The sequence below is a fragment of the Onychostruthus taczanowskii genome, unplaced genomic scaffold (genome assembly GCF_017590055.1).
Source record: "Onychostruthus taczanowskii isolate IOZ18803 unplaced genomic scaffold, ASM1759005v1 scaffold81, whole genome shotgun sequence".
Taxonomy (NCBI): Eukaryota; Metazoa; Chordata; class Aves; order Passeriformes; family Passeridae; genus Onychostruthus; species Onychostruthus taczanowskii.
The window spans coordinates 288,614-426,133 of NW_024506002.1; the positions used below are offsets into that span (position 1 = coordinate 288,614).

At 55.4% G+C, this 137,520-nt stretch overlaps 5 protein-coding genes across 13 annotated transcripts in view; 4 read left to right on the forward strand and 1 right to left on the reverse strand.

The window, feature by feature from the left end:
- The first annotated feature begins 1,480 nt into the window (after window positions 1-1,480).
- MID2 (midline 2) lies at window positions 1,481-64,945 on the forward strand. Of its 3 annotated transcripts, none has more exons than XM_041424322.1 (10): window positions 1,481-1,681; window positions 16,860-17,581; window positions 44,164-44,259; window positions 47,897-48,004; window positions 50,122-50,270; window positions 50,741-50,868; window positions 51,850-51,993; window positions 55,366-55,527; window positions 60,229-60,436; window positions 60,694-64,945. In XM_041424322.1, exons 2-10 carry the CDS (start codon window positions 16,916-16,918, stop codon window positions 61,094-61,096), a joined length of 2,064 nt encoding a protein of 687 aa, XP_041280256.1. In that variant the 5' UTR covers window positions 1,481-1,681; window positions 16,860-16,915; the 3' UTR covers window positions 61,097-64,945. The 3 variants fall into 3 exon arrangements, with proteins under 3 accessions (XP_041280256.1, XP_041280258.1, XP_041280257.1); XM_041424323.1 differs by having other exon boundaries at window positions 1,587-1,618; XM_041424324.1 differs by lacking the exon at window positions 44,164-44,259 and having other exon boundaries at window positions 1,552-1,681.
- Window positions 64,946-94,747: 29,802 nt separating this feature from the next.
- On the forward strand, window positions 94,748-123,239 carry NHSL2 (NHS like 2). Of its 6 annotated transcripts, XM_041424292.1 has the most exons (9): window positions 108,473-108,620; window positions 111,115-111,317; window positions 114,472-114,624; window positions 115,423-115,559; window positions 115,650-115,854; window positions 116,780-116,860; window positions 117,958-120,147; window positions 120,244-120,376; window positions 120,698-123,239. In XM_041424292.1, exons 2-9 carry the CDS (start codon window positions 111,269-111,271, stop codon window positions 121,008-121,010), a joined length of 3,261 nt encoding a protein of 1,086 aa, XP_041280226.1. In that variant the 5' UTR covers window positions 108,473-108,620; window positions 111,115-111,268; the 3' UTR covers window positions 121,011-123,239. The 6 variants fall into 6 exon arrangements, with proteins under 6 accessions (XP_041280224.1, XP_041280225.1, XP_041280226.1 ...); XM_041424290.1 differs by lacking the exons at window positions 108,473-108,620; window positions 111,115-111,317 and adding an exon at window positions 94,748-95,090 and having other exon boundaries at window positions 116,729-116,860; XM_041424291.1 differs by lacking the exons at window positions 108,473-108,620; window positions 111,115-111,317 and adding an exon at window positions 105,589-105,656 and having other exon boundaries at window positions 116,729-116,860.
- A 135-nt stretch (window positions 123,240-123,374) lies between these two features.
- Window positions 123,375-124,891, forward strand: PIN4 (peptidylprolyl cis/trans isomerase, NIMA-interacting 4). The gene is made up of 4 exons (XM_041424293.1): window positions 123,375-124,004; window positions 124,267-124,334; window positions 124,450-124,569; window positions 124,716-124,891. Exons 1-4 carry the CDS (start codon window positions 123,965-123,967, stop codon window positions 124,872-124,874), a joined length of 387 nt encoding a protein of 128 aa, XP_041280227.1. The 5' UTR covers window positions 123,375-123,964; the 3' UTR covers window positions 124,875-124,891.
- A 2,912-nt stretch (window positions 124,892-127,803) lies between these two features.
- ERCC6L (ERCC excision repair 6 like, spindle assembly checkpoint helicase) lies at window positions 127,804-132,430 on the reverse strand. The gene is made up of 2 exons (XM_041424352.1): window positions 131,978-132,430; window positions 127,804-131,789 (listed from the first exon to the last, which is right to left on the reverse strand). The coding sequence occupies exons 1-2, from the start codon at window positions 132,031-132,033 to the stop codon at window positions 127,994-127,996; spliced, it is 3,852 nt and encodes a 1,283-aa protein (XP_041280286.1). The 5' UTR covers window positions 132,034-132,430; the 3' UTR covers window positions 127,804-127,993.
- A 79-nt stretch (window positions 132,431-132,509) lies between these two features.
- The window catches only part of OCRL (OCRL inositol polyphosphate-5-phosphatase), a 21,880-nt gene continuing 16,869 nt past the window's right edge, over window positions 132,510-137,520 (forward strand). Inside the window, exons 1-9 of one of the 2 annotated variants that reach the window (XM_041424308.1) lie at window positions 132,510-132,615; window positions 133,071-133,150; window positions 133,999-134,037; window positions 134,474-134,584; window positions 134,657-134,740; window positions 135,049-135,169; window positions 135,258-135,419; window positions 136,288-136,389; window positions 136,806-136,920. In XM_041424308.1, the coding sequence (XP_041280242.1) occupies window positions 135,105-135,169; window positions 135,258-135,419; window positions 136,288-136,389; window positions 136,806-136,920 (444 nt within the window). In that variant the 5' untranslated portion in view covers window positions 132,510-132,615; window positions 133,071-133,150; window positions 133,999-134,037; ... (1 more) ...; window positions 134,657-134,740; window positions 135,049-135,104. The remainder of the gene's footprint in view (window positions 132,616-133,070; window positions 133,151-133,998; window positions 134,038-134,473; window positions 134,585-134,656; window positions 134,741-135,048; window positions 135,170-135,257; window positions 135,420-136,287; window positions 136,390-136,805; window positions 136,921-137,520) is intronic. The other variant, XM_041424309.1, reaches the window with a different exon arrangement.

The window sequence follows — 137,520 nt, forward strand, 5'->3', positions numbered from 1 at the left end:
CACCATCTGGGCTTTTTGGCTTTGTGTCCCTGAAAGACCTGCTGTGGGAAGAAGGCTGATGCTCTCAGAGATCAGGGCTGAGCTGCCACTGGTATCTGCACTCCAGTGCTTCAGCGAGTGCTGGGCAGTCAGGTTGTCACTCAGCGACCCTTGGTGGTGGGACTTTGTTGTGACCTCCAGCCAACTGCTCATTGTCACTGGTCTCAGTTCCCTGCAGCCCAATGTGCCATGTCTGGGGGCTGCACACCTCTGCTCTTGCCCAGCCACAGGCTCTGGCTCTGCTCAGAGCCTGAGCCCACCCCTGGCTACCTGCTGTGGGCTACGGGTGGCTCTCAATTTGGAAAAGTAGCTTTAATTTCCTGCCTGTCCAAGGGTCAGAGGACAGGGCTCTGGTCAGGCTGTCCACTCACCTCACATTGCTCTGCTCAGGTACATAGACAAAGGCAGGTCCCAGGACAGCTCTAGATTCTGTGATTTGGCCACAGCTGCTTGGGCTGTGCTTTCACTGCTAGAAAAGCAGAGATGGGGTTTAATGCAAACAACATGGTGCATATTAACTCCACTGTTGTCAGACCCTGCTGGAAGCAAGCATTTGTGATCCCTCTGCACAGTGAACCAGGTGAGCACCAGGCCAGTCATGGTGCTTGAGGCAGCCTTGGCTGCCCAGCGGCCTTGCATGTGTCCTGTCCCACTGGAGAGCCCCAGCAGGACAGGGGTCTGCCCGGACCAGCACGGTGCCTGCTGTGTGCAGTGATGATGGGCTCAGGGCACAGAGGAGGCGCCCGCTGGTCCCGGCTCGCAGAGCCTCCTCCAGCACCTGCCGGCAGCTCGCCTGCCCTCGCCTTCAGATGCACCAGGACCCTGGAGGTATTTTTCCTCAGGTTTATTTTTAAAAGATGGCTCATTTTACACTCTGGACAGCCTTCAAATATAAATAACCTGTGCCACATGTCCCCATATTACCAAGGAATAAATTACAGTTCTGGGTTTCCCCTCCCATGTTTCCCTTTGATGTTATTGCTGTGGATACATACGTATGTGCACTTTGCACATCATAATCCAACCTCACCCAGAGCTGGTTTGTTGTATGGAGAACACTGGGTGGGACGTCCCTTTGTGATGCTGAACCAGGCGGTTAAAACCACATTTAATTCATTTTTCACTTTGAAAAAAATAAATGTGTTGAAAGACCTGCTGTCAAGGTACCAAGTCTCACCATAAACACACGGACATAGTGCCATCCATCGCACGGGAACACACAGTTCCCCACATCTCATAGGGACACACGCTGCCCCCCACCCCACAGAAGCACACGGTGTCCCCCATCCCATGGGACACGCACTGCCCCCCACCCCATAAGGACCCACACTGCCTCGAAACCCACAGGAACACCGAGTGCCCCCCACCCCACGGGAACATGCACTGTCCCCGCCCCAAGCGAGCACAGTGTCCGCAGCGCACGGAACACGCACTGCCCCGACCCCGGAGGGGCGCGCGCTGTCCCCACGCCCCGCGCGGTGCCGCCCGAGCCCCGGCGCGCTCCCGGCGCCGCTGCCGCGGCCTCACCTGCGGCGGGGCGGGGCCAAGGGCGGGCCGGGGGGGCTCCCGCGGGCCGCCGGTAGGTACCGGCATCGGGGCGGGAGGCGGCACCGAGTCGGGGAGGGAATGCCGCGACCCACTGGTAGGTACCGGCGCGGGAGGAAGCACCGAACCGGCCGTCGGGGCCCCGGCGCGGCCTTTCCCGCGGGTTTGCAGCAAGTGCCGGGGCGGGGGACTGCCGCCCTTCCCGGGAACCGTTGCCGGCTTTCCCCCGGCTCCCGATCGCCTCTCTCCGTTGCGGAGTGCGTCTACCAGCCGGCTCCGTCACCTCCCGCCGCTTGGCGGGGAGACCCGGGTGGCCTGTCCCCGCTCGGGGCTTCCCGCGGCCTTCCCGTTCACCCGGTTCGCCGAGAGCCGTCCTGGGGGAGCAGCGGTGCGTTACCGGCGGAGCGGATACGAACTCGCCGGCTCCCCGCCCGCGGCTTTAGGGATCCCGCGCGCCCCCGCCGTTCCCCCTCGCCCCGGGTTTTACGCTGCAGACTGTCGTATCCCCTCTCGCCGCCCAGCCCCGTGCCAGCTCCCGGCGGTTTGTGGAGCCGGGCTGTCGTCGCTGCCGCAGAGCCGGTGCGGGGCCGGTGCTGCCCTGATCCTGCTGGGCCCCCCCACACCCCTTCCCCCGGCGCGGCTGGAATGTGATGAACTCCAGGGCCATGGAAGTTAATGGTAGCGGGCTCCGTGACCGGCGCTTCGGAAGCCGCAGAGGAGAGACACGGCCACGTGTGGGAGGTCTGCCAGCGCTGCCCCCCGGGGCACTGGGGGCCGGGGGACGTTTCCGGGCTACTGCCCGCACTTTGGGGTGTCACTGCTGGCAGCGGAGCGTGTTTTGCTTGCGCCGACGATCTCTGCAGCTGCTGGAAAACGTGCCCAAGTGTCACCTCTTTCTCGCGCTTTATTTTCCCGTTTTGCCTCAAAAAACATCGCAGCCGCAGGTTTATTGCCCCTGTGTGCACAGCTGGCGAGGGCTGGAGCGCAGCTGGCGAGGGCTGGAGTGCGGTGAAGGGCCGTTCTGCCCAGCGGTCTGCGGAGTTTCCGGCGAGGGCAGATGGCTCTGCTTGCTCCGTCATTCCCTCAAGTCCGGACACGCCGGCGTTAATGGCTCCTGCCCTTTCTGGCTGCCGCCCAGGTCTCCCCAGCCAGCCCGGAGGTTTCGGCTCAGCTTTTGTTGTCAGAAGGCAGCTTCAAGGAGACCGGCTCTGCCGGAGGAGCTGCCGCAGCCGGGTGGGAGCTGGCAGCGGTGCCTGGCGGAGCACAGGGCACTGTTGGCTCCCAGGTGCCAGGGGGGCATCATCGGGCAGTGTCTGGCAAATCCGGGAGGTGCCACCGACCTGTGGGCCTGCCGGGGAGGCGTTGAGTACGGGCTCGAGCTGCTCCTAGACCCTTCTGCGGTGCCCTTCCCTCCTGTACCCCGGCTGCAGCAGGCAGTGACCCTTGGTCTGTGCTGGAGGGGCTGTGCAGGGCTGCCTCCACTCCCCCGGGTGTCATGGTCTCTGTGCTGAGGTTGTCTCTGCTGCGTTTCACCATCGAGGAGCAGACTCAAGGCTTGGCTTGTGCCCCTGACCAAGGGGTAGTAAAACCAGCCATAGTACAGAGGGAGGGAAGGAGGGAGGCTGGCCCAGGCGGCAGTGCTGGAATACTCTCGCACCGAGGGGATGTTCCCTGAGGATGCTCCTGGGAAAATACAGTAAGTGCAATAGCAATACAAGGAGGAAGGATGAATTGATGCCAGCAACAGCTGTCTCGGTTCAGGCAGGTGGCTACAGAGCCCTGGATGTGCTGGCTGCTGCGATCCAAGCTGGGTCTGTGCCCTGTGCAGCCTTCCATGGCGGCTGGGAGGCCGTGCCTGTGCATGGCCCACGTCCTGCCTGGTTTGGAAGTGCTGCTTTGCAAAAGAAATGGAGCTGCAGTAAATCCCTGCCTTGCAAAGCGTGCACCGGGTGAGCTGTGCTGGCCTCTGAGGTACAGGCATGGATGGCTCAGGGGTGTCTGTCAGTGTGTGTGCCAGTTTGTGAGCAGAGTGGGATTGGCCCTGGGACCATGTGAGATTGATAAATGACTTACTTTTAAAGCCAGTATTATGTTGCCTCATGCTCCCCTCCAGGGATGGATAGGTGTTTCCAAACCCACTCTGCGACTCCCTGGGCTCTCTGTGGGTTTCTGAACTGTTGGCTGGGGCTTCTGTAGTGGGGAGGAGCACCTTGAGCCTTTTAGCTCTTGGGTCAACCCCTGACTTTAAGGGGTTGGTGCATCCTGAAGGCTGGTCACTGGAGAGACCTAGGCTGTCCCATCAGAGATGCTAGAACCAGAACTGTCTCTGCAGGCTGCACAGCTCGTTCATTAAAGGAAGCTGATGAGCAGTGTGATTATTTTGTTCCTCTGGAAGGAGTTGCTGCTGCCGATTACAAACGCCTTCTGTAACAAATCCACCTTAGCCTGCTTGGAACCGCTCTGAGGCTGGTGCTCCCCACATTGGGGTGAGAGCATCTGTGGCTGCTCCCCTGAGCTCACTTCTGGAGAGGGACCGAAGCCTTGGGGAGGCTGGAGCTGTGTTGCTGCTTTCCCTTGTTTTTAGTGTTCTTTGCCTGGAAAGTGAGTGTGTGTTGCAGCCTAATGAATGCCTGGCTGTACCGTCATCTTGTGCGAACGGGCAGCCCTGGCAGCCCCTGTGAGCAGCGAGCACCCTTGTGGGGATGCTGATGACCAGCCTCAGGCTGCTGCTTCCAACGCCGTCACTCGCTGCTGTGGAGCCTGGGTCCCAAAAATGCCAGGGCAAGGAGGTCACCAGCAGGAGAATGGTGTCTCTGTGTGGCTCTGAAAGGCGCCTTGTGCTGTGCAAGGGTGGGGGGCTCCAGTGGTGTGCAGGGAACATCTCACCCATTGGATCCTGGGCGTGTGTTCCTACACAGTGCTGGAAACACTGGGCTGGATCTTTGTGCCAGCGGCCCTGGATGTGCCTCTCATCCTTGGGTGCAGGGAGAGGCACGGAGCTTGTGGCTGTGTCATCCTTGGGAGAATGCGGAGCAGAGCTGGGCATGCTGCAGCCCTGGCTTTTGGAGTGCCAGTGGTGGGGCCCTGCCGATGCTGGCAGGATGTGGTGGCTTCAACATGTGCCCTTTCCCTGTCTTTGTCCCAGCCCCTGGCCTAGGGAGCATGGCCAGTGGCAGAACTGCCCTTTTTGTGCCTCTGGATGTGCTGCCCGTTCTCAGGAAACAGCCAGTTGTGCTTGCTGGCAGTCCATCACTCTGCCTTGCTCTGGCCTCCTGCCCTGGGGCCAGGTGGGTCCTGTGGCCAGGATGGGGACATCTTTGCCCTTGTTTTCTGGGGCTGCCAGCTCACTGCTGTGGGGAAGGCAGCCCCCAGCCCCTGGTAATGCCTTTTAACACAGCAAGAACAGGAGCAGGTTGCTGGCCCCCAGGCCTGCTCCAGTATGGGAATGGGGCTGGGTGACAAAAATCTGGGATGATGGTGGGGTGCTCAGGCTAGACCACTTTTTATCTTCTTTTCATGCAGTCTCAGCTCTGTGGTGCCAGTCAGCCTCCATGCAGCTCACTGATCTCTGTGTCACTGTGGGCTTGGCTTCCTCCCCCAGCAAACAAACCTGAAGTGCCTGGGTGCCAGGAGGGCAGGGGACATCTCTCTGCTGGGGGAGCTCCCTGTGTTTCAGTGCTGCTGTCATCCCTCTCATGGAATCATGGAATAGGCTGAGTTGGAAGGGACCCATCAGGATCAGTAAGTCAAATTCCTGGCCCTGCACAGACACCCCAAGAATCTCATCATCTGCCTGAAAGCGTTGTCCAAGTGCTTTATGAGCTCTGGCAGCCCCAGGGGTCATCACCACTTCAGTGGGGGGACTGTTCCAGTTTTCAGTCACTTGCTGGGTGAAAAAACATTTCCTGATGTCCAACCTAAATGTCATGTCCCTGTCCCCCTTTCCCTCCCGCTAAATGATGTCCCTTTCTTCTGTGAGTGTTTGCTCACAGGGGATGTGGGCTGTCCCAAATGTCCCCTGGTGCTACACCAGCGACTGCTCCCAGAGCCCGAGACTGGGGAGGGGACACTGCCCCACTGCAAGTGCCATCAGGTCCCCGGGTGTGTGGGCAAGCCCGGCGTGTTCTGTGTCTGCTGCCACCTCAGCCAAGGCTGCCCTGGCATGGTCCAGGAGCATTTTGGACTGTGCTGAATCGGGGGAGTCTCTTAAATCACAGTGGAAAAGGCTTGTGGTGGTGATTGTGATGGAAACTGTTTTTTGCTGAAGGGGAGGCTGCCTGTGAGGTCCCAGTGAGGAGCTGCTGCAGGAGCCCAACGCCGCCACCAGGTCTTCCCGACTGGGTGGTGGCATCTGGGTTGCTTCCTTTTGGGCATTTCCCATGGGATTTCCGCCCTTGGACAGGAAAAGGGTGCGGATGGGATCCGGTTGGAATGGAATCTCAGCCAGAGCGGCCTGTGAATGAATGGGGATGCTGCTGTCACTGTGTGGGTTAAACAGCTTCCAAGTTTTTCACTCTGAGTAGAGTGACTGAAGGGAAATGTGGGAGAGGGAGAGGAGGGGAGAGTTGTGTTTTTTGGGGTTTTTTTTGTTGTTGTTGTTGGTTTTTTTTTGTTTGGAGGAGTTGGAGTTTTTGATTTTTCTGAGATTTTTTTACAGATGTTGCAGTTGGATGCTGCAAGCTCTCAGGTCTCAGAACTGTATTTTACAGATCTCACTATCTGGTGACTTTGCTAGAGGCTGTTAGAGAAGGAAGACCCACAGGCTTGTGAAAAGCCAGTGTGAGAGATAAGTGGAAACTTGCTGCATCACTGAGACTCTGAGGGCAGATCCAAGGGACTCGTGCTGCATCCGTGCAGGAACACATACAGCAGGTCTGTGTGCCAGCTGTGTCAGGGATTCCCCAGCTTCACACACTTTCTGTGGGATCCCAAAATGAAAGGGCTCCATGCCTCTGCAGAATGTCATTATTGTGTTTATAACTGAGATTTGTGTCTTAGAGAGAAATGAATCGCTCAGGCTATTTCTCGTTTTGCAGATGCAGGAAATCAACTACTACACAAACCCAATTTTGAGTTGGTTGACTGAAGGGGAAAAATTGCATTCAGGCAGGAGGCAGAGGCCTGGCTGGAGTGGGGTTCTGTGGCGGCACAGGGGAGGTGACAATGTGCCAGCTGTCCAGGGTGCAGCCTGCAACATCCTCTGACACCACAGCAGCAATATTGAGGAATAAATTAGCTTTCTTTTTCAAAGAGACACAGAGTAGCTTAATGCATTTTGTGGATGATCCTCAAAGAACCCCACGAACCTGGTTGTATAACAGGACTGAATCCAGTGAGGCAGGGAAAGGTGATCTCAAGGATGGTCAGTAACCCAGAGCAGGGGTGGGCTGGGGCAGTAGCACCAGCCTTGGAGCTCAGGGCGTGGGGCTGTGGGCAGCAGCTCTCTTTCACTGCCCCCTGGGCCTCCTGGGGGGAGGAGTGTGTTTGATCTGCATGGTGACCATGGCTCAACACTTCTCTACGGAGCAGGCTGGGGTTTTGGCTGGATGCTGTACTGGCTCAGGCTGCCACCCGCACTGTTGGGCTGATGCTGGGACCCACTGTGACACTGTGATGCTGGCACTGCTGGCTGTGGTGCTGCTCAGTGCTCCAGCACTTGGATGAGGCAGACCATGGGCCTGCCAGGCTGAATATATATCTATACACATACTATTAATTTTTTAAGGCGGATTTTTTTTTGACTCTGTTGCTCCTGCAATACTTTCCCAAGCTTCTGGCCACCATTGTGGTCAGTCCTGGAGTGACCCTGCAGAGTGCTGTGCTCCCTCCAGCACCACGGGAATTTGCATCCAGGAATTTGTGTCATTCCTCAGCAGGTGTGTGTTTTGCCTGTCTGTGGAGCCACAGCCATTTCCCATGGGGAATCAAGAGTGTCAGGTGCTCTTGGAGGCACCTTGGTGTGTCAAACCCCCAAGGAGGTTCTGGAATCATCTGTGATCATGATAAATGCAAAATTCTGAACGTTTTGGGCTCCTTTCAGATCATTAAAGAACTTATCAGTGTGTGAGAGCAGGTATTGTCTGTGCCCTGCCTCTTGTCGCCAGCCAGAAGCCTCTGCCTCCTCCAGCAGCCCACAGGGAGGGAGCAGGGATGGCAGGAGGAAATTACCTTTGTAGTTACCTGCTTCATGTCCTGAATTGCAGCTGAGCAGAGCTGAGTGGGATGGCGGGCAGATCCACAGCTCCTGCATGCTGCCAAAATTACCTTGGCTGCCCCTCAGAGCAGGGAAGAAAGCTTTGGAGAGATGCAGTGTGGTGGAGTCAAGCTGGCCAGGAACAGGGGTTATGGAGGGAACCAGCATGGTCCAAGTCCTCCACCCAGCTGGATGGGGATAGTGGACTTCGATTTAATGTGCTCTGGGATGCAGCCTGTGCTGGGTTCAGGGTTGTTCCCTGGTCCATTGCCACAGGCTGATCCATGTGGTGAGCTTCATGGTTCTACCCTGGCTCTGTGAGCTCCGTGCCTGCCTTCAGCAGTTAAGTCCCCATCCTGGCATGAGCCATGGGGATCCATGTCCTGCAGTGGCTGTGCTGGTGCCCTTGGCTAAGGAAACTGTTCCTGGGTGGCTGGGGGAGTGAGTCTGGGGCTGGTCCCAGAGGATGCAGTGAGGTATTGCTGATGGAGCATCCTTTGATGTGCTTCATAAAGTGTGAAGGACACCACTGTGGGTGTCGGTGACATTCAGAGCAGACCATGAGACATGGGGACAGCCAGTGGCTCTGCCATACCTGTCCGTTCTGTGTGCTGGAGCCTCCTCCTCCTCTCTCTAGAGATCCAGCCCCTTGCCAGGGGATATTGCAGGGGGAGGCTGAGCCAAGGGGAATTGGTGCTTTTTCGTTTATAAATGTATTTTATTTTGAGATGACGGGCAAAAGTGCTCCTGTGCAGCAGTGGAGAGGCCTCCCCAAAGAGATGCTAATGGCTTTGAGTCACCTCAGGGCGTGGGAGCATTTTGTCTTGAAAGGCTTTAAATGACCTGTGTAATGCGCTGGAAAAGTGTCCAGGGAGCACTGGGTCGCTCTGTCATTCGGCAGCACCGGGAGGAGGACTGGGAAATGTGGCTGGTCTGTGGAGCACTCCCAAGGGACTGGGGTAGGAAAAAGGATTAAAAATTGCTGTAGTTTGAAAACAAGCGCTAGTTGGGCCATCACTGTGATGAAGAGGAGGTAACTAGGAAGGGCAGATCTCCGGCTGGCTGCGGAGGGAGGCGTGGGGCTCCCGTGGGTCCCTTCCTGCGGGAGCTCTCCTTGCGGTCTGCTCGTGGCCGACCCGGAGCAGCGCTGGCATCGCTGGCTGGGCTGTGCCGGCAGCGGGGCATGGGCACGGCTCCATCTCCAGACCTCCTCTGCTGGGACCCTCGTGTATGGGCCCAGCTTGAGCTGGGCTGGCTCTGGGAGAAACGTGTCTCCGAGAATGGTGCTCGTGCGCCTGGAAGGCTGGAATGGTGAAGCCCCAGGCTGAACCCTCAACAGCGGCAGCTTTCCTCCTTTTAAATCATTAATCTCTTTTAGCTGGCCCGGGAGCCCAGTTATGCCAGTCTGAGTGCCTCTTCCTCAGCATTGCGGGGTGAGGGGCAGAGGGAAGGAGATGGGTGGAAAAGTCCAAAATATCTGCTACCTGCTTTGTTTCTGCACTGGGCATTAGCACTAATTATCCCCCCATTGTCTCCAGTTCCTGCAGGAAGTGTTGTTTATCCTTTCAGCCTCCCAGGAATGCAGCCTAAGGAGCTGTGCAGATATATTTAACCTTTCACAGAGCAGCACAATGGCCCTTGGATTTCCCGGCCCTGTGGTATCTCTGGCAAGTGCTGCCGATCTGTCGCTTTGGGGCGGGGAGGTTGGAGAGGGCGCTGGGCCGGGACAGCGACAAGGCTCCGGGCTGGCTGCGCAGCCTCCGTGCAGGGAGGCCGGGATCTGCCCGGGGGTCGGAACTGCCGCCTTCCTGCAGCCCCACCGGGCAGCAATGTGGGACTGAACCGATGGCATCGGCAGCGTGTGTTCCCACGGGCTGGGGGCTGCTGTGGTGCCGGGGTTGCATGTGCTCCCCGGAGCTCCATCAGACACACGGCAGCCCTGGGCCAGCAGGGATGTGACAGAGCCTTTGGTTCAGAGAGCAGCTCCTGTCCCCTCTGGAGTCCTTCTTGCTCCCTTGGCCCCATTCAGTTTTCTCCCTTGCCAGCATGAGTCAGGTGGTGCAGAGGTTGGGGGCACCATGGTGGGATGCCCCTCCTGGGCTCTGTGCCTTTGCTGGGGTGGGACTGTGCTGTGCAGGGGAACCCCCCCTTCATTGGTTGAGGATCTGTTGTTCTTCCATTCCCCAGAAAACATCCCTGCAGCAGAGCTTTGGCTTTTGCACAGCAGGAGGGGCCCTGGAGAGCATTGGTGTGGGGCCAGCTCCTCGCTGGTGTGCACTGGCCCCTCGCTTGGTCATGCAGCACCGGAACCTTCCCAGCTCTGGGTCTGCGTTTCCCAGCTTTTTTCCATGGTGGGCTTTGCCATGAGCCCAGCCTTGCCTTCACTATGGTCATGTCTCTGTACCTCTTTGAACTCTGCTCCTCTGTGGGTGAGTTGTGCCAGTGTCCTGCGCTTGGTGTCCTCCAGGAAGCACTGGAGTGGGGATAACCCTGGTGTGCCTCGTGGGGTGCAGACTCTGAAGGATGCTGGTCCCCTAGTACAGCACTGGGGCTGTGAGCGCAGGAGCTGGCTGCTGCTGCTCCAGCCTCTGGAAAGACCAAGGGGTTTTCCTTGCAGTGCACTCCTCCTCAGCAAGGCAGACCTCTGTGCAAGCTGGATGATCTCTGCAGCGTCCATCTGGGGGATAAGAGCCGTGACTTGCTCTGGAGCCCAAAGGTTATTCCAGAGCACCAGCTGCCACTGCAGCTCATCCTTGCTGGGCCAGGGGCTGGTGGCTGTGGTAGGGATGAGGCTGGGCTGGAGCCGCATTGCAGGCAGTGGCTGAGGAAGAGGGGAAGGATGCGGAGCCACGGGGTGTGCCTGGAGAAAGGCTCAGATCAAAAGGCTGCTGCCATGTGCGGTCTGGCAGAAGCCAGCTGGGAGCGGGGCTGTTTTCAGAAGCTGCTAGGTCTGCTCGCCTGCTGTACAGCATCAGCTGGAGAGGCTGGCAGAGCAAGGTGGCAGGAGAGCACAGAGCTGCAGGAGAGGTAAGGGAGGGGAGCAATGGAGTCCTGTGGTGGGATGGGAGGGACGATTTGCAGGGGGGGTGGGCAGTGGGATGGCACGGCTGTGCGAGTGCTAGATGTGCCACTTTGGTGGCATGCCCGGTCCCCAGCTACTTTTCTCAAGGGCCAGGCTGGAAGGGGGTCACTCAGTTTTGCAACGGCCTTGGGAAGGTGGGTCTGCTCCTGCTATAAGGCACATGCCTGCAGCTGTCCCTGGCAGCGCCACGGCCCCTCCCTTCCAGCCCTCGGCATCACTGGGACCCCCTGGCTTCAGCTGAGGTTTCAGCCCCTGAGCTGTGGGGGCAGCTGCTGGCAGAGAGGCAGGGACTGTGAGTTTCATTGCAGGGGGGATGGATGGGTGGATGGATGGATGGATGGATGGATGGACAGACATATGCAGTGTGTGGGAAAGAGGGCTGCCATGGGTTGTGACCTACCAGAGCCTGAGACTGCTGCAGTCCCAGGTTTCATGGATTAGGGAGGGAAGTGCTGGGGACGCTGGAGAACTGCTGTCTTCCCCAGGAATTGGAAGCAACTGTGCTGTGCTGCAGGGACCTGCCACAGTGGAGGGGCTGGAGAGGTGCCCTGGGCCTTTTGTGTCCTGTCAACCCCCAGGCCACTGATGAAGATGGCAGGGAAAGGTTCCCACATGGTGTCAGTGGGAATTGCCCCATCATGTCCCAGAGAACAGTGTGTGCCATTGCTGCCTGGGGTGTCTTCAAACCCCTCCAGCTGATGAGGAATCCACATGGCATGATTTCTGCCTTATGGGTGCAGGAGCCAGGGAGCAAACTGCAGGGATCCTTCCTGATCCACCCTGCAGCTCAAGGGCTCCAAAATGCCACGTTCCCTGGGAGCCCTTGGTGGACACATGCTGTGCTGAGGTCCTGTGTAAGCACTCCATCAGCTGTCACCTTCCTGGGCACTGTTGGTAGAAAAAGGCCAAATTTTCCCTTGAACCAGGATATCACTGGAGAGCAAACAAAGGATCTTTGTTTAGTGCTTGGCTCTCTGACATCATGGAGGTGAATGAGGTGGAGACCTTGTAGGCTTTAGCTGGAGCATCCTTGTCCCATGCAGGAAACCCAAGACAGCCCTTCCCAACCTTGGAGCCTGACAGGAGACATTCCAGGAGTAAGGGGGTTTTGTGATGGAGCAAAATGGTCTTATCCCATCAGTGAAGCTGCCTTTCACAATGAAGGTGAAATTCCCAGAGGGAATAAGGTGCTGTGCAAATGGAAGAGTTAAAGAGCACAAATGGCCAGTGCCTGCTGGGCTCTGGTGGCTCTTCTGGACGTTTTAAGAGTGAAGCAACTGAACTGCCAGCACACAGGGGTCTCTCATTGAAGTGAATTGCTGCATGGGAACCCAGCCTCCTGGCTCTGTCTTTCATTTAAGAGATACAGGGAGAGCAGTGGAAATGATGTGGAGCAACCTTGCTTTAGTACTAAGCAAATTGGCTGGGAAAATAATTAAAGCTGGTATGGAAATGTTGTTTCAGTTTGATGGATTAGGGACAGCAACACAGGCTTTTATAGGGGAATCCAGTTTAACTGCAGCAGGCTGTGTTCTTTTTCTAGTATGGCAATAAAGTGATTGGGAAGGGCAGCTGGGAGACAGATCATTGGGATTTTCAGAAAGCCTCAGACAAATCTGTGGACTTATTACCGTGGGAGTGGTGGGAGGAAGGGCCAAGTTCTGTTTGATGTGTTCAGGTGTTCTGAGAGGGAGGAGCAGAGGAGATGATGTGGCCAAGGGGTGCTCTGTGCTGGCCTGGCTGAGGGATGCTGCGTGCTGGCTGCAGCTTTGAGCTTTAAATTTGGTGTTAAATATGCACAGCTGATGGAAATAAAGCCCAGAAAAAATAAGTAACGGTGGATGTGAATTGGCTGGAGGAGCCTGGAGGCCTTCCCTCTCTCTGGGGTGCCTTCCTTAGGTCAGAAGCTGTTGCTGATTATGCAGCTGGGGCTGTGTTCCCACCTAGGACCCTGTTTTCTCCTGGACAGGCCCATCCCAAGGGCAGATTCAGGCAAGTTGGTTGGGACGGCTGAGCTGGCAGGAGTGCAGGGTCATTGACAGAGCTGGGGAAGTGCAGGGGGGACGTCTCCCCCTCGAGCTGCAGAACGGGTCCCTGCTGCCGTGGGGGCTGCGCTGGGCTCCTCAGGAGTGAGACGAACGAGATGCGGCTGCTGCACGGGCTGTGCTGTCCTCCCCTCAACACTGATCCCGGTTTGAACTAATTTTCCCGAGGACAACAAAAAGGATGGAGACAACTGCTGCCCAGATTTTGTATCCTGCTGTCACTGTTCCAATTAAGGAAAGGGTTGCCATATTTTATTACTTTTTTCGTTAATGCACGGGTGGAGCAGCATAGCTTTTCTAAAGCCTCATTCTTGGAAGGGGCTGAGCAATCTCGGCTGGAGCTTTTTTGAGGGGGAGGGGAAGTTAAGAAAAAAAGAGGGATAAAAAGGGGAAGGGGAAATAAATAATCATATTTGGTGTGGAAAATACCAACCTGCAGAATTAACATTTGCCTGAACACATCTAGATAGCCTGGTGTGGTTGGTGCTGGGAGAGACCAGAGGGAATTTTATGTGGACTTGGAAAACATGGGTAAAAATGGATGCTGCTCAAGGGGAAAGCATGATTTTTGGATTGGCTGCCTGTGGCCTCAGGTGAGGTACACTAGGATGTCCCCCTCCCAGGTATGGATGGGGTGGTGTGGGCAGCATCCCTCCTTCCATGTCTCTCCTTCCTTCTTCCCTTGGTGCCAAACCTCTGCAGCTCTCCTGTCAAACCCGTGAACTTGAGGCAGTTATGAAGTGCTTTGATACTGTGAAAATAATAATTTGGGAGAAGAGGTGGGGGAACCTTTGTATCCAAGAACCCTTGGTGTAACTTGCCAAGGGTAACCCGTGCACCCTCACCATGCTCCTGCTGCTCCAGGCTGGCCAAGGGTTTGGAGACCATCTGGGCTGGAAGTAAAAGCAGCGGTCACTGTGTCCCAGCAGACCTGGCACTGGCTCTGCACTGGCCCTGCATCATCCTGGGCTCTGCCCCGCCTGGGGTTTGCTGGCCTTGCCAATCTCTTCTGTTAGTCATTGATTTCCCATCCCCTCCCCTTTTTCCTCAGTTTTGGGCAAAGCTCAGATCAACACAGAAAAATGTTTGGTTGGATGTCATGTGTTGTTAACCTGCTGGTGCTGCACATTGTCATTAGAGGCCAGCGTGGACAGGGCCATTGACTCTTGGGCACAAAGGACATGGGGTTGTCTATAAACAGTTGTTAGTATTTTATAACTTTTATATTTAGGGAGTTAATGACTCTAAAGAAAGCAGATTTTAATCTAATCAACTATTCCTTGAGCTGTGTCAGTCCTGGACATGAAAGAGAACATCAAAGTGAGAGGCTCTGATGGCAGCATGGCTGCTTTGCCAGGTGTAGCATCTTGGAGCAGGGCTCGTCTCCCTCCTCCGAGGGGGCTCCTGCACCTCCAGCAGGGCACCGGCACCTCCAGGCAGGCTCGTGTCCCTGCTGCTGAACTGCCTTGGAGCAGGCTCCTGTGCCTCCTCCACACTTCTGAGAGGGCTCCTGCTTCTGTCCCAGCCTGAGGCTCCTCTTGGATGTGTCACAGGTAAAAGCTCTTGTCCCAGCAAGGAAAACAAGATTAATGTACAAACGTCCCTCAGTTACAAAACTAAAGGCTGTTTAAACTTTTTGCATTGTTTTCCCTTGGATAGCAATGAAGCTGCATGTGAAGCCTGAAGTTGGATATGGGAGTGTGAGATGCTGTTCCGTGGGACAACTGGCTCTGACAAGGTGTTGGGAAGCCTTTTAGCCAATCCTGATTTTTAAATTATTTTCCCAGTATTGGTCAGGCTATGAAACAAATCCTGTTCTTGTACTTTTTTTTTTTTTCGTCTTTGCTGACCTGAGAGAACCTGTGAGTGATGTGGGGAGGCAGGAGGGGCTGTGCCCCCCAGCTGGGCTCGCACAGCAGGGTGTGGGGCTCTTGGGCCCGGCAGCCTCTGTGTCTGCAGCTCTGGCACCGGGAGGGACCGGCACGGGAGGTTTGCCAGCCCAAGTGCTGGGAGGTGCCTGGAGCACTGGGGGTGTATTGGGACGCCTCCTCCTGCCAGGCCTGCAGCGTGGGGAGCCCACTGGATCCAGGACAGTCCGAACGGCCAGCAGGCACAGGGCCACGAGCGCTTCCTCCCCGCTGCTTTCCCATGGCTGCAGCAGCTCTGAGGCTTCAGAAACCCTCCATGGGCTGTGCAGAGGAAGCTGCTGGGAGCCCTCATGCTTCTCTGCTTGTTTGGATCCAGCGACTTCTCCACTGTCTCTCTTGGGGAAAAAAAAAATAATTTTAAATGTCTGTATGTGTGTACAGGGCTGCATTTGGCCAGCAGGAGCTGCTTCAGCATGAATGTATGAAAATATCCAAGGGATTTGTTTTATAAGCCCCTTGAGCTGGTGCAGGGAAGAGCTCAGGGTTTCCTCCAGGCACTTGCATATCCTGTTTCAGACAATGGGGAAGAGATGGTGCAGTGGGGTGGGAGTGATGGAGCTGATGTGTTCATGGGATGGGGTGGGCATGTTCCACTTGGCACCTGTGTAATTTGCCATTTGCAGGTGCTAGCAGCAGCCCAGGGCTTCCAGCAGCCAGACCCTCTCCTGCTGCTGGGTTATCCCCCTACAGTTTGGTTACAGCCCTTTTTCATAGAATCCCATTCTAGTTTGGGAAGGACCTTAAAGCTCATCCAATTTCCTGCCATGGGCAGGGACACTTTCCACTATGTCAGGTTGCTTCAAGTGCCCTCCAACCTGGCCTAGAACACTGCCAGGGATCCAGGGGCAGTCACAGCTTCTCTGGGCAACCTGTGCCAGGGCCTGCCCACCCTTCCAGGGAAGGGTTTTTCATCTTCTCCCCAAGCAGAACCTGTGCACCACACCAGGGTGTTCCAGGGGTGAAAACAAGGCTGGGCTGGGCCCCACAGGGGCAGTTCCTGCCACAGTGCCAGGGTGAGGGGTCCCTGTGGCTGTGACTGAACAGGGCTCTCCTTATGCCCGCGATGAGGGACACCACAGTGAGCATCACTCGGATCCTGCCTTGCTGTGGCTGAGGAAATCGGGAGGTACCATTTGTGCACTGGTGGTGGGTGAGAAAGGAGAGGCTGGGTCTGGTTCCACATCACTGCATGACTGGGAATGTGCTGGGATGCTGGCAGAGGCTGGGTAGCACTTGAGGTACAGCTCCTGGTGCTCTGCAAACCAGAGTTGGGAGCAGCAGGTTGAGTTGCCTGCTGGGAACTGTTTTCCAGCCTCGTGCAAGGGAAGGGAGCTAAAAATACAGCTTGTTTGCCTTCAGCTGGAGTTGATTTAGGTATCCCTGGCTGTTGTGGAGTGCAGCGGAGGACAGCCAGTAGTGGAACTTTGCCAACTATAATTTCTCTGCTATGCCCTCCCCACCCTGCTCCAAAATGCAATGGCCAGGAAAAGCAGGGAGCACGATGGGATGTTAAGAGCTCCCATCCTGCTCTGCTCAGAGTTTCCACGACATGATTTGCCTTTTCTCCTTCACCAGAAGTAGGCCTGGAGCTGCTGGAGGGGATGTTAAGAGGTTTATCTGTGCCATGCAGAGCAGCCCTTCTGCATGGAACGCCAGCACGGCCACGCCCCAGTCTTGGCAGCGCACACCAACACAAACATGAAATCATGTGGTTTCTCCTGGTTTTGTCTCCAGCCTTATGGTCCAGGTCCTGCCCTGGCTGGTCTGGAAGGGGTGAGAGGACCTGCTGCTCCTCCTCTCCCCTCCCCTCCATACGGCTCCTGTCCCACTGCAACTCCAGGCTCTGCTCCGTGTGTGGTGAGATAGCTGCAGCCTGTGCTTGCAGGGGCCTGGCAGGGCTGGAGTTGACAGCGTCAGAATGCAAAGTGTGTCAGGGTGTTGCGTGGGTAATGTGTCCGACCACCCCAGGCACCTGCTGCTGGAGGAGTGCAGCTGTAGTCTCACATCTCTGCTCTCCTTCCTTGCAGGTTCCTGACCATCTTCCCTGGTTTTTGATGCTGAATCAGGATTGTGTTAACTAAAGATGGAAACACTGGAGTCAGAATTGACCTGCCCAATCTGTCTGGAGTTATTCGAGGACCCCCTCCTGCTGCCCTGTGCCCACAGCCTCTGCTTCAGCTGTGCCCACCGCATTCTGGTGTCCAGCTGCTCCTCCAGCGAGTCCATCGAGCCCATCACCGCCTTCCAGTGCCCGACCTGCCGCTATGTCATCTCCCTCAACCACCGGGGCCTGGAGGGCCTCAAGAGGAATGTGACCCTGCAGAACATCATCGACCGCTTCCAGAAGGCGTCTCTGAGCGGCCCCAACTCCCCCAGCGAGAGCCGCCGCGAGAGGACCTACCGCCACAGCCCTACCATGTCTGTGGCCGGCGAGAGGATCGCCTGCCAGTTCTGCGAGCAGGATCCGCCCCGCGACGCCGTCAAGACCTGCATCACCTGCGAGGTGTCCTACTGCGACCGCTGCCTGCGGGCCACCCACCCCAACAAGAAGCCCTTCACCAGCCACCGGCTGGTGGAGCCCGTGCCCGACGCGCACTTCCGCGGACTGACGTGCCTGGAGCACGAGAACGAGAAGGTGAACATGTACTGTGTCGCTGATGACCAGCTCATCTGTGCCTTATGTAAACTGGTGGGCCGCCACCGCGACCACCAAGTGGCGTCGCTCAGCGATCGCTTCGAGAAGCTCAAGGTAAGGATGGAGGATTCCTCCAGAGCGCTCTGAAGCTCAGTCTTTATGTAGGAGCTGAGGTTGAAGTGAATGTGATGTGAACCTGTGTGGATGATGTCTGACCTATATGAAGTTTGAATTCCTTCTCCACCCCCCCATGAATTCTGAATAAGCCTGCACAACACTTTTCATTCCTTTTTTTTTTTAATGAAAAAAACCTACTGCAAGTCCCATCTGAGGTCGTGCTGGTGGGGTGTGGCTCTGGCAGCAGTCATGTTCCCATTAGAACCCTGCTTATGCCTTTCTAAGCTGCTGGTTCCTCTGGCCTTTCTCCCTTCATGTTCCAGGCCCGTTCTGCCCCAAAAGTGCTTTTCTGGGATCTTTGACCTGTTCATGTTCAGAACAAAGCCACTCTCTCCGCTCTCGTGTATTTTGAGGGCAGAAGGAATACTTCAATGCTCCAGCAAAAACACAGAACACTTGGGGGTTTTTTGTGCAGACCAGATTATTTTTTCCTCGTTGTTTTTAAACAAACTGGTGCCTGGAAAGAAATCTTCCTAGATGTCCAGTTTCTTGGGCTGGTTTCCCACCTTCCTGTCTCCAGACTTTCCTGAACTTGCTGCGAGGTGCCCAGTGCTGTGACTAAACACCCATAATGGCATGAGGAATGGGATGGGATGTCCTGAGTGTTCCTTCTTCATATTCCAGCCACCAGGTTTGGCTTTGGGTTAGTGCTGCCAAATGGGGCCTGGGGAGGCTTGCTTTGCCTGCCTGTCTCCCATCTCATCATCCTCACCTAGGCTTCCCCGGTGTGCAGAGCTGCGCCAGCAGCCCTGTCCATAGTCCAGGACATTCTTTTTCCATGAGGAAATGTCTCAATTAGCAAATTGGAAACCTTCAAAAGCAGTGACCATGTATGTTTGCATGCAATAAAACCTGGGCAGAGAAATTAAAACACTGGAATAGTCCTCCCTGATCCAGCCTGTGCCAGCCAGGCAAATCCTTTTGAGAAAGCCTAGCAGGTTGCCAGAGCACTTTTCCCTTTTAAATAAGAGTCCGAAGTGATTTTGGCCATGGACAGAAGCTCTGCACTGCTGAAAGCGTTCTTCCTGTGCCGCTCATCCTGCCCAGCTCCTCAGTCTCTGCAGGGCTGGAGCTGCTGGGGGAGCAGGGGTGAGGGTGGCCACAGCTACCTGTGCATCCTTCTTCTGGTTCGTCCTCCGGCACATCCCTGCCTCTGGCTGTGCATTGGTGGGGCTGGTTTTGGGTGTCTCTTTTCCTGACACTCTGCTCCACTGCAGAAATTGCTCAGGATTGATGCTGGGCTTCACCAACAGAGCCAGTATTTGTTTTGGCATCTTATGCCTTCTCCTTACGTGGCCTCAGTCCAAGCTCTGACCACTGTGTGCTCCTTGGCAGCAGTGTAAATCCTTGCAAGTACCTGAAATACTTGAAATCCTTAAATATGTGCTGAGAGGATGCTGCTGCCTGGGAATCTGTGGCCAGTGGAGCAGCTGCTGCTGCCTCCCATGGGCCTGCCCCATGTCCTGTGCCCAGGCAGGGCTCTGCCCCTCTGTCCCCTCCTCAGGACGTCACTGCTGCGCTTGGTGGCTGCTCTTGGAGCTCTGCAATGCTCTCAGGCAGCCAGCAGTCAGCAGATGCACTTAATCCCTGGCTTTGATCCCGCATCCTGAGTGAGCTGGGAACGCCTTTCAAGTTAGATTTTTTTGATGAAAAATTGGGTTTTGAAGTGAGTAACTTCCTGTTGTCAGAAGGGCTGTGCTTTCCACAGAAATCTTTGGTGGGGAATTTTTTTTGTCTCTAGAAGAGCTGAGTGCCTGAAACTGGACTAGTGTGTGTAAATGAGAAACCTTCTCCCAGTGCTCCCCTTTCTTCCAAGCTGGTTTTACATCTAAAGTCTCCAGCGTGTGCCAGCAGCCTGACTTCCCTGTGGATGCTCTGCAGTGATCCGTACATACTGTTTTACACACCTCCAGATGTTTTAGGAACCATCTTTAATCCCTTTAATGCATGTGATGGGTTTATTTTGTGCATCTTCAACTCCATTTGTTTATGTCGTAAATTACAATTCCAGCTGGTGTGAGCAGTTTTCTGGATTTAAGCAGGGATCCCATGGATGCCAGGCAGGATGGGGCAGAGGATGGAGTGCTGGATCATGTCCAAGAGCTTTCTGAAGCTGGGATGGATGCGGTGACATTCTCTGTCCCTGGGAAGGTTCATGTCAAGGGTTGTCAGATGCAGATACCATTCCATGGTTCTCTGATTCCCCAGTGCAGCAGGCAGTGCATGCTCCCACTGTGTGAGCATGGCTGGGAGCATACATCAGGATGGTGCTGCTTGTTTTCCCTCTCCGTGGGTGTGGGAGGGGTTGAGATGTTGAGCACTAGCTGGAAGTCGACGTTAAAGATGAAATTAAAACTGTGTGTAGATTAAGAGCAGAACTAATGGCCTGACCTAGATACAGCGAGTGCCCAGGACAGCAGTGCATTATCTGCCGAGTGAAATCTCAGCCTATTATAAATTCAGATTGCTTGAAATTTGTAATTGGCATCCTCTCTGCAGTGCCTGCCTGGGTCCTGCCCGTGCTGCAGTGCTGCTGCCGTGCTGGGGCAGGGTTACACTGAGGGATACAGCAAGAACAGCTCTGTTGCACTGGGGGATACAGCAAGGACAGCTCTGTTGCACTGGGGGATACAGCAAGGACAGCTCTGTTGCACTGGGGGATACAGCAAGAACAGCTCTGTTGCACTGGGGGATACAGCAAGGACAGCTCTGTTGCACTGGGGGATACAGCAAGAACAGCTCTGTCTGCAGAGCTCCAGCTGGCTCCCCCATCCACGATTTCTGGTGGAAGGAGTATTTGACGAAAGGATTTTGCCTTAATTACTGGCCAGCTTTTCCATGAGCTCTGCTCCCTTTAAAGAGCCAGAGAGCCAGCTCTGAGGAGGCTTTTCCTTTGCTGGTACTGTGTCTTCTGTAGATTGACAGGCTGGAAATATGCAAAAGAAAGAGAAGTGTGGTGTTTTGTAACACATCTGCTCTCTGCTGGAGAAAGAGCCATGAGCCAGGTGGAAAACCCATCCTCTGTTACCTGTCAGAGCAGCATTGCCTCCCGTGGGGCTGTGGGAGTGAGACCAGGATTAACAAAGCCTCCCTGTGCTGACAAATTGTGCAGGGAGCAGTAGTGATTCCAATGCTTTTAGGAGACTGGTAGGGTAGAAAATTGAGGAAAACCCTCCATCACGCTTCCCCATGGGACTTGTTCCACCTGGGAGCTTAAAGTGTGTTCCCACTAGTGCAGGGTGAGTCACAGATTGCTGCTCGATTTATAATTTACTGCACTGCCATGGGGCTCAGAGGAATTTTGGTGTGTATATCTCTATTTCACACCAAGAAGAGTCAGCTGAGGACAAGGGCTGCAGTTGTGACTGATGAGACTCCCACAGAACAGATGGGGCAGTTCACAGTAGGAGCAGAGTTCTGCTGGTGTCTGAGCTGTTGGCACCTGAGCCCTGAATTGGGGATGCTTTGGCTGCTTTATTTCCAGAAGGGGAGAGAAGGGGATGCAGCCTCAGCCAAGGCTCACTCCAGGTCGGTGGTGGTGGAGGCTGGGACCCCCCACTGCTGTGGGGACCTGAGGAGGGGACACGTGTCCCCTCAGGTGCCACAGCCTCAGCTGTGGGGACAAGGGGCCTTTGGGTGCCCCCAGCTCAGCCATGAGCTTCTCAACAGCTCTGGGTGTTTTTAATGTTATCTCAGAGCTGCTTTGTTATCAAGTGACCTCCCTGAGCAGGGAGACCTGTGCCACTCACCAGGGTCCCCACCACAGGGTTCTCATCCCATCGCTGCCCTCAGCTGGCACTGAGCACCCAGAAGATCATCCTCATCCCTGCTTAAATTTTGATTGTTTGGAGGTCACGGGGGCCAGGAACCAGCACTGAGGGCTGGGATCTTTGATAATTTGCTTTGCTTCCCAGAAATCTTCTTTTAGGGAGAGTGTTCCTTTTTTACCTTATTAATAACTAAGCTATTATGGATATTGAGGTAGCAGAGCTGCAAACTGCTTTGATTAGATTAATCTCTCACTTTTTGCAAACCTACTTCATATCCAAGATGATTTCAGTGTTGCTATCTCAGGAGCAGCCTGAGCTGGAAAATGAAAGCATAAAACTGTGTGAAAATCCCTTGGTGGCTCTATGTTTGGGGTGAGGCTGGAGGATTCATCTCTAGCCTCTGTGTCCTAGGAGATGGCAGCCCAGAACTGGAGTCCAGGCTCTCTGGAGGGAGAAAGATAGATAGTTTGCAGGTGAGGTTCTTTTTAAATAACAGGTGTCACCTTCTTTGATCAAAGACCTCGTGTTTCTGCAGCAGGGTGTGGTTACCTGTCTACCTTTCCCTTCTGCAGGTTGTTGAGCTGCTCGGAAAGGCCTCCCTTTCAGGCAACCCTCTTGCACAGAGGGGCTGTGGAGGGTTGAGTCTCCATCCTTCCCCATCCAATGGCTGCGTTTCTGGAGAATTTGCAGCTGCTGCATTTTCTATTTCGTTTGGGTTTTTCCCTCTTTCTGCTCCTGTCACTTCAGCCATGTCAGTGACAAGCCCTACCTGAAGGCAGACTGTGCTGGGCCGAGCTCAGTGGGATGGGACAAGGGGTCTCGAGCTGCTTATGTTGGAAGGTGCCACCCTGTGAACACCTCATTTGGGGGAAACAAAGTCCATTTGTGCTTTTAAAAAATGCATAGCCAGCAGTTTTGGAGAGCGTAGCCCTACTTTGAGGCTGGGCAGCAGTGGGCTGCAGGGCTGGGTGGAGTGGGCTGTGCCCAGGGGCCGGGTGCCTTGCATCTCCTGGGCTGCATGCAGGGTGGCTGCTGCAAGGCCACCAGCCCTCCTCTGCCTGCACCACCTCCCTGGGAGATGGAGGAGCAGCAATGCTGCCCCTCTCCCCACAGCTGGCAGCCCTCCGTTCCCCAAACAACCAGCAGCTTTGCTGAGGGATTGATATTCCTGCCCTGAGTAGCTTTTGTTTAATATTCAGGATATATTGCATTTGGGTACAATGAATATTCAAGAGTGGGAATGAGCAGAGCTCAGCTGATGCTGCTGGCTGAGCACTGGGGGTGATGCTGGCTCTTCTCAGGCTCTGCTTGGTGATTCGTGGCATGTGTGTCCCTGAAAAATGGGTCCCAGCAATATTCAGTGGCTTTGAGTAATTTGGAAAGTCAGCTACGTGCAGTTGAGTGTCAGATGAATTTCTCAGAAGGCTCAAAACCTTGCTCTCTGATACTGAATATTGCTATTATTATCACATTAGCCTGTGAAACACCTGACAGGTGTAATTAAGTGATTTTACCTTGACGGCTGATGTGTTGGTTTTTTGTTTTTTTTAAAAACAACTTTGAATATCCAATTGAAGTAGTTTGATGTGCCTTTTTGGAGAAATCAATATGCAGTAGCAGCACATCTGCTGATAAATCCTCCTGTGTCAGGAGTGGAGATGGATCTCAGGGACCTTGAGAAGGAGGGGGAGGGGGTTACCTTACCAGCTGTAGGCTGGTTCTACCGAGTGTCCCAGCTCCTGTTTTGTGCTTTCAAGATCTCCAGGGAAACTATCCTCTTGCTGAAGGGTGCTTGTTGGCTACTGTGGAGCTGACAGATTCTGCTCCCCATGGGAGCTGTGACCTTTCATTTGACCTCAAAGGTCTTTTCCACCCCAAAGGATTCTGTGAACAGCAGCAGATCAGCCCACCTGGGTTTGATCTCTATCAACAAACAGGTAGGTCTGTGATGAGGAAAGCAGAGGTGTGTCCCCAAAATTTTCTGAGCTGACTTCCAGATAAACAAGTTCTTGCACCTCTGATACTGCTTCTGAGCTCTTGGCTGTGTGGTCGGAGGAGGGCACGTCTGGAGCAGCTGGAGAGCCCTGTTGTTGCAGGTGTCGTGCCCCTGCCGTGCTGCGTGACGTGCAATGGATGTAAAGTCTGTAGGTGTGAGGTAGAACGCTGTGTCAGGAGGTGGGAAGCCAGGCTGCGTGGCAGCACTGCCATGGCACCATGGGAGTTGCTGCTGACTCGTTACACTAATGAGGCTCAGTCCCCCTGACCTGCCCGTCCCTGTGCGGGGCTCTGGCCATGCCCAGCAGGGTTAGGCCTGGCTGTGGGTGTTCACAGTGTCTGTGCGAGCCAGGCCCTTTGGGGCACTGATCAATGTCCTTGGCTCTGCTGTGTGGAGCAAACAGAGTCTCAGATATGGGGAGCAGGGATGTTTCCAATCATCTTAGCCTCTGTGGCATGGATTAGGCATTGCCTGGTCCTGCTGGTTGCCTTCCCTTCATTTGGTTGGTTTGGGAGAATATTTTACTTGGATGGAAACATGTCCAGCAGTGTTCTTGGGCGGGATATCAAACACCACCACCAGCATGAGCTCCCCTTGGCTCTGACCCCATCAGCTCTGTGCATGTGGATCTTCACCAAATGTGCTCCAGGATGGAGAGACCTGTGCTGGACGGGCCCCTGCCCCATGGCCAGAGGTGCAAGCAGCCACAGTGGCCAGGGAATCAGGTGGGATGTCCCAGCAGGAAACACCTTTTCCTCCTGAGAAAGCTGTTGGATAAAATTGCATCCTGCTATCCCCTGCACCCTGCCACCTCCCCTGAGCACAGGCCTTCTGGAGCCCATTCTGAGCACTCCAGCTTTTCCAAGCATTCACATCTGCTTGTGAAAGGCTGGGATTTGTGCATTTTAGTGTTCAAAATCATCACAATGTGCAGCCAAATAGTTGTGAGCCAGCTGAACCCCTTTGTGCTCTTGTGGGCATCTCTGGTTTATGGGATAAGCTCAGCAACTAACGTGCAAAAAGGTGTGTGTCATGCAGGATGTGCCAAAATGATAAATCCAGATTCCTCCCTTGTTTCTCCAAAGGGCTTTTGGGAACCAGACATCCGGTATCCAAAAGAAAACATGCACGGGTTGTCTTTCAGCATGAGTTCTTTGGCTTTGTTTGTTTATTTTTATGATGATGGTAATTGGAAACTAAAGGTCGAGAGACAAGAGAGCCTGATGGATGTGCTCACTGCAGCTTTGTGTCCTGGCTGGAGTCAGATGCTTGTGGTAGAGTGATCCATAAAAATCCAGCCTATAATGGAAAACATGAGAAAAACAAGCCCCTTCTTTGGCCTGCCGAGGAAGGAGCCGTGTCCTGCCTGAAGCTCTCCCAGTACTATGGAGAAGGAGAGGTTTCCAAGTGGTTCAGGGGTAATGGAGCTGCAGCATGATGCCTGACAAAACCCATACCTCTTTCTGAAGTGTGTTTGTAAAGTTTCATCTCAAAATAACTCACCCTGAGTATTTCCATACTTCTCAAAATGGTGTTTTTCCTGGATAACTGGTGCACGGAACTATTTTTTATTAAGACTGGATGGAGGATTGTGTGTTTATTGGGTGCAGAAGTTGAAAGCTGGCTATTCCCTGATGGCATCTGCAGGCATAAAGCTGGGCCAGGATGCTGGGAAGCTGTGAGCCCATGGTGCAGTCAAGAACGTTGATGTTCTAGGGGACTAATGACTAGGTTAAAGGCAGGAGAGTCTGAATTTCTTTTCAGCCACATCTGCTTCCAACAGCAGTGGCTTTGTTAGCAGACTCCTGACAGTCAGATCCAGCAGGAAGCCATGCAGGCTGGAAAAGGGAAGAATGCTTAGAGAGGGTGTTAAGGAGAAAGCAGCTGGAGCAGGGGGGGGTTTAGAAATGTGTTTTAGGAATGCTGTTTGCAACATAAACGTACTGGTTTTGTTTGGAATGTGCCAGGTGAGGACAGAGCAGGTTATTTATGCATTGCAGAGATGGAGGTGGGGCATGTGTTGTGGCTTTCATTGCATTCTCATCCCAGAGACTCAGGCATCAGTAAAGGACAATACCATGAGGTATTGTCCTCCAGTGGCAGGGCTGGAGAAAAGGATGCAGTGACATCTCTTCCCCAGCCCCTTGGGAACATCAATCTACTGGCAAAAGCCAAGGGGTTGCAATTCCTACTGTCACAGCCACCCCCTCCAACCCTCCAGCTCAGGAGGCTCAGGAGGAAGTAGTGGGACACAGGCAAAATGAGTAAACCAAAGACTCAGCCCATCTCCAGGGGCCATGGAGCAGGGCATGGCATGCAGTGTCTTCTCACCAGGCAAGGTCAGGCTCTGCCCACTCCCACAGCCTGTGTGTATCTGTGGTGAGGCTTCCACATGGCATCACACTGCTGTGGGCCTTGGCAAGCCCCTGCTTGGATGCCATCCCAGAGGCAGATTGCTCCTGGGATGCTCCTGGGCTTCCTGCACCTTTGGAGTGCCAGCCCTGAGCAGTGCATCGGAGGCAGGGGAGAATCACAGCTGCTGTGGGCTGCTTCACAGCGCCACGGGCTTGGAGGGGGCTGCTGCTATTCCATTGGAGCTGGAGGAGCCCTGGGGTTTTGCTTTAATCTCACAAGTCACGAGACAAAAGGGTGAATTTTTAGCAGTGCCGGGCTGCAGGTGATGTGTGCGAGGCTGAAGTCTCCCACTGAGCATGGTTTGCCCAGTCCCGGGTGTGCGCTGCGATGTGCCAGCTTCTCCACCCAAGGGGTCAGAGCATTTCTCTTGGGAACAGCCTCTCACCTGAGGGGTCAGAGCATTCCCTTGGGAATGCCCTCTCCCTTCCCCTGGGAGCATGCCCACAGGCCATGCTGGGCTTGCTAATGCCAACAAATGCCAGTTGCTGGGGACCAGAGCAGTGCTCAGGGAAGAATCTGGTGTTGGTCCATGGCTGATGCTTCACTCGAGACAAAGTGCTGATTATTTATTTCTTGGTTTTCTCTATGTTTGTGCTTTCCTTGGGCACGTCTCCCAAGCACCCCTCAGGGGAAGCCCACCCTGCAGGCAGCATTCCCAGCAGTACAGCCCCACGGCTCTGCCGGCGGTTTTGGGGGTGGCAGGTGCTGCCAGGACCCGCAGTTTGGGCATCTGTGTTCCTCCTTCTCCTCATCACCATCTCTGAGCCCTGCAGTCTACCTCAGGTGTAGCGTGGTTGTTATGCCCTGGAAGAAGAGAAATTATTGTCCAGAGCTCATTTTTATCTGTTTTCCTGGTGAAATGAGAGGGAAATTTCTTGTTTCCCTTCCCACACAGTGATAGTGTAGCCACTGGAAAAAAATCAGTGTTAAAGTTTAGGACTGGGAAGAGGGTGAAGGAGGATGGCACAGCCTGGGGCTGGTCCCAGGGAGGCTGAGGCCTCCACCCATAGCATGGACCCCCTTGACCCCTTGCAATGCCCCTGCCTTGGGAAGGCCAGGCCTCTGCCCAGGACCGTGTTTGCTCACCCCTTTCCTTCCTTCCTTGTTCAAACCCAGCATTTCCGTTTCATTTGACGCCACTCGGTTCTTAAAGCTGTGATTCTGAATTTCACAGTGTTCCTTGTCAGTCCCAGCAGGAAATATGTTTGGGACCAGTTGGGAAACAGAAGGGAAAAAAAATACCAGAAGGGTTTTTTTTTCACTCCTTTGATCTGAATTTATTTATTTATTTATTTATTAGCAGAAAGCGCAGCGAGAGTGCAACTCATCTCCCACAATCTGTTTGCTGCTTGCTGGGTATTAGAGAATGACACCAGCTGGGCTGGTAAAAAAGTCTTAAAAAAGAATAATCCCAAAGCCACATTAGCAATTAAACATGTCACTCCCTGAACTCTGGAATTAATCCATTTTCTTCCCACTTTTTCTCTTCCTTTTTTTTCTTTTTTTTTTTTTTTTTTTTTTTTTTTTTTTTCTTTTTTTTTTTTTTTTTTTTTTTTTTTTTTTTTGTTATTCTCTCTTACTTTGTTTCTTGGTTCTGGTTGGAGGCTGTGCCAGATGGGGGTTGTGTCTCAGACTGATGCTGAGTTATTTTATATTCTCCTCAGGATTAATTAATGCAATGCATGAGCAGCTCCTGGGTGATGGCTCTGCTCTGAGGGGCGTGGTGTGAGTGGTGCATTTGGGTCAAAACTCTGGCCCAAGAATGACTGCGGGGTTTGAGACACTGAATCATGGACTCCTTAAGGTTGGAAAAGACCTTTAAGATCGACTCCAGCCATCAGCCAGCATCTTCACCTTGTTCATCGCTCACCCGTGCCCTCCCAGCTGTTCCGTGCTTCTAACACAGCCTCAGGGACAAAGCCCATTCTGTATGGGACCTGAGCCTTGAGGAAGAGAAGCACACCCTTCCCATTCTGGGCAGCAGGAAGGTAGGAGGGGCTGTTCTTCAGCCCCACCTTCACCTAGGTTGGGCTGCAGGGGCCAGGCTGGGGGGTTTCCCATCTTTTCATCTGAGCTGGGTGTGAGCAGAGCAGAGCAGGGGATGCCTGGGGGTCCCGCCTGAGAGGCAGCCCTGGCACTGAGCTCCATTCACAGCTGGGCTGAGGCACAGGGAGAGCAGGGAAAATTAAGGAGAATAGAGAGCAATAAACGTGACGGTTTTGGAATCATTTAAATCCAAGTCATGCCCAGCCAGGGAGTTTATTGTTCAAGTTGCCCACGGCTGAGCTTTGTGTAACCTTGGGTTAGTGAAGGGGTCCTGCACATCTCTAGTATATGATCTGTGGTGAGTTATTTAGTGCTCAAAAGCTACTTTTTAACTGTTGTAAAACAAAAAAAATAGAAATTAAATTCTAATGGGGCTGTTCCAGAGCCCAGGCCAAGGCCTCTCATGGAAGCTGTTGCTCGCAGCAGCCCTGCCAGCACATAAATCTGTGGCGTCAGAGGGAACAAAAAGTTCCCATTGGCAAAGATAGTCTCTAAAGAAAGATGAGGAGACTAATGGTGGGAAGAAAGGAAAGAAAAGCAAATTAGATCAAGGTTCAGTGGGTGACCCTCAGGGTTGGGGTCTGCCAGGGAGATCAGTGTGGGAGGGTTACTCTTGTGCCTTGACACCGTTAAATGTTGAAAGAGCCTTTTGACCCATCGGTGGATGAGCAGGAAAGGGGCTGCTGAGGCCAGGACTGAGCAGGAGGAGTGGGCAGGGAAGGGGTTGGGAGCAGGATTCCTATGTCAGCCTTTCATTATAATAACTCAGGATCTGCTGCAGAGAATGGCCCAAGTGTTTTGGCTGATGCAGCTGAGCTCCTGGTGTGGTGGCAAAGGGCGCAAAGAGGTGAGGCTGCGATTTTCCTGGATGTGGGAATTCCTGTTGTTCCTTCCATGTGCATAAACTTCCTGAGGTGTTGCTCCACTGCGGAACTTCGTAGGGAGCTGCTGCAGGGGCCTTTGGGGTTCCCAGATTCTCTCCCCCATTGGGAGCTGGGAGTCAGGCCAAGACCCCAAGTAGCTGGGGTGCTCTGTGCAGCTCCCTGTGCTGATGATGCCGGTCTGCTGCCCACCAAGCCAGGCCCCAGTGGGACTTACTGCACTGAAGGGTGTCTCTGGTTCAAGCTCCATCCCAGCTATCCCAGGGAATTTGGGAAGCCGCTCCTTTGGGAGGAGAGGGGATGTGAAATCAAAATCATGTGGAATCAAGCATCCCAGGGCTGGTATGTGTGTTATGCTGAGACTTCGGAGAGAAGCTCAAACGTTGACTCAAATCCACTCCAAAGGCTTGGGGGGGGAAAAAAAACCAAAGCAAACCCACAAGGTGTTTGTTTATTTTCTGAAACTCTTGGGATTTTCCAGCCAGCCTCATGACTCCCCCAGGCTCTGACTCACTGGGATGGAATGAAAGGCCTGTGCTGGGCAGCCAGGGTTGGTGGGCAGGGGCTGGCAGGGGACCCAGGGTCGGGGGCCGCCTGGGGCCTGCTGCTTGTCCCTTGAGAGCCCTTGTCTTGCTGCTGCATGCCAGTGATGGTGGCTCCAGCCTGAACCAGGGCTCTCCCAGGGAAACAGCTGGATGCTCTTGGTCCATGCTGGGAAACCTTGTGCATGTGGAGGTGGTCTGCAATTGTGAGGACGGGGTGACAGTGACACTGCCCCCTTATCAACCTCTGCCAAAGGTCCATGGGTGGCCCTGGGGTCCTGCCTACAATGCTTGAGGCTCCCCTTCACTGGCTGTATCCTGTTTCCTTCCTAGTGCAGAGGAGGGAAGGAGACTTTTCCTTTTATCAGAAATTGATGGGGTTTTTCTGGAAAAGTAACAAGGCTGATGGGAGTTTTGCACTTCACTGGGTGCAGCTTTAGCCAAGTTTGAAGCAGCTGGAGCAGGTTTTGGCATGAGCACTTACCCTGTGCTCACCACGAAGGCTCCAGTGGTCCCTCCCCTCCTCGCTTCCCAGATGTTGTAACTTTTGGGAAAGTCTGCCTTGGGTTGGTTCCCAGTCTCGTTCCTGGAGGTGGTCTGTTGAGAGACTTAGGCAGCAGCATGGCATGGGCTGGGGAGCTCCTGGGGTGCTCGGCGCCGCTGGCTGGCACATGGTCATGGTTTTGGGGGTCTGAGGAGGGCAACAGGGCTGGGCACACGGGCTCCCTCTGCACTGCTCAGACCCGCTGCCTTCGGGCGCCTTGGGGCACCTGCCAGCAGTGCCACTGTCCCCAGCCCCAGGGCAGCCACGGCAGGCAGGGCTGTTTGCTCCAGGAGGGAAAACCTGTTCAGGCATTTTCTCTCGTGCCCATTGCCATAACGCATTGGAGCTTGAGTAATCCATGGGGCTGGTGCCCAAGATCTGCTGGATAAGCTGGCACGGGCGTTGTGTTGGGGCGGCCCAGGAGCGTGTTGGGATGTGCTGGAGGAGGCCGTGGGCTCAGACCCCTGGGCTGGTGTGGGCCTCAGCCCATCGGAGTCACCCGTGGTGCCCTGGCTGTGCAGGGGGAAGTGCACAGGCTTTGCTGGCCCAGGATTCCTGTGGCAGCCCCGGTGACACTTGGTCTGGTGGGAGTCTGGGATGCAAAGGCTTTGGAAGTTCAGTGTCCCTTCCACATCTCTGCCGAGTCCCCTCTAGCACTCCGTGCATTGCAAGGGCAAAAGGAGTCCCCAGGCAGCAGCAAGGCTCTGGCCACAGAAGAAACTCCGAAAATGCTATGTGTGCCATTGCTTGGTGATGACTTTGGTGATGACTTTGGTGACTTTTTGGTAGGTTTAGGCATTTTGTTTACTTTTCCAGAAGCAAAAGAGCAAAGGGATAAAGGCAGGAGGACTGGGACTCTCTGCTTGCATACGCACAAGGGGTTAAAGCCTTCTCCAGCATTGGTACATTTACCCCGAGGCTCAGTTTGTACCCAGTGCATCTATCTCAGCATCTCCAGCGCTGGTTTGAACAGTCTTACCTTGGCTTTACATAAGCAACAAATCAGCCAAAATAAGCCCCGTCCCAGGCAGCTGTTGGTGTGTTGGTTCTACTTCCCAGAGAAGCCCAGGGGTTTGCGTCCTGCTGCGTGCTTTGGCAGCGCCCACACGGAGACCTGCCAGCCCAGGCATGGCTGGGCCGGGAGCGGGGAGTGCTCCCCGTGCCAGCTCCCCGCGTTCCCAGGATCCTGCCTGCTGCCCCCGCAGCCAGGTGCTGGGGCAGGGAGCCCGGAGCACCCGCAGCGCTCACCCAGCCGAGCAGCTCCCACTCCCCTCGGCGTGGCTCCCGGCCAGCCAGGGAGAAACTCAGGGCAGGTTCCCCGGGAAGTGTGGGATGGCCCGGCTGAACGCGGGGATGAGCGTGCCCCCGGCAGCTCTCACACCGTGCTGGTGCTGAGAAGGTGGAAAAGTTGGTTCAGTGCAGGCACATCCCACCCAAAGCAGGAGTTGGGGAGGAGGTTATTTATGCAGCAGTCTCCACAGGGTTTACACCTCATAGGATCACAGAATATCCCGAGTTGGAAGGGACCCACCCCTTCTGGCCAGCTGCTCCACTTTTTCCATCCAAATTTGTTCTTCTGCCAGGGGAGGTGAGGAAGGGAGACCTGGGTTGTGGTGTCACCCTCCAGCCCATGCCTGGTGCTGCTCCATGCCAGCCTCTCACAGCAGGAGTCAGCTGTGGATGAGAGGGGAGGTCTGCCAAGGGGCACATTGGGCTTCATTGTCCTCATTTGCTCCTGTCCTGCCTTTCCCAGCAGTGGGATGTGGGTTTCTAAACCATCCTTGGAGGGTCTTTGTGCTCACTTGGGCAGGAATGTAGCAAGGCCCCAGTGGAAGAACAGTCATCAATGGCTCCCAATGCTACTCTCCTTTGTCTTCAAGGTATTAAGGGAAAGTAGCAGGTTGTTTCCTTCAGACAGGCTGTTCCCTTGTCAATCCAGAAAAAATAAGGTTGCCATGGCTGCGTGGGGACATGCTCCAGGATCATCCTGGCTGTCCTCAGGGTGTTCAGGCATCTTTGGGATGTTCAGGCATCTTTGTATTGCTCAGTGCTGGGCTGTGTCTTCCTGCTGCTGCTGCCCACCTCATGCCATCTCCCTCCATCGGGATCAGGTGCTGCCAGGTGCAGCCAGGAAACTCTGGGTACCATCAGTGCTGGGTGCTGTCTCTTACGGCCCTGGTGCCTGGGTGCTGACACAAGAGCAAGGTTTGCAGCTGCCTTTCAACCCTGACACTGAAGTTTTGTGACAATTAATCTTGCTATTTATATCAGTCTAATTAGCAGCGTTATTAATATTATCGAGGCGCCACAGTTGTAATTATATGTCTGCTTAACATGTGCTATCAGTGCTGTTCCAATCCACTGTGATTCCGCCTGACATTATCCCACCATTAGCATTGTTTGTTGTGTGCTGCAGAAGATAATTTGATGCTCCTAATCGCTGCAATCCTCATTAGCAAACTGTCCCCACGTGCCCAAGCTTTTGAGAGTGATGCCACCAAATGCAAGGGATGTTTCTCTGGGAAATCTCCCCCGTTTTGGGGGTTTCCTGTCCATCAGACTCTCCCTCAGAAGAGAGGGAATCCTTGGAAGATCCTGCCCCCTAAAATAAAGCAGGTGGATCTTTGCTCTGGCATCTGCAGGAGCTTCTCTGGTATTTTGCCTGGAAACGGTTTTAAACTGAGAGGAATCCTTCAATATGAGACAGGTGAAGAGATGCGTGTGATTCCTGACGCTCTCCGGCCTGCTGTTCTGCCTCGGCCGCCTGTGCCGCGGCCCCAGCTCCTCCGCCTGCTGCTGCAGAGATGGGGAAGGAGCGAGGAAGGCTCCCGAGTGTGCGCAGGAGCTGGATCAACAGGGAATTAAAACGCAGCTGCTGGAGCATTTGATCAGCTTGTTTGATCTCGGAGCTGGAAGATGAATTTTCAGGGCACGCTGGGAGCGGAAGGCTCCCGGGCGCAGGCTCGGTGTTCGGTTATCGGGCACTGGCAGCCAGCTCAGGGCCCTTTTCCAGCACACGCCCCTGATGGGGAGCGGGCTCGGGGGGGAAGGCTATGGAAAAGGAGGGCAGAGGAGGTAATATTCGGGAGTCTTGGCAATGACTCGCTTGCCCTGTGTCATGCTGGGAGGGGGCTTGGAGGGGGCTCCCTGGGGCAGGTGGCTGTGGTACTTCTGGCTGCCCAACTCAGTTCCTGCAGGTGGGATGCACCCCGGAGATGGGATGGGTGTCACAGCCTTGGAGGTGGGTGTTTCAGCCCAGAGATGGGTGTCACACCTTTCAGACAGGTGTTTCAGCCCCAGAAATGCTGTCATAGCCCAGAGGTGGCTGTTGTAGCCCCAGAGATGGGTGTCACAGCCCCAGAGATTAATATAGGCAGAGTGGTTTTCATCTCTTTGGGTTTCTTACTGAGCTTTTCCTATTGGGTGGTCCCTCCCCATCCTTGGACATTGTCACCCAGCAAAACCTCTTCGTCTTCCTCCTCCTCCTCCTTGGCCCTCATTCCCCATCCACTTCCAGCTCTCATCCCTTCCAGCATGGATTGTCTGATTTCAGGCTCTGCCTCTACCCAGCTCTACCCAGATGGAGGAACTGAAAATTAATCCATAGGGACAGGAGCTGGGTGCCGGTGCCATGGCAGGTAACAGTGAGGTGCTGATAAAGGCAGTAGAAGCATGAGGAGGATGAGACACCAAACAAACCTCAGTCTGGGACAAACAGGCAGGCTGGAGCCTGAACCATTTGCAGAAATAATTTATGCATTTATTGCCAGTTAGTATTTTAGATTAAAACCGTGTTCTGCAGTGTAACATTTTAGGTGAAAACTGTGTTTTGCAGTGTTTTGGCTCAGTAAAGCCGAATCCTGTGTCATGCTCACAGCACAAGCCAGGCTTTGTGTCACCCCTGTCACTTGTCACTGACCTCTGGTGCCAGGTCTGGCTGATCTCTGCAGAATGATCTCCTATGACTCCTGCCATAATTTAAAACGCAGGAGCTTTCACTTCACACTCCAGCTAATTTTGTATTTGTAATTCAAACCATTTCTTCCCGGTGTTTAGGTGTGAATTAGGCGTGAATTCTGTTTAGAAGCCACTTTATGTGTTTCCCATTTTGTTTGGGAGCAGCCAGATCTCAATCTTGATGTGCAGCCCAGAAAGTGAGGAGGAGGGGAACAGGTACCTCCTTCAGAATTCTTCCTTCTTTTGTGCTTAAATTTTGCTAATTTGGTTTGGGAGGTGAGATAGGAATTGAATGAAGTGATTAGTAAATCTTTGATAAACGCATTATCTGGTGAAAATCGCAAAGTAGCTTTTTTTGATGTTGAATGGAACCAGATGTTCTTTGGGAATGTATGAATCTTCCATGAGTTTCTCTCTAGCACTAAACTCCCAGCTCATTGCATTCCCTTTGAATTGCATCTCTTCATTTCTGCCACAGAAGCTTGGCTGTTTATTAAGTGCCGATAGGAATTTGCATAAATGACTTGCCAAGTCCCAGATTTCCTTTAGCAATCTCAGATGGGTGTTTGTGCCCCTGAGATTATAATGCTGCTAGGAAAGGCTGTCGGAGCCTGTGGAACCCCAGCCATGCTCTGAGCCAGGTGTCACAGGTGCCCACGGGATGGTTCCATGGCTCCTGAGAACACGTCCCCGTGTCACAGGGCTTTGCCTAATGAAACTCTCCTGGTTCTGAATCACACTGAGAGCCCCAGAAGATGAGGAGGAAATTTTAATGGAAAAAATGCTTGTTAATGCTCTTTCAGGTAGTTTGTCCTCTTCTGCCTTTAGTAATTGTTGGTGACACTGAATCTCCTGCTATTCAGACACACCTGTGTACCTCACATCAGTATGTGCCAGGCTTTTTCCCTGGAAATTCCATCTCTGAATTCTCACACACCCTGAGAGTATTCCAAAGGGCTCTTCCCAGCCAGACAGTTACCTGCAGCAAGAGCAGTTAACATGATTGCAGTGTCCTTAGAGCAGCCCTGGAGACTGCTGCTCACTGGAGTTAGTGTCTTGCCCTGCCCTGCCCTGCCTTTCCCTGCTCTGTCCTTCCTTCCTTTTACTTGCCCTCCTCTCCTTTCCTCTCCACTCCTCTCTTTTGAGGAAAACTTTGATGGTGTTCTTTGCCTACCATGTATTCATAGAACTCATTCAAAAGATGCATCTTCTTTCCACCAGTCAGCTCTTCCAAGAAGACATACATATTTATGGAATGAAGCATCATCTGTCTTTTATACTTTGAAAGGGTTTTGTTCACTTTGGCTTCAGAGCCAGCAGTGCCAGGGTGCTGGCTTATGCCTGACAGTCAGTCCTCAAATGTGGGGCTCTCAAGATGTCTCATGGTCTGATGTCTCCTTGAGCTGTGGTGTTGTTGGTTTGTCCTCTGGTTATCCCTCTGCCTTATGACAGCCCCTCCAGGCATGTGGTGTGTTCTGGTTTCCAGTCCTTCCCCATGCCTGAGACTGTTGCTCTGTGTTTCAGGCTGTGTGTTGTGCCTGTCCTTTGGAATCTCTGTCTTCCCAGGGTTGTGGGTGACTCCTGCTTGACCGTACCCCAGGGCTTGCTGGGCTGCTCTCCCTGAAGTGGTGCTGGTGGAGCTCTCTGGGCATGGGACCCTGTGAGCCGTCCACCCTTGGGGGTCTTGCGGACCCCAGATCTGGCGGGATGTGCAGCAGGGATTTGTTCACCTGGGTGTCCTTAGGACATTGAGGATCTTGGGAAGGATCTGCACTGCTGCCAGCACCTGGATCCTGCAGGTCCAGCAGCAGGAACCCCAAGAGGTGGAAGGAACCCTTGCAGCCTCCTCAGAGCGATCCTCCTGTGCACGGAGGGCTTTGAGCATCATCCCCAAGGCCACAGTGACCCAAAGGGGTGACAAATTACTCCCTTTTGCTGCACAGGAGAGACAGAAACCTGAGAGGATGGAAGGCTGGAAGGTTGAGACTGAAGGAGCAGGTGGACATCTGCAGCGTCTCCTTTCAGATTTTTTCTCTCTTTCCTCAATTTTTGTGGTTTCATCACTGTGCCAGAATAAAATAAGATCATTGTTAATGGCTTACTTTTCTGACAGAAGGGATTTTTCAGAGAAGCAGGAATTCCAGTGACATTCAGCTCCATTGGGGACAACAGAGCTGCTTCCTGGGTTCCTCCCAAAATGAGCTCTGGGGTTTTCTGGGGCCCGTGGGAGGGACCATGGCTGGTGGGGAGCTCTGGGGCTGCTGCCAGCACTGGCTTCTTTTGCTCACCATCACCTATCCTGCAGTGAACTCAGAGAGGGGAAATGGGGAGCTGTTCCCCAGGCCTTCTGCCCCTCAGGCTGTGCAGTTGTGGTGGTTCTACAGCAGAGCATCAGAAAATGACCCCTCTATAACTCCTAATTTGGAAGGAACCAGGAATTAATCCCTAGAGAAAAATTCCTGGAAAAAAGGCATTGTTTGGTGCACTGGAAATCTTTTCCATGCACTCTATCTTTTTAAAGGAATAAATAAAAATAGTTGGAAATGCACAAATACGCTCCAGGCTCACTGTAGTTTGGGAATTTTTTATAGCAAATGTAGCACATTTAATAAGATGTCTGAAAATCACATTCTTTTAAGCTGAAAAACACACGGCCTGAGCTGAGGAGTAAAATCTCGATGTTTAACTAGGACAGCTCTGCCAAGCATATCATGCTCAGATGACTTCAGGAAAAAAAACTGGCTTATCACATTGAGGATTAATTTAATAAAATATTTAAACCATTTTCAATACTTCTGTAATGGTACAGAAAACCAGGATAATATGCAAGTGGAGTAGAATGGCTTTGGGGAGATTGAAGGATGTAAAGACTGAAGGACCTGAATCAGCCGTACACATTTCTGCCAGTTTGAACCTCTGTGATGCCCAGAGGCTGCCCCATCCCTGGAAGTGTTCAAGGCCAGGGGCTTAGAGCAACCTCATCTAGTGGGAGGTGTCCCTGCCCATGGCAGGGGGTGGAACTGGATGAGCTTTAAGGTCCCTCCCAACCCAAACCATTCTGGATTCACGGATTCTGGTGAGTGCTTGGGGAACTGGGGGACCTGCCCAGATGCAAACAGCTGCCTTGGGTGCTGCTGGCCCCATCATACCCATTGAGGCAGCAGGCAGTGCAGGCTGGCATTAAAATGTCCTCTGCAGTCTGTTGGGTGTCCTGTGGGAGCTGCTGCCACCTGCCTTGTTCACAGGAGTTCCCCACCCTGGGCTGGGAGGATGCCTGGTGCTGCAGCAGCCGTGTGCCTCACACGTGCCCTCTGACTGCTGGGGGGGCTGCGGCCCGCGTGCTGACCTGCCACATGTCCTGCCTCTGCATGGCCTGGAAGTGGGTGTCAAGATCTGTCCCAAAATGTCTTGGTTGATAAGGAAGGCTGCAGGAAAGGGAACACCCAAACATCCTGTGCTGTGCCCTGTCACAGGAATGAAGGGAACCAGCCTCTGCTGGAAGTGTATTTGGTGGAAGTGTGGAAGCTGAACTTGTCTTTGGGTAGCTCCTGGTCTTCCCTTCCAGTTCCAGGAACTGCAGAAATGTGCTGTGCTTTGCCAGGCTTCTGCCTTGTGCAGACTTCCTGGTGGAGCCGCACACTTACGATGTAGGAGAAGGTCTGGTCACCCCCTAACAGGGAGGGTGTCAGCTGCCTTATTCCCATCCCTTTTCTCATAGCCAGGAAACCGGCTGTTGGGAGGAAAGGGTTAAAACTGGAAGATTTGGTGAGGACGAATACTTTTGCTCAGTGACCTTGCAGCTGGGAATGCTAAGAACATCAGTGTGGGAAAACTCCATTTATTATGCCAAGTTTTGTTCATCCTCTGCCTGTTTTAAGAAGTAGAATTTGGTGTAGGGGGTAACAAGCTTTGACAGACACGCCGGAGCCTCCTGCTGGGAGACAGAGAGACCATAAAAACACAGTCTTGTGATAAACTGCGTGCGCACAAAGCCGTCTGATCCATCGGGGCGGGCAGCCCTGCCTGCCGGGATGAGCGGAGCCTGCAGGAGCAGTGTCCCCGTGTCTGTGCCCCCAGCATTGCTGGTGAGGGAATGAAATCCATCTACTCCTGGCGTTGGCGCTGTGGTGTGGTGTCGCCCTGGTTACCTGTTGATTGCCACAACAGCCCGGTGTGTGCCAAGGAACAGCTCGTTCTGTGGGAGACGTGCGTGCGTGGCCGAGCTCCGGCGGCAGAGATTCTCTCCCACCACCAGCCATTTCTGTTCTCCCTGCGCTGAGGAGGACAGCCAAGGACTTCCAGGTGTTAGGGCTCTTACGGTATTTTGCCTGGAGGAATATTTTTGGAAGCAAAGCCCCTACTGCTGTTAAGTAGCACAGGGACGGATTAAACGAGGAACAGGGAATGTGCACCCTGGAGCTGCACCAGGCAGCCAGACACAAACCTTGCCAAGACAATGCTCAGACCAAGTCTGCAACTAATCAGCGTCTTTGGAGAAACAACAACATTAAAGTAATTTGTGTGACTTTTCCCCCTTGTGACTTTTCCCCAGGACACCTTTGATTTACAGGAGAACTAGCGGCACTCCCCAGCCCTCAGTTGTCTGTAGGAGCAGGAACATTTGGTCACGTTCCTGTGTAACAAGAGGCCAAAGAGTGAGGAGGCATTGGAAGGAGGTGAGTGGGACCCTAGGTCACTCCATCAGCAGGTGATGGAGCAAGTTTTACCTGCAGCCATTTCTGTCCCTCTCATTTCTTCAGTTGAGATGCATCCTAGAAAAGGAGAAGCTCTGCAGGCATCATTAAATGCTGGAGCCACCACAGATGTGTAGCACTAGTAATGGTGTCCCATAGGAGTGTGGGTTTGAGCCACACTGACCCATGGGTGAGGCAGCTGCATGACAGTGTACTTTTAGCTCGTGTGGCACAAGGTTTGCTTCCCAAAAGCAGGCAGATTTGGGTGATGCTGGTTGGATCAGCCCATGAGAAGAAGCTGCAGAAGAGCCGACAAGACACAAATCCAGGATGTGCTGATTCGGCAGCAGCACGTGCAGCAGCTGCAAATCCCATACTCAGAGCGGCTGCAAATCCCATACTCAGCTCACCCTGTTTGCTCGAGTTTTTCTGCTTTAGTTTTTCTCCCCTCAATTTAAATTCCCAAGGAAACACAAGACACAGTTTGTACTGATGCAGCCCACGCGGGAATGCTGTGAGGAGGAGCATGGATCCCACCTGCCTGCCTGCTCCCCCAGTCCCTGCTCAGCCCAGCACAGCTGCTGCTGTGGGCTCTTGACAGTTCCTTCCTTTCTTTCATCCCATTTACAAACTGGAGCGTGGCCACTGAAGTGGTGGATTTACCCCACTGTCAGCAGTATCCAGCCTTAGGTCTTGCCAGGCTGGGATTACCCTGTGCTTTCTGTGAGGTGAAGGGGAGGGACTGGGGCCACCCCCAAGCTGGGCGCTGGGGACATGGCTGGAGCACTGTGTGCCCAGGTAGCATGGGTGACTCCCACCACAGGGCTCAGGGTGGATGTGGCTGGGGGCCCTGGCTGTGACAAACCTACCCCTGTGCCACCTGCATCCCCAGCCCTGCTCCCCATAGGGAACTTCCTTCCAGTGCTGCTTCCCAACTGAAGTAAGTGTAGAAAGAGCAAGTCAGAGTTTAAGCCTAATAGATCATCAGGGATTAAACCTGATTAATGGATTTGGAGCTGCTCTTTTATTGCTCACACTGATATAGGGACATGGGGCATGTTACCGCACCCTCAGGTGTGTTGGTTGAGTACCTCCCCCTGGTCCCCATCCCCTCCATGTCGGGGTCGCTGCCAGAGCCCCTTTGCCTGGCTCAGGCTCTGGCTCTTGACTCTTCAGCACCATCAGAGCCCCCCACGCCCATGCTGTGCAGAGCTGCTTGGGTTCTAGGTCAGCTCTGCCAGTGGGGCAACAGCAGCCCTGAATGCTGGCAGAGGTTTCAGCTCTTACTCAGTCTGTTTGGCTCCAAAGTGACTTAAAATGCATTAATGTCACACATGGCAGCTCAGTCCTGTCCCTTTGTCACATGTCCTGTTGTCTAGGGACATTCTCTGAGCAAAGCCCAGTAGGTGACTGGCTTTGCATATTTTTCCCCAAAGTTGTTTTTTTTCTTGGTGGTGGGAATTTATTCTAAACATAGAATTATGGAATCACAGAATGGTTTGGCTTAAAGGAGACCTTAAGCTCATCTTGTTGTACCCCTTTTCCTGAGGAGGGACACCTTCCACTATCCCAGGTTGCTCCAAGCCCTGTCCAGTCTGGCCTTGGACACTTCCAGGGATTCAGGGGCAGCCACAGCTGCTCTGGGCACCCAGAGAATGGTGAAAGGGAAGAATGTCTTCCATATACCTAACCTAAATTTCCCCTCTTCCAGTTTGAATCACCTGTATGTGCTGCTGCCAGGGCTGGCAGTGAGCAGTGCCATGTTCAGCCCTCTGTGCAGCCATGGGAGGTGGGAGTGGGACCATCTGCTGGCACGGGAGCAATGCCAGGCTCTGGACTTGCTGTGGCCACTGAGAGGAGCCTGACCTGTGCAGTTCTGTCAATGCCTTGGAAGTGTCCAAGGTCACGTTGGACAGGGCTTGGAGCAGCCTGGGACAGTGGAAGGTGTCCCTGCCCATGGCAAGGGGTTGTATGAGATGAGCTTTATGGTCCCTTCCAAACTTCTGTGATTTCAGTTTGGCAGTGCAGAGGCAGCTGCCAGTGGAGTGAGAGGATGCTGTACCAACCCCACTGTCACTGTCCTGCTCCAAAATCCCCCCAGAGAAGATGGGGTTGGAACGACCCTGGTAGGAGCTACCTGCAGGTTACCCTGTCCAGCTGCTGCTTCCCCAGAAAGCTGCCCCAGCATTCCTGAGACAAACCACATCAATTCCATCATCCCCACAGTGGGTGCCTGGGGCAGGAGCTCAGTGCAGAGCGGTGTTCTGGAAGGAACAGGGGCATGGGTGGAGGTTCCCACGGCTCCAGTGCGATTACAGCTGTCTCATGCTATCAACAGTGTTGTGGTTCTAAAAAATGAGCAGCTCCCTTAGGAGCTCCATGGCAGACTCCTGATGCCCTGGGCAATGTCCTGGTGACATCTGGCTTCTCTGTGCTGCTCCAAAACAAGTCAGAGGACACCCAGCAAGAACTGTGCCCCGTGCTGGGACCTGGCAGCACATCCTCAGCCCCAAGGGCTTGACTATGCATCCTCAGCATGGCAGCAATCCCCGATGGCCGCTGCAGGGGCTCATCCCCTGCCTGTCCAGGTGAGGCTGGTGAATGCTGCTGGCTTCCAGGAACTGGTTTTCCTGCCACTTGGGCATGCAGGGAGCATTTTGGAGTGGGTTTGACTTGGTACCTGTGTGCCTGCACATGGGTTTGTGGATGCACACGATACGTGTTTGTGGTACGCAGGAGGATCGGGGCAGGGATTTGCCTCCATTATTGGAAGTGATTATAGATGAACAGGGGCAGTGAGAAAAGCCCTGAGTAAATCGCTGGAAGTATCACTCTCCAGTTTCGGCTGCCTTCCCACGAGGATAAATGCAGAAAGCTCTCTGGGCAAAGGCAGAGCCAAAGGACACCCTCTGTGCCATCATGCCAGGCTGAGTCTCTTGCCCCTGAGCAGTGCTGAGGGATGGCAGCAGCCACCCACCACCCCTGCATTCCTGTCCCTAGGGCTTTCCCCAGCTCCAGGGTTCTCCAGGTCCTCCCATCCCACACCCACAAGTTCATGCCACTGGAGGAGATCTGAGGCTTGTGTGGCCCAAACCCCTGGGGACTTGGACCCCCCTCAGGTCTGTGTGATGTGTAGGGAGTCTATCTTTGGCCACCTGCTTGGGGCTCAGAGCCTGCTCTGTTCCATCTCTCAGCTGGTTAAAGCCACAAGGCTGACAGCGTTTCTCAGAGTGAACCAGCTGCCAGACTGGTGGATGGGCTGGGGACTGGCCATGGTGAGCACCTGTGGCCAGGCACAGGCAAGGTTGTGTTTGATGAAGCACAGGGACTAGTAGGAGACCACGTATTTATAGTTCCTGAAGTTGTCTTGAGCCTGCAACCTTGATGCCTTCTTCAAACAGAGAAATAAATCCATGTTTAGTTCATGGTATTTGGAGGAAAAGGAGTTGGTGCTCATTGTGCCTGTAACTGAGCAAACATGGGCACTGGTACTTGCAGGTCAGTGTTGTGTGATTACTCTCCTCTGGCAGGGTGGGAATGGATGTATTGTGTATCTGGTGACTGACAGGTAAAGGGGTGCAGGTGTTGAGCTCTCTGCTGGAGTCATGGGAGGGTTTGGTCCTGTGGGTCCCTTGACACTTGGCATGGGGGAGGTTCAGCCCCTGTCCCAAGGTGCCTGGGCACTTCCCTCTCTGGCCCTGCTGTTCCTGGGTGACCCAGGCCCTTCTTCCCAGTGACTCCTGCTCAAGGCCTTTTTATCACTTTGTCTCACTTGTCTCCCCAGTTGTAGAGAAATCACCTATTTGTATTTCAGGAGAGAAGGTGGAGGTTTGGGGTATTGACAGGCATTTTATAAAGCAATTAAAACCCAACCCCTGTAATTGCTGTAATTTATATACACCTACAAAATAACCAGCTGGTGTGATCCAGGCTTCAAGCCCATTTTATTCGTTTCAGCACATCAAACAGATGGAAACATTCCATCTGTGTTTTCCTGGGATGCAGAGGGGTTAGCAGCGAGGGTCTGTGGGTGCACTGAGGGGCAGGGGAGCAGCAAAGGGCTGTGGAACCCTCACTGGCACCAGTATGGCACCTCCGATTGCCACAGAGGATGTGTGATGAAGGGATTGGTGCTCGGGGACAGGATTTGTGTGTGTTTGTGGATGAGAGGAATGTGACCATCCCCTAGAAAACTTGGGATGCTGCAAATGGGGTGTGGGCACTTGTGCTTCAAAGCTCTACCCTGGTCCCCCTCCCTGCCCTCCATCGCAGCCTGGAAGATTAAAGCAGATTGGTGTGAGTTCAAAGCTGCAACCTCAGTGCAGCCACGCTGGTGATGAGGGAGGTAATTAGCAAGTGAAATGTTCGTTGCTGTAGTGAAATGGTGTTTATAATATTGGGTTATGAGGAGAGGAGGGTGGGAGCAGCTGGCTTTCCATTATCCATGCAGCCCCACTCTGCAAACCCTTCTGACATAACCAAGGTTCTCTGGGTTTCCATTTCTCCAGCCTGTTCCTGCATTCTGCCTTACTTGCCCTTGGCCAGCAATTTTCAGGCTTGCAAACAAGCTCGGGATATTTTAGGAGCCAGTGGTTTTTCAGGAATGAGTGCTCTGCCTGTGCTCTGTGCCTGTAATTCAAGTTCTCCTGGCTCAGTAGCCCCCAATTACCCATGTGTACAGAGAGGGGCCATGTTTATGGGCCTGCTGGAGTCAGATGAAAGCCTCAGACTGCAGTTCCTGCCTGCAGATGAATGAACCACCTCAGGGACCCTCTTCCAGCCCTGGAGTTTAAAATATTAATAGGATATCCTTTCCTGACAAGTGCTGCAACAGGTAGAGAGTGCTTTGTTATAAAGCACTCCTGTTAGCAGAGCAGAGCACGTGGAACTGGCAATGCTGTCTCTGAAATTGTTAACCCAGAAACTGTGTTCCCCCCATGGCCGCGGGTGTCGATACCCCCTCAAATGGGCTCTTCATCCGTGCTTCACTGGATCCCCTCCTTCTCCCAGAACAGTGCAGCCTGCGGGCACCACAGCAGGCCCTGCATCCCTGTCCTCTCAAGCCGTGATCTGCTGGCAGAGATCTGCTGGCCATGATTCACTGGTCAAGAGCTGCTGGCTGGGATCCACCAGCCGTGATCCACTGCTCTTAATCTTCTGGCCCAGATCCACTGGCTGTGATCTGGCTGAGATCTGCTCTAGTGAGCAAAGGGCAGCGTGGCTGGGGAATGAAAGCCAGCTCAGTGCAGCTGAGCTCTCCCTGCCTGTGCCATTGTAGCTCCAGCTGAAGTGGTTGGCAGAGAAGACATCCCTCTCCCATGGCTTCTCAGGCTTTTGTTCATCTCCCTCACCCTGTGCAGAACAAATTTGATGATGAAAATAGTCAAAATTTGCTCTTCAAAGGGGTGGCAAAGGACAGACACCCATGCTGTCCTCTCCAGCTGGTGCCACGCCAGGGTCACCGCAGTGCTGCGCTCGGTGTGTGGCACAGCCCGCTGGCATGGGCACGAGCTGCCAAGGACCCCCGGAGCCTTTGCCCAAAGTTGTTCCAGTGCCCCTCCCTCAAGTAGTGTGCTTGGTGGCAGAGGTTCTCAGCTGCTGGCAGGGGACTGAGGACACTCCAGCTTTGCTGATCTCTGTATTTTTCCTCTTTCTCCCATTTCTGGACCTGCAGCAAACACTGGAGACAAATCTCACCAACCTGGTTAAACGCAACAGCGAACTGGAAAACCAGATGGCCAAGCTGATACAGATCTGCCAGCAAGTGGAGGTGGGTGAGGGCCAGGGGGGCTGGGGGAAGTGCCCGGGGCAGCTCCAAGCTCTAGGGAGTCAATGCATGGATCACCCCAGAGTCCTTTCCTGGGGCTCCCCTGGGAGCAGAGACAAGTGTGGGGAGTAGTCCCAAGCAGTGGAGAACTCAGGGATGGTTCCCAGGGGTCTGAAGGAGTTGTCATGATTGGGAGCCACTGAGAAGAGACATGGGCTGCTGAGCTGGCTCCAGGCAGGAGGACCTGCCCACTGCTTTGTGCTGGGGGCAGCAGCTGCTTTTGGTGGAAGACTGAGTGAAACTGAACATGAAAACAGGTCTCAGCCAGATAACACTGAGCCTGTAACAAGGCTCCTCAACTGGGTAACACTGAGCCTGCAAAGAGGTCTCGGCTGGGTGACACCAAGCATGCAGCAATTCCTTGAACCACCAGCTTTCCACAGGACTAAACCCCAGGCAGCTGCTGGGATGGCAGCCATGGATTCAGGGGGAGTTTGCCAGTGCCTGAGGGAACGCAGCAGTTGTTTACTGCACCCACAGCACCCCAGGCCTTGCAGGGCATGCAAGTCCTGTGCCTCACCTGCACTCCCCCAAGCCATCCCATGGGGCCAGCAGGTTGCAGGAATGCTGTGGTGGGATGTGGGGATGTGGTCTCAGGATGCTGCGAGTAAGATGGAGGGATGCTGTGGCAGAATTCAAGGATGCTGCAGCGGGATGCAGGGGTACTGCAGCAGGACAAGGGATCCTCCTGTGCAGGGTGGAGCCGTTTCCCCACAGCAAAGCATCTATGATGCATTTGCCTAGGGAGCTGCAGCTTGTCCTTCACCACCTGAATCTCAGAGCAGCCGGCGTTTGGGGCCGTGAAGGTGCTTCAAGCCCTGTGGTTTCTGCAGGCAGCATCAGGGCTTTGTTCTTCACTCCCTCAATAATGTCCTGATGATCTGGCAAGAGGAAGTGAGGGCAGAAGCCCTTTTTGTGAGTGCCAGCAGGGCCGAGTGTGCCGCCAGCAGCTGGCAGCCGCTGTCACAATGTGCAAAGAGAAGGAGGAGGGGGCTGAGATGCTCTGAACTTCCAGCCAAAATAAGGAGCAAAAAAATCCCACTTCGCTCTGCAGCACTGCTGGCCTTCTGTGTCACAGGTTTGTCCTGCTTCTCTCTGCCTGGGCACCACTCAGTAGGAATGGCTTTGTTGGATTGGTCTCTCCTGGGCTTCCTCTTCCACAGGGCTCAGTGGGCTTGGACTGAGTCTGGGAATACAGATAGCATGGATGTTTGGCAGAGAGAGAAGGAGGCAGGATGACTTTGCAGAGCTCTGGTGACAGTCACCAGCCCTTGCTGCTCTGATGGGCCATGCTTTGGCTATGAGAACCCACCAGGGATGGAGCAGGGATGTGGCTGGATGTCCTTCCAAACCCATTCCTTTGAATCCAGCTCCGATGTCTTAATGACCTGACATAGGATAAATTGAAAGATATTTGGTATTTCTGTCTGATCCTCAGAGTCTGAGACCTCTAAGCTGTCATTTTTGACAGAGCTTGTGAGTTTTCAGCTTTGTCAGACACTCTGCTTAAAATAACAGTTTCAATAACATTTCTCAGCTATGTTGAATGCACAGCCAGGCCCTCAGAGGCCCCTTCGCAGAGAGCACAGTAAACTGTGAAGCAGAAAATATCTGTGCTCTCCATCAATCTGATTCCAGGGAATTTTGCTTCTGAGATATTTGCAGACATGACACACAGGCAGGCACATGCAATCCCCATGAACTCTGCTCCTCAGAAACATTCGGTGTAAGTCTCATGGCATGTCAAGAGAATGGTGCCACCAACACCTTGGGGGACAGGGGTTCACCCCAGAGAAAGGCATTGCAAGTGTCCTCAAGGCCCTGAGCCTGTGCTGCCCCTCAGAGTGACTCTGGTGCATGGGGTGGCTGTGCTGAGAGAGGCTGAAATGGCCAAATCCAGTGGCAGTGATGGAAATGTGGACCGAGGAGAGCAGAGAACAACCCTGCAGAGAAGCTGAGTTTGTAAAATAGGGATGGTACCAGCCCAATGTCCCATTGTGGGCAGAGCAGAAGCTGCAGGTGTGCCAGGGGACTGTGGCTTCTGTGTCACGGCAAGTCAGTGTGAGCTTGGTGTCCCCAAGGCATGGCTGCTCCACAGCTATAAACCTCTTGAGGACTGTGGAGGTGGGATGGGGTCCTCTGTCTGTCCTCGAGCTGCCAGGAGGAGGCTTGCCTGCGCATGAGTCAGGCTGTGGGCTGAGATGCTGCTTCTCATCCCCACGAGGTGCAGGACAGGCTTTTCCCAGAGCTGGTTTATTTCAGGACTGTTGTCCCTAGCACATTCCCCCCCCCAGCACTGAGGTGAGTGAAATGGTATTTCTCTCCCTTGTTAAAACTAAAAGCTGCCCAGCTTTCCTGCAGCCATAGCACCTGCTGAGTATTCACCCCCAGAGCCAGCATTTACCTGGGAGCTGGCTCATCCATACAGTGGTTTGGCCAGTGTCCACGTGCTCTTCAGCCAGGGCTTTGCCAGTGGAGCAGTTCTGGTCTGCAGTACCCCCTCTGTGCTCTGCTGGCCCTTTGGGGGAACCCCAGCCTTGAAAATGTCCTGTTTTGAAGTAGAAGGCAACTGGGAAAGGGACTGTGGTGTCCTTTGCAGCTTTACCTGCCTTCAGCCCCCCAAACATCAGCATGGTTGAGGGGAGATTTCTTGCCCTGGGCAGGTTTTCAGATTTAGGCTGTGGATGGCTACAGATTTATGTTGTCCTGTAGCCGTCCTGGAAGGGGAACACTCTAGGCCTGAGCTGAACTGTTGGGCAGCAGCTGGCTGGAGGGGTGGACCCAGGGCCAAAATGAGGTGCCCCAATCTGCCCCCCTGTCCCTTGGCCCAACATTTCTTTGTTGCCCCTTGCTGTGTACAGCCTTCAGCCTCATATTTCCTCACCCTCATGTGTCCCAGAAGCTGAATGAGAGGGGGAGTCCAGGTTTGTGCTTCTGGGAAGTTGGGGTGACAGCCATCCCTGTGGTCACACAGCTTTGAGGGACCAGAGTGCTGCCAGATCTGCCACAACAGCTCTGCCACAGCAGCACAGCAACTCTGCCACAGCAGCTTGCTGCAGGCTCCAACCCTGGGGCTGTTCCCCACCCCCTACCACATGCAGCAGATTGGGAAGATTTTCCACTGTTTTTCCTCAGTGGAGCTCTCTTTGCAGACCATCAGCTGTCTCCCACTCCAGTGTTGCATAATCTGCTGGCCAGGTTTAAAAAAAGATCCTGTAACAAAAATGTGGTTCACTCAAAGCTTCCTTGTTTCAGAGAGGTTTGGGAGTATAAAATGAGGAAAACTGATTTCTGTCCTGTAGTGTGCTTCAGTGACGTGCCAGGGCTTGATTCCTCTTCCATGAAGTGCATTCCCCCTTGTCCTGTCCTGTCCATCCTCCCATGGATACTGGTCTTCCCTGGAGGCAGAGGACTGGCACTTCTGCTTGTGCCCCAGTGCACTCTTGTGTGTGCACCACTGTGAGCACAGCCATAACAGCGTGTTGTGTGTCCCTTCCAACACCTGTGGGTCATATGTCCCTCCTAAAATCTGTGTATTGTGTATCCCTCCCGACACCTGTGTGCTGCTGTTCCTGGCCAGGTGAACACAGCCATGCACGAGGCCAAGCTGATGGAGGAGTGTGATGAGCTGATGGAGATCATCCGCCAGCGCAAGCAGGTCATCGCCGTCAAGATCAAGGAGACAAAGGTGAGGGGTCCCAGCTCGTGTGTCCTGGTCACAGGTCCCCTCCTGTGCCCACGGGGTGGCCGCTGCAGGGTCTGCCTCCCTAGGAGCAGCACTCCTGCAGCCAGTGATGCTGCCACGTGCCAGCCTCGGGCAGAGGGGCTGCAGCAGTGTGTGTTGCCTTGCCGTGAAGGGTTTGCTTTGAGCAGCACTGGTGCATCTCCTTGTCCACACTCCAGGTGTCCCCTGGTGCCTCCCTCCATGCTAGCCCATATCCAGGTGTCCGTCACTGCTGCTGCCCCAGGGCTCCTCTGACAAGGACAAAGCATGTGCTGGCTGGAGGAGGAGCAGTGTGTTGGTTAGCGTGACAAGTCGGTGCAGAGGCTTGGATCACTCCAGACAGCTTCCTCAGGGCTCTTCATCACTGTGGTTCTAATAGAATAATGTGGAATTAATATTGAAGGGCCATAGTCCAGTGCTGCAGAGAGAGCAGAGGCTGCATGCTCTGCATTGCAGCACAGCTGAGGGGGAGCTGCTTCTCACCCTCATCTTTGTGGGACTGTTTGGACCTTTCCTCCAGTGGCTCCAGGTGTTTCCCGGTGGTTTCTATGTGTAGCATCCCACCCCAAAGGGGAAGGGACCCAAGATTCATAGGTACTCAAGGTTGAAAGGAATGACAAATGGGTCAGGGTGCTGGGGGCACTGCCTGTGCTTATGTGGGGGACCTTTTTACAGGTAAGTTTTGCCTTTCCTGGGAGTTCTCACTTTCCCTGCAAATCAGTTCTCATGAACAGTCCATTCTTCCAGATGTTTCTGTAAATGGGTCATAGGCTTCAGGGGTCTTTCGTGGTCTTGATTCCCCTACATCCATGCCACTGCTTCACCTCACTCCTGTGTTGTGCTGTATTGTGCTTATCTCCAGGAGCCACAGCAAGGATGTTTCTCCCAGGACAGTGCTGCCCTGCCTCCCTGGGGCCCCTTCTCCAGCCCCAACAACCCTCAGCTGGCTCTGCAGCTGTCCAGCTGTTGGTGTTTGAGACATCAGCCTCATCTTCTGGGCTCTCCACATGCAGCAGCGAGAGGACTGCAGGGCTGTAGTTCTGAGGGTGCCCAGGGGAGCCTGCATGACCCCATTGCTGTTCTCACTGAGCTTGGGTGTGCACTGGGGTCCCACCATGGTACCCGTGGCCAAGCCCCAAATACAGATGCTGCCCGGCAGTTTGGGAGCAGGTTCCACCACGTGTGTAGGCAGAAGAGCCACCGGCGCAGCTCCAGGACACCCTGGCAGCAGTGGGAGCTTTGAAATCCTGCTTCTACCCCAAGCACTCCAGGGAACAGATTTTATGTAACGGTGCCGGTCCATCTGTCTGTCTGCTTGCTCTTCCCACCCTCTTCCTTGACTCTTCCAGGCTCTGCTGTCCAGTTCCAGCCATGCTTAGAAAGACCTGGAAGCTCCAAGATGTTGTTTTCCTACAATTGGCAGCTGGGTAGAGGCAAAGGGCACAGATTAGTGCCCAAACCGTCTGCAGAAGCAGTGGAGAAAGGTGTAACCTCTAGTGGCTGGTTTGGAGTGCTCCAGCTGAGGAGTGAGGAATTCTGTTTTTCTGATGGATTGCCATTTGGTTTTCCATTTGTTCTGCCCTTCTTTGCCTGCCAAATGGCCCAATGGATGTGTGGAGCCTGGGAGAAGGGAGAGGGAGAACATGCAGATTCCCTCATACCTTGGTCACCCAGCAGTTCAGTTCAGCACCTGTGAATGTGATATCTTCCATTAGCTCTGTAAACCCTTCCCCTGTTGCTGAGGTTCCCTTGCCCTGTGCTGAGTGACTGGCAGGAGTCTCATGACAGCCTGCTCTCCTCGGGCTGGCATGGGGGGACATTGCATTTGCACAGGAGGAGTGGAGAGAGGATGCATTGTTCTCCAGGGTCCATCACATAAGGACCCTCAGAGCAGATGCAGGCTGTGCCCTGGGGCTTTCCCACCCCCAGCAAAATTTAACATGGGAAGTGCTTTGCTGTGCTCCCTCCCTAAAGCCATTGGGACATTCCTGTGCCCTTTCACTGCTCCTTGCTCACCATGATCAGCTGCTGGCTCAGGCTTCCTTCCCTCTGTGCCTCTCAAGCTTCTGCTCCTCCCACAGGTGATGAAGCTGCGGAAGCTGGCCCAGCAGGTTGCCAACTGCCGGCAGTGCCTGGAGCGCTCCACAGTCCTCATCAACCAGGCCGAGCACATCCTGAAGGAGAATGACCACGCACGGTTCCTGCAGACTGCCAGGAATGTGGCCGAGAGGTGGGCTGGGCTCAGGACACTGCTGCTGGAGGTGGCCCCTGCTTGTAGGTCCCTGCCCAGAGATGACCCGAGTCCCCTCCAGTCACTTCCCTGGAGATCCCCAGCCATCCCTGTAGCCTCCCACTGTGCTGTCCTCAAATAAACCAGGTTCCCATCCCTCATGCAGGACAGGGGCTGCGTGGCAGGTCCTAACAGTTCTGTGGCAGCAAGCCCCCTTCCCTGAGGTAGGAAAGTGGTGGAAATGCCAGTCCAAAGGGAGTTCAGGGGCCAGTCAAAGCTGTAAACCCAGGGATGGAGCCCCCCCACTCTCAGGGAGCCTGTCCTCAGGTTAGGCCACCCTCCTGGGTGGGGGCGGTGGTCCATAGGTAGCTGTTTTCCTGACAGCAGGTGAGGCACAGGGAGGCTGTCCCCATCCCTGTGCCTCCCTCATGCACCCTGTTGCATACTGATGGTCCCTTCTTTCCTTTCAGGGTCGCCATGGCAACTGCATCCTCGCAAGTCCTGATACCAGATATCAATTTTAATGATGCCTTTGAAAACTTTGCTTTAGATTTTTCCAGAGAGAAGAAGCTGCTGGAGGGGCTGGATTATCTAACAGGTGAGTGCTCAGGTCTGCTCCACTCTGTATCTTGCCCTCAGTCCCCTGCCCTGTGCTCACCAAGGGCTGGCAGACCTATTTTAGGACTTAACCAGTAACAAGCGCCAGGTCATCTGTGGCAGAGCAGGGCCTGTGCTGTACCCAGGACAGTGACGTGTCCCCATCCTCCTGTTTCACTGCTGCTCCTGGAGGACCCATGGAAAAGACCAGAAAGCTTAAAAATTATGGTCTCCATGACCTGATGGGGGAGGCTGATGCCCATAAGGATGCAAGAGGGATACGGATTGTATGAGGGTTCATAAGGATTACAGAGGAGGAATGATGAATTAACTAATTATTATTCTTCTAAGGCACTCTGTGCTTTAACATTTCTCTTTTCCTGCCCTTTTTCTGGGTCACCTGGTCCTAAATTACAAACCCTTGGACCTTGGGGCCTCAGTGGGCCCCTCAGTGCTGCCCTGATGCCCCAGCACAGACTGATCGCTGCCCTCGGTGGTCTGGGAGCAGCAACGGCTGCTGGATCAGCCTGTGCTGGAGCACTGGAGGGATGAGAGCTCCAGGGAGGCAAGGACATCTTCACTCACCCAAATCCAATTTTATCATCATGAAGCAGATCAGCTTTCAGTGCCAGATTAGCACAAGCATGTCCAGATCAGTTATGGGATAAAATACTTACTCCACAACCAGGGCAGGGAAATAAGTGGATTTGGAAGCGAGTTCTCAGCCTGTTTCAGGGTGAGGGTGTCAGACCTGATGGAGAAGCAGTGAAAACCCTGTGCTCTGACCTCTGAATGCCTTGTGAAACTAAAAGGTTTAGTTCAGTGGGAAACACAATGACAGATTAAATGAGAGAGGTTTTGGTGTTGAGAGACTACTCCTGCCGCAAGCCCATCTCAGTCCTAACATGAGTGGAAAAGGCCTGGGTTTTTAAGGAAGGAAAGCCCAAACTGACTAAAGTCTGTGGTCTGTGCCATCCCACAGCACCGAACCCACCATCAGTCCGTGAGGAGCTCTGCACAGCCTCCCATGACACCATCACCGTGCACTGGATGTCAGAGGACGAGTTCAGCGTCAGCTCCTATGAGCTCCAGTACACCATCTTCACTGGCCAGGCCAACTTCATCAGTAAGTCACCACACTCCCCCTCAGCAAGGAATCCCATGTTGCCCAGACAACCTTTGGCTGCTCCATCCCTGGAAGAGTCCAAGGCCAGGCTGAAGCAACTGGGGCAGTGGAAGGTGTCCCTGCCCATGGCAGGGGGTGTCACTGGATGAGCTTTTAGGTCCTTTCCAACCCAAAGCATTCTGGCATTTTGTAAGGAAAAGGTTCTTAAGTTCATCAGGGTTTTTAAAGGCTGGGTATTTGTGGAGGAAACAGCAGCAAATGATCTACGAAGGGCTAGTGGATCAGAGCAATGGACACCTCCTCGTGTTGCGGGGGGCATCCCTGAGGTGCTCTGGTCTGCGCTTGGTGAAGCATCAGGAGCATTGGAGGCTCCTGTCCATCTCACAGCTCCCAGATCCGTGGATGTGTGGGATCGTACGCAGGGCAGCACTGGCTGCTCCGTGGCTGATAACTAAGGTGGTTTACAAACCCTCTGGAACAGCTCTGAGGCATATTTCCTGGTAATTTTTCATGAAAATTACTGCCATACCTAGTTTGTTCACAGCGCCACAGATTTGTCTCACAGGGATGGGATTTGATTTGAGGACTGAGGACAGAATCACTGATGGTCTGTGGCTTGTGAGAAAGTTTTGTTCTGGTTTTCCTAGCAGCACTTGCCATTGTGAGAAGTGCTGACAGGGTGCCTCAGAGCGGGTGTTTGGGCTGCCGTCAGTCTGTCCTGCTGGCTGGAAGGACATTGGCACCGGCAGCTTGGTGTCACGGCTCCGGAAGGCTGTTCAGTGCACTCTGAAATGTGCAGGAAGCTGCCAGGGAAAGTTCCCTGTGACTTTCCAAGCTGGATCTCACCTCCTCAGCCCTGGCCCAGCCTTTCCCCTTGTTTTGGAAAAGCGTGGCTGTCAGGTCCTTTCCACGGTGGCTGTGGAGTGCCGGTGCTGCTGCAGCCAGACCCGCCCTGCTTGGCTCTCCTCCCTTTCCCAGCTAGAGCACGTTGTCTCCAGCTCTTTGTCCTCTGGAAGCCTGGAGAGCTCAGCCACCTCTTTTGCTCTGCTCTTGGATGGCCACCAGGTCCATGTCCCCTGCACTTCCAGCTGTGGAAAAGTTGGGGACTTGATGGTGTCACCTCGTGGTTCTGGTAGGGAGGGATGTCTGAAGGGCCGTGTGCTAGCTCTGGGCTCAGGGCTTGCTCCTTGAGGAAGAAGGACTGTTCAGGGATGGAGCATCCACTGCTTCCTCACCCTCAGCTAGAAGGATTTTGCCCTTTTCCACTCAGGATTTCCCCTTCTGCACCTTGTGCCCTGGCCGTGGGGCAATGGCACAGAAGGATCTGCTCTCACCTTTTCCCACGTGCCACTTTGGACACATGTGGCTTGGAGTTCCATACACCGAGGGAATTGGGAATGAGTCACCTGCCCACCTCTGGGGCCTGGCACAGGCATTGGGAAAGGAGGAACTGTGAGGAACAGTGATGGCAGTGGTGGAGGAGAGCCTAGAGGGTCACATGTCAGAAGTGTTCTCGTTGGCCAGCCAGCAACCTCCAGGTTGCTCTTTGTAGAACAAGTGAGGAAAACATCAGTTAATTCCCTGAGAAGAAAATCGATAACTTATTGTCCCTTGCAATAGCACAGTTTGGATCGTGGGACTGTGTGAACTCATGTGAAGAGACCCTGGAACACTGAGCAGGGGCTGGGAGCCTGACCAGGAAAGGAAATACCTTTCCAAGGTGCGCAGAGTTGGCCTGTGGAACCCATCCCCTTCACTCTTCCATCAAAGCCAAGAGTTTGGCAAGAGCCAGACATTTTTGTGGAGGATGAATGCTGCAATAAAAGGGATTTTTTAAAGCTTTGGTGAGGGTGGGAGCGAGGAGGTCAGTCTTCAAGGCCAAGCTCTTTGAGGTTGTTTTGCAAAAGAAACCTACTTGGAAGGTCAAGTCCTTCTCGTTGTCATCTCTTAGCCACCTCGTTCTTCTAAAGGAGCATCCCCAGCTGGTCGTTCCTGCAGGAAGGTGACACCGACCAGGCCAGGCTGGAAGCTGTGCGCTCCAACGAGAGCAGCTCTGCATGCAGGCAGCAATCAGGATCGCATCTGTTGTATTTTCTACTTCACATCACACTCCTCTGTGCCCCTCGGCCATTCCCATGTGTATCCCAAACCAAATTCAGGATGACAGGGACTGCAGCCTGCCCTTGTCCTGCGGCTGAGCCAGCCACTGAAGATAAATTAATTGGAAGCCATTGCAAAAAAGGTGTGGAGCATTCCTAGCTCCTGCCTCCCAGCCCTGCACATGTTGAAACCCCACCTCCAGTCACCCCAAATTCACAATGCACTCTTCACCTCTCACCAGATCTAGGAAGCCTCCAGGTACTTCTTCCATGATTCCTTATTCCTTTTGGCACAAAGGCCTACCCTTGTGCTGTGGTAGCTGCCCGGATTCCCCTGAGCCCCAGAGCTTTGTCCCTCAGTTCAGCTACTCAGGTGCTCATGGCAGCTGCAGGTGATCCTCATCCCAGTCATGCCGATGGCAGGAACAGCCTGTGGCACTATGTAAGGCTTTTCCCCTTTCCTGGAGCACTGTGTCACCCCCTCTGAGGTACAGCACTACATTTCCACACATGCCAGGCCCTGTAGCTCTGGCACTGCAAATCACTGCAGCAGTCAGTTTGGCACCTCTGCGGTCTTGGATTTTTCATTCCTTCCCATTTCCAGAAAGAGTTCCGCCTGCTGAATGGTTTCCAAGTATCTGGATCCCTTCACTGGGAGCTTATTTTCTTTGAACCACTCTGCAGACCAGTCTATTCAGGGAGCCAAGCATCAGCCTCCCTTAGCCATGGATTATTACTTCCTGGAGCACTGCAGACTGGACAGGAGCACGCAAACACATCGATTTGGGTGCAAGTGCATCCCTTTCTGCTGCTGGAATTGCATACTGGGGCCCTTGAGCAGGAAGGAGGCTGTCCTGCGGGAGCGGAGATTTGGGAGAGAGTGACGGTGGGGTGGTGGTGGGAGGATAGTGGCCATCACCCCCTCCCAGGCACCAGCAGCTTCCTCTGCCATCTGCCCTGGCTGGAGGGTGCTGCTGGCTGCATTTCCCTTTCTCTGCACCCTTTCCCCATCACTTCCCATGGCAGCATCCCAAAATGCCAGTGCTGCAACCCTGGTCCTGCCTTACCAACACTGCCTTTGTGTGATAATGGAAGAGATTCTGTGTTGCTGGGATTTATCATCTCTGGAAATTTCCGTGCTGCTCTGAACTCCCAGGCAGGTGGTAAATCCTTCCGAGGGACACACGGGTCACGAGCTCTGCATTAGCAGCACAGAGGCTTTGTATTCTATCCTTCCCTGGGAATAAATCTCTGCCCCTCTCCTGCACTGCAGGTCTCTACAACTCCATGGACAGCTGGATGATCGTCCCCAACATCAAGCAGAACCACTACACGGTGCACGGGCTGCAGAGTGGCACCCGCTACATCTTCCTGGTGAAGGCCATCAACCAGGCGGGCAGCCGGAACAGCGAGCCTGCCCGCCTCAAGACCAACAGTAGGTGCCCAGGCACTCAGCTGGCCGTGGCAGCTGGGGGAGGAGAGTTTCCAGGGCACCGGGGTGCCTGGGGTACGGCTGAGTGCCCCTGGTGAGCGGGCAGTGGCTGGCAGTGGGATGGAAACACTGTGTTGTTAGATCACTGGAGTGCCCATCTCCCTTGGTGCCTCTGTTCCTTCCCTACCTCAGGGAGGTTTCCTGATACCCCGTGTGGTGCCAGGGGCTCCCATCAGCCCTCTGCTCTGGTCAGCACGCATCCCTGGGGTCTTAGGTCATAATGGTCCGTTCTTCTGGTGGCTTTACATTCCTGGGCTTTCTGGGGCTGATGCAAGGAGTCACAGAGAACTGTGTTCTTGTGTGTGGCTTAGCTTGAAGAGGGTTGTGGTTTGGAAAGCCATAAGATTGAAAAGTGTCTCCATGGTGGTGGATGGGGCTTTGCAGCCACACACAAAGCAGAAGCTTTTTCTTTCCATATTCCTGGGGATGCCAGGGAAGGTTAAATGTGTTTAGGGAAAACTGAGCTCTGAGAGCAGTGGAGCTAGACCTGTCTGTTCTGGCACAGACAGAGCTCCAGGGTTTGTGATAGGAAACCTTTTTCCATTGAAAGACAGCAAAGACAGCAGAAGCAGTGGCACCCATGGCCTGAATGGTGACACAGGAGAGACAGTGTGAGATGTTGGGGGAGGAATAAGTTGTCTCTCCAGGCTGCCTGCCCTGTGCTCGTGCCTTCCTAGTGCTTGCATGTCTCTCTGTGGTCCTCGTGAGCACAGCCCTCCCATCTGTCCCTCTCCCAACAGCTGCTTCTGCCTGAGCAAGGCTTTCATGGTGATTGATCACCTCTACCTCCTCCTTTTCTTTGTGCGACATTAAACTGAATAAAACAACATTGAGGCAGTGGGGCTGAGGGAGCTGCTGAAGAGCAAATTCCAACCCAATCTGCCTGTTCATTAAAAATTTATCCCTCCTGCAGTTGCTGTTTCTCAGTGCTTCCGTGGCTTTGAAAGGCGCTCGCTCTGGGAGTGAGGAATGGGTGGCTTGCGAAGCTGGGAGCAAGGGCGGATGGCTGTGGTGGCAGCTGCTGTTGGACAGGGTCTGCTCTCTGTGATTCTAGCTGAGTGCCAGTCACCAGAGCTGCCAGCAAGCTCTGAGGGCTCCTGCTTGGGGATGGACTGGGTTCGATCAGAGTCCAGTCAGGTGTTGAGCCCCCCTTGCTGCAGGGAAGTGTCTGCAGCAGCTTCTTGCATGTTGGAAACCTGGAGCAGCCCCACCTGAGACACTGCACAGGCTGTGTGTGATTGTGGGTGTGCTAAAGTCCCTTCCACAGGACTCACTTCCTACTCAGATGTTGAGCAGGAGAGGCATGTGGCATTGATGGACACATCCCTCTCTGCCACCAGTTTGGTGTTCCTCTGCCATCTGTGTTTATGGAAACTTCTGAATTCCTGAAAGGTTGGTTTAGCCATATATATGGATACAATATATACTGATTTATTTCCTTCTGTGGCCAGCCTCGGGACAAGGGCTCCTTTGGGTGTCCAGTGGTGCTGCTGCCCTGTGCTGCAGCCCCAGCATGCCCCCACTGGCTTTTCCTCCTGCTGGTATTTGGGACCATGGTTTCTCCTTTTCCAGTGGACAATATCCAGAAGATATCACACCCATGCTTTCCTACTGCTGTAACCTTGGTGGAAGTGTCAGGAGCTCAGCACAGAAAGGGCCTATTAACATATTTCACAGCCCGTTCTGTTCCTGAAGGGATGTCTGGAGTGGTCTCTCCATCGCCAGAAGGTCAGTGTCAGGAGACATCGATTTCCTCAGCATCAGCGCTGTCAGTGCTGGCACTAAGTCTGCATTCCTGAACAGAGCAGCTTGGGAGACCAGGTTTGGTTTAGTGTCAGAGAGACCATCTTCTGCTGAGGCTGGGCCTGAACAGGACTTATTTTGGAGTGAGTGTCCAAAAGTAGCTGGAAATGATGGAATGCGGGGACAGGCCCAGCTCTTGCCATAAATAAAGTGCAGGGAAATGGGTTTTACAGCCCTTGCCTTGGCCACTGCATCCTGGCCTTATTTTTCCTCGCAATTCTGGCTTTTCCTGATTTCTGCATATCTTGGCAAGACTTTTGTGTCCTACAGGATGGCTCCATCCACATCCCATGTGAGATGTCAGGAGTGGGTTTGATGCCTGAGCAGTGGGCTGCAAGGTCTCTATTACTGACTGAATCACGTTAGTGCAGGTGTTTTTAAGGGCAGGATGATCCCTGCAGAAACTTCCCAGCAGGGAATCTATGAAAATTTAGATGGATTTATGGCTTTCCTGTGACTTGATGACTCAGCAGTACAGTGCTGCACCTTTGTTCCTTTCTTTGCTGAAGGTGATGTCCTCAGGGAGGACAGGATGGTGCTGGCAGCTGTGCTCTGTGGGTGTCCTGTACCCCACATGTGGCATCTTGGATGGCTGGTGGGCGTAGGGACCCAGCCACTGCAGGCAGAGAGGAGGGACGGAATGCAGGAGGGCTGGCTTTGTGTTCCTGTGTCCCTGCAGCTTTCTTTGCTCTCTGGGCAGAACGTGGTGGGCGCCTGCAGCATCCTTGGGTGCAGAGTTCATATCCATCCCTCCTTTCTCTCCACGCATTTTCAGCCAAATGCAGTCACCAGCTGTCCGCCCTCTCCACCCTGCCCTGTCCCTGTGCCCTTGCAGCCAGAGGAGTGGGGCACAGAGGAGCTGCTGTGCTGGCACCAGTGGCACCTCTGCACTGACCCCCGGTGGGCTGGGCTGCTGGTCCTGGATTTGGCTGAGTGTTGGATGTTGTCTCCTGCTCCTGGAGATCTCATTCCAGTCATTTCCATAGCTGTTATGTAAAGCAGCTGGCAGCCTGTTCTCGCTGTCCCTCCAGGTGGGTCACAGGATCGTCCCAAGCCAGTGAGCCCCTGCTCACTGTGATGGGTGCAGGAGCCCTGCAAGGTCCAGGGCAAGGGGGTGGGTGTCTGGGGTCCTGCAGGGTGGGGATGCAGCTCCAGCACACACCTCCCTCTGCCTGGCTCCATCCCCGCATTCCACTGACCTTGACCATGTTTCTGGCTGCCTCCTCTTTGCTCCCTCACACCCGGTGCCAGACAGGATTTCCTCTGCTCTGCTCACTCTGGCTCTGCTGGGAAGGGAGGGCTAATCCAGCTGATAAATGCTCCAGGGGTGCAGCCAGCTGTGTCCAGCCCTGAAGGCAGCTGCTTCCCCACAGCTCCCAAGCCTCACGCAGGGATGACCAGCAAAAGGCTATCAGGAATATCCCAGCAAGCTGAATTTGTGGGATAAAGGTAATCTGAGTGACCATCCCAGGAGCTACACATTAATGATGAGAGGAAATGTTAATGATGGGAGGAATCATCGCAAGCCTCGGCTGTCTGCAGGGCAGGGCTGGAGGGCTGGAGAACAGTGACTGGGAGGCACAGAGGCTGCTGATGGTGTGGGAGCAGGGAGTGAAGGCTACAGTCAGAACTCCCCTTCCTCTGGCAGCTCCCATGCTGAGGGGTTGAGGTTGGGAGTGTTATGACCTCTCTGAAGTCTATATTTTTTCCCAGTGCCAGAGTGATATTTTGGGAAGGGTAGCAGGTGCCTGGCTGTGTTCTCTGAAATACCCCCCGACCCCTCCAAGCCTGCCCATCACACTCACTGCCTGTGCATGCAGCTCAAGCACTTGCTCCAGGACATGCCAGCACAAACCAGTGATAAGGGCTGGGCTCCACTTCTTCACACTGACCTTAGCAAGGGGTTGCCTTCAGAAACAGAGCTGTGAGTGCCTCTCTCCTGATGGAGCCAAGTATTTTTATACCTCACTTCCTCAGAGCTTGTCTCTTTGCATTACTGCCAGGAAAAGATACGGCAGAAAGATCAGAGCAGCCAGAAGAAGGAGGGGGCAGGTCACTGCCAATTTGCAGCTTTACGTTCAGGCTTCTCAACTCAATTATTCAGCAAACTGGGCTCCAAGGAAAACCAGCACGAGCTACCATCAGGTGACAGAGCACAGCACAGATGAGCTTGGCTCTGCAGCTGCAATGGTCGCTGATGCTGCAGCTCTTTGCAGACATTCCCAGGTGTCTTGGGGTTCTCCTTGTGTGTTTCCTGGCTTTCCAGGGTTTTCTGGATGTTCTGGGGGTCCCCAGCCCAGACTCAGGACCCCATTGACATGGTGGTGTCATTGTTTCTTCTTGCTGGGACTCTGTGTCTGCAGCCAAAAATGACAGTGTGAAGGAGGACACAGCTAGTCATGCCTCGAACTGGGTACCAAAACATGAGGGTGAAGATATTGGCAGAACTTGGGGTGTTCTAGTCAGCAGTCATTTGCTTTGTCCTGAGGCAGGTGAATCCCTATGGAAATGCTCTCTGGTCCCCGTGTGCAATTTACTCCTTCTCACATGAAAACAAAGCAAAAGCAGCAAAACTCTCCTGAACTCAGTTTGCTTCTTTGTAGCATCTTGGGGTTTTGTTTGCAAATCCAGGGATAGTCTGATCGGCGGGCAATCGTGAACAAAAATGGAGGCTGGTTGAAGCTCTGGGACATCACCCAGATCTGGTCTGGTTTTGGGGAAAACACCCAAGCAAACCACCATTCAATATGCAAAGCTGAGAACAAGGAATGTGAAGAAGCCCCTTTCCTGCACCGTGATGCTAATAACACAAATCCTAATCCATGTGTCTCCTCCCCACAGGTCAGCCATTCAAGCTGGACCCCAAGATGGCTCACAAGAAGCTGAAGATCTCCAATGACGGGCTGCAGATGGAGAAGGACGAGAGCTCCTTGAAGAAGAGCCACACGCCGGAGAGGTTCAGCGGGACAGGCTGCTACGGCGCGGCCGGCAACGTCTTCATCGACAGCGGCTGCCACTACTGGGAGGTGGTGGTGGGATCCTCCACCTGGTAAGGCACCACCTGTGTGAGGGGGGATACTTTCCCAGTCCGGCCTCTGCCAGTGCCCGGCCTCTGCCTGTGCCCTTTTACAGCAGATGGGCTCTGAAAGCACAGGGTGCTCGGTCCGGCCTCCGCCAGGGATGCCCAGCCTGTGCCCTTTTACAGCAGATGGGCTCTGAAAGCACAGGGTGCTCTAGCCATCAGGGCTGGGCTTGGTGCTATGCCGAGCCTGCAGGATGCTGAGCACAGCTTCTCCTCTCCTGCAGGTATGCCATCGGTGTGGCTTACAAGTCAGCCCCCAAAAACGAGTGGATTGGGAAGAACTCCTCTTCTTGGGTCTTCTCCCGCTGCAACAACAACTTTGTTGTGCGGCACAACAACAAGGAGATGCTGGTGGAGGTGCACCCGCAGATGAAGCGCCTCGGTGTCCTCCTGGACTATGACAACAACGCTCTCTCCTTCTACGACCCGGCCAACTCCCTCCACCTCCACACCTTCGAAGTCTCCTTCATCCTGCCAGTGTGTCCCACCTTCACCATCTGGAACAAATCCCTGATGATCCTCTCGGGGCTGCCTGCCCCAGATTTCATCGATTATCCCGAACAGCAGGAGTGTAACTGCCAGCCCCAGGAGTCCCCATACGTGTCAGGAATGAAAGCCTGTCACTAGGCTGCCCAGGCCTGCCCGTGCCCCGTGGCAGCACCGGCCACGCCGGTGGGTACAGCTGGCCAGAGCTGCCCACTGGCAGCTGTGCCAGAGAGCCACTGTGGCGCCTGAGCAGTCGAGCACCATCCATCTTACTTTAATGGAAAAAGTGGAAGAACCTCAAATCACAGCTGGAAATCAACTGCTGTTGGTGAGCTCCAGGGTGTGCAAGAGTGGCTGGAGCAGTCTTTGGTGGTTGCTCCCATCTCTCCCCAAGAAGATTGTCACCTGGATGGCTCTGTCTTCCCTTGGTGGGCTGGAAAGGCCAGGGCAGGTTTCAGGGTGACCTGAGGTGCCATGGTGGTCAGGGAATGGCTCGTGCATACCATGAGGCGCAGGTTGGGACAGGAGGGATGGGCTCTGGACCCTGCTGACAGCTGGTGTAGGGACCCAGAGCACTGAGCAGCACTTTCCTGGGAGGACTTTCCGTGTGGCTGAGGCTCGGTAGCTTCCCTGGTGGGGTGGATAAGGCTTGGAGCCCTTGGGCTCGGTGAGCACTGGCAGTGGTTGTGTGGTGGATGGTGCTCCTGTGGAGGGAGGGTGGTGGTCTGGGAGGGAAGATGGCACTGAGGGTGTTCCCAGTGGCTGTCTGTGCTGCAGATGGCATGCTCCTGATAATTTTCGAGGTCCTGCAGTGGAGAGCCACGGACCCCCAGCCCACCATCTGCTCCTTTGAGAGCTTCCCAGTAACTGGGGAGGCCTGCATCCTTGAGAAGCTTTGGCCCCTGGGACAGAGATTGGCAGCTGCTCCTTCCCGACGCAGGGTCTGGCCAGCAGTGCCCTGCTCCACATAGGTCTCCATTAGTGTCCTGTCTGGTGTCCCAGCAGCAAAACCTCAACTTCCTACTCCAAGCCCACAGTAGAGTCCTGCTTAAAGACTACCTCTATGCTCTGTGACCCAAAATCTCAATTTATGACACTGAATCTTGACTTCTGGTATGTTCTCCACCATGCCAGGGGATTGGACTGGGTGCATTTTAAAGATCACTTCCATCCCAAACTATTCCATGATTCTGTGGTGGTGTGAGTGTGGAGCCATCTGTTTGCTCCGTGGCAGAGGACTGAGTCTATCCCAGAGGCTCAGAGTCCCTGATTACTGGGAGCTCTTTGCCTGTCTCCAGTATTCCCAGTAGCCAGAAGCATCAAGTCCCCTGGCCAGCTCCAGTCTCCAGATATATTTAAGAGACCAGGAGGAGCTGGGCTGGCACACAATTCCTGTTGCCACCATGGGGGTCTGTGGCACAGTTTGGGGCCAGTGGGCATGTGAGTGGCTGGGACATTGTTGGGGCAAGGATTTCAGGCATTATGGTGGCCCAAGGCAGCTGGTGCTTGGGCTTTGCTCTGTGACATTTGAAACCCCTTTTTCTCCTCTAGATGTGGTGCCTCAGTGGGAGTGGGGACCACTGAGCTGGGACCACCCAGTTCTACCAGCCTCTCCCTGTGGAGTTTGCTGATAGGGAACTACCCCTGCTTGTATTTCCTTCTGCAACAGGGTTACCCACCTGATCAATCCAGGGAAACCATGAGATGGAATCTTTTTGGACTTTAGCAGGATTTAGCGATCCCTCACAGGATCCTTCTGGACAAAATGTCCAGCTCACAGCAGGATAAACACATCATGGGGTGGGTGAGCAGCTGGCTCGTGAGTCAGGCACAAAGGGTGACATCAGGGTGGCACTAGTCACTTGTGGGGTTCTGAAGGGCTCCATCCTCGGCCCTGTGTTCTTCAACATCTTTATTAACAACCTGGATGCAGGACTGGAAGGGATATTAAGTCAGTTTGCTGGCAGCACTAAGCTGGGAGGAGCTGTCAACTCTCTCAAGGGCAGAGAGGCCCTGCAGAGAGACCCAGACAGATTGGACAGATGGGGAATCGCCAACCATGTGAAGTTTAACAAGGGAAGGTGGTAGATTCTGTGCCTGGGATGGGGCAACCCTGATGGTGTGTATGAACTGGGGAAAGAGAGGCTGTGGAGCAGCTGTGAAAGGGCCCTGGGGTACCTGGTCCATGGCCAGTTGGATCTCAGTCAGCCAGCAGGGAAATCCCTGCTCTGGGGGCATCAGGCCACCTGGGCCAGGGAGGGGATTGTCATGCTCTGCTCTGGGCTGAGGCAGCCTTACCTTGAGCCCTGAGGGCTGTTTTGCACACCACAATATAAAAAGGCATGAAGCTATTAGAGAGTGAACAAAGAAGGGCTGTGAGGATGGAGAAGGGTCTGGAGGGGTCTTGTGAGGAGTGGCTGAGGCCAGTTGGTTTGTTCAGCTGGAGAAGAAGAGAGGGGAGGCCTCTTTGTCACCTTCAGCTCCTCCCAAGGGGGAGTGGAAGGGCAGGCACCCATCTCTTCATTCTTGTGACCGGTGACAGGACTGAAGCAAACGGCTGGAGCTGAGTCGGGGCAGGATTAGGTTGGATGTCAGGAAAAGGTTTTTCACTCAGGGGATGGTCAGGCATTGAACAGGCTCCCCAGGGAATGGTCATGGCCCCAAGGCCGCCAGATGTCAAGGGGCATTTCAACAATGCTCCCAAACACAGGGTGGGATTGTTGGGGTGTCCTGTGCAGGGCCAGGAGTTCAACTTAATGATTCTGATGAGCCCCTTCCAACTCAACCTATCCTGTGATGCTAAAACCCAGGCTCTGGGAGTGCGTGGCTTGGACAGGGCTCTTAGGGCTCATCCCATGGGGTCTGTGCCAGAGACAGGTTGAATTCATCTGGAGCCAGTTCAGAATTCATCTGGTGAGCCCTGCCAGTGACCTGGCCAAGGAGATGTATGTTTGGTGAGTCTAGTGGTGGCAGCTTTGCCCAGGAGGAGAGTGTTCCCCAGCATGCCATCTCTCTGTGTGTCTGGGTTGTGCTTTTTGGAAAAGGGAGGTGGGCAGCACCTTGGGGAAGGATCTGCTGCCAGCCCTACCAAGCTGAGAGGGGTTTCCCTCTGCTCCAGGCTGCTTCCCCCTGGTGCCTGAAAGGGCAAGCACAGGGGATACACCCCTCCTTCTGACTCCTCCTGAGCAGAGGAGCAGCTCCATTTGCTTCTTCCAGCCCCGGAGCGTGGGAGCTCAGGGAGGGTGCAGCAGGGGCACGCCTGCCGTCCCCACAGCCTGGCTCATGGCCTCGTTTCATTTTGGGAAGCTAAATCACCCTTTAAGTTGGATGTTTTTAATGGGAAGGTCTCATGGAAGTCCCTTCCGCCGGTCCCATGGGGCTGCTCATCCTGTGTCAGCCCAGAGGGGTGCCAGGCACTGGAGGTGGATATTGGCCCTGGCAGTGACAAGGATGGGGCGTGCACTGCTGGGATGGGCTCAGGGAGCATTCACCATCCTCAGCTCAGAGACCAAGAGCCCTTAACGTGACATTTGAGCCTGATGAAATTGCACTAATTTCGTGCCAGGACCTGCTGTCTCATACCCAGCCAGATGGGGACTGGGGAGCCCCACACCCCGAGCAGGGGCTGGGCGTCCTTCCCCGTCACCCACATTGTCCTCTCGTGGTGCTGAAAGCAGAGCCCATCCAGTCGTCACCATGATTTGGGGATGGGCAGCCCCGTCCCTGGGCCCTGCTGAGGACATGGAAGGGGACCAGAGTGCTGCTGCTGGTTCCTCTGCACTCTGACACCAGCGCTCAAGTTCGGGATGTGTGGACTCCTGGCTCCCCTCAGCCTCCCCTTCCACGTATAACATTCCTGCTTCCATTTTACTTGGGGGGAGGGCTGTTCTTCCTGTTGGGTTTTTCCCTTTTTGTTGGTTTTTTTGCAACTTCTTTGTTAACATGTGTGTATATATATATATAAATATATATATATAAAATATAATATAATATATATATGTTACTGGGTATGTCTCTGTGTGAGGGAGGCCATAAGGTGAGGGCATCCCTGGGATATTCTTGCTGGCCATCACAGTGTTCCCCAAACCTGACAAAACATATGGCTGTGCATCCACAGGAGCAGAGGGATTTGTGGTGCCACCCAGCAGCAGCTTTCCTTGTGCTGGGCTCAGCCCAGCCTGGAGAGCCTGTGGGGTGGCCAGGCACAGGGGATGCTAAAGCTCCATCCAAAAAACATCTGTACACAGAAATACTGAGCACCCTGCTGCCAGCCCCTGGATGATGTCCCATTACCCAGGACACTGAGTGTGCCAGCTTGCCTATATAATACACCCAAGATAGCTCAGCTACTTTTGGGGGCATAAAATAAGCAGGATGGCTTCTGCTGCAGTGTTGGAAACAAAAAGATTTAATAAAAGGCAAAATAACAAACAGAAAAACCCGAGCTAGGTGCACAGATCTGCTCCTGGTAAAAACACCTCACAAAAGCCCTCAGTTCCTTTGTTCTCTTCTTTTTCTACCCAATTGATCAGGCAGGACTTTTTGGCTTTTATCCAGTTAGCTGCCCTTAAGTTTGAGGTGAAGTCCCGGAGGTCCTATGAGGTGGCTTTTTGCCCTAATCGATGAGAGAAACTTCTGGGCTTCTTTCCTTTTTTGGGGAACAAAGGATAGTTTTGTCACTCTGTCAACCGGGGGCACACTCCTACACATATCCAGCCATGTCCTGTGCTCTTGCCCCATCCGTGGCCTGGAGAGGGTGGGGATGGAGCTGTTGGATGGAGAGCTGGCTGTGGCAGCCCCTGCACAGAGCCCTGCCGTGCACAGGGACTGGGAGCGAGCGGGGAGCAGCGTGGGGGTTCCCCTCTCCCAGCCCTGGCTGCACATCCCTGAGCTCTCCAGGGGCCCCACCAGGCAGGACTGGCCAGGGAGTGGGGAGAGCCCATGCTGGAGTGGTGCCACTGGGCAGAAGCTGCTGGAGAAGGCGCACTGGGGGTTTGTGTGCCTGCGCTCCCCCCCATGGAGGGCTCCCTCCATGGGGGGGAGCACAGGCACACAAACCCGCAGAAGACAGAGCCCATTTTTGGAGCACAAGTGCCTAAAATATTAAAGTGGAAAACAGGGTGCAAACCAACACTGTGGAATTAAATATTTCTTACTTTATGCCTTTGCTCCAAGCTTTTCCTGTTAAAGATAAACCACCAGCACGTGGAACCTGCCTGGAAGATGAGTTGTTCCTGTGGCATTTGCGTTGGTCAGAGCTCTGCCCTTGCTGTGGGCTGTCAGTGACATGCAGCAATGATGAGCTGGGTCTGGTGCTGTGCTCCTGCTTCTGCCACAAAGACCCCACTGCCCAGAGCCCCACAGTGAGCAGTGGGGAGCTGCAGTGCCCAGGGCCTACAGCCTCCATTTCCAGACATTTTATTCCGTGGTCCAGAGACCGGCACGGTAGCCCCAGACCACTGCAGCTTGCCAGGGAGTTGTCCCAACCCCATCCCCTTCCTCCGTCCCATGCCTCTGCTCCAGCCTGGTTTGCTGCATGTCCTGGGACAAGTGTGTGGGATCTGGCAGGGATCTGCAGGTGCTCCTGAGCACTGGCCACTAGTCAAACAGATCCTGACAGTTTCCAAAAGCCAGAGGTGCCCCAACCCTGGTGAGCAGCCCCCATGGCAGGAGGGACCTGGAGCCCTGCCACCCAGCCTGCCCAGAGCCCAGTGAGCACCCAGCGAGCAGCAAGGACACAACAAGCAAAAATCTGGTTATTCCCAGATACAAGGGGACACAGATCGTCTCCTTTTACCATGGAACAGTCATCCCTGGGAGAGGGATGTCAATCCTCCTCCATGGGATTGACACAGTGTGGGAACCTTCTTTTCTTTTAAACTGAAAAATAAAACTTTCCAAAGGAGAAACATTCCCTGAATGGCCACAAATGGGCACTGGAGCAGCAGAGTCTCGGTGTGGAGAGGTGAGGCACTGCTGGGCTCTGCTGTCAGCCCACCCCGAAACTGCGGTGAGAACACCCCCGTGCAGCCATCGTGGGCTTATCCTGGCTGTCACAGCAGCTCAACAGCCTGGACCGTCTGCTCAGTGCATCCAGAGCTTCCAGAAAGGCAGGAATTCTCTGCGTGGATGTGTCTGACACTCTGCTCCCCCGTGCTTCTGGCAGGATTCCTGCCTCGCTGGCTCGGGCTGGGCGTGGGCGTTGCTGCGGATCACCAGGATGGATGTTAGCCCAGTGCCTGGAGAGCTGGCGGAATGGGAGGTGCTGGGAAGGGCACACCTTGGCAAAGCAGGGTCCCAGGGGTGCCAGGACTCACACTCGCCCCATCCCTCCTCCCTCCACCCCGATGGAGTGAGAGGAAGCTCTGGAGATTGCTTCATTGTCCGTAGAACCACCATGTTAGGTGGGGAAATGAGTCCTGGGAGGGGAGGAGGCGTTTTCCTTGAAGCTTTCCATAGGAGCACTTCATTATCCCTGAGACCCATGGGTTTCATTAACCAGGAACCCATCTCCAGGACAAGCCACAGCCCAAGGCAAGGCCCAAAGGGATGAGGAGCACTGGGACAGCAGAGCCGGGAGCTTGTCCCTGCTGGGGCTGCTCAGGCTGGCTCAGCTCAGAGCCCACTTGGTGCCAGCCTGAGGAATGGGCATGACTGGGGGGTGCTGGGCAAGGGAAGAGCAGATGGCAATGGGTCAGCCTGTACTGAGGTGGTGCCGGGGAAGAAATGTGGCAGTGTCACCTCTGTGTCCTCTGGCCACAACTCCCTGAGAGCCATCCCCACCGTGGGACTGCTCCCGTGTTCCCTCCAGCCAGTGCCAAACACTGCTCCGGCCCTCACGAGTGCTGGTGATGGTCCAGGGTTCTCTGTCACAGCTCCTGGAAACCAGGGGAAGCTGGTTAAGGGACGTCATCCCTGGTCACCTCTTTACCCTAAACAGCCAGTGTCAGCATGAGCCCAGGAAGGAGCTCTTCCCTTTCTCTTCCTGCTTTATTGATGCCTTTCCCTGTCAGCCTCGGGTTTCTAGGAAACGGCATCCCTCGTTGTGAAAGCCAATTTAAAACCATCACTCACATGGCAGGTTGTTTCACAGAAAGGAAAAGGCTGCTCTGAGATGATGGAATGAGCTTTGCTGCTGCTTTCCAGGAATGTACTTTAGACACAAGAGGTTTCAGCATTGCAAATACTGAAAATCAAACCAGAAATGCATTCCACAAGTCAATTAGGAGGGGAAAAAACAGAGTGTGGCATGAGCTTGGGAAGGCTAAAGGCAGGTTTTGGGGGACTGAGTGGAAGGTTGGTATTGGCATTTTACTTTTCATTTCTTCTGTAGGTCATTAAATGGGAAATTTTAAAAATCCCTCCCCTGAGAAAGCTTAAAACCACACTGCCTGGGAGCCCTGGGGTTTCCCCCCTGCTCTGGGAAGCTGCAAAAGTGAAGAGATAAGAAAAATCACTGGGTTTATATAGTGAGTGACATCAAGATATCTCATCTGTCCTGTCTGCAACAGCAATGGCTTGCACTGGGGTGGGATAATCCTCACTGGGAATACATGCTACAGTTCTCCCATCCAGGAATGAAAATCCCTTTACCTGGTGATTTCACTCCAGGCTGGGAAAAAAACCCCAATAGTTAAATAAATGGACAGAAAAGAAAATGACACCCTGACCTGCTCATAGACTGCACAAGGTGAACGAATTAGAGTCTGGGCTGGCCCAAATTAATCCTTAATGGAACATGAGATTTTAAATACTCATCTGAATAACCGCCCCTAAAACTGAGTGTTCCTGATCGTTAGACTGAGCATCGCTTAATATTCTTGGTCTGGCTGTGGAGTGATGGACAACACCTGGAATGAGACCAGAAGCCTTTAGTGAATAATTCTGGGGTTTAAGACATGTGAAAGGGAGGGAGAGAGGCAGGAGAGAGGTGGTGAGGACATCAGTGTTTGTGTCTCAGACTAAAAATGGCTGCAGGGGGAGCCTCAGGAATTCTCCTGATCTGCAGGAACCCATCTTGAGTTGCAGGAACTGTCCTAAGCTCCAGAAGCCTGTCCTGAGTTGCAGGAACTGTCCTGGCCCCTCTCCTGAGAAAATCCCACCCAGGCTCACCACTGCATCCTCCAGGCTTCGGAGCCAGGCAGGAGCAACACAGGGACTGTTAATGGAATTGAGTCCAGTTCTCCATGGCAACGAGCAAGAACTGGGTCAGTGCAGGATGCGAGGAGCCAAGCACTCCCAGGAGTTTTAAAAGTAAACACCAGCAGAAATTAAGGCACAAGGAGCTGGGAGGGACAAGGTGCCCTGGGACCCCTAGAGCTGAAGTAGAGCCCCATCACCCCACGTCACAGAGCAGTGGGGTCCCAATCCTGCCCAGGGAGGGGGGCACAGGAAGGCTCCCATGGGTACCTCTGCACAACACAGCGGATCCAGGGCTGCACAGAGCAGAGGCTGCCTCATCCCCGAGGCACACACAGCCCTCCACAGCTACAGTGAGCAACTGAGCCTCAAAAATTCCCTCAGCCACAGCTTCCCTGCCCCCTGTTCCCCACCACTTTGAGCCAAATGCCTTCTCTCCACGTGGCCCTTGCTCTCCTCCCTCCCTGGCTCTAATTTGTCCCTGTTTATTTACACAGGCAAGCAGGCTGACATCCATCACTGGGATTCTCCGTGCAGAGGCTGTCTGTGTGAAAATCCTCATTACAGCTCCTCGCTGACAGGAGCTGTGCTGGGCTCGCTGCCTTTGATCAGCCGGATGCTGGGATGAGCCTGGCTCTGTGTGCTGCAGCCGCTGCCTTTGCTCCGCACTCAGCAGCCGCCTGGCACAGACCCCCGTGCCCCTGCCAGTGCCCAGGTGCCTCTGCCACCACAGCCTGCCAGTGATTACCTGAGGGACGGGGCCAGTGCTGAGCTGTCAGGGCAGCAGCGATGGGGAAGTGGTTTGAGGGGCTGCAGGGCAGAGAGGGAAGAACTGGATGGAACTGGAGGATGGAACTGGGTAATTTTTAAGGTCCCTTCCAGCCCAAACCATTCCATGATTCAAGGAAGCTAAACACCAGAACAATGAGAAAATTACCTGTGACTGATGGTCACCTTCAGCTGGTTTGATGATTTAATTGATACCTGGGCTCTGAGCTTTCATGTACCAAAATATATGTCCATCATTTGGCAGACCTTTGCCCTTCATTTTTCATTAAAATCCATCTGTTCTGTTCCCAGTGTGTCTCCCTGATGTGAATAACTTCTCTTGAGTGGTGTCTTCACTTGTAAAATGGGCTTTTTAATCCTGCTCCACCTGATAATGAATTAAACAGTCTCTTAACATTCACACGGCACCTGGAGGATGGAGAGAAGTGCTGCTGATGACAAAATTAACAGTGTTATTTCACTCACTGCACAAATACACAGCAACATCCTCTGGGCCCATTGAGCACCTTCATCCTTGTGCCACAATGCAGCCTAAGCCCTGTCCCCTGCACAGCCACAGCCACCGTCCCCATCTACAGCCCCAGCACTTCCCAACCCAGTCCACACCACAGGGGCCCGAGGTGGCCAGCACGGAGGTGGCCAAAGCCCCAGATGGCCTGGGAAGGTGGGCAAGGGGGAAGTGGCCAGGTGGGGGATGCTCCCTCTGTGCCACTGCCACCCTCACCTGCCCAGGGCAGGCTGCACTGGAACAGTTTGGGGCTGGCTAATGGCATGGGAGCCCTTTATCCCTGAGGGAATAGGTACATCAGACATCATGTACAGAACACCTGTGTCCTCAAGGCTCCGGAGACAGGCCCAGCAGGAGGCAGGTGGGAGGGAAGCACTTCCCGGCCCTCCTCTCCAGAAATCCCTGTGCTCCATGGCCAGCTCCAGGCCAGCGCTGCCGGGTGACGCCTCAGCAGAACCCAAGAGATGCCCAATTATCCATGGACCCAAGTGACCGGAAACCAGGGTAGTGGAGGAATTTGTAATTAAATTGCCATTAGATGGGTAACAGATTGTCTGGCAGCTGACAGTGAGTGAAAATGCTCCATTCTGTCATGTTTTATCAGCATGAAAACCATTTGCAAGTGCTCTAATTACATTCCTAATTGCCAATGTGATTAGGGACCTGCAGCTGTTCATTAAGCGTGTGTCACCCTCAGCCAGCAATCTGGAAGAGAGAATATTTAATTAATTGGATAGCACATTGGACGAGGAGATGGCCGGACCCGGAAGCTGGGAGCCTTGTGCTGAAGAGAACTGGTGGGCAGCCTCCTCCTTCCAGCTCTGGGCACAGTGTCACACAGCCTCTCTTGGGAACTTCATAATATAAAAAACACAGGAGCTCTCCTGCCCTGATGTCCAGCCAAATTTTTATCTTCTCAGCCGGTCGTGCTTCTCATCAGTGGAACAGTGTGAACCACGTGGCTGCTGCTCAGTGACCAGGGCTCTGCCCCAGAAAGGGATAGGGCCTTCAAGGTGCCCCTTTCCCTGACACTCCATCCTTCCTGGCCACTCTTCCCAGCCCTCCCTTGTTCCCAGCCCTCTCCTTGTCCGTACTATTTCCTTCCTCAAACACACGGACAGCTCCCGTGGGGTTTCCCATCAGAACAGGGCGCCCAGGGAAGCTGTGGCTGCCCCATCCCTGGAAGTGTTCAAGGCCAGGTTGGATGGGCTTGGAATAACCTGGGATAATGGAAGTTGTCCCTGTCCATGGCCAAGGGTTGGAATCAGATATTTTTTAAAGTCCCTTCCAACCCAAACCATTCCATGACTCCATTTGCTATGGTTCTACTTCCAGCTCCCCCTGCTTGCCTGAGCAGCCACACAGAGAGAGGGAAAAACACGAGTGCATCCAGATCAGCTCATTTCTTCAAATTTAACATACTCCAGTGCCTTAAAATATTCCTGGTCACAACAGGGAGAGTCTTAGGAGGCTTCACCTTAATCCCTGTTTAATTTCCACTTAAGAAAATGTCACTGTGAATGTTTAATAAGAATTAATTCTGGGTTTTGCACAGTTACTTTCAATTAAATAGCCCTAAGTGTTCCATGACTCTTCAAACAGACACTAAAGCACATTGAATCCTGCTCCCCATCCATTAACTCCAGTGCTTCTGTCTCTGCAGCCTGGAGCTCCCAGTCCTGGAGTCACTCCAGTGGTGAGGGATGATGTGGGGCTGCAGCTCCAGGCTGGCTCCATCCTGCCATGGGCACATTTGGGTGCCAGGGTACCTCTCAGCCTGGACCTCATCTGCCATGGGCACATTTGGGATGATGCCAGGGTACCTCTCAGCCTGGACCTCATTTTATCCCAAACATTCGAGCTTTCTCTGAAGGATGGGGGCTGCCTGTGGTCAGTCAGGTTGTGAAATAATTCATGCGAGGGAGAGCAGAACCTGGCATTGGGTCAAGGTGCTTGGAGGAAGGGACACCCAGAGAATATCCCAGCCCCTCTGCCCACTCTCTGGTCTCCCCGCAAGTGTGAAAATCTGTCTCTGGCCCTGCTGCCCCAGGTCTGGGAAGTTTATAAAAAATTGGAAGAAAATAAATAAAAAAAGAGGGAGTTCACTGCAGAGCCAATTATTCCTCCTTTCATCTTCTTGCATGCTTCTATTTTTTTTTCCTGCTGCCTAAGTGCAGTGCTTTCCCTTGTTATTATTGAATTTTCTATCTTTGATTTTGGGCTGTTTTTTCAGCATGTGGAGATTGTCCTTAATTCCAAGCCTGCTTCTCTCCCTGCAAGCCTGCAGCACACAGGAACATGGAATGATTTAGATTGAAAAAGTGCTCTGAGACCATCAATTCCAGCCATGCCCCCAGCACTGCCAAGCCCACCACTACCCACGTCCTCAAGGGCCACACTACAGGATCCATCCCCAGGCAGAGCCTCTCCCCTCTGCTGTGAAATGACCCCGTTTCACTTTAAGACACTTTCGGGGTGCAAGTGCTGACAGTGATGCTGGTCCCTGCCCAGACTGTTCCATTCAGCAGCTGCAGTCCCAAATCCCAGAAAACTGCCCCCACCAACCCCCATCCATCTCCACCAAAGGTACCCATGGAAATTTGGGTGCTCCAAGGAGCCACCCCTCGGAGCCGCAGTGCTTCACTGGGTGAGTGGCAGCAGGAGCATGTGACAGGAGAGGGAGGAAACTGCAGCCTGATCAGGATGAAAACAATTTTTATATCCATGGGTTTAATAAATATCTGCCCCACAACAAAGGCCTTCCTTCTCTCCCACCGCCCCCTCTCCGTGCTGGGACAATGTGGGTGCTGAGAGCCACAGCTCTGAAACCTTGGCTGCAGAAGAAAAACACCTCCTAAAGTCGCCTTTTTTGCTCATCCCCTCCCCCCAAGTAGATCCTGGGAGTTTGATCTATGGAGTTCAATGGAGCTCACTGCAGCCCTCCAGGATGGAGTGAGGCACGGGAATCAGACAAAAACACCAGTGGAGAGGGAGATGGGAATACACAATGTGAATTTGGCTTCCTCATCTTGGATGTTTCCTTTGGGAGAACCCTAACTGGGCTTGGGCAGCACGCTCTGGACCCAGGGAGCCCCTGTTCTGACAAATCACCTCCAGGACACAGGGCAAGAAAAGGCAAATGGTGGTTCAGGTGTTCAGACCATCCTTGATCCTATTGCTCCATGGGATGGGCTTTTCTCCATTGCTTCTCTTATTCTCCCCACTTCCTGCTCCCAATTCCTCTCTCTCTCCTCTCCATCACCTCTCCATCACCTCTCATATCCTCCCTTGTTTCCTGCTCCCAGTCCTTCTCCCTGCTCCCAGTTCTTCTCCCTCCTTTCCACCCCCTCCTGTAGCCTCGCTCAGTCTCTGCTCCCTGTCCCTCTCCCTGTTCCCGGTTGCTCTCTCTGTCCCTGTCCCTCGCAGTCCCCCCAACAGCTCCCAAACCCTCACTCACTCCCTGTTCCTGGTCCTCTCCTTGCTCCCCGTGATTCGAGCATCCTTTACCCGGGAGATGCCCCTCGCCTCGTCTCCCTCTCCATCCCCCTTCCCTCGCAGCCCCTGCCCCTTGCCGAGTGCCCCTTGCCATGTCCCAAAGCCAGGACAAGCCGGAGGCGTGGGTCAGACACTGTGTGCCAATTTCGGAGCTCCCCGCGGGCACGGGGCTCTGCAGAAGCCGGTCCCGGGGGACGGGACCCACCCCAGCCCGCTGCCCCTCCGTGCCGGCAGCACGAATTGACGCCAGGCAAGCCCCGGCTCTCAGTAGCGCGGATTGCATCGTCCCCGCCCGTGGGTCACGGGAGTCAGACAGCGAATTCATCACGACCAAAGGCATGAACGAGGCAGTCTGGAGCCTCCGGCTCTGCTCGGTCCCGTCCTCTCCAGGGCTGGGACCCAATTAGAGCTGAGTGCCACAGGCTTCCGTCCACCAGCACCACACTAAATGACTGCTCCTGTTCCCATTAGAGCGACTGGAGAGACACTGGGCAACAATTACTCCCTCTAATTAATGGCCAGATTAAAACAGGGCTCAGTTCTACCCAGTAATTTGAAAATGAGACACTCCGTAACTATCCCCAGCACATGAGAGCATCATCCTCATAAAGACCTTTTAAATTAAGATCTTTGAGCTACTGTTACACAGAGGCCATGAATTACTGTCTGTGTTTAAAACAGACACATTATTTATTGAAGCCATGGAATTAAGCCTTTCTAGTCTGCTGGAGACCTTGAGCAGATGTGATTCAAAGCCCGGTGCTGGCAGCCCTGGCCATGCAGCTCGCCGGGGCCAGGCACCACCAGGCTAATTCACAGCTCCAGGTTGCTGCAGCATGACACAACATTAACCAGTCCAACTTCAGGAAATCCGGATTTATATTGTTTTAATTAGACTGGTCTCTTTAATCCCCAAGCGCACACAGGACTGCTGGTACATGGTGGCACGGAGGGGGGTGCTACCCCTCCCTCAGTCAGACACACCTTGCAGCTTGCCATTAAGATTCACACCCACAATGACACCACCAAGCACATGCCTAGTTCCTCCCAAGTCATCAGCAAGATCTTTGGAATGATTTTGAGAAGATAAACCTGAGGCTATTAGAGAAAAGACCTTGAACTGAACACGTCAGAGGCTCTGCAGCATGTTTGGTATGCAGCATCCATGCTGGACAGGGAACATTCCTGTGCTGGAAAATGAGTCCAGAAGAGGAACAAGGCATTTGGAATACGTGATCAGCCATTGTTTCCCTCAAAGCAGGGAAGATGAGCACAGGAGTGAGGGACAGGAGGGCTCTCAGAGGCAGCAAGAGCTTGATGGATGTCCAGTACATCCACAACATCGGGGCTGGGAATTCAAATGAAATTTTGTGGAAGAAAATGGATGATGGTAAAATAGTTCAGCACATCATAGAGCTGGTAAATAGAACAGGACAACACAAATGGAGGAGCCAGGGACTTGTCCTCTTTTTGTTGTTATCCTTCCCCATTTCCAAACCCTCTATGAGGCTGCAGCATGCTGTGCTGGCTCCCAGAGAAGAAATGTGATTTAAACAGAGACAAACCACCAGAGTGGGGGTTTTTTTGGGAAAAAAAGTAGTGCACATTCCCACTTTTAGCTCAGCATCAAATGCGGTGCTTAAATCCCCTCCATCACCAAAGGTGCTTGACCTAAGCAAGTAATGGTGTGACATGGGAGCAATGGTGACAGGGAGAGGAGGCATCCCTGCGCCATTCCCACAGCATCCCCCAGCACGGGGAGGCATGAGCTACGTGGTGCACAACACAGGTCAAAAAACAAAGTGTTGGTGACACAGAGGAGCCATGGAGAGCATGAGCAGGAGCAGCTGCCTTTTTCCTGCACAACATCCCAAGCTTAGCGCCTCTGGCTCTGAATCTGCCATCACTGCAGGAAGCTGTTACATTACTTCCAAAGATGCTTTTGTCGACCCAAGTCTTGAAAATTAAGCAGAAACTGCTATCTGGACAAAAAAAGTCAAGTCCCCCTCCAGTCCCCAAACACAGTCTTGGGTCCTTGCCCTGCGAAGCTCTGCCAGCCCAGCCCAGCCCAGCCCGGTGGCAGGGGACAGCAGGGAGGGAGAGCCCAGCCCCAGAGCCAAGGCTGTGCACTAAATCACAACACAACGACCCAGAGTGGCCCGTGGATCATTTATCATCCTGCATGCACAGGAAGGCAGCAAGGGGATGATAAAAGTCAGTTCAGATTAATGGCTTCAGGAATTAGAGAGGAAGGAAATTTCATCAGCAATGGAATTCCTCAGCCCTGTGCTGGAAAACACCTCCCTGATGGTGATAATTGCATGAGCCACATAATCACACCTCTGCCACGTAAGCCTTTGGTCTGGATGCTTTAGTACAGCGTTTAGTACAGATGCACTCATATTGCACAAAGGTTTTCCTTCCTTCCCTAACTCCTTGCACAGGTACTTTCCATCACCACCTACCTTAGGACATATCAAGGTTTTGTGCCAGTCTCCTTCCCTATTCCCCAGGCTGCTGATGCTGTATCCTGATCCCAGAAACATCTTCAAGAAAATTAAAAATAAAAAGCAAGAGTTTTTTACAAAACCTGATGAAAAGCTGAATTAAAATTAATATACCTAAGGTGAAAAGAAAATTGTTGAAACCAGAATTTCCCCTTTCTCCCATTTTTCCCCTCTGTGTGTACCCATATGCACATATTTAGAGAACTTCAAACAATTTCCATTCCATTTCAGCTGATCTTTTAACTCATTTCCAAGCACTTTGTAAAATGAAAATACATGGGAGCTCCTCCTCCTGGAAATGCCAAGACCCAGTTTCTGCATCAACCATTTCAAACCATTTATCCACTCAGCAGCTTTTTGGACCGAGGAGTCACTGAAGCTGCACACGCATCTGCAGGCAGCAGGATTTTAAATTAAAAAAAGGAGGCAAAGCTTAATCCAGGGCTGCCGGGGGTCTGCCCGTGAAAGAGGTGGCTGAGATGTGGCTGTGATGTGGAGAGGGGTCGGGCTCCAGTGGGGTTATGGGCTTCCCTTCTCCAGCATCCTTCCCAGTCCTGGTGAACCAGCCCTGGGGTCCCCAGCATGCCTGGCTGTGACACACCTCTCACCTGATCCCTTCGGATGGGGAGGGAGTTCACCCGTTCAGCCCCAGCTCACAGCCCCCTGCACCCTGCTGCTGCTGTTTGAGTGCTTATTTCAGCCCTACTGGGAAAAAAAGAAATACAAAAGTAGAAAAGAGGGTTTATTTACTTGCAGAAAAGGCAGCGTTGGAGCTGAGTTCTCGCCATAAGCACAAGGAATATAAATAGCACAGAGAGAGAAAGGAAATTCAGGAGCTGTTTTGGGAAGCGTGGCTTGGATGGATTTAACAGCTCTGGCTTCTTCTGATGGCATTGTGCTAGGACATCAGATTAAACCAAAAAAGCACAAATTGGGAAGCACTGCTTCTGCCCAGGAGTCATCAGGAAACAATTTTTCATATGAGCAGGGGTGGCAGTAACTTTCCTCAGTTAAATCCATGGATAGCAATGAAGTTCTGGGACATTCACTCCACATTTCCCTCTTTTATGGCAACAGTTGCTATTAAATAAAAATTTTATCTCTTGTATTCCCTGGCTGGTGACAGCCCCAGCTGTCACCACAGGCATGGATGCATCGTGGATGTCCAAAGCCCCGGGAGTGTCCCGTGTGTGAAACTGGACTGAAATGGGAGCTCTGTGGAGCTGCTGCCCTGGAGTAAAGGTTTGTGCTGGTCAGGGGCCGGTGCTTGGGCACAGCTCTCCTGAGCTCCCATGTCTGCCCGGCTCTGGCCAGGAGCTCCAGGCAAGATGGGGCAGGGATGGAGTGAAAGGGATGTGGTGGGAACAGGGCTCCCTTGGCTGGGAGTCTTGGCAGGAAAAACCCACATTTTAACATCGTGTTGGCCTTAAAGGAGTCTTCCCTTCTCCACATACCTTCCAAGTGTTTAGATCTAGATGACTTGACTGACCAGCTCACCCCCATGGATCTGCAGGAGTCTGAGTGGCTGCTGCTGACACATGGGGACAAGATTATTATTGATTTTCCAATGAAAGCCCAACAACACAGCCAGAGCCAAATAACCTCCTAATCCCTCATCATGTTCTTGACATGTGTTTTCTACATTTCAACATTTTCTCCCCTCACTACAAAAAGGGCTCCCAGACTCTGCAGCCAGAACAACCAACCCCTCCAGTCCCACAAACACACACCAGATCAGGGCAAAGGATGCCTTTTTCACCCCAATATTAAAGCAAAAATTAAAACAAATAAAACCACTCTGGATTTCTCCAAAATAGAAGCATTACCATTTTCTTATTTAACTATTTCATTGGGATGAGGTTTGTTTCATTTAAATCTGAAAAAAAAAAAAAAACCCACATTGCATTTAAGAACATCAATTTGGAAAGTGAAATAGGCTTGTTTTCCTTTAAAAAAAATCACAAAATTAAACATTTCAACAAAGTTGTTTTCCAGCAATAGGCCACCCAGTTCCTCTCACAAGCAGGAGAATTCTGTCTTTGTCAGGCCCTGCTCCAGCAGCTTCTGCCTTGTTTAAATTACAGTCAGAACCAATTACCACTGCCACCAGCCCAGCCTTCCCTCAGCTGCATTTTTTTGTCTGACAGGGTAAAATCCTATTCATTCAGTATTTTGCAATAACTTTCTCTCTGTAAACAATTTCCCCCTGACTCCTAGAGACCTGATTTCCAGATTAATTTTCCTCTCACCAGATTTTCTCCTTTCATTTCTTTCTTCTTTTTTTTCTTTTTCTTTCTTTTTTTTCTTTTTTTTTTTCATTTAACTGCTGAAAAAAAAAAGTTTTCTTTTCCTGATTTATCTGATTTCTTAGCAGTGCCAACCCGTGCCAACCCCAGCCTTTCTCTTGCTGCCCCAGGGCTGTGGGCGCAGGGAGGAGGCAGAGAAGGGGGTGCAAAGGGGGTTGGTTATTTAAGAGGAGGGGAAACTTTCCCACCCCATGAAGAGGGTCTAACAGCACTGGTTGCTGGGATGCAGGGCAGGAGCAGCACAGCTGCCCTGAGCCCTCCTACAGGCTGAGCCTTCCAGACCCTTCCAGCTGTTTAAGCCACGCTCAGACAAGCGTAGCACAACTCTCAGCCTTGGCAGTGCTGCTGCATGCCATGAGGAAAGAGGCTTATGGAGGTGCTCCATAAGAATTCCAATCTGCACTTGAGGCTTTCACCCTTTCCATAAAAACCTGCCCATATTTTCTCGGCCCCTCACGGTCTCAGAACAGCAGTGGCCAGAAGTGAGTTCCCGTGCTCCACACTCTTCTGTCCCTGCCTAAATTCCTACAGGAAGCTGGAGACACGTTCCTGCTGTCCCAGAAAGATGGAGACTAGTCCAGGGGCTTTTCCCAGGAATGGCTTCCCACGAGGGTCTGCTCCTCACCCCAAGTGAGGCGCTGCCTGGATGGGGCTGGGCACGAGCCCTCCCCCGCAGTGGGCTCCACAGCACCGTGCTTGGTGCCCTCAGCTCCAGACAGAAAAGGAGAACGGGACAAACTGAGCACAAGGAATGCCACCGAGGAGACCTCCCAGATTTCCATTCCCTCCTCCTCACCAGGCTCTGCCTCCTTCCTTTCCTTCTGCTCTGAATTAGTCCAAGAGCCTCTTCCCTGTTGGTTTTCCCTTCCACCAATGAAGGATGCTGTCGTGCCTCCACTCAGCTGTAACCTTGGAAATAACAGTTATTTGCCTTCCTAAGCTTGTGTTGTTTGCCCAGTTACCGAGCTCACCAAACCTCTGCTTAAACAGAGCAGAGGAGCAGCCAAGTCCCCCCAGAGCCAGCCCAGGGACACGAGAGCTTTTGTCTGCTGAGGAAGCACCCAGGGGATGCTGAGCTGCAGTGGAAGCCCCCATCATCCACCTGAGATCACCCTGAGCCCTGCCCACACCTGAAGCACCTTGGGGACACCTCTGCCTTTCCTGGAGGAGAAGCAGAAGTCACACATGGAGTCACACCCAGCGGCTGTGTCCATGCCACTGCATCCAGTGTGGAAAAAGCCAGTTCCAGAGACAGAGCCTCTCCTGCTCCAGCGCCAGCTCCAGCCGGTGCCACACAGGAGGGACCAGCCAGAACGGAGGGACCCCAGGGGACAAAGACCCCAGTACACCACAATCCCTTGGGCTGTTCCAAACTGCTGCCTCAGGCACTGCACTTTATCCAGGGGGAGTTTATCTGCTTCAAACACTTTTTGGGTCACCTCGACAATACTAATGGCAAGACTCTTATTTTCAAGCTTTTCTGCTACGCTGAAGCACTTTTTCTCTCCTCTTGAGTCATTTAAAGGCAGTTAATGAAGAGTAGAAACCCTTACCAGGTTTTCTTTCCCCCACTATCATGTATAATAAATGTGGTTTTGATTAAATTTTTACGTGCTGCTTAATGCATCAAACAGGAACTTGCTATTCCCCAGGCAGCACGACAGAAACCCCTCCTCAACACAGCACTCATTCCCTAGGCTGATCTGCAGTGTCACTTGCATGGGAAGAAAAGCTGGCAGTGACAGTTTCCTGGGGGATGCCGAGACAACAGCTGCTCCAAGGTTTTCAATCAGCATGCCTTCATTTCACAGCTCCAGTGCAAACATGTTTATGGTAAATAACCCATCTCAGATGGAGAGAACCAGGTAACCCTCCCATCTGTGCAAACACACATTTGTTCCTGGCAGAAACTTGGATTTTTGCTCATTCGGAGCCCTGTATATCTGAGAAAACCCAAGGATCTGCTTAAATCAGCCTTATCCAAACTCAAGGCTCATTAAATAACACCTCAGCTTTGGCTGGGAAACTGTTTTAGGGAATGTGGGTGTTTTTCCAAAGGCCAGGTGTGTTCTACAATACCCCCAGGGTATTTACAACAGGCTACTGGGCATCCCAGGAAAATCCCTCAGGCATCTCAGCCCCCCCACCCATGGCAGGGGGTTGGAACTAGATGGTCTTTAATGCTCCCTCCAAACCTTATCAGGCCACTTGCAACTGCTCAATTCCCATCAAATGAGCAAGAGGAGACCCTGGTCAGGCTCTGGGAGCACCTGGCCGCTGCTCCCGGAGCCTGGCAGTGCCTGAGAGCGGCACTCACAGGGCAGGGAGGGAGGGTGGGTCAGCTCAGGAGCCAGAGCAAGAGACACAATCTATTTCCAGAGGGTATCAGCTGTTTCTTGAGGTACCAGACCACTCTCTCAGGGTTTTCTCCTCCTCTGTGCAGCACTCAAGCTCTCTGGTTTTGGCTGGCAGAGGTTTGCTGGTGAAGAGCTGGTGAGTGCAGGAGGGTTTTCCATACATGTAAGGATTTTCCAGGAGTCACTCAGAGTTCCCAAGGGGCTGGTCAAGATCCTGCAGCCCCTGAGAACGTGGACTTTCCTGAGATACACAGCCTGACTTAGCTCCTCACCTCAGGCAGCAAGTAAAGCCTCCCCCAGGGGAATGCTTCCCGAGGGAAGCTCAGCCAGCCACACACGCTTTCCTCTGTCAGCAGCTTCTGTGGATCCAGCCCTGGCACCCTCAGCAGGCCCAAGTGCAGCTTTTACCCTGCACATCAAAGCTCCTGTGTTCATCCTGCTGCCATCCCCCCCTTCCTGGTGCTGGTACTGGGAGCAGGAGGGATGGACAGCCCACCCCAGGCTGTGGTGCTCCTGCTGAGTTTTTCATCACCTCATGCACTGGAGAGCACCATTTCACTGGTGCTGATGCAGCCATGAGCATCTCTCAGGTCTCATTAACTTACCTGGAATTTATAGATGGAGCCACCTGAGGACAAGCCTTTTTGGAGAGGGCAACTTGGGAAGAGTGGGAAGGGGAAAGAGCCCCAGAGTGAGTCTGGTATGTGTCGCCAGAGGCTCCCTCCCTCCCAGTCCAGCCTCACTACTGGAGCCATTCCCTCCATCAGCTTTTACCCCATTATTCCTGCAGGCACCATTCCAGACAGGACTTCTCACCTTGTGCCACAGAAGCCATGAGGTGCCAAGTAGGAGTTTCCTGCACCTTTCCACCATCACTGGCCAAACTGTGCCTAGGAAATACTGCTCCCAGGGTTCTCAGGCTTGGCCAGGTGGGCTGGGCTCCTCCAGGAGAGGCCGGAGCTGCACCAGCCCTAGTCCAGGTGCCTTCAGAGTGAGGAGGAATGTCCCTCACTACTCCACGTGCTGGTGGTGGTTCACCATCACGCTGCCTTTGAAGCTTGTAATCTGGAAGAAATACATGAAGGCAGTGATAGAAAACAGCTCCTGGTCACAGGGTAATGGAGAGCAGCCCCAGGCACAGATCTTCCTGTGGGACAGGAGTGCCCAAAGGGAGGGTCTAGCTCCCCAGGACTCAGGGAACCCATGCTGTCCTTGCTGCCAGGGATTCCTGTAGGAGGCAGCTGAGCTGGGGGCAGTGCACTGGGCAGGGATGGGGGCTCCAGCACAGGTCAAACCCACACAAAGTTCCACAGGGATGGGACAGTCTCTGGAGCTCTCACTCCAGATTCTCAGCAGCTTTCCCAGGTCCTGCAGCAGCAGTGGGGAGTTGGGTTGTGAGAGATACTGCAGGGAGTGATGCCACCACCCCGAGCTGTTGACTCTGCTCAAGGAGCATGGCAGAAACCAGGGAAAGGCACAGCAGCAGCACGAGATGTGGGAGCAGAGCTGAGGAGGGGGAGCCAAGGCAGGTGGGACACTCCAGCCCCTTCCCAGCCAATCTGCATGCTCATGCCTCCACAAAGCCCTGCTCTTCGTGAGGAGCTTCTCTCAGAGCCCCCTCTGAAAAGCCAGAGTTCTCCAGCACTGGAAAGGGAAGGATCTGATCCCAGTCACATTTTGAAATCATTTTCATTTCCCCAGAGAGGCTACAGATGCAGTTCTGAAGGGAGTACAGTTAATGCTCAATTTAGCTCCACATGCCCTAATTTGCCTCCACTGATTCAACAAAGGAGAAGCAAGAGAAGAGAAATCCTTGCACATGAACCTTGAGAGCCAATACCTTCCAGGCTGCAGAGGGAGGGGAAATGTCTGTGGCGGCATCAGCACAGGCAGAGTTTGCCCAGTGGCCACAAGCTAAGGACAAAAGCTGGCTGTCTCTCCAGGATTCCTCCAAAGCTGGGCTCCAGTTCAGATCTTCCTATAAGGCCGTGGCTGAAGTGCACCTGCCTTAGCCCCTCTGCTGGGGAGGTTCTGTGGGGAGTATCTGCGGCTGACCTGCTCCACTGCCGCGCGAGTGACTCTGCGCTGACATGAATCACTCCTTTTCCTAACCCACATTGTGACTGAATCACTTTAAATAGATAGAGTGATCCAGGAAAGGATCAAAAGAAAGTTTTCTGTGCCGCACCCCAAGCCCATGAAGAGGCCGAGCTGAGCTGAACCTGCCTCCGGTCTCACACCATTTCTCCCCACAGCCAGTAGTGCAAGGACCTGGGGAGTGCTGTCACCAAAGGAGCTGCCCTGGCAATGCCTGGGAACTGCAGGAGGGTCTTGTGCAGGTGACCTCAGGGTCCCCATCCTGGGGCAGCATGTGCTGCTGTAACCACAGCCCCTGCAGCCCAGGGCAGCAGCTCTTTTGTATTTCAGAATAAAATTCTGAAATTCATTTACTGGGGGGATCTTATGTCTGGGGACCACATTTGCTAACTCAGTGCCCAGATGCCATTGCTGCCCACAGTATTTTGCCCTTTGGTTTCGGGTATCTTCACACACCACTTGCCCTCTGGAAGAGAAATCCCTGTGTGATGCTGTCCCTTGGTGCCCCCTTCCCCTTACCAGAGCAAAGGCTCCTTCTGATCAAGTGTGTGCTGTGGTCTGGGTAGCACTGGCCTCTGGGTCCAGACCGAGCCTGACATTAGATGGAGCACTGTCCCATCTAATGTCCACTGTTCCATCTAATTCCCCATCTCCAGCTGCTCCTGGTGCTTCCATACCCCTGCATCTCCATTTCTGCTTCCCAGTGTTCCTAATGGCTCTGCTACTAACCTCCTCCATCCCCTCGCTCCTCGTTCCAGCTGAACTTTCCCCCAAACCATGTGTATACTTCTGATTAAAGGAAGAGAAGTGCATCTCTGCAGCCAGAGATTCCACTGCCCATTCCCTTCTAAAGGGCCTGTTTCCAGCAGACTGTTACTCCAACATGCAATATGCAATTTTTTTATTTAAGAAAACAAGGACAAATGTTTGCTGATAAACATTTCAGGGCAGTGTGCCAACAAGCAGATCCCTCTTTCCCTCCCAGAACTGTAAAACACCAGCCTGCTGCCAACCACAGGGATCAGAATGTTTTTCTTTTCATGCATAAAAATGTCTTACTAATGAATGCCCCTCTCAGTGGCCAGCACTGAGGCAGCTCTGACATATGCTGATGCACACCGGGACCTCATGGCTAGGGGAATATTTAATATTCATCAGACACAGGGAATATTGTTCCCTCCCTGCCTAAGTGTTGGCTGAAAATGTAGGGAAGTATGCGACCCTCGCGACATGTCCTCTGCCCCCTGTCCCTCTGCTCCAGTGGCACATTGTCTCTGGGAGGGTGAAGGACACCCAGCTCCCTCTCTGCCCTGGCCCTGACTGCAGTGCCAGGGCACCTCTAAGTTAGGCACAATTGTGGGTGCCAATGGCAGAAAAACAGGTGAAGTGACAGGAGTGACAGTCCTGCACTGTGAAGGCCGTGTGACAAGTGCTGGTTCTTCCTGGTTTTACTCTTCACAGGAGGGCTGTGAGGGGATGGGTTACAGCTTCTATGGAACTAGAGATAGGTGACAAGCTTGTCCCAAAAAGAAGTCACAGATCCGTGCTGGTTTCAATGACAGAGACCCAAAGTAACTCCCCAGTGTATGTTCAGAAAATGCCTTAAATATCTTTAGAATATTGAGAAGTGGTAATAAGAGAGTGGGAAACTTCAGCTCTGTGAGGACCCGTTTCCATTCCAGAGCCAATCTGCCAAGAAGCCGTTCTTCTGAAGCCTGTTCTGATCTTCTGTTTCCTGCAAGATAGAGCTGTGTGTGAAAACAGGGAGCTCTGGAGATGCTCCACGAGAACAGGAAGGTCAGAGCAGCCCCACACACCCTGCTGTGAGCTGGCCCCAGAGGGCACTGGCCAGAGCCAAGAGGGACAGCTCCAAACTCATGGAATTTGTGTGGATGTGGCACTTGGGGACATGGGTTAGTGGTGGCCTTGGCAGTTCTGGGGGACAGCTGTACTTCATGAAGTTGGAGGGAGGAGGGATTTTCCATGATTCTGTGAAATATGCCCCACCATACCACACCAACACCGGTGCTTCTTGCCCCAGCTGGAATGTGGCTGAGCTCAGTTCAGTGACTTGCACCCCCACCTTGGGCTGGAGTAGCTCCACACCTGGCTTTACAGAGATCCTAAACAAGCAAAGTAGGGATGCAGCCCTGCACCTTCCCAGCTCCAATGGGAACAGCCTTGTCACAAGGCTGTGAACTCTGTTCTACACTCATGGATTTCTCCAAGATCCCATCCCACTGCAGCAACCTGATGTAAATTCAGGCAGGAGCCCATAACCTGTAACTGTGGCATTTAACAGACAGTGTGGCTCACACACCCTACCCAAGGTTTGGATCCCAGCTGTTATTTCTGCATAAATGCCCTAATTGCTGACTTTTAAATTACACTCATAAAGAAGGGAGGTCCATCAGTCACTGGTCCCCCATTACAACAACGAAGAACATCACAAACAAATCATTAACAGGCATGAAGATGGCAGGTAATTAATTTAGTATGAGCATAAACACTATCATATGACTTCATTACCAGCCCGACCTTCAGGAGGGGACATCAATAGTCTTAAATCAACAACATCTTCTCAGTTAATCATTATCAGGAGACCAGAGGTGGGTTTTAAGTGCTCAAGGCTAAAATGGGAAACCATCAGGGCTGTCAAAGGAACATACAGGAATCCCATCTCTCTCAGGACATTCCATCCCACCCGGAGACACCCCGTGTGGGACACACAGGGTGAGGCAGCTCACACACTGCCCAGGAGCTGAGCACACAATCTGCCACCTGAACTAAACAGCCAGTTATTCCTTCCTCAGCCACCATGAGGTGCTGTCCCAGAAAATCACCTCCTGCTCTTTGGGTCACAGCAATTCAGACTCCTTTGGGTAACATCTGGTGGAAGAGAGCAGAGATTTTACTTTCATAACCTTGAATCTATTTTTCCTGAAGAGGTGGCCACATCCCATGGGTAGAGAGGTATCCTGGAGCAGGGGGTCCAGAGCCCTGAGCTCCCACACCGGTTCAGCTCTGGTGAGTATCCCTGCACGGGAGCGCAGGCACAGCCTGGAGAGCTGGAGCTCTTCTCCCATGTGGGAAATAATCCCGCCCTAAAGGCAAAATTGCCCCTATTTGGTTAATTAAGTGGGCACCAGGGAGGAAAAAAAAAGGCAAAACAAAGGCAGACAAAGCCCAGCCACAGGGAACACAAGGAACACAGAGCCCTTTCAGGGGATGGGGGAGTGAGAAGCATCAATTCACTCTGCAGACAAGGTGTTTGGGCACGAACCCGAGGCAGCGCGAAGAACACACAACAGCGTGAAGAAATGGATAATTACTTCCCCTGCATGGGGAGACACAGACTAATGAGAAGGAGGACAAAGGGCCTTTTATTTAGTTTTTGGCTGTGCGCTAACACTGGTGAGTGCTTTCCCCGTGCCTCCCGGCTGCTTGCTGAGCCGTCCCGGGCTCCTGGGGCAGCGTCTGCCTCCACGTGTGCCAGATGGAGCTGGGACACACCGCGGCCACAGGAGCCTGGCCTCGGGCAGCAAGGTGACTCCAGCACAAGGCTGTGCTTGGGACAGGAGTGTTCCCCGCGGGGAGCGGCTGCTCCCGCCCCCCATCCCTCAGGGCAGCACCACAGCCGTCCAGGCAAAGCTTTACAGCTCCCCACCCTCCCCGGCAGACAGCACCTCATTCCGGCCCACGGGGACCGGGGAAGGAGTGCTGCTGGCAGCGCCAGGCGCCCCGCAGGCATTGCCACACACCCCAGGCTGGCTTCTGAGGATCCCGCAGTGATGCCAGACAAGCTCCGGACCACAGCTCCGGTCCTTGTGGGAGATGGGGCACTGTCGCTGCGCTGAGGTGCTCACCAGCCCCCCATCCAAGCATGTTCCACCTAATCAAGAGCACCTGGGCAGGATGCTGACCCCCTCTGCCCAGCCCTGCAGGGGAATAGCGGCTGGGCTCTGCAAGGTGCTGCCTACCACCCCCAGAGGTGCCCGGGGGCTCCAGCCCCGCAGCTGGCACATCACAGAGCTGATCCTGGCATGCACAGGAGCCTTGGGATGTGGACTCCCTCGCAGGTCCAGGGTGCCCCCACTCCGTGTCTGTGTAAGAAATGCAGTGCTCGCCCTGTCCCATGCTCAGACAAATAAACCATGGTAACGATGGGCATCAACTTGTGAGTGAGCATGAGAAGCAGTGAGGAAAAAATAAAAGCAGTTTGCATCAGGAGCACCAAAACCCATCCCTGTGAGGCTCTGAGCCTGCATAAATCACCTGGTGACTGACAGATCTGTCACTGGGGCTGACTGGAGCACAGCCCAGGAGCAGTTATCCCGTGCTCAGGTATCAATTACCATTGCTAATTCTGAAACGGAGACCAGCTGATGCTAACAGGGGACAACGAATTAAACTGTCACAAGTTAAACCATCAAGTGCCTCTGGTTGATTTCACCAGGAATGCTGAGTTTGAAATGGCCAACAGTGCTGGGACGTAAATGACAGAACTGCTGCGAGATAAAAGGAGAAATCAAAACCATCAACTTTTGTCTCGGGTGGATCTGCTTGTAAGAGGAAACACAGGCGTTTCCACCCCACATCCCACCCCTGCTGCCGCCCCACCTTCACCACCAGTGATGGAATGACGCTGGGCTGCTGCGGACGCGTGTGACTCCTCAGCAAAGCTCCCTCGGGGAAGGCGCAGGGCTTCGGCTGGACTCCAGGCTGGTCTCATCTGTACTTCTGGGGAGGGAGATGACTAATGGGGTCAGGGATCAGCTGGTTGCTATTTTTAGGTATTTACTGGATTCCGACTTCAGTTGCGCGGCAGAGCCCCCGGCTCCCTGCGCTGCTTCCCGCCTGGATGTCTGAGTGGGATGAGATGCCAGAAAAGTGCCAGACCCGCTGATTCATTGATTTCCCGACGAGAAATCACGGCTCCGCCCATTCCCTGCCGTCGCTTTCCTCCCTCTCCAGCCCTGGCTGCTCCATTCCCACCGGAGCTGCTGCACAGATCTGGGCTCGACGGGAGCATCTTCTGCCCCTGCTCCCCGCACCGCGGGAGGAGCCCTGGGGCTGCCTGGGCACTGCGTGGGCAGAGGCTGCACCCAGATTTCGGCCTCTGCTGGTTGTGTCTCGAGGCGGGAAGAAGGGTCCTGAGCAGTGAGAAGTTTAATGTGGATCAAGTTCTTCCTCCAAAAAGAGCTTTTCAACCCAAAAGTGAGGTTTTACCCGAAGAGAAATTGGAACAAGTGGCTTTTGAAGGTGTGGGAGGCTCAAAACAGCTGAATGTATCAGAGCAGGGATGAAAGGGAGTCAAAAATAAACCTGTACCCACGGCAGGTCCTCTCCTCCATGTCTGCTTCCCACCGGCTCTGGACTTTCAGGAGTTACCACAGCCCTTCAGAGCCCCAGCAGCTGCCCAGGAGGAGTGGGAGCCTGAGCCAGAGGCAGGAGGAGAGACCAAGAGTGAGGCCCAGGATTTTCGCAGGAGGGGGAGAGCAACTGGAAAAGGACAGGCCAAGGGGGACCAGCGCCCAAATCCAGAGCTCTTGGCCGTCAGCAACACTGGCAGCATGTCAGGCCATGAGGAATATTTTCCTTCCCTCTGCTGGGCCAAATCCCCTCCCAGACAGCGCTGCTCGGCAGCTCTAGAGTGACTGCACAGTGACACCCACAGGAGAGGCCCCAAGCTGTCCCCATCACACCCAGCCACCGTGCCTGTGCGGGGATGGAGCTGACAGGGACACCCCGAAGGAGAGGACAGGGACGTCCTCACAGAGGAGCTCTTCAGAGCCACCCAGGGGAGAGCACGGAGTCAAACGCTCCCTTCCGTGGTCTGCGTTGGTGCTGGACATGTACACGTGAAATAACTAATTTCTGTTCTAGAAATATGTGCTGCGGTACCAAAAAGTGACATTATTTATTTTCATGTACTGACACCACCACCCCCCCCACCCCAGGCCCTATAAATATTTATATGAAGCCAGGGAAAAATATGTTGGTGGTGTAGCATGCCTTTGAGGTATAGGTTGCATATAAAGCAGCCCCTATTATTTGGTTATATTGCTGCACCACACACAGCTCAGTTCAGTCATTCACAGCCACATCAGACACTAAAAGTTTGAATTAGGAAAGGACACAGTGCGAAGCCCAAAATGTAGAGTCACATTTTGGCAGAGAGGTGCTTTGCTCTAAGCACCCCCCAAGCCCGTGAGCATGTCCGTGACTGTTCTCTGCGCTGGCGTGGGTCCAGCTGGGGCACAGTGGGTGATGGACAGAGGTCCTGCCCCCTGGGATGATCCACAGGTCTCCTCTCCTGCTCAGGCTCCTCCTGCTCCATGTGCTCTTTGTTTCACAGTGCTTGCTGGGATGTTTCCCCACTTGGAGGATTGGTATAGGAACGATGCCCCACTTCAGTGCCCCCTCTGAGACTCTCCGAACCACACTGCCACTCCCTCCCTCCCTTGTTTCCCCTACCCCCTGTCCCAGAGGGATCCCCCATCCCAGCCATGGGCAGCACTGCACAAGCTTGGCTCCAGTACTGGGACACTTTACATGTCAGTATGAGGGAATGGCCTCTCTCATGGGAGGAAGCCTCCAAGAGACCAGCCGTGGACCCCCTCACACCCCAGTTTGTGCTGGTCTGCCACACGGGGCTCAGGGGGGGTCACCACAAAGCAAGAACAGCACGTGCTGTCCGGGTGTGGAAGGAAATCTGGAGGGAGTAAACTCAAAAAATACATGAAACCTGTGAAATTCACATCACTTCCTCACTGAAGTGCAGTGTTTCGTCCTGACATTCCCTCCCCAGGAGGGACGTGCTGCCAGGAGTCTGCACATACACCTGGGGCATCAGAGGAATTCAGTGTCTTGGGTTGCAGGAGCTGAGGTTTGTAGGGAATAAAAACCAATTTGGTGCACAACCGTGACTCAGCAGGTGTAATAATACAACAAGGGAGATGTTAGTTGCTGATCTGCTCTCAAAATTGTTCCCTGTGAGGAGGGAGATGAGACCCTAGCACAGGTTGCCCAGAGAAGCTATGGCAGCTCCTGGATCCCTGGAAGTGTCCAAGGCCAGTTTGGATGGGGCTTGGAGCAACCAGGGATAGTGGAAGTTCCCCTGCCCATGGCAGGGGATGGAATTAGATGGCCTTTAATGTTCCTTCCAACCCAAACCATTCCATGATGCTATGAACATTCATCCTGCTAGTGCAGCCTCTGCTCTACCTGGCAGCGATTCATATACCTGGAACCAAAACATCACCAGGGTTGAAGGAGTTACAGGCCAGTGAGTCTGTGTTTGTTTCTGGAAAATGGCTTTGAATTGTGATTAAAAATAGGCTAATGGAGCACAGATGGGATGACATGGATTCTGTGATGGAAAACAGTTCAGTGCCTCCAAAACATCCCTGGTCCTCCCCCTGCTCCCAGCAGGAGGTGCAGATGGTTGGGGTAGCCAGAGACCTGCAGGACTACAGACAGGTAAGAGCTAGGGGAATAGTGCCTGTATGGAAAAAATTACTTGAACTGAGGGACTTGGTATTCAATTTTTCACCATGGATCTCACCGCTGAGCACGCTAATGTTTTCCACAGCAATATGGAAAGGACAAAGGGCTGGGCAGGGCAGCCCAGTCCACAGACAACACAGAGGGAAGTTAATTGAACCCAGAAAGTCCATTGCACCTCCAAACACCCAAGCCAGGGAGGTGGAGGACAAGTTTGTAGCTGAACAGTCTCTTCAATGAACAAGTTATTCAGCACCTACACAAGTTATTCAGGAGCAAAAAGCCCAGCCCCTGGAGTGCATGGGGGGGACTGCTGGGGTGGGAGGGAATGAATTTGGAGGGAAAAGGAGCTGCTATAATGATTAGGACCATGTGTGAGCCAAGAACAGGGGATGCTGTAACACATTTTGGTAGCAAATGGCATCAGTGACCAGACCTGGTTGTAGGATACCCTTGGGGTATGGTCTGTGCCAGTTAATTTTTAGCAGGAAGACAGGGACTGGGAGGTGGTGGGAGCTGGATCCATGGGCCTGGTTCGGGATATTTCACACTCCTCAGATGAAGTTCCAAAAAACCTGTGTGTAGCTTGGGAAATAAAGTGAATTGTATGGGAGAAAATTCTTCATCCCAGGTGCTGTTCCCTGTCCTGTCTCAGTGTTCTGGGCCACGGGATCATGTCTGAGCAGACCCACGGTCCTGGCAGCCTGTGTGTCCACGCTGGATCTCCTCGGCACCATTGCACGGGGTGAGGAGACACAGGGAGAGCAGGGGGGCTGCAGGAACTGTCGGGCTCTGGAGCGGGACAGGGACGTCCCAGAGGCAGCCCAGAGGGTGGCGGGAGGGCGCAGGCACCCCGGCTCCAAGGCAGGGAGCTCCGAGGTGCGGAGAGCGGCGCGGCGCGGGCACAGAACCGCCGCCCCACTGCAGGCCTGGGAGGATAAATCAAACGGGGGGAGCACACGGGGGCAGGAGCCGGTCCTGGGGCAGGAGGCCGCGGTGAGGATCCTGCGTGGTGCCCAGCAGGGTCCACTGCTGTCTCTCGCAGATTCCACCACAACCACTCCAACCCGTTCCTTTTTTTTTTTTTTTTTGGTCATCAAGAGCTCCTCTGAAGCGTGCACGGAGCAAATCTTGGCAGACAGCACCCTCCAGTGGGCACTGGGAGGCCGGTAGGGTCCCCGCGCTGGGCACGGGGGGTCCAGCATCCGAGCAGCAGGAGTGAGCCCCTGGTGGGGGCGGTGACACAGCTGGCCATGAGGAGCCACGCTTGGCTCACCTGCACGGCTCTGGGCTCCAGCTGAGTGTTGCTCTGGCTCCAGAGGTCTTGGAGCAGTGAGAGGCAGTTCTGCAAAAGCAGAGAATTTGGCTGCTGGACACTGAACGTCTTGGGATTGGCCCAACCAGTGACACTGCTCTGGAATTACCAGCATCCAGGAATGCAACATGGGACACGCAGTCGTGTGGAGAGCCGATGATCCTCACTCACTCGCCAGATGTTTAGTGAGAAGACACAAGGCAGAAGCAATGGGAGTCCTCAGGACAAACGGGGGAGAAGCTCAAGACCGTCTGTTGACCCCCTCCAGGGTCTGGGCACCACCATCCCCTGACCCCCTCCACCCAGCGAGACTCAGCCAAAGCCCCACAGAGCCCTCCCGAGGTGTCCCCTCTGGCACGCCTCCCCTTCCTCGGAGGGGATGCTCTCCGCCGGGCTGAGCGGAGCCAGAGCAGGGAAGGCGATCCCTGTGACATCTGGTTGCAATCAGTATTTGCAGAACTGGCCTCGCTCCTCCCCAGCCGCTGGCCGGCGGAGCTGTTTCCCACGGGATGCCGAGTCCGTCGCTCCCTCCCCGCGCCAGGGTTTCGCACATCCGGCGCGGCAGCTGCACCCCGGAGCAGCCCCCGGAGCCGGCTCTGCCCGCCCAAGGGAGCCCGTCCTGCCCAGAACCAAAACAATGCTCTGGCACTGCTGCTCCCGGGATCTCTCCCTGGGCCTGTCCGCAGCTCCAGAGCCATCAGGGGGCTGTGGCTCCTCATTTCCAGCCCTCCCACCCAGTCCAGCCCCACTCCTGATCATCAGAATAATGTGGTGACTTCATGATGCAGTTTACTTCACATGGAAAGGGCCCTTGTAATTTTCTCATGCTAAATATTTGACAGAAGACTTCAAGAAAACACAATCCATTTAGGGAAAAAAAAAAAAAATAAACCAATTTAAGTTGCTAAGTGACCAGATTTTTGTCATTTATTGAGGTTGTTGCATTACACGATGGTTTTATGAATCCCTTGGCTCCCGGAGTCTGGATCTCGGCTCACACTCAATGGCAAGGTGTTCACACCTCTCCAGCTACAGAAAAAAGGTTTGGAAATAAGGCAAAGGCACACAGAAAGCAAAAGGAAAAGCCCTTGGCACTTACCTGACTTAAAATCCTCCTCGCTAAGCCAGCCTTGAGACCTGGGCACTGCTGCCACAACAAACCTGCATCATAAGGCAGAACAAGAGGAAAAGCGCCTGAAAACCAGATAAAAATTCAATAAATTCCCATTTCAGTAGGGTTGCTTGCCCTTGCCCTGACCAGCACAACATTGCCCAAGTAGGTGTTGAGGTTGCTGGGGAGGACAGTTTAGGCCTCATGCTTGAATTTCAAGACACACAGATCTGTGTTGAAAAAAAAACCCACAGTAAAAGCCACGCTGTCCATGTGTTCCTTCTCGGCTGGCAGGAGGAGAGGTCAGGGCTGGGAATGGGGAGAGAGCAGAGCCCTGATGGGCTCCAGATGCTCTCCTCACCCGGATGATGATTCATGATTGAGGCTGCCCAAGCCAAGAGAATCGGGCTGACTTCACCCTCGCCACATCCTAGCAGGGTGTGGCACTGTGCCTCAGTTTCCCTGTCTGTGCTGGGAACAGAGCCAAGGCACCAGCACTCCTCAGCTCCTTCTGCCTCAAATTCCATCCAGGCAGTGGCAACCACTACAGGTCCATCGGTGCAGGGAATGACAACACGGGATAGCTCCAAGACTCCTGCATGAGATGTTGTTCAGCTCTCTGCACAGAGAGGAGCTCAGGGCACGTCACAAAGCTGAAAGGGGAATGGGAAAGGGAAAGGGAAAGGGAAAGGGAAAGGGAAAGGGGAAGGGAAAGGGGAAGGGAAAGGGAAAGGGAAAGGGAAAGGATAGTTCTCAGTGGTAGCAGCCCCATGGAGCTGGGTTTGGATGCGCAAACATTTACACAAACCCAAGCAGAGCAAGAATAGTTCAGGAATCCAGCAAGGTTCACCATGCATGGAGAAACGGTATCACAGGAAATTCCCAGTAGGAATTCTAGTCCTGCTCTGTCCCAGGCAACTGGAGCTGCTGGGGACGGCGTGCTGGGCAGTCTGGATTGGAGGTTACATCCACCACAGCCACTCTTCTCTCAGCTTTTGCTGCTGCCCTCACTGCTGCCAGGAGCCATGCAGCCTGGATCTCCCCGGGACTGGACAGCCAGGACGTTCCCACTGCACCCTGGTGCCACCCCGGGACTACCCAAATAGTGGCTTTAGCGGGAGCTGGAGCGGGGAGACGGGGAGGGAGCAGCTGCTGGAGCAGGGGCACCCACGGGAAATTCGGGGGAAATGCGGGATTAACGGTGTGTCCTGCTGGGCGCTGCCCGCCTCGGAGGACGCTGAAGCCGCGGAGCCCGAGGAGGCCGGGGCAGGATTCGGGGGGCTCCGCAAGCCCTCGGTCCCAGCACAGGAGGGACGGCTGCAGCTGGAGACAGCGCTGGAGGAGCCCGCAGCGGGGAATTGCCGATAGCGAAGGGTGCCCGCGCCCCCGGGCAAGGCACCGGGAGGGAGCGGCCGGCACTGGCACGGGTGCCCGTCCCCCGGCCCGAGCCGCGCCAGCTCCGGGGCTCCGGCCGGCAGCCGGCCCGCAGCGTCCCCGCAGCTCCTGCCGCCGTGCCCCGCCGCCGGCCCGAGCAGCCCCAAGCGGGGCCGCCCCTCCCTCCCCTTCCTCCTCCTCCTCCTCCTCCTCCCACAGACCGGCTCCGAGCCCCGGCTCTGCGGCCGGACCACAGCCCTCGCAGCCGCGGGGCTCGACGGGGGGAACAGTGCCTGCCTGGGCTGAACCGAACCGGGCCGGAGGGCAACAGGAGCGGGGGAAACAGAGCCGATCCGCCGCCAGCCAATCCGCCCCATGCCGTTCTACCGACGGAGCGTGGCAGTGCGGGTCCGGCCGGCGGGGCCGCTGACCGATCTGCGGGACACCTGCAGCCTGGCGGCCCTCGCCCTGCTGCGGCAGCTGGCCGAGCTCTGCGGCCACTCGGTCGCTCTCCTGGGGGACATCGAGGGCCACCTGCGGGCGCTGGCCCGTCGCGCCGCCCGCCTGCACCGCCGCGCCGCCCGCCTGCAGTCGCTGCTGCGGGGCCGCCCGCTCCGCGCCGCCGCCACAGGTAAGGGACACGGACCGCGGGACACCGTCCTGCGGGCCCCATCTCCACTGCTGGGGCCGCTTCCCGCTCCGAGGGGCTCCGCTCCCTGCCCCAGTGCCGCAGGGCTACGTTGTTGCTCCTCCGACGTTGTCACCCCGTGTCCCCTCTCCGGGCGGGTGACCCATGCCAGCTCCTGCTTTTGGGGTCCATCATCCCTGCTCCAACAACAGGGAGGGCTGGGGGAGCAGGGTAGGGGTGGCAAGGCCCATGGTGCCGGTGGCCAGGGAACCGTGGCACTGGGGTGAGGTGCCATTGGCATGCTGCTGGCCAGGGCACTGGGGTGAGGCCAGGACAACGCTGCACCCTTTCCCTCTGCCCGGACTTTATTTCCCTGCTCACAGTGGGCACTTTCCAGGCTGCCAGCCAAGCACACCTCATGCTGTGTCAGCAATTACTGGGAGCTGTTTTGAGAAAACGGGGACACTGGGCTGTCGGGGCTGGTCCTTGCCACCCCCACACTGTCCCTGCCTCAGGTGCTTCACCTCATCCTGGGGCAGGGGACCAAGGGGGCTGTCATGCCCAGTGTGGGGCAGTTTTCACTCGGGGTGCTGTGTATCTGGGGAAAATGTTGGGTTGTCATCTAGGCATTGTGTCAGCTCATCCCCTCTCCTGACAGGCACAGGGTTTGGGTTGCCTTGGACCGCTTCCACTTCCCGTTCCGAGCATTTTGGTCTGGCACAGGCTGCTGTGCTGGGTCAGGAACAGGCAGCGCCGCTTCGGAGGATCTTAAAATAAGCTCATTTTGGAGTTGTTTATAGAAGTTTATTTTAAAGGCTTTGCGGGGCAGGGAGGGCCGTGCTTCTCCAGCACGTTCCCCTCAAGCACCGCGCATTTCCCAGGCCCTTGGCAGAGCGTGTGCCTCTGCTGCTGGCAAGTCCCCTCGCAAGAGCTCCCTTGGTGTTCCATCTGCCTGGAGCCATGGGAAATGACTGCCAGATCCTCACAGCTCGCGTCCCGGATGCTGGGAGCGAGGGGAGCACCCAGGCTCAGTGTGGGAGCTGCACTGCTCCTGACAGCGCTGTGGACCCATCATTAGACTGGGAAGGGGCTCCCACTGTCCTGTGCATCGCCCAGGACGAATGAGGGGGCACTGAGGTTTCACGGTCACCCCAGCTGACCCGTGCACTGCACCAGCATGTGTCAAACCTGGCAGCAGCATCACTGTACGTGCTGGACCGGGCTCTGCTGGAGGAGGAGCTGATCGTGCCCGAAGCCAGATGGTCCCTCACTGCCTGTGTCTGGCCAGCAGGCCAGGACTGCTCCAGGTGGCCACAGGAGTGCTGTGTGTGTGCCACCGTGGTGGCAGGCACTAGTGTGGGGGGACAGTGGAGGACACCATGGAGGAGGTGGCGTAGGGGACGGCAGAGTGATGGTGTTGGGGGGATTGTCAGGGATGCCTGCCGGTGCTGCTGTGAGCAGGTGGAGCGTGTAGGCCCCCCTTGTGTATTCAGCTAATTCCAAGCACCTGGCGAGCAACATCACCGGTAGCTGCAGGTGTGTGTGTAAGGCAGCAGCAAATTGTCCTCCTGTGCTGCCACTCCTCATCAGGGCCATGAATATGCATGTGAGTGGATGTGCTGGGCTGGCTCAGAGCTGGGGTCAGAGGCATGTAATGATAAAAATGCTGTGATTTATCTTGTGGGAAGGGATGGGGCAGTATGAACAGAGCCAAGTTCACTTTCAGTTGCTGCTCAGTGGTACTCCTGCTGCTCAGGAGGCTTAGGAGGTTCATTTCTCCCTGCATCCTGAGGGAACACAGCCCATTCACCCCCTCACCTGCTCCACATCCATCCGTTACCAGCCAGCAAGATGCCAGAGCTTCCAGTGTGACTGAACTTACTTGGGTAAAGAACAAAATTCTGACTGGTACTTCAGTGGCAGTTTGCTTTGCTAAGTGCTCCAGCATCAGTCCATGGTGGGGGATCAAATCATGTCTTGGGGGGAAGGGAGCTCCTTGTGAGGCACCAGCACTGTGGGAGAGTGAAGGCTGCCCAGGGCTTGAGAGGACACTTCCCACTGAGCTGCAGGACAGCAGGGACCCAGGAGTGAGGAGCAAACATTTAACAATGTCCCACACTGGGTTTGGGGCTTATTTTCTCCTCCGTTTTCATTTCTTGAAGAGGATCCAATGGCAAAAATCACAATTCCCCTCTTAAAATTGTATGGAAGCCCATGGAAGATGCTCCAGGGGAGATCACCCAGGACCAGTCATGCCCTGGCGCAGCCTCTGCTTAGGCAGTATGGGTCCAGGTGACAGGTCACAGCCTGTCTGGCCAGCTTGTAAGGACAGGGAGAGATCAGGCTGGAGGTCCAGCAGGTGGCTCCCAGGCAGGGCTGGAGACAGACAGCACCAGCCACAGCACGTCCTTGCTGCAGACCCAACATCAGCCTGGGCTGGAGTAGCTCCATCCTTTAGCACACAAGATGGGCACCAGACAGCTCTCAGGATGTAGAAATGCTCAAGGCATGACCAAAGCCCATCTGCAGTGCAGGCAGGACATGGGGGTGGCTGTCCAGCCCTCGCAGATCACCTGACTCCAGCTCCCATGGGCCTGTGCTGGTTTCGCCTGCCCAAGCATGGTCCTTGGGCCAGCTTCCAGATTTGGGCCTCCTCAGCTGGGTCACAAGGCTTTGCCTGGTTTTGATTCCTACCAGACAGGTTAGAAAGATTCAAAAGCCATGGGCCTCCTCACCCTATGGCTCGGGAGTTCAGGTCACCACTGTGCAGAAGGACATGTCCATTGGTGCTTCCAGAGGCTGTGAGCTGAGGAAGCTGTCTTATCCTCCTGAGGAAGGGGAGAGGCTAGTGGAGCAGTGTTGCTTCCAGATGAAGAAATCACACAGCAAAGGGCTGGGGAAACACTTGTCCGACGAGGCAGTGTGGCTGTTTCCAGCAGGAGACGGCAGCCAAAGGCTGTTGGATTCCTCTGCTCTTATTCACTGGCCGTGGGGGGAGCAGGGAGGGCTCACGCCTGTCACCAGGAGCTGGGAGCATTCCTCATCCCTCGGTGCAGCTAGCCAAGGATGCCACGGCTGGGTGCAAGGTCCCACTGTGGCCAGAGCAGAGCAGGGACCAGGCCCCCTGTCCCTGACCCACTGCCAGTGACACAGCCACGTCCTGGAGGGTGACAATGCCAGTATCACTCAATCTCCTCTTCAGGACCCTGCAGCTCCAGAACTAAATCTCAGCAAAGCAGAGGATGAGGCCAGCGCCAAGAGCTGTTCAAGGTGCAGTCCCTGAAGAGCTGCAGGATGCTTCTCTGGAAGGAGCCCCAGGCTGTGCTGGCAGGAGCAGCTGTTTACTGCTCCTGCTGAAATGTGCAGCATTCCCATCCTCTGACCTCCCAGCCTCCTCTGAAACCAGCCATCGAGATAGAGCTGTCGGCCAGCCAGAGCCGCTGCCCCCCACACCCTCTGCTCAGCTCTTCCCTGCCTGAGCTAGCACAGATGTTTTTCCCCATATTCTGAGACTGGATTTTTTTAAAAGGAATGAAAGAAAGAAAGAAAAAAACCCTTCTGACATGCTGGAGTTTCCTGCCAGACTGAAGTGGCTGTCTGTCTTTCAGTCCCTGGGACAGAGGCTGAAGCTGTAACTGCAGTCCCAAGGCTCACCCACGTGAACCTACCTGAGCTCCACTCTTTTGACCACACAGCTGCCCTCGTCAGCACCTGTCCATGGCGTTAGTGCCCTTCAAGTTAGAACAAAGTGCCAGGAATGGTGCAGAGCTCTCACTGCAGGACCATGGGAAGGAAATGTCCCAAATTCAGACAAGAGGTGTCAGTTTAGAGTGAGACATGGCCTCAGTTCACCCTGATGCTCTCTTCCCAAGCAGCCCTGGCCTGCCATGGCCACAACCACCACTGTGAAATGGCTCTTGGAGCCTTCTTAACCACCAGGACAGGCTGTGGCCAGTGTGGGGTGAGGGCTGCTCACCCCACAGAAGTGCCAAAGCCTTACACAGTAGTGCTGAAGAGGCTTGTGGAGGCCTCCCCCTCAGGAGCCCAGCACTGCTCATCCCAGCCACAACCCACTGCAGCCTCCTCTGCAGGGAAGAGCAGCTCCAAAACCCTTCCAGACCTCCAAGACATTTTCTCTGCCTACATTTCCCCAAGCCAGTGGTGATTGCAGTGTCAGAGGGGCGAGCACATCTCCCCAGGCTCCTGGTATGGCTGGGAAGTGGGATGCAGACCAAGGCTGGATAGCTGGCTTGGCTGCCAGAGGAGAGGGAGAGGAGCCACACCCTCCTCTTAACAGGAACCGTCTGACGGCTCAGCAAGAGGTGCTTGGATGGATAACACACGGCCCCATCAGCCCTGCTCTGGATGAAAGCCGTCTTGGGCAGCGGGCTGGTGGCCACTCCCTGAAAATGTGTGCTGCAGGCAGTGTGAGGGGTGGGATACCCTGCTGATGTTCCTGCGAGGAAAGGGCAGCCCTGTTGGCTTTTCCAACCTCCACAGTTTCCCCTGGCTCCCCTGCCCATGGGTGTGGGGTTCCTGCAGAGCCTGACCATGCTGGGGGGGACACGGGGGACATCCTTAGGGCTGATGTTGAGGACAGCATCTCCAGCTCATTGCTGCAAGCTCTCTTCCAACCTCCTCGGTTTTCTTCAGGGCTGAGATTCCTGCTTGGATGGATCTAAACACTCATTCCAAAAAAAAGTGTTTTCACCCTTGGGTGGTGTTTTGGAAGGATTCATGTGAGAGCTGAGCCGGTGGCCCTTGCTCAGGAGCTGGGCTGTGGCCCTCAGGGGCAGTAGGTGCCCTGGGGAGAGCAGGTCCTCTGGTGAGGGACCCCCATCAGCCAGTAAGAACTGCATGGCAGCACGAGGGAGTACAGCCACTGCTGTTCCCTCGCAGCCTCAGACACCCCTGGTGTTTCTGGTTCCTCCTGCCTGGGCCCGCCTCTGCACAGCAAGCTTAGAAGGAACTCCACGAGCACCGGTGCTCCTGGTTCTTCTTAGGAAGCACTTACAGCCTCACGTTGGCCGGGAATATGGCAGCACTTACGGACCAGGAACATGGATTGGCTTCAACTATGTGTCTCCTTGGAATTTGCGTCATCCTAAGGCAGCATGTGGGATGCGTTCACCTCCGTGTGGAAGCAAGCGCTGGAGCGTGCCTTGGCAGCAGGCTCTCCAGCTCTAGGGAGCTCTGTGGTGCTCATGGAGGCAGAGGTGGGAGTGCAGGATGGCTCCCCATGGCACCTGTGCAAGTTATCCAGGCAGCGAGGCACCAGTGGCTGCAGGGCTGTGCTTTGGAGAGCAGATGACCCTTGAGGAGGGACACAGGGACCCACCAGGGACCCTCCTGGCTGCTTAGGAGCCCAGCAGTCCCTTGGGGACGCGTTTCCAGCTCCCAGCCTGGGCTGCACTCCGCAAGTGCCCAGCGCCATGCCCGCTGGCCTTGCCTCTTGCCCTGCAGGTGCTGGCACAGGGCTGGCCATACTCCAGTCCCTGCGCGTGCCCGGGAGCCACTGGCTGCCAGCACAAAGTCTGGATTGAGCAGGAGCTGGCACAGTGCCAAACAGACCAAGGATGCTGGCAAAGAGAATCTTTTCCTCAGCCGTGCCAGCAGACTCTGCCATCCTCCTTCTGCTCTCCTGCTGGCTGCTCACCTTGGCACCGGGATGCCTGGCAGGGAATCAGGCTGGCACCTTGGGCAGCAGCAGGCGTGTGGCTCTGCAGTAGTACCCATCAGCATGGGGGGTGACCGTCCCCTGTGTGTCCACTGGAGCCTGACCTTGCACAGATGCCAGCTGGGCACAGCACAGTGTCTGGCAGCTGGGGACAGCTCCAGGAGCCAACAGGGAGCTGCGTGGCATGGGGAGACTGGGCATGGTGGGCAGTGCAGGGATCAGAGGAGGATCATTACTCCTTGAGTTAATTAATGGCAGCAGATAAAAGCAGACAGGGAAAAAGGTAATTCCACTTGTTACCCAGAAAGTGGCTGTGAGAGGCCATTTCCTCCCTTCCTGGCACCCCTGAGTGGCCGGCTGCATCCATATGGAGCAGCATGGCCCCATTGTGAGCTTGGATCCTGACTCAGAGCCCCATAGCCCGGCAGGAGGAAGGGGACAGCAGGGCACTGCACATCCCCAGTGCAAAGCAAACCCCCCTGGCACGCATGTGTCTGTGATTCTGTACATGTCTGAGTGTGCACATGTGTGTGATTCTGTACATGTCTGAGTGTGCGCACGTGTGTCTGTGATTCTGTACATGTCTGCGTGTGCACACGTGTGTCTGTGATTCTGTACATGTCTGAGTGTGCACACGTGTGTCTGTGATTCTGTACATGTCTGCGTGTGCACACGTGTGTCTGTGATTCTGTACATGTCTGAGTGTGCACGCGTGTGTCTGTGATTCTGTACATGTCTGAGTGTGCACACGTGTGTCTGTTGCAGAGATGGGGGCTCCTGGCATGCTGACGGTGCCAGGATCTGTGCTGTCAGTGCTTCTGGAAGGACACTCCCAAGTTGTCTCGTGCTTGGTCTGTGCTCTGTGGAAATGGCGGGACTCTGGGGTCAGCCCTGAGATCACCTCCCACTGTGTCAGGATTTTGTTCCAGTGCTTTCCCTTCCCTCCCAGCTGGCTGCTGTGGTCATGGCTGCCTAATGCCCACACCTCTCCACTGGACAGAGAGAGGTCCGTCACCATCCAGTCATAGCTGATCCGAGGGCCTCTTCTGTAGCTGTGTCTTGTGAGCAGGGAGAGCAGATCCCCCCATTGCATACCCAGCACAGGGAGACCATCCCCTGGGCGTTCCCCTCCCCACAGCTGCAGGCAGCAGCCTCCCGGGTGGTCCTGGCTGTCAGGCAGAGCGTGGGCTGTGAGGCCACCTGCAAGGCACTGCCTGTGTGGGACCAGCTCCCTTCCTGTTGCACTGGGACCCCAGCCAAGGCAGGGGGGAATGGACAGCCACCTCCCTGGCAGCCACAGGGTGCTGCCAGCTGCAGGAAACCTTCACCTGGCTGCCTGACCCCTGCTAATTAGAGGAGGGTCAGCTGCCACTGCCCACAGCACCCACGCAGGCTGGCACAGCTGACAGCAGAGGTGGTGGATGCCATCTCCTCCCCACCAATCTCATCCCTTGCTGTGGTTCTCAGACCCACCGGAAAGACGCCGGCTGGCAGGATGCTCCATCCCCGCTCAATCTCCACGGCTCCAGCACCCGCAGCAGGGTTGTGTAGCTATGTCTTTAAGAAGGGCCTGGGCTGGGGTGGGAGAAGCGTTTCCATCCAGCCTTTCTCCAGAAACCTGGTTCGATTTAGTGCGAGCAAGCGACTGCCAGAGCTGGCGCTGTGGCCGTCTCCCGCTCCCGTCCAGGGCAGCCGCCAGTCCATCCCGGCCATGGGGGCTCGGGGCATCCCCTGAGGTGTGGGGCTGCTGCCGTACCCCTGCCCTGGGGCCCGGTGAGGAGAGGAAGAGGCAGAGTTGGGTAAGTAAGAGTTTTGTCCTTTCCTGCCTGTGGGACTCCCTGCCCTGCCCCGGGAGGGCCTAGCAGCGCCGCAGGACAAGGGCAGGGAGTCGTGAGTGCACGACATGGTGGCTGTCACGGCAGGTGGGTGCAGGTAGCAGCAGCCCCAGGGCTGGCACAGCCGCCTGCTCCTCGCTCCTGCCTGTCTGCACCAAGGGATGGGGATGGTGGGATGGGGCCAGCTGGGCACCCAGTGCCCATTACGGGAGGGCTCGCAGGCAGGAGAAATCGATGGTGGCAGCGGGCAGAGCCCCGGGAGGACGCGGTGCCCTCTGCTCCCTGGCAGTGCCCGTGCCCAGCCCAAGGACTGGATGTGTCCCTCCTCTTCCTCCTCACCCACTCGGGCTGGGACAGGACCTCCCCAGAGACCCCGCCGGGAGGAAGGTGCACGGCGTGCCCCTGCAGAGGGGCTGGGGGATCCAGTGGCAGTGCGGGGGAGGTGCCAATGGCACCCCTCACACCCCACGTCTGCCGTAAGAGGCTCACAAATTACAGGTACTAGTGCTGGTGCCATGGCACGTGGTGGCAGCCTGGCTCCACGCTGCTCTCTGGCACAGCTGTTTTGGGGGGCATTCACAGGAAGCTCTGGGGGTGTGGGCGAGGTTGTGGGGTGATGGGGGCTGGGGCACCCCTGTCCACTCTGCCTGACCCCACACACCACTCCATGCCGAGCTCTCACACTGCCCAAGGTGTAGCAGAGCCAGGCGACTGCATCCTGCCGCCCTGGCACAGCGGGAGCAGGGAGGGCAGCCCTGACAGTGCCGGTCCTGGGCAGGACAGTCAGGCCCCCAGTGCGGTTACCAGCACACAGAGCAACGAAATATGTTTGGTGCACTGAAGGAATCCCAGGAATGCAGAGCCTGGAGGGGACTCGAGGTGGCACGAAGGTGTCATGGCAGCTCCAGCCTAGCACGCAGATCTCCTGCCAGGCCTCGAGGGGCAGCTTGGGGGTCACCTTCAGCAACATAAGGTGTTGTGGGGCTTGGTGTCCCAGCTCTGCCCTCCAGCTTGGCGGGGACCCTGCCGGTTGCTCTGCTGGGACGTGGCACCTCTCAGGGTCCAGTACAGCCCTGGGAGTGACTCGCCACGGTGCCGATGCGGGGCCGGGAGCCCTGGCCCCGCTCCTCGGCTCTGGCCCGGCCCCAAGCCGTTCTTCTCCAATGAGCTCATCTGCCTCGCTGATTGTGAGCTTTAATATGGCCTCTTGGCCCGAAAATAACCAGCTCGGCCACTTAGCAAATGTTTATGGCTTCTTCATAGCTGCGCTCTCTGCCAGGAGAGGGTCTGCTCCGGCAAGGCAGAGCGGAGCCGCTCCCGCGCCGGGCCGGACTGAGCCGTGGCACCGGCACCTCCCCGCTCAGACACCTGCACCGTCCTGCCCTGGGCCCCGGCACGGTGGGCCCGGTGTCCTGGATGAGCCCCCCGCATCTGTCTGGGCTCCCAGGCGCCGTGTGGCCAGGACAGCGCAGGCAGCCATGCGTGCCCACGGGGCTCGAGGAGGATGCGGCGTCTGGGGCTGCCCCGCACAAGGTGACAAGTGGCTCGGAGTGATGGGCACCCGGCGGGGCTCCCCAGGGCAGGGAGAGAACAATGGCCACGCTGTCGGATCGCAGCACCATGACTCACAGTGGGGCTGTTTGTGCAGGGGCCGCTGCCCCCCTGCCTGACACCGTGTGCTGGGCTCAGCTGGGGCTTGAGGAAGTGGCAGAAAGTATTTTCTTTTTGGAATTTCTGCGAACCACCCCCAACTCGCCCCAGTCGTTCACCTCCCTGGGGAGTGCAGAGGCTGGGTGAAGTATCTACATCCCCATGGCCGGGTCCCTGTGAGCTGAGGCACTGCCACAGCCCAGCCCCAGAACAGGGACACAGCATGGGCAGCGGGGTGCCACCGCAGGGCCCCCGCACCGCTGCGGCTGTCACACCCACCTGCTCCCACATCAGTCACATAAACTGCTCCTTGCACCAAGTACTGATCCAATTTGTGGCTGTTTCCATAACAACCTCCCAGCGCTTTCTGGTCCTTTCTGTTGCTATATGAATGCCAAGATCCGATGTGTCGGGGATGCTCGGTCCTGGGACACAGCAACTGGGCTGAGCCATCCCAATGCCTCTTGGCTCCCAGGGGTGAAGCGCTCTGCGCGTGGGAGGTCTTGGCATGCTGGACAGGTTTCTGCACTCTGGAAGGGCTTTTTTCCCCATGAGAGGGATATGATGAGGTTTGAGCCAGGGGAAGAAACCGAAGGGCAGTAGTTGATCCAATGCTCCTGAGCGTCCCTGCATGCAGCTGAGCTTTGTACAGTCATGGCACTGCCTGGGACTCTCAATACCAGGAATGGGGACCTTGGAGGCACTGACAGAGACGACCCTGTTTCTCCTGCCTGAGATGACATCACCCCCAGGCCTGGCTCTTGCAATGCCTTGCAGATCTCACACAGGTTTCCTGACCAAACCCAGCCCCAAAGCTCTTCCCACACCTCCTGTTTCCCTCTGTGCATGGCTCCAACTGCTCTTGGAGCTGACCTCTGCCTCCTGTCAGAGTCCCCGACCCAACCCCCAGAGTTGCCTCCATCCATCCCCTGATCAGCCACCCACCCCACAGGCCATTGGGGTCCCCACCCAGCCCCAACACCCCTGGTGTGCGCAGCCCCACGACCTCACACCCTCATTGCCTCAGGGGTGCCCAGCCCTGGCACCACCTCATCCCCACCACGCCGGGGACTGTCCAGCCCCAGGACTCCCTCCGCTCATCCCTAAACCAAACAACTCGCCAGGGGCTACCCAGCCCGAGGGTCCCCAACCCGATCCTATCGCCCTGGGGGCTGTCCAGCCGTGGTATCCCCACACTAGTGGTCTCAGGGTGCCCGGCCCCGACACCGCCCCACAATCACCCTGATACCCCACAATCCCTATCGCCTCGGGGGGTGTCCAGCTCCGGTACCGCCATTCCCATCACCTCAGTACTCCCCAGCCCCAATCCCCCGCGGCGGAGGATGGGCAACGCGCAGCGGAAGGGGCCGCGCAGCCAGCGGCGGGGCAGGATGCGCTCGGCAACAGGTACCGGCGCGGGCGGGGCGGGACCGAACCCGCGCCCCCGCCGCCCCCGGGAGCGCCGCCACCCCCGCGACCCCCGGCTGCGGCGGCGGACAGGGGGCGGCTCGGGCTTGCTCGGGCTGCGGCTCGGCACTCCTCGCTGCCCGGTCCCGGTGGGTCGCTTGGAGGACACGGGCAGAGGTCACCCCGGCCGAGGCTTGGCCTCCTGACGGGGACGGCTTGCCCTCCTGACGGATGGGGCTGGCGGTGGGGCCACCGCGGTCCCCCGGCGTGTGGGACAGGTGCTGGCTGTCGGAGCTGCGGGGATCCAGCCCCGGGTTACAGGGAGCCAGCCCCATGCACTGAGGAGCCAGCCCTGGGCATGGGGATCCAGCCCCAAGGTGTGGGGAGCCAGCCTGGCCAGTGGGATTCAGCCTTCGGCATGGGTATCCAGTCCCAGGCTGTGGGAAACCAGTCCTGGGCCTGGGGCTGCAGCCCCGGCAGTGGGGAGCTAGCCCTGGGGACAGGGATGCAGCCCCAAGGTGTGGGGAGCCAGCCCCGCAGTGGGGAGCCCCTGTAGTTGCTGTCCCCGGAGCTGGGCCCCCCAGGCAGGGAGCCCAGTGCCTGTGCAGCCCCCGCAGCCCAGCTCCCTTCTCCCACACATCGCAGTGGTGGTGGGTGTCTGGGGGCTCCTGTACCACAAACAATCTCAGGGAGGCGGACAGCCCTGCAGCTCTGCAGGGAGCTTTTTGAGGGGGAGCAGAGGGAGCAGAGGACTCACGTGGAGCTGGGAGTGGGCAGTGAGGGCAGGTGCCCTCTGAGGAAGCAGGGTCAGAGAAGCAGGACCTGTCTGGTCACTCCTTTGTCCCTATGTAGGTGGTCCAGGCAGTTCAGCAATCCTCCCCAGTGCTCCAACTCTTCTTCCAGCCCAGCTCCTGGGAATGCCAGAAGAGCTGGGAGTTGGGGTCTGCCACAACTCCTGGCGCCAGGCCCATCAGAGTCCTGGAGTCCCAGAGTGCAGCATGCTGGGCTCTGCTGGCCCCAGCTCCTGCTGCCCTTTCCCTGCCTGCTGGCTTGGGAGCGGGACACAGCAGTGTGGGCAGCAGCAGGGAACTGACAGCCCAGGGAGAGACCTTGGGAAGATTGCTTAGAAACTGCAGGAGAATGGGAACTGCTTGTCACAGCCCAAATGACTGTCACAGCTTAATAATCAGTGGGCAGAGAGGGTGGCAGCACAACCTGACACCTTCTAATTTTGCAACCGCTGTTGTAGCGCATGGTGCAAAGCACCAAAATGGGGCACAAGAACTTGGGGTTGCACAGGAGACGACCAGGAGAGAGGCTGAGCTGAGGGTCTGAGGGGGTGAGAGGTCTGGCGCTGGTCGGTATCCATCACATCATCCTTGGCTCCCCTCTTGGGGGCATGGGAAGCGGGCAGTGATTGGACTGTGGGACTCAGAGGGATCATGGGATGCTGGCCCGTTCCCTACCAGGAGGCAGTGCCTGGACCACAAGGTGCTGGCCTGCAGGTTGTGGGGGATGAGGGATGCTGTGCCATTCACTACCCAGCACAGTGCCCTTGGCTCCCATTTGCAGGCATGGAAGATGAGCAGTGCCGAGGGCATCGGCCACTCCTCTGCCCCCTGCCTGCCTCTCCCACCTGGTGTCACTCAGAGGGAGAACTAATCACAGTTGTGGATTGTCAAAGGAATTCTTGGAGCTGTGGGAAGGGCCCAAGGAGGATTGTGGGGCCAGGCTGTGGCCAGAGCTGGTTCATCTCTGTCCTCAGGTCACAATTGCTCTCCAGCCTGGAGATCTCCAGCATATCTCCCTCAGGTGCCTGGTCTCCCTGAAGAGAGCTGCATCTGGCTGGGGTCAGGGAAGGGTGGGATTTGGCACTGCATGGCTCAAAACTTGTCTTGGGTGTAAAGTTTGAATGAATACTTGGACACTCACAGGGCTGCTGGGACCTCAGTGCCTGGGGCACCCCTGAGCAGTTGCACACAAGCTTCCGTGCAGAGAGGTGGCAGCAGGTCCAGGCTGGAGCTTATCTGCTAAGGGGAGGGAACTGAGGCTCCATAAGGAGCAGACCTGTGGTGGGTGTGGGTCGCTGCTGGTGGGGAATGTTCCTGAATGAAGCCTGTGCTTGGGGCAGCATTCTTGGCTCTCCTGCAGCCCTGGCTCCCAGGAGCCTCCATCCTCTGGGAGGAGCCAGCTCAACTTTACAAAGCCCTGGGGCACTGGGAAAGTGGTCCCTGAGGAGCCTTTGCTGCAGGCTTTGGAGAGAGCTGAAGTGAGATGAAGCTCGGGGAGCTCTGGCAGCTCCCAGGTAAGAACCAGGGGGTTCAGAAGGGCCCCTAGTTTTGTTAGCTGTAAGGACTGGGGGAGCTGGCAGGAAGCAGTTCAGCCGGGCCAGGGGCAGCCACAGGCTCCAGGTGCTGGTTTCCCCACAAGCAGGCTTGTGGTTGCTCCATGTAGGAACAGCCATGCTCTGCTGAGAGGACAGGGCCCCACGTGTCACCCCCAGGTCACCTACCACTCTCAGTTGTGCTCCAGCCACAGCTGGGGGATATTTTGGTTCCATGACCCTGTCCAGCTCGGGGAGTCCAGTCTGTCCTGGCTATAGCATCCCTCTCCATGTGCTGCAGCAGGGATGTACATAGAGGGATGTGCATTCCTGGGTGACCCACCGTCAGGGCGGGTGGATGTGGGATGGGCTGTGCAGAGTCATGGTCCCTCCACCGTCCTTCCCTGGGGAAGGAAGAGGGGCCGGGGCCAGGACAATGGGCTGTGGCGCTGACTCAAACAGTCAGTTCCTGGTCGCTTCCTCTCCCCGCTGGAGCTGGAGGCAGCGAGGACGGGGGGAAGCTCAGTGCTCTCAGCCTGGTTTGAGGCAGGAGCTCCTGGGTGGCCGGAGCAAGCGGCCTCCCCCAGCACTCACAGCCATGGCCAAGGTGGAGTGGCTCCTGGCACCCTGGCACCGGGCAGGTAAGGCAGGCAGTAGGGCAGGGCTGAGGCGGGCAGTGGGGGCGGTGGGATCTGCAGGCACTGCTCACTCTGCAGGGCAGAACCCCGGGCTGGGGGCAGCTCTTGGGCGCAGCCCCTCTGGAGGCCATGCAATAGCCCCCAGGGTCAGTGCTTCCAGCAGTACCAGTTTTGTGCCACCTTCCCAGACTGACTTGAGCTGTGGAGTGTCCCTGTCCCTTTTAAATCCTTCTGCTATACCCCAGCCTAGTGGGGTGTCCTTTCTCTGACAAAGCAAGAGAAAGACAGAGACTCCCAGCCCTTATGTCCCACTGACCACTCATCAGTCCTGCGGAGACACGTCTTGCCTGTACCGGTGGTTCTGTGCCCTCCTGGCAGAACCTTCCACGTGGTGCTGACAGCAGGAGGGAGGACCATGGGACCGTGGACTGTGGGTCGTCACAAACATCACGGACACCCAGGACCCTCGCTGTTGTCACTGCTCTCAGTCCTCCTGTAGCTGATTTCAGGTCTCAGGCCCCTTTGTCCCAGGGCCTCTGGCCACATTTCCCTCTCAGGCAACTTCCTCACATTGTCCTGGCCCCGCGGAGTGTAAAACCAGCTGGGCACAGGGGAAGCCATGCTTTCCTGGAAGCAGCCTCTGGAAGCAGCCTCTGGCACAGGCAGCCTACCCTGGGCAGAGTGGTGAGCACTGTCTGGGCTTCCATGTGTCACCAAACAGCCCCAGCCAGGCTGGGGACATCACCATGGGAAGGCTGTGGGCAACCAGCCATGGCCTCTCTGTGCCCACTGGTTCCTTTGGCCATGGCGCGGTGATGTTGGGCTGCCAGGACCGGCTGGGTCTGACAGGTTGCCATGCCAGGCTTCCTGAGGCTCTCAGGAAAGATTTGTAGCTGGAGTTTTGCTGGGAAGCATGGAAGAGTGAGGGCTGCAGTATGAGGAGGCTGCCAGGCTCCCAAGGAGCCACAGCAGGGCTGGGAAAGGGCTCTGGGCACTCGTCCTACTGCCCATGGTGGAGGGCTTGGTGCAAGAATTTGGGTCCAGCCAGACTGGGGCTCCAGTGCCTGCCCTAGTGCTGCTGCTCTGGCCCTGAGAGCAATGGATCTCAGTCCCTTGTCAGGGAGCAGCCTGAGTCCACCTTGACTAGCATGGTCCTGGGCCAAGCCCTGCTGCCAGCACAGCTGTGGGTGGTTCCCATCCCCACAGCACAGGCAAATGGCACAAGTGTGTTCCTCCTGGGCCAGGCTTGCCAGCCAAATCCTGCAGCACACACCTCCCCTCCTGCCAAAACTCCCTGACCAGGGCCCACCGCACTACTGGGACTGAATGTCCTTGCACACTGCAGCTCTGAGTCCTGCCGATGGACAGGGACCTTATTGACTGGTTTGCTGCTAGTGGTTTTCATAGAAGCCTCACATAATCCAGCCTTCTCCCCGTGAGCTGAGGGACCCTCAGCTGCCAAATCTGCCCTGCCGCCAGCAACTTCTGCTGTGCCTTTATCTCCCATCACTACAAAAAGCAGCTGATTCCTTGTTAGACAGGGAGTTTGGAAGAGCAGAAGAGCCGAAAACCTCCGGCAGATCCGGTGTGTCAAGACAGTGTTGTTTCTCAGTGCCTCTGGTCCTGCTGGGCACCTGTGTGGGAGCACCGGGACGTGCTGTACCAGGGTCCTGGCATGGCCGAGCTGGGGTCTGGGCATGGCACCTCTCAAAGGCTTCCTGCCCCTCTGGCCTCAACGACCAGCAGGTCAGACACCTGTGCAGGTGGCCCTGCCTCACTGGGGGATTGAAGCTGTGCCACCAGATATGTGACAGTGGGAGGTGTCCTGGAAGGGGTCAGATTTGGAGAAAGCACAGCCTCTTGGCTTCCCCAGTGAGGGCTCATCCCAGGCGCAACCTGTGCAAGTGGCACACGGGGCAGGTCTGCTCAGTGAGAACCACTGCCTTGTGGCATTGGGCCTGGGGTTGTCAGCAGGGAGTCGCTTCAGGATTTCATTCAGACCTGGGTGGGCATCCGGCCCTGGGGCTGTCGTGCACGTGGGAGCAGCTCCACATCCCGCAGGGAGCTGGTCCGGCAGGTCCGGTTCGGCAGGGGGTGAGCTTGGGACAGGAGGTGTTTCTGCGGCTGCTGCCAGCTCCCTCTGTGTGCTCTTTTCACTTCCTCTCCTCTCGCGGTGGAGCAGCGTGCGCCTGGCTCATAGCACGGGAATGTCCCCAAGCCGCACGCGCCGGCAGCGAGCAGTCCGGGACCGGGGCAGGCCGCGGCACTCGCTTGAAGCTGGTGGCGCACGGTCCCGGCGCTGCGGCACACGGCTCCGGCCGGCGGGCTCGGGGCGCTGGCAGCATCGGTCTCGGCCCCCGGGTTCACTGCCCTCGCCCTCCGGCGTGCTCGGTGCTCCGGACCGGCGGCGGCAGCTGCCGCTGTGCCCGTACCCGTTGCCATGGCTGCTCTGCTGATGGCGCATCGCCTGCTGCTGCCGTTACATCATTCCTGACAGTGCTCCACGCTGGCAGAGAGGGTCCGAGCGGCTCCAGACGTGCCCCCGGCACCTCTTGCACGTGGGGAGAGAGCCTAAGAGGGAGAAGTTTGGCAGTGAATTCAAGCGAGAGGATCGTTTCACTGGAGCTTCAGCCTGGATTGAAACAGCTCTGATGGCTCTGTCAAATATCTCCTTGTGGATTCGGGATGCCTGGGCTGTGGGTGAGTAGGGATACTGGCATGGAGCACGGGTGACTCAGGAGATACTGAGGGGCTGGGGGACCTGCAGGGATTCCGTTCCTGCAGGAGAGAGTAGAGCTCAGCTCCCCTTCAAGTGAACTTCCCTGGAATTCAGCCTCAGTCGTTGTGTACCCGCCATGGCCACAACACCCTGAGCCTGGACACTGGTTCATGCTCAGCAGGACTCCGAGGCTGCAGCATCTGCTGCAGCTGATGGTGCTGACTCTGGAAACATTCCAGGCAGATGTCCATTGGCAGGCAGGGTAGGGGATGCTGCCTGCTCCTCTCTGCACACCCTGGGGCCAGGAGGGTGCCTGGTGCCAGCAAGGAGTATGGTGAACCCCCCACCAGCCATGCCTCAGTTTTCCTCAGCAGAAAGGCTGGACAGGCTTAGGTCTAGATTGCTGGGGTTGGTGGGATGGAGCTGTCCCTCTGGCTCTGCTGTCCCAGGATGCCTTCATGTAGTGCAGTCATTTGCTTCGGGGTGAGAGCCCCTCAGAGGTATTTTGTGCTCTGAGCCTGTCGCTGATAAGAGTGGTAGGAGGGTCACTGCCAAGGGCATTGGCTCAGCTCAGCTCTACTATCCTGGCCAGCCACTGTCTCCTCTTGCTGGACACTCCCACTTGGCTGGGGCATCCCATGCCCACAGATGGAGGTGGCAGCTGGGCTTCCTTGGACACTTACAACCTGCCCTTGCACTGAGACTGCATCAGGCTGCTCCCAAACACTGCCTGTCTCTCGGGAGCACTGTGGCAGTGGCACTGAACCAGGACCACTGGCTCCTTACACCCCACTGCTGAGTTGCCATGCGGTGCTGGGCTTGGCGTGCTACTCCCAAAACACCCTCAGAGCCACTGCTCGCAAAACACCCTCAGAGCAGCTGCTCCCAGGGAGCCAAAGCCTCAGGGTGCTGCTCACTCTGGCACAGTGCTGTCCTTGCAGTGCACGTTTGGGGCATCTGGGCGCCAGGAGAGTGCTCCTCTCATCAGTTCTTGCCCCCACCCCTTCTCCCCAGCTGGGGAGATGGAGCCCACGATGCCTTGGTGATTCCAGCACCTTGGCAATGTCAGCAGCCCAGCAGTGCCTGCACCACGGCCCACAGCGGCTCAGGACTGCAGTGTCACTCAGAGTCCCAAATGAGCATGTGTCAGCGAAGAGGGGGAAGCTCCACGGGGGAGGACCCCCGGCACTGCATGTTCCCCTTCTGGCCGAAGCTGCCCCCGCGGCGGGGCAGGGTGCTGGGCGTGGGTGCTGCCACGTTTCCGCCGCGCCCAGGGCGGCCCCGGGTGCGGTGCTGTGGTTTGCCCACGTGGTCGGCACCCGAGGTGGGCGGCTGGGGTGGCTCGGCAGCAGGGCCGAGGAGCAGAGGTGAGCTCCCGTATCCCGGGCACGGCACTAGGGGCTTGGAGAGCTGCAGGGGCAGCAGGGGCTGCTCAGGATGTCCCTGAGCCCTTGGTGGGGGGTGGCTGCAGGGGGATATATGGGCAAAAGGTGAGCAGCATCAGCTGTGCTGAGGCCAAAGGCTGGGGCTGAGTGAGCCAGGCAGGGGGTGCAGCAAGCCAGGATTTGGGGTGCATCACTGGGCTGTTCTCAGAAATGACAGGGTAGCACTGGATCCCCCAACTCGCCAAAAACAGCAGATTGTGGGGTCTGGAGTCTGCAGAGGGGAAGGTGTTGTCTCTGCCCCTGGCACTGGGGTCAGGTTTTTGGGCAGATGCCCAACCTTGCCCTGTGCATGGCACACACATGCACACATACACCCCAACACCTCTTGGTTGGTATGGAAACAAGTCAAATTATTTAGAGGAGGAGGAATGGAAAAAAAAGAAAGGAAAAAAAACCCAGTGTTAAGACCCGTCGTTATGGAAACAAATTGTAAAAGTAACTAGGGTGGGGACATGGCACCTTGCTTTGGGGTGCTGGGTGTTGTGCAGGCTCCATCAGTTAGGGGAAGGGTGGGCATGAGGGCACCCAGGGGCACAGGAGCAGGAGGGCATCTGGGGGCAGGAAGGCACATGGGGGCAGAATGGCACCATGAGCAGCAGGGGGGATGCTCACAATGAAGTGCAGATGAGCTGGACTACAGCTTCCTGACCAATGGGGGCAGAGGGAAATGTGTCTTGTGCTGGGGGTCCCACGCCTGTTTTGGGGCCATTCCCCTTCCCAGGTATGTGGGATTGCTTTTGCTGCCTCACCTGGGACTTGGCATGGAGCAGGCTTTGGCAGCAGGGCAGTAGTGTGGTCCTGGGGCCAGGCACTGCACTGCAGGTGGCAGAGGGGAAGTGTTTGTCACACACACTGGTAATCGGAGCATCTCAACTGATGGGGATGGGGACAAGACCATGCAGTGGAGGATGAGCCCTAAATATCCAGGGATGAGATCCTGGTCATCCATATCACTGTGTAAAGCTCACGGAGACCCACTCTGTGCCTGACAGGGGGTGGATGCCCTTGGAGGCAGTGTGCCAGTGGTGGCACTCCCTTGAATGCGTGCTAGGTACAAACCCACTTCCAATCAGAGCAGTGCAGCCAGGGCTGCAGTGTTCCCATGGCAAAGCATGTTTGTGGGAGCAGCGCTCAGCTCCCCACAGGGCCAGTTCACTGCTGAGCCCAGATCCTGCTCCCAGGGACTTTTCCGCCCATCAGGATGTTTCAGAGGGTCTGAGCAATCCTCAAAGAGGTTTCCTTCCCTGGAGAGCTTTGGGGGTGTCCACGCTGGGGAAGGGCATGTGAACCCTGAGCTGCAGTGCAATGGAAGCAGCAGGTCCCTGGCTCCTGCCTTTCAGTTGCAACTTCTGCTCCTCCACAGCCAGGATGTTGCTCCACCAGAGTGTGCAGCGTTTCCTGCGCCCGGGCGCGGTTAGGCACGGGTGGCAGGGCTGGCTTCCTTCCCCAATTTCAGCCAGCTCCCTTCTTGGCAGCCCTCAGGGACAGCATCCAGCCCCCAAAGTGGCGGCGGCACTGAGGGCTGGTCCCAGCAGGCAGCAGCCTGCCAGGGTGGGATGCAGCCACATCCCAGCATTCCTGGAGAGCTGGGGTGGGATGAGCATTGTGCTGGCACGGTACTGTCTCACGGCAGCACCTGCAGGGAAGCCGCCCCCCATCTGCCTCTGACCCCACTGTCTCCTGCCTGCAGCCACCTCTAACCTGGACCTCGAGAGCAAGAAAGCCGCCCCTGCCAAGCTGCCATGGCAGCAACCTGTGAACGTCTTCCTGGCAGCTGGGCGCCCACCGGGCATGGAGCAGCTGCACCAGGAGGCCCAGCTCAACCTCCAGAGCTTGCTGCAAGGTAGCAAGGAGAGGGGCTGAAGTGCGCTGGGTGAGGGTGGTGGGTGGGTGCTGCCGGGCTAGGTGACCACTGTGAAAGTGAGCTCATCTCCCACACGCATGTCTGAGCTACTCCTTGGACCTCACCAGGCCACAGGAGTTGGGTCCTGGGGGTCCCAGCCTCCAGGAGTCCCTCACTGATCTCCGCTCCCAAGTCACGGCTGCAAGTGGGACCAGGATTGCCTGCTGGGGCCACTGATGCCAGTAGAGCCACCAGGGCACCCATGAGCCCCTACACAGCACAGTTCTCATGAGGGCATAAGGGACCTACCACTAATCTGCCTAACTTGATCGATGTGGCCAGTGATTTTGTTTCCTTCCAGTCTCTGGCCCAGGCTGTCACATGGCCCTGGCTCAGATGCTCCTCAAGCATCAGATGAGATCAGCAGCCCAGCTTGTAATCTCATTAAGTCAGCCTGAGCAGCCCTGCTTTCCGCCAGTCCACAGCCACCAGCATTAATTAGCTCAACAATTACAGGATGGGGACACTCTGAGTTCCTGGCTATCCCCAGTGGGGCTGTTTCCCAGTGAGACCCACCACATCACCTGACTGCACCCCGGGAGGAGTGGGGCAAGCTGCTGGCATCTTTGCACTTCTTCAGTTCCCCTCCTTGAGGTCTCCCCTCCTCACCTTCTGAGCTGTCTGTCCTGAGCAGGGATGGCCAGCAGGCCAGAGGGGACAGTCACCGTCCCTTCACATGCCCCCCTGTTCTGGGATCTGGCAGCAGGAGCGGGGTCCCAGGTGCCGTTTTTCTTGCAGAGGAGTATGAGGAGCAGTACACCGAAAGCAGGGTCACTGGGCAGACCTTCCGTGCTGCTGGTCACCTGCCCCCCGACACCTCCCCTGAACCATCACCTCGACCCCCACCCGCCAAGCGCCTTGAGTTCGTGCTTATGGTGAGTTCTGAGGTGGTAGGGTGGGCAGCAAGTCCCTGTTTGTGTTCCACCCTTGTCCCTTTAGTGGTTGATATGCCTTTCTCCCCGTAGCCCCCGAGCCAGCGAACGGCGGAAGAGGAGACCACCAGCAGCACTGTGCTCAGTGCTCGGCCTCCTGACACCTCCCTGAGCCTCCCCACCAGCCCGGACAAGCAGCCCCCCTGGCCCAGGGCCTTCCCTTTGCCCCCTGTGGAGGAGAAGCAGTGGCACCAGCCGAGCTCCATCCAGACCAACATTGTCCCCATCAATGTCTCCGGTAGGGCAGCACCCCACGGCGAGGCGGGCGGACAGGGGGTGCAGGCAGAGATGCGCCCCCGCAGCCATCTGGGGCAGGGGACGGGTGGTGGGAGGGAGCTGTGGCTGCAAGCTGTGTTCCTGTGGGTTAGGTGGGCACCAGGGCAGAGAGGGGACAGCAGGGCCATGCTGGCATCCATCACTCCCAGCCATCTCTCGTGCCATCTGCAGCTTTGTGCATCTGGTCTGCTGGGCATGCTGCTGGCAGGTCTCACATCCCTGATGTCATGGCCAGCCAGCCAGGTCTGTTGTCACCCGGGCTCTTACCACACACTGTGCACCCTGTCTCACCTGTCTCCCCTGTCTGTCCATCTGCTCATCCTCTCAGGCTGCAGCTCCCAGCAGCACGATCCTGCCCAGTCCTTGCAGACGCAGGTGCCATGCTCTGGCCCAGGTCAGAGTTGGGGGCTGGTGGCTGGGTGAGGTGCCCCTTCTGCAGGGCAGAGGTGTCTCTCTGCACTTTCCCTCCATCATGGAGAGCTGTGCCAGGGCCACACTGGTCCCTTTTCCCTCTCCATGCCTCATGTACCCATCCCCAGTCTAGCTCAACACAGTGGTGTGGGGCCCGGCCTCACTAACGCAGACGCAGTGCAGGGCTGGTCTCTGTGGCTTTCCATCAATCCCACCTCCATCTGCAGCATTCCCACCGTGCCTCCATTTCCCCCCTGCTCACCCCACATGGCTCACACCGTCCACATCCTGCATCCCACACTCCCACCTGTGTCACCATCCCAGGCTGGGGACACACAGAGAACACGGGTGATGGAGGGGGCTGAGCTCCTGGCCCAGCAGCGGCTCCCGGCACCACAGCGTACCGCTGTTTGTTTTGGCTACAGGGCAGCACTTTGCTAGGCACGCGAGTGCTCGTCACTCCCTGTTTAACACAGAGACCGCGATGAACCCAAAGTCCACCCTGCGGCGTAGACGGACCATTATTGGATTCCCTAACCTGTCCCTGCGAGACCAAGGTGACGGCAAGAACCGCGCAGGCAGCACCCGGGCAGGGCTGGCAACCCCTAGAACTGCCCTGATGGTGGCACAGCCATCCCGGGGCTGGCAGCCAGCCCAGGCACAGACGGGCTCCTGGGGACACCCGGACCGCGGGGAGGTGCAGGCATCACACTGACTCTGTGCCCTCCCAAGGTTCTGAGGTGCTGGACTCACTGGTGACACTGGGCTGGCCTGCAACTGGCATGGCATCAGGGACAGCCCCTTCATCCTGAGTCAGGATTCTGAGGTGGGAGTCATCCAGCCTCGGCTCCAACAGCTCCCTGTGACCACCTTCCCCATGGGCAGACCGTGTCTCAGGGTGCCGTGGCTGTGGGGCACACACCTGGCCAGGTCTTTGCTGGGGCTGGCGAGCTGGCCATGCCATGTGAGAGTGCCTGGAGTGCATGTGAGAGTGCCTGGAGTGTTCCAGGCTGGCATTGGACCCTTGGGAACAGCAGCCACTGTGGCTCAGGGGCTTTGTCCTGTTGTCCCCTATGGAAGGTGTAGAGAAATCAGAGCCAGCCTCTCTCTGGAGGCAGGTACAGACAGGGGGAGAAGCCATGGCAGCAGCTGCTCCAAGGCAGTTTTCATGGGGTAGGAGGAAGGTTTCTTCCCATGACAGTGGTCAGACCATCAACAGGATGGTCACAGCTCCTCCTTGGTGTCAGTCAGATCTCAGCCCACCACAGCCTTGAGCATCCCTGTCTGCTAGGGGTGTTCAGAGCAGGGTTGCTGGCTCCTGTGATGAGGTGGCACTGTGAGCCACCATGTCCCTCCCTGTCCCAGCTGGCGATTCCTGACCTGGTTCCTCCTGAACCGCATCTGTGTCCCCACCATGGAGCAGCACACCAGGGCAACACTTTGGTTGCCATGGGACTGATGTCCCCATGGGTAGAGCCTCCTGCCATGGCTGTTTATTTGTCCATGGCACATTCCAGCCAACAGATCCACATTTTATGCCTGGGCAGAGATGCAGCCTCAAGACTGGCCGTGGGCTGCAACAGCAGGCAGAGCAGGGCTACATCCCTGTGAGGGAGCCAGGATAGTGCTCACCAGGCTGTGTCTCTCCCCGCAGGCAGCGCCAACGGCCCCACATCCAGCACACACACACCCATCGGTGAGTCCCTGTCCTGCAGCTTTGTGCCTGAGACCACAAGCAGGGGAACGACGCTCCAGGAGATCAGCCCTCGTCCACCCCTCTCAGCCCCACTGAGGAAGACCTTCAGTGACCTTGGGGCGCGCTGCTGCCAGCCACCTGCTGCCATGGATGGGGCAACCAACTCCTGTGCCAGTGCCTGCAATGGGACACAGGGCACCCCTTTTTCTCCACCCTCGACCCCCCTGAGTTATGGGAGCCCCGCCAACCTCACCCCCGGCCCAGGCAAGGGGCCCACCTGCACCTCGCCAGGCGGCTTCGTCCCATCGCCCAGCCCAGGTTCACCTGCCGCCTCCACCTCCTTCTTCAGTGCCACAGAAGAGTGCATGGGCAGCAATGGGCCCAGCTTTTTCTCTGGCCCAGTGCCTGCTTCCCCCCCCAGCTCTGGGTGCATCCAGGGAGCCAAGGGGAATTTCTTGCCGGGAAGCGGAGAGGAGCTGGAGCCAGCAGCAGGGCCAGCACAGCTGGAGGTGGAGCGGGCAGGGTGCCGGTTCCGTGAGCGGTCACTGTCAGTGCCCACTGACTCAGGGTCCCTCTGCTCTGTGGACATTGCATATGCTGAGACCCGTCGGGGCAGCGCCAACTATGCCCTGGGCTACCCCAGCGCTAGCTCCGAGGGCAGCACCAGCACTGACAACATCTCCCTGGGGCTGGAGCCTGAGGGGCAGCGGCGGCGGCGCTCCAAGAGCATCTCCCTGAAGAAGGCCAAGAAGAAGCCCTCGCCACCCACACGCAGCGTCTCGCTGATCAAAGAGGGGCAGGACGGTGATGTGGGGCTCAGTGCGGCACTGCCCAAGGACCAGCGGCCCAAGAGCCTGTGCATCCCACCAGAGCTCCAGGGTCACCGGCTGGTGCACACCGACCCCCAGGGGAGTGCAGGCAGAGAGCCCAACAGCGCAGCTGCCCCACACCAGTGGCATCTCACAGACTGGAGGGCTGGCAGTGATCCCTACCAGTCCCTCTCTGGCTCAAGCACAACCACAGGGACCACAGCTGTTGAGTGTGCCAAGACACGGGGCAGCTCTGAGTCCCTCATGTCCCCTTCAGTGTCCAGGGCCACGACGCCCTCCCAGCTCTCTGCCGAGGCAGACCTCAAGACTTCCTCACCAGGCAGGCCCACAGGGCTGATGTCCCCGTCCAGTGGGTACTCCAGTCAGTCGGAGACCCCAACCCCCACCGTACCCACCTCCACCATCCTTGGGCACTCCCCACACCAGGTGCGTGTGAGGCCACTGGTCCCCGAGAGGAAATCCTCTCTGCCCCCCACGTCCCCCATGGAGAGGAGTCCCAAGGGCAGGCTGTCCTTTGACCTCCCACTGACTCCACCCGCCCACCTTGACCTCTCAGGGCTGAAGATCTCCCTGAAGGGGAAGACTAAGGTCAGCCGGCACCACTCTGACTCCACCTTTGGCAGCAAGCTGGCCCAGAAGACCAGTCCCATCACACCCATCATGCCCGTGGTGACACAGTCTGACCTGCGCTCTGTCCGCCTCCGCTCCATCAGCCGCTCAGAGCCAGAGGACAATGCTGATGGCCCAGAGCACACAGAGGAGCCAGCACATGTCCCCTGCCCAGGGCCGGAGAGAAAAGTGAAGCCACCCGTGGCAGAGAAGCCACCACTGGCCAGGCGCCCCCTGTGCATCCTGCCTAAGCCCCCAGTTCTGCAGGAGGAGGGTCCTCTGTCCTCCAAATCCCCACCAGGCACTACCGCCAAGGAGAAGGGGCTGGCACATGATGCCTTCGTGGTGCTGCGGAGAGGGGAGCTGAGGAGGGGTCTGGGGGAGCCCCACTTGTCCCTGACCCCAGCGGGGCCCCGGCGACTCTCACAGGGCAGCCTAGACGAGCTGCGGCCAGAGCGGAGTGGTGCTGAGGTGGAGCGCAGGAAGGCCAAGGTGCCCCCCCCAGTGCCCAAAAAGCCCAGCGTGCTGTACCTGCCGCTCATCCCAGCCCCAGCACAGCTGGGAGCTGGTGTGAGGGACCTGCCACCCACCCCCAGCCCCATCATCACCCTGGACACTGACCCCACCTGCTGTGACCCTGACGCTGAGGATCCACCATCCCCCAAGGCTGTGGGCACTACGCCTGCCAGCAAGCCTGACTCAGAGCAAGGTGAGGGTCTCTCCGCCCCTGTGGTGGGATCACCCCATGGATAAGGGTTCCCCATCCAGCACAGGGGAATCACTGCTGTCTTCTCCCTGCCCACAGGCAGCTCAGCAGAAGCCGGCACGGAAGAGAAGAATTTTGCCAGCGACAAGACGGCTGAGTCCATCGTGGAGGAGGACGATGAGGTGTTCACAACATCCCGCACTACGGAGGATCTCTTCACGGTGATCCACAGGTAAGGCTGGTGCACACACTGGAGACGACAGCCCCTGCGCCCACTGTCACAGCTCTGGGTGTAGTGTCCCTCCACCATGACAGCTCCATTTTCCATACTGGGGTCAATGTTCATCCTTGGGGACAACCCAGTTGCTGCTACCTTGAGCAGAGTGCAACCAGCAAGGAGGGTCCAGATTAGTCCTACCTGCCATGAGCACCACCTGCCATGCTCATGTTGTCACCTTGCCCCAGCAGAGCAGGCTGGGCACTACCATGCTGCTCTCTCTGGGACCTCACCCCAGCCCCAGACTGCTCCCACCCGTGTCCCTTTGGTGCCTAGGTCCAAGAGGAAGGTCTTGGGGCGGAAAGAGCCTGGTGACACCTTCAGCAGCCGACCCACCTCCCACTCACCTGTAAAGACTTCAGGCTCCCCAGCTGGCGAGTCTCTGGCAGCAGCGAGCAGCAGTGGGAAGTCTTCCAGCAGGAATGAGGATTTTAAAGCTCTGCTCCAGAAGAAGAGCAGTAAAACAAGCCCTGGTACTCGGCCATCTGCCGCCGAACTGCTCAAGACCACGAACCCGCTGGCCCGGAGGGTTATCACAGAGTTTGCCCCTGAGCTGGACGGTGCAAACAGCCCCAAAAGCCAGCCCTGACCACACAGGGGCCCCTCCAGCTGGAGGGGTGGTGATGGCTGCAGACGGAGCGCTGCTGCAAAGGGCTGTCCTGGATGCTGGGGAGCCCCTGTATCCTGCTTGGGGGTTCTTCAGCTTTTGTTCCTTACTTGGAGAGCTGCTGGCAGAAAGGCAGTGGCTGGACCCAAAGCTGTCATAAATCTGGGCCCTTTCCACGAGGGAAGTGGCTGGAACTGGCCCTGGCTGAGCCAGCTCCTGGGATTGAAGGCACCTGCCCAGGAAGCAGAACAGGATCACAGCCCCTGGAGTTGCCCCATGCCCGCAGGAAAGCAGCTTGAGACTCTTTGGTCCCTTTGGCATGTGGTACTTTAAACAGATTTTCTAATGCACAATGGTGATGTTTGATTCTCTACCCTTTGACATTGTACCTTGAGTTTCCCATGCAGAGATCCCCTAATTGAATTCAGCTGGACACACAGATGCACTTTGGAAAGATGCCAGGGGTTCGGCTGGATCTGCGGCTGCTTTTGAAGATTCACAGGAGGTTCCCTGTCATTGCCCTGAGCATCCTCCCTGTCACACAGGGAACTGGCACCTGGCGTCCGTAGCCAGCGCCACCACCTCAAGCCAAACCCCCACCCCTTGAAAGCCCCCAAAATGCTGCATTTTGGAGCTCCTCAGCTCTCAGTCCAAAAACAAACCCTGGGGTCACCTCCACTGCCAGTCCCCCTGGCCTCAGTGCACAGGGGGTCTGGCAGCCACCCCACTCCCTGCCAGCCCCCATGCCGGGGGTCCCGCACCCAGCTGCCAACTGGGGCAATGAGGGTGCTGTGCCATGCAAAGGAAGCTCGTCCCCAGCTCTGCCTCCTGCATCTCCACGACAGACCCTGCGACAACTTCTCCTACTGCCTTGGCCACCAGAGGTCCTGAGATGCTATCGAGATGGTGGCTGGAATCCAGATGGACATCACCTGAGCCACCTCCCTGGTGACACCTGGGTCCCCCCAGGGTTGCCCACCACTCACCTGTGCCCACTGGCCACCAGGGAGCTGAGCAAGGCCGAGTGAGACACGTGCCATCAGGTCATGTCCACGGGGCTATGGAAGAGGGTTTGCACGTCCCTGGGTGGGATTTGTCCCCCTCGTTCCCAGCTGCCTCTTCCTGGCCTGGCTCCAGCACGGGGGCCCAGCAGCCAGTAACAGAGGCTGTGGTGGGGCTCGGGGCGGGGCAGGGAGGAAACACGAGCTCTGAACAGGAGCACGGCTGCACACCCAGAGAAACAGGAAGGGCCAGCCGCAGCTGACAAGAAAACAGGGTGTTTAGGGAAATTTCTGCTTGATTTCTTGATGTATTTCCACACACTCCAACCCTCCTGTGCTGCAGGGGGAGCGGTGCAGTGGGTCCAGGCAGCAGCAAGGCACCACAGCAGTGCTTCAATTGTCCCTCTGAGGGGCCTGGGCTGCTCTGGGGGGTCTCTGCCCCACCAGGAGCTCTGCATCCCTGGGAGCACAGCCCGGGCAAACACTTCCCCATCATTGCCACCATCCTGGATCTGATCCCACTGAGGATCCAGTGGGTTCCCCTCTCCTCCTTCCTGGTACTCACCCATCTCTCTCTTTCCTCTCCCAGGGCTGCAGATTTAAGCCTGTAATTAAGAGCCAGGCTGAGAAACTCAGGAAAAAAAAATCACAAAAAAGCTCTAATGAATGTCCACATTTCATCACCATCCCGTGGCCACAGCCAATGGCAGGGTGCTGGTGCAGGATGGGACCAGGGCACAGCTTGGGAAGCTCTGGGGACCGGTACATTTTGCACATGACTGCTCAGGAAACCAGGGACAGAGTCAGCAAAGGGGGCTGGGGGCAAGCACGGGGCAGGGACCCCCCTGCAACAACCCCAGCACCACTGGCAACTGGAGTAGGCAGCTGGAGTAGCCAATGCTGCTGGGGTGAAATACCCAAGTGGGCCAGAGAGCAGCTGTGGGACAGAGATTGGCCATGGGATGGAGATCCTAATTTCCCTGGCCGGAGGAACGTGCTCTTCCTGGGGCTCTTCCTGGCTGAGTGCTCATCTCTGGCCGCTCGCTCCCTGCTCCCTCTGACTGCGGCTGTTCCGCTGGGAAGGCAGTGGGTTCCCGGGAAGAGTCCGGCTGGCAGGACAGCCCTGTCCCGGGGTGGGGGCCGCCAAGGTGCCAACTATGGAATGTTGTACTTCTTATCTCGCCAGCTTGGTAAAGTGCTCCCTGCTGCCTGCCTGTGCCTGTGCTTCTTTGGGCTGCCAAGGGACCGGGGCTGGGGAGGTGGGCACCCCCTGACAGCCCTGGGTGACTCGAGGGGAACCGGCCCCATTAGCTGGGACTTCTCACTACGTCTGCCACGCACTCCTGTGTCCCCAGTGGCTCTGGGGCGGGGGGCCGCAGGGACACCGTGAGGTGTCAGGGACTGCCCAGGCTGGGCACTGGGGACAGGCCGGAGCGGGGTCCGGGGATGGTGTGAGGGGCTGCAGATGGACTGGGCGTCCCGGGGGCAGGTGGGGAGGATGAGAGGGACAGAACAGGCCGGGGAGACTGCTGGGGTCAGCCCTCGTGCTGGGGACGAGCTGGGGACAGCCGTGGCCCTGGGTACAGGCCGCGGGGAGGACTGGAAGTGGGGAGGGGTGGACTGGGACTGGGCTTGGAATCCTGGGGCCGGTGGGATGGACGAGGGCGACAGCCCTCAGTGTTGGGGACAGCCCTGGGCGGGCGCTGGGTACGGCCGCGGATGCCGAACGCTGCCCTGTGTGCCCGGTGGGTCCACCCTCGTCCGGGCGGGCACAACCCCGTATGCCGCAGCCCCGTAGCCCGCGGCCCCCGCCGGGCTCGGCCCCGCCCGGCCGCTCCACGCCGACACCGTGCGGGCAGCCGGGGACCTCGGGGCGGGGCAGGGGCGGTCCGGCCCGGCGTGGAGTGAGCGGCGCGGGGGCCTGACGGCGGCAAGATGGCGCCCAAAGGGAAAGGCGGCGGCAAAGCCGGGAAGGGTGAGCGGGGCTAAGCAGCACCGGGACCGGCCGGGCGGGGCTTCTGGGGCGGCACCGGGACCGGCCGGGCGGGGGTTCTGGGGCGGCACCGGGACCGGCCGGGCGGGGGTTCTGGAGCGGCACCGGGACCGGCCGGGCGGGGGTTCTGGAGCGGCACCGGCACCGACCGGGCGGGGGCTCGGGGGCGGTGGGGGCCAAGCTGGTCTCAGAGCCCGGCAGGGTCGGCGGGGAGCGGGCCGGTGTCAGGGTGCTCGGTTCACAGGCGGCGACAGCGGCAGCAGCAGCGAGGGCAAAGCACAGGGCCCGAAGGGAGGCGGCAGCGCCGTCAAGGTGAGCGCGGGGGGCGTCGGGGACCAGGCAGGGTGCGGGCTCTCCGCCCCAGCACCTGCAGGCTCGTCCCGCCCGCCGGCCCCGCTCGCCACAGCCCCGCTGTCCGCCCCTCCAGGTTCGGCACATCCTGTGCGAGAAGCACGGCCGGGCCATGGAGGCCATGGAGAAGCTGAAGTCCGGACAGCGCTTTAGCGAGGTGGCAGCACAGTACAGCGAAGACAAGGCCAGGCAAGGGGTGAGTGAGTGCTGCGCCCGGGATAGGGCAGTGGGGCTGCAGGAGCCTGGGTCCTGCTCTCACCAGCAGGACCTGTCCCACTGCCACATCACCCACCCTCCCTGCTCTGAGTCTCAGAGCTTAACCCCGACGGTCCCTTGCTGCAGGGTGATCTGGGCTGGATGACCAGAGGCTCCATGGTGGGACCATTCCAGGAGGCAGCATTTGCCCTGCCTGTGAGCAGCATGGACAAGCCCGTGTACACAGACCCTCCCGTCAAGACCAAGTTCGGATACCATATTATCATGGTGGAAGGCAGAAAATAAAATGTGAATGACCATTATGACCTTGTTGACTGCTTCAATCCTGAGTCCCAGACACCTTGGCCTTGGAGCAAGTTGGGCATAACCAGCAACATGCCTGGAGGCAGCTGTGCTAGCAGAGCAGGGCCCTGCCTGGAGAGGTAAAGTGTCCCTGGGAAGGGTGAAACAAGAGCCTTTTATAGATGTTGAAGTCTTTGTTGCTTGGCAGGCCAGCCTCTTGCTTCTCCACATCTGTGGAGATAATGGTCTCTCAGCAGAATGAGGTGCCCAGGTTTTTATCTGCAAACAGAAATTATGCAGAAAGGGACAGAGGGGTCCCCAGGGCTTGGTCTCCATCTCCATCCTCCCCAGGAGGATGCAGACAGCTCACATGGTGCAGTTTGTGCTCCAGAGCTGCAGAACAGTCCCTTCAGTGGAGGGTGGGTAACACTGGAGCTGGGTCAGGCCAGGCAGGGAAGAGAGCTGGGGGTAAGAGGCGAGGAAGAGCTCGCCTGAGTGCAGACTCATCTCTTCCTACCGCTCCATCTTGCCCACTCAGAGCTGGGGGAAGAAACTGGATAACACAGGTTTGGATAAGAAAAAAAGTCACTAGATACTTGTGTGCCACTTCCTGCTCTCCCCTGTGCTGTGGGGTGTGCAAGGGAAGCAGCCCAGCAAGATTCCTGCCATCTCAGGAATCCAGCCCAGAGCCATGGTCCCCTTCCTGCCCACAGAGCCCCCCGAACCAGCTACAGCTCCAGCAACAGGCACCAGCTTTGTTTAAGGTGAGCACCATGCACAGAGCTCAGAGATGAGGAGGAAACATCAAAGAAGAAAAGGTCTTCCCTCCCTTTTCAGGGTGTTGGTTTTGCTGAGTATGGAACTCTCAGAGAAGCCAAGGAATGGCTTGCAGTGGAGGGCAGACAGGCTGCCCAGAGCAGACACTGCCCCATGTAATGGTGTTTTGTTAATAAACCACTTGTTTCCAGCTAACAGAGCCCTGTTCTTTCTTTTGGCAAAAACACATTAAGACAACTGCACCAGCAGAATCTGCTGTGTTTGCTCTGGTTCCAAATACAAAGAGCTCCTCTCCCAAACTGCACAGCTCAGCCAGGTGTGGTGTCCTGTGCTACAGCGTAGCATTGCAGAAGGCAATGCCATGGCACAAGGAAACATCTGTATCTGCTGCTGTGCTGTTACCAGGTGAGACTGGCAGGATGAGCCCAGTGACCAACACACCAGACAGGTTGTGTTGGTGAGGGGCAGTCACTGAAAGCCAGAATCAGGAGCTTTTAAACTGCTGGTTTGTGGGATTGAGGCACTCAGCCAGTTTGCTGACAACACTGAGCTGTGTGGTGTGGTCACACACTGGAAAGGAAGGATGGATCCAGAGGGACCTGGACAGGCTGGAGAGATGGGAACACGTGAAAAGTACAAGGTTCTACACCTGGGTCAGAACATTTTCAGGCACAGCTACAGAAGGGGCAGAGAAGGGATTGAGAGCAGCCCTGGGAGAAGGGCTTTGGGGTGATAGTTAAAAAAAAAAACTCATGAAAAACCATGAGCCAGCAGTGAGCATTCCCAGCCCAGAAACCTCCTATGTCCTGGGCTGCACACAAAGGAATACAGGCAGCAGGACTACTCTGCACTCCCAAGATCCTGCCTAGAGTCCTGCACATAGTTCTGGGGCCCCCAGCACAAGAAGGACATGGAACTGTTGGAGCAAGTCCAGAAGAGGCCATGAAGTCGGTAAGAGGACTGGGGCATCTCCCCTGTGAAAAAAGGCTGAGAGAGTTGGGGCTTTTCAGGCTGTTCAGCCTGGGGAAGGTTGTGTGGACGCCTCATAGCACATTTCAGTATGTGAAAGGGCCTACAAGGGAGCCAGAGAGGGACTCTATCCAGAACTGGGATGACAAGATACAGAGTAATGGATTCAGACTGACAGAGGGCAGGGTTAGAAGAGCTATTGGGAAGAAATTCTTTCTGGTGAGAGTGATAAAACACTGGCACAGGTTGCCCAGAGAACCTGTGGCTGCCCCATCCATGGAAGTGTTTCAAGACCAGGTCACCTGGACCAGCAACCTGGTCTAGTGGAAGAAGTCCTTGCTTGTGGCAGGGGTTGGAACTGGAAGGTCTGTAAGGCACCCAAATTGGCTTATTTAAAACCCGAAGGAGGGAGGAACTGCAGCACCACAGAGCTGGGCTGTACAGTGGCCATGGGACTGTACTGTCCCCATCTTCTCAGGGGAGAGGAGCAGCAAAACCTGGAAGGTAGAAAGGTTTCAGGGCTCCCAGCATGGAGAGGTGTTGGAATCCTAGATGCTGAGAATTTTAAACTTTCTGTGCTTAAAGGCACAGACCCACAAGAGAACACGGCAATTGACCTGAGGCTGTGGAGAAGACTTCCAAAATTGATTAATAGCACTGGGATTATGGCTGTAGTTGGTTAGAAGTGTGTAATATCACAGAGTGGGAAACTTAGAGTTTGGGGTCTTAGAATATAGAAATAAATATGAAGCAAGGTGGAGGTTTTAGGGTGGAGGCAGGTTGTTCTTTACCTTCTTCTTCCTTCTTCATGGGTTTGGGTGGCATTTTGTAATTGGGCACAAAAGTCCGCATTGCAGGCTTTGAGGGATTAGTGATTGGGTTAAAAGGGAAAATAATCTAGGTGTCCTTTCTTAATTGGATAGTTTAGTCTTAAAAGACCTTGTAACAAGAGACAGTTAGCCATTTTTGTGCCTTGCTAATGAAAGGCTGCAGAACTCATGGTTGTGAGGCTGTTTCACTGTTAAGAAATAATAAACACCTGATTGTGAACATGAACTACCGTCTCAAGTGCCTTCAATCCAGACCCAGAGAAACTGATAAGAGTTGGGCTTAGACATCAACAATACCATTCTTTTATTGAATAGTCACACAGGAACATGAACCATTTCAACCTTTGTGAGTTGACTCCACAGTGAAGTTCCCTCCCCAGCATCCAACATCTGGATGTTTGGGCTGTTTCCTCAAGCAGGAGGTGCTGAAGGCACACAAGTATATGGCAGGCACCAGCCTGGAGCTGGCTGACAGATCCCAGGGCTGTGGTGTAGACATAGGGTAAAAAGGAACAGCCAGACTCTCTTCACAGAGCCATACACATGTCACTTCTGGGCCAACTGTTTGTACAAGTTGAGAGTCAGACGCATAACTTCAGGATCTCCACTTTTTATGTCAAGAGCTTGCACGAAGCAGTCCAAAGCTTCCTGGAGTTTTCCATCATTCTGAAGTTTCTTCCCACTGTGTACCAAAGTGTCATAATCTGCAGCAGGAGAGGAACTCTGCCCAATGGCCTTTTCAGAGCTGCTTTCCTGGGTGAAGTAGTCAACCTGCTCGCCTGACTGGAGCTCAGTGTCACCTGTGGATTCCTCCTGAGATGATTCCATCTCCTCTGCCTCAGACTGCTCAGATTCCACGTTGTCTGTGTGGGAGGACTCTTCACTTGTATCAAGTGTTTCTCCATTAGGTTCTTCTTCAGGCTCAGCAGATTCCCCAGTGCACTCCTCAGCTTTGTCTTCCACAAGCCCATCTTGCTCCTCATCACCATCATCATCATCTTCTTCATCAGTGGTGCCCATGATTTCCCCAATATCCTCCACCTCATCTACCAACCTGCTGATGAACGAGCACCTGGAAGCATTAGACCTGTTTCCACTGTTATTTAGTTGGGGAGAAAAGATGGCTTTAGCTCTTGTGTCATGTTTAGGGGTGGAAGCGCTAATTCCTTCCAGAAGTCCATGCCGAATGCTGTCGAAGGGAGAGGAGGCCACTTGTTCAGGCTGCTCTTCACTCTCACTGTCTGAAGCAATTCTGTTTAAGCGTTTCTTCCTACTAAAAGTAAAGAGACCACTGCTTTCCTCCAACGATTTACTCCCTTGCAGGGAGGCATTTGGCTCTTCCTCAGCTGTGGGACAGGGTTTGCCATGGCTACTGGTCTCACTTGGCCAAGTTTTGTTTGGAGATTCTTTGTCTGGAGATTTACACAAGCTTTCTGACTGGAGTTGTAAGCTGTCCTTCTCAGGGTGTTCCCCTGATCCTCCTCTATTTGAGGCATCCTGGCATTCCTCTTCAGACTCTTCCAAAACCAGATTGAAGTCAACTTGATCCTGGAAGGAAGAAGGAGCAGATGTACCCTCCAAGCTGTCTTCCAACACGTGAGACTTGTGGAGCTCAGCATTGATTTCTGGCATAGCATTTGATAAACTCAGCACTGCAGAAGCTGGCTCAGGAAAATTGTTCTGCTCTGTCCCCAGGGCAGCGTGTGGGTCAAGTAGCTGAACTGACAATTCTGCCTCACTTCTACGGTCGTCAGCCATGCCAGAATCGGAGGAATTGTGACAATGCCAAGACTGGTCATTCCTTGCCTTGGCCGAGCTGTCTGAATGTATCTGTGAATGCTGTTTCTCTTGGAGGCTCTGACTCTCTTTCTCGAGTGCAGGGGATGATGGTGTAATGCTAGATTCAGGATCTTGCTCAGATTCTTGTAGATCAGATTGTTCTGCTGCCTTGCTGATATTGAGCACTTCTGTCTCCATACTGGACACACCTTGTGCCAGTTGCTCTTCATCCAAGTCAGCAACAGTTAGAGTTGTCATTCTGGAGCTGACATCAAGCACCTGGACCTCTTCATCCTCTCTAAGATCAATAACTTGGTCTTTTTCATGTACGTCAGTTATTGGTGGTGAAACAAAGTTATTTTTGTCATTCAACCCTGGAGACAACTTCTTTGGCCTGGAAACTGATCCCGATGGTCTTTGCCACTTCTCTTCACAAGCATTTCTGATCCCCTCCATCCTCTGATCTCTGAGCTGGGACTCCAACTGAACCAGCTCGTGGGCTTTCTGTACCCTCCGCTGGATATACTGATGGGCTTCCTCGCTCTCCACCTGCTCCTCATGAGCTATCTCCCTTGTGTAGATCAGGTCGTGGTCAGAAATACCAAACATTGCCAGGGAATGCAGGTAAGCAAGGTGTTCATCGAGCTGCAGGTCAGACTTCCTTTGCATGGCGTGCAAGGACTGCAGCTGGATCTGAGTTGCAGACATCCGAGTATCTTCCAACGTGAACAGCTCCCTTAGTTCCTGTTTGGAGAAATAACGGAACGGGTTCTTTTTGTCACCGGTGGTCTGTCTGATTAATGAGTCCTTGAATACCTGCCGCCTGTATATCTTCTCTTCCACGGTGCCGCAGGTGATCAGTCTGTAAATCACTACGTTCTCTTTTTGCCCAATTCTGTAAGCTCTGTCCACAGCCTGAGCATCGGTTGCTGGATTCCAGCTGGGATCAAAGATTACCACTCGGCTGGCTGCTGTCAAGGTTATGCCGACACCCCCAACCTGTGTGGTGAGCAGGAAGACAGAGTAGTCGGTGCTGCTCTGGAAGGCGTTGATGCGCCGCTCCCGCTCCGTCAGGTGCGTCACTGTGCCGTCAATGCGCAGGATCTGGAATTGTCGGCGAGACAGAACGAGCTCTATGATATCCAGCATCTTCCTCGACTGTGAGAACACCAGGGTTCGGTGTCCCTCTTCTCTCAGCCGTTCCAGCAGTCCCACAAGGAACTGCATCTTCCCAGACTCCTGGATCACAGTCTCATCAGAGAGATGATCTATTTTGTTCATGCCTGAAAACATACCTGCTTCCATCCTGTAATCCTGTTCGGAGCCCACCTGATCTTCCAAGCCCAGCTGGATACAGGCTCTCGTAGACAGAAGCCTGGGGTGGTCACAGAGTTTCTTCAGGACTGTCAGCTCAGCCAAAGGCGATCGGGTCATCATCAGTACTTCCTTCACATGATCCAGGCAGAGAAAGTTCCTGTAGATTTCTTCCTGCACCGGTGCCAGGTACACCCACACAACAAAGTCATTTTTCCTAGTGAGAGATGGCATGACAGGAGCCTTGTTCTCACTTGGATCCTCAGGAAAAGGAGCATCAGCTTTATCAGCAAGATAGCTTTTGATGTCTTCCTTGGTCCTTCTGAGGAAATAGGGCTTTATAATTGCCATGAGATTCTCTGATATCTTTAGCCCCAGTGCTTTCTCACCTGGAGTTGCATCCTTCTCCCTTGCCCTGGTAATGGGATTCTCATATTCCATTTTAAATGTTTTGGCAGTTCCCAAAAGGGAGCCTTGACAGGCAAAGTCAAACAAGGACCACATTTCCCGCAGGTTGTTCTGCACAGGGGTGCCTGTAAGCAGGATGCGGTACTGGGCCGGGATTGCATACACACACTTGGTTGTCTTGTTTGATGGGCACTTGATCTTATGTGCTTCGTCGAGAATGATATAGTCCCAGACAAACTCCTGCTCGTGGCGGCTGGCCAGCTGCTTCCAATTGTTAATGAGCATCTGGTAGCTCGTGATGATGATGCCATTCTTCCTTTGGACCCTCTCCAGGTTCCTGGTGCGCTCTGTCTTGCTGGTGCCATGGAACTCCTTGACGCGTAGGCCGGGGGTCCAGCGAGCGAACTCGGCCAGCCAGCTGCTGACCAGGGTGGTGGGCATGATGAGCAGGACATGCTGGATGAGCTCGGCATCGAACATACCCGAGAGGAAGGCGATCACCTGGATGGTCTTGCCCAGGCCCATGTCATCCGCCAGGATGCCACCAGGCTTGCCCTCCCGGTGCAGGCGGTACAGGAACGCAACACCTTCCCGCTGGTGCTGGAACAGCTTCCTGTGCATCTCCCCGTAGATCAGCAGGCCGCTGCCGCACACGTCCACGAAGCCCTCCTCCTCCTCCTCCTCCTGCTGCTCCTGCTCCGCCGCCGCCAGTGCCTCCTGCACCCGCTGCATGCGGCCCTTCAGCTTCTCGCTGGGGCGGATGGCAGCCGCCAGCCGGAACAGCCGCAGCGCCTCTTCCAGGTCCCCGTCGGCCGCCGCCGCCTTCGCGCTCGTCACGAGCCTGTGGGAGTCACCGTGAGTACCGGGTGGCCAGGCCCGGGCTACACCCAGGAGTGCCGGCCCGCCCCGGCCCGACCCGACCCGACCCGACCCGACCCGGCCCGGCCCGGCCCGACCCGACCCGACCCGGCCCGGCCCGGCCCGAGGCCCCCCGCAGCCTCCCAGCCGCTCAGCCCCGTCCCCGCTCACCCCCGGTACCGCTCCTCTTCCTCCGCCGCCACCTCCCCCGGCCCAGGGGCGGCCATGGCGCCAGCGCTGCCGCCCTGCGCTTCAAACCCGGCTCTTCCCGGCCTGCACCGCGCTACATGTAAATCAATAGCGCCCACAGCCAATCAACGCCGGGGGCGGGAGCAAAGGGGTGGGGTCGAGCGCTGCCCGCACCTCCTCCCGGCACACCTCCTCCCGGTTTGGGGCAATACCGGGTCGGGTACCGGTCCCGGCCGGTGCTTTTCCTGCCGCACGGTGGGAAACGAGGTACAGGACATCCAGGGGGAGCCCGGCAGATCCACAAGTTCCCCCGCCCCCGGTGCACTCCCAGTTCCTGCCGCGCAATCGGCGCGCGTCAGGGGCGCGGGCGGTGGGGGCCTCCCGCCAGCAGAGGGCGCGGCGGCGGCGGCGGGCGCCGCTCTGCTCCGCGCCAGTGCCCAGCGCGGAGTCGCCGGGAGACCGAGCGCTGCCATGGAGGCGCGCGCCGCGGGCTGCGGCCTGCTCGTATGGTGACCGGAGGTTTTCTTAACTGCGGCGCAGAGCGTTGCTGGCGCGGAGGTGCGGGCCGGGCGGCGGGAGCCGTGCGTGCTCGGCCTGGAGCGGCGGGCCGGCCGCTACGGGTGAGTGCGAGCGTGGCGGGGCCCGGCTCGCCTCGGTTGGTGCCGCCGCGGCGGGACTGGGGCAGGACGCGCCGTGCCCGGGCACGGCTCGGTTCTCTGCCGAGCTGCCACAGCCGTCGTGACTTTCGGGATCCCTGCGGGCTCCCCCCGTGGGCTCCCCTCACCCTGCGGGCCGGGACCCGCAGGACCGGCGCTGCGGAGGTGCCTTCTCGGCTCCCCGGTGCTCCTCCGGCAGCCAGAGCCGCTGCCCCCCCGGTGCTGGACCTGCCCCGTGGCAGGGAGAGTTCAATAGCTCTTACTTCTCCCCCGGGCTATCGACGGTTTCACCTTCGTTGCTTTTTTCCTCCTCCTGCCCCAGAAGCTTAGCGATAAAAATCAAACACTGTCTCTGTACACGCAACTCCCGTTTGTGTGCGTTGCGGCCGGGTTTTTACAAGCCTTCCTTCTGTCTGCAGGGTCGTTATTCGCTCCCAGGAGAAAGAAAACTCTGATCCGGATTATATTCCCATCAATAGCCGTTTTAAGTGTGTGCAAGGTACTGACTGCTGGGGGGAAGGTTGAGAATCTCCTGCTGTTCATCCACAAACGTTACATTTAATGGTGTTTCCTGACCTGTCTCCTGAGCCACAGCAGATTTAATCTTTTCCCTGTGAAACAGCAAGTCACATTTTATGGCATCCCCTTGTTCCTCATCCAAGCAGGTTGTCATTCCATGTCAGCATGCACTTGTGAGGAACTTGGCTGGCTCCAGTGCGCAGTGGGCTTGGCACCACACAGAGCCAGCACATACAGAACCTGGTTGCAGGGTCTGGCATTTGGTGTCTGTCTCTCAGACTTCTCTGAGATGCCAAGAGTTGGGAGCTGTTGCCTTTTCCTGCACGTTTACATCTAAACTTCCTAAGGTCTAGCAAGCTCTCAGCATCCCACCTGTTGGATGAGGAAGGGCTTTAGGCCTTGTCTTGGAAGAACTTAAATAGCAACAAGTGGTCCTGGGGCAAATCCTTGTGAGGAGTAAAAATCCTTTTTTCTCAATTTGTTCATTCCCTTGTGTGAAGTTCAGGGATGTTCTGCCCCTGGTCTTGCTCTGTAGAGAAGCTCTGAAGTTCCATGTCAAGTTCATCTTTCCCAAACTAGCTGCACTGATGGGGAAAAACCGTGCAAGTGTGTGAGAACTGTGTGGTGGGAATCTTCCTGGGAAACTTGTTGGGAGGTGACTGTCCGGGTTCTTTCTGCCAGAACCGTTAGGAATGTACAGATGTAAATTAGAGCTCTTTGTTCCTGTCAGGGCTCTCTCATGGCTGGTAGCAGGCAGTGTAATTATATAAGTCCTCAATTACTGCAGCATCCATCAGCTCTACTGATCCTGGCTTTCTCTTTTTCTAGAGGCAGAAGAAACTCTGCTGATTGATATAGCTGCAAACAGTAAGTTTCATAAGGGCAGTGGTGTAGCTAAAGATCCTGTCAGGGAACAGCCACTGCTGCTTGTTTTGCCTTCCAGTCTTCCCCCAAGCTCTGTGTTTGTTCTCTGCTCAAACAGGGATGGTTTTCTCTCTGATGTTGTCATCTGGCTCTGTCAGACACTCACTTGTCATGACAGATGAGGTTTGAAATGCAAATGGTCAAAATACCTGCAATTTTTCTTCCTGCTTTTAGAGCTCTTCTCTGCAAAATTGCAGTAGGGAGGATTCCTAAAGCCAGGAGAATGTGCTGGGGATACCCCAAGCAGGGTGGGGGGACCTCAGAAGCGCAGGGAGGGTAACTTAGGTGCAGGTTTCCATCACAAACAACACCTGGAAGCTGGGTGGGAAGCCTGGGGACTCTGAGGCAGCCTGGGCTGACTCAGTGAGTGTGTTTGAAGCAGGCTGCAAGGTCAGGATTCAGAGTGACGAGGCACCGGAGCGGCTCTTCGAGATCCCTGACGAGGAGCGCTGCTTGGGATTCCTGTCAGAAGTCCAGAGCATACAGGAAGGTGAGCAGAGTTGCCCCTATGCGTGTGAAATCCTCTGCTGGCAATTTCTGACAGGGATGGGTTTTTTTCCAGCCCACCTGAAAGCATCTCTTCCTGAACCTAAGGACTCGGCCATTTGGCATCAGGTGGAGAAGAGCCTCACAGGTCTATCTCCAGGTACAGTTGGCTTTGCTCCGGGGCCTGTGCAGTGCTGGGGTGCCCAGGGTAGGAGCTGGGTCTGGCCATGCTTCCTTGTCTGTTAATTCCTTCCTGAGTGCTATTTTCACCCTTGGTTTGTGCATATTAATCTCCTTCCTGCCTTGCCTTGTGGTTAGTGCCCTTTCTCCCATTTCCAAGGTCAAACAGTTGATGTATTCCTACTGTCTTTTGGTTTTTTGCTTTCTGTGGAGTTACATTTTTTCCTTCTTGATCTGAGCTGTTTCAGATTGTTTCTCAGGGTGTTTTTGTGGGATTGTTCATTACAGGAGCTCTGGGGTTTGAGGATGACTTCAACACCCTGAGCCTAGAAGAGAAAAGGAACATGCAGAACCACCAGACGGGATCTCGACGGGAGCCCCCACCTCCTCCTGTCCCTCAGAATAAGCAGTAAGTAACGTAGGGGATCTGTTCCCTTTTTTACTTTTCTTCCTAGACAGCAGAACTAGTTCTAGTGCTGCTCTTGCTTCCTTCCTAGATTTCACCGAGAGAGAGAAGGCACGTCCAGAGACCAGCCCAAGGTGACCAACACAATGCGCAAGATGTTTTTGCCCAGCACACAGTCGGGGCAGAGAGAGGGGCTCATCAAACATGTGCTGGCCAAGAGGGAGAAAGCCTACATCAACCTGCACAACTTCAGGTGAGACCTGGGAGGGAAGGACAGAGCTGTGGGATCTCTCCTTTGAGCTTGGATCTCACCCAGGATTGGACCCTGGCAGCTGGTGATGGGTTGCAGCTCAGGTGGCCAGTGAGGATGGTACACCCAAAAGTCTCTTGTCCGTGGGGCAGCTGCTCCTTTTGTCTTCTCTCTGTGTATGTCAGATCTCCTGAGGCTTGGTAAGGCTGGAGCAGGTGGGCAGAAAGAGTGAAGACAGATGTCCCACCATAGTGTTGTGGTGTTGTCCCTCGTGACATGATGTTAAAAGAGCCAGATGTTTGCGGGTGGAATGCCTTACTCTGAGAGGAGTGTCACTGGGACTGGGAGAATTTTTGAGGAGTGGCTGAGGGAGCAGGGAGGCCTCAGCCTTGAGAAGAGGAGGTTCAGGGGGACCTTCTCCTCACCTCCCTGACAGGAGGGGGCAGCCAGGGGGGTTGGGCTCTGCTCCTAGGGAGCAAAGGAGAGTATGAGAGGAGATGGCCTCAAACTGCAGCAGGAAAGGTTCAAGTTGGACACCAGGAGGAATTTCTTCATGGAAAGGGTGGTCAGGCATTGGAAGGGGCTGCTCAGGGAGGTGGTGGAGTCCCCATCCCTGGAGATGTGCAAGGAGTGCCTGGACGCAGCACTCAGTGCTCTGGGCCGGGTGACAAGGTGGGGATTGGGCACAGCGTGGACTCAATGATCCTGGAGGTCTTTTCCAACTTCAATGATTCTGTGACTTTCAGTTCCCCCACGGCAGTCATTGCCCCATGCAGGGACAGCTCACAGTGCGTGCTTCCAGCCAGAACACTGCTGTGCTGCTGTGGTTTTCATTGTGTTTTCTAACAGCTCGGCTGCTTTTGTGTTGTAGGTTCTTTGTGGGAACATGGAATGTGAATGGACAGTCTCCTGACAGCTTCTTGACCCCATGGCTGGTATATGACATGGAGCCTCCGGACTTCTATTGCATCGGGTGAGCAGCTGGAGGGGATCTGGGTTGGGTTTAGGTTCCTGTCGTGCTCTCAGAGGCTGCACAGAGCAGAGCTGTGTCACGTCTGAGGGCAGAAAGCCATCGGATGAGGCACAGGATCAGGTTGAACAAAGCTAGCATGACATAATAGATTTTCCTGGAGGTATCTGCAGAGCTCGCTCGTTGTCCTCTGCCTGAAGTGGTGTTTCTCAGGGAAAGGATTGCTGGGGGCTTGGGGTAGGATCTCAAAGGCATGGGGAAATTCTGTGCTTTCTCTCTATGGGGAAATTCTACTGCTTTACTTAGCATGTGGCTATAAGGAACTGTTCCTCCAAGGGCTGTTGCTGGAGGTTTCACGTTCCTGTAGGGAGAGGGGGATGTGCAGGAAGGCTGGAGGTGCTAAGCTCTTGGGTTTCCAGGTTCCAGGAGCTGGACCTCAGCACGGAGGCTTTTTTCTACCTTGATTCTACAAAGGAACAGGAGTGGCTGTCTGCCGTGGAGAGGTCCCTGCACCCTAAGGCCAAATACAAGAAAGTGAGTTCTCCTCAGTGGCATGGGGGCTTTTGTCATGATGGGAGAGAAAAAGGAAAAGGGCTTCCATTTTCCTCCCTGTCCAAGGAGCAAGGCTTGGAGAAACCAAGGGTGATACTGGGCATGTGCATGCCTGGGCATGTGTCAAATGTGTCAAGTTAAATCTGGAGAGTCTGTTTCTGCACCACAGTTGTAGGAAATATTGTGCTTTGAAGTAGAAATGCATAAAGGTGGGGACCACAGTACCTTTATCAAATAGAAGGTAGGTGTAAGGGAAGCAGCAGGTTCAAATTCTCTACCTATATTCCCTTTTCATCCCGTACTATAGAAGCCAGGTGTGTCCTGAGCTGGTAAATTAAACAAATAGCTTTTCTCTGAAGGAATGGGATGATTTATGAAGTGAAATCTTCCAGATGCTGCTGCCTTGAGTCAGAATTGCTTCAGCTGTACCAGCAGGACTTTGTTCTGGCTGGTTTAGAGCAAGACATTGGTTTTATCTCTGGTCTGACAAACCATTCTGCTGCAGGGACCGGTCCTGAATACATGAATGGGTTTCCCTTTCTTCCTTAACCTGTGTGTTTGCTGTCACACCCCATACTGATG

Excerpts from the sequence above, each read along its gene's own strand:
- MID2 (XM_041424322.1), top strand. The coding sequence starts at position 16,916 with ATGGAAACACTGGAGTCAGAATTGACCTGCCCAATCTGTCTGGAGTTA. Across the intron at positions 44,260-47,896 it reads AGATCTGCCAGCAAGTGGAG|GTGAACACAGCCATGCACGA; the intron begins GTGGGTGAGGGC and ends GTTCCTGGCCAG. Across the intron at positions 51,994-55,365 it reads TGGCCAGGCCAACTTCATCA|GTCTCTACAACTCCATGGAC; the intron begins GTAAGTCACCAC and ends CCTGCACTGCAG.
- NHSL2 (XM_041424286.1), top strand. The coding sequence starts at position 112,142 with ATGCGGTGCTGGGCTTGGCGTGCTACTCCCAAAACACCCTCAGAGCCA. Across the intron at positions 116,861-117,957 it reads CCTGTCCCTGCGAGACCAAG|GCAGCGCCAACGGCCCCACA; the intron begins GTGACGGCAAGA and ends CTCTCCCCGCAG. Across the intron at positions 120,377-120,697 it reads CTCTTCACGGTGATCCACAG|GTCCAAGAGGAAGGTCTTGG; the intron begins GTAAGGCTGGTG and ends TTTGGTGCCTAG.
- PIN4 (XM_041424293.1), top strand. The coding sequence starts at position 123,965 with ATGGCGCCCAAAGGGAAAGGCGGCGGCAAAGCCGGGAAGG. Across the intron at positions 124,335-124,449 it reads GAGGCGGCAGCGCCGTCAAG|GTTCGGCACATCCTGTGCGA; the intron begins GTGAGCGCGGGG and ends CCGCCCCTCCAG. Across the intron at positions 124,570-124,715 it reads AAGACAAGGCCAGGCAAGGG|GGTGATCTGGGCTGGATGAC; the intron begins GTGAGTGAGTGC and ends CCCTTGCTGCAG.
- ERCC6L (XM_041424352.1), bottom strand. The coding sequence starts at position 132,033 with ATGGCCGCCCCTGGGCCGGGGGAGGTGGCGGCGGAGGAAGAGGAGCGG. Across the intron at positions 131,790-131,977 it reads GAAGAGGAGCGGTACCGGGG|GCTCGTGACGAGCGCGAAGG; the intron begins GTGAGCGGGGAC and ends TGACTCCCACAG.